Source organism: Garra rufa, chromosome 25 (assembly GCF_049309525.1).
Source record: "Garra rufa chromosome 25, GarRuf1.0, whole genome shotgun sequence".
NCBI classification, from domain to species: domain Eukaryota; kingdom Metazoa; phylum Chordata; class Actinopteri; order Cypriniformes; family Cyprinidae; genus Garra; species Garra rufa.
In genome coordinates, this window is record NC_133385.1 from 31,264,658 (window position 1) to 31,397,026 (window position 132,369).

The 132,369-nt window shown below is 37.8% G+C and overlaps 1 protein-coding gene across 1 annotated transcript; it reads right to left on the reverse strand.

The window, feature by feature from the left end:
• Positions 1 to 21,877: 21,877 nt before the first annotated feature.
• Positions 21,878 to 77,313, reverse strand: LOC141301441 (receptor-type tyrosine-protein phosphatase eta-like). Its single transcript, XM_073831667.1, has 35 exons — positions 77,230 to 77,313; positions 73,158 to 73,188; positions 66,556 to 66,804; positions 66,086 to 66,346; positions 60,648 to 60,890; positions 57,176 to 57,424; positions 56,700 to 56,960; positions 42,370 to 42,624; positions 41,295 to 41,549; positions 40,917 to 41,165; positions 40,420 to 40,677; positions 39,950 to 40,210; positions 38,743 to 39,000; positions 38,286 to 38,546; positions 37,904 to 38,152; positions 37,425 to 37,682; positions 36,959 to 37,219; positions 35,797 to 36,054; positions 35,316 to 35,576; positions 34,870 to 35,130; positions 34,473 to 34,721; positions 33,966 to 34,226; positions 33,522 to 33,770; positions 33,018 to 33,278; positions 29,640 to 29,894; positions 29,259 to 29,355; positions 29,109 to 29,153; positions 28,738 to 28,825; positions 28,544 to 28,634; positions 26,003 to 26,076; positions 25,774 to 25,908; positions 25,565 to 25,681; positions 25,296 to 25,456; positions 25,036 to 25,171; positions 21,878 to 23,002 (listed from the first exon to the last, which is right to left on the reverse strand). The coding sequence occupies exons 1-35, from the start codon at positions 77,311 to 77,313 to the stop codon at positions 22,883 to 22,885; spliced, it is 7,062 nt and encodes a 2,353-aa protein (XP_073687768.1). The 3' UTR covers positions 21,878 to 22,882.
• Positions 77,314 to 132,369: the final 55,056 nt, after the last annotated feature.

Here is a 132,369-nt window from a genome sequence, read left to right on the forward strand (position 1 = left end):
TAACATATTTACTCAATTGTCAATGAATAAAAATACTCACTTGTTCGAGCTGTTGTTTGTGACTCAGTTGAAGGAGAGCTTGTAGTGGCAGGGGTTGCTGGGACATTTAGATTTACAAAGAAACAAAATAACAAACAAACATTTTTATTCCTTTTTTTTTATAAAATCAAATTTTATATAGCAAGACTTGTTATTAAAATACATTAAATTGCTGTAAACTGTAAGAATACAATATTGTCCTACTGTTTACTATTTTCTATTTCCCAACGTAAAATTTTAGCTGGTAGATGCTAATGTTTGATATTTAGAATTGACATGAAATAATGACAAATATTATTACAATATGCCACGGTAACGATAAATATAAACGAAATACAGATATAATTTTCACATTCACATTTTCACATCCACTCAATTGTCAATGAATAAAAATACTCACTTGTTGGAGCTGTTGTTTCAGACTCAGTTGAAGGAGAGCTTGTAGTGGCAGGGGCTGCTGGGACATTTAGATGTACAAAGAAACATAAAACAAAGAAATATTTGTATTTATTATTTATATATATATATATATATATATATATATATATATATATATATATATATATATATATAAATAAATCAAATTTTATATATATCAAGACATGAAATTGCTTTAAACTCTATTAATACAAATTTGTGTTACTGTTTACTATTTTTTTTCCCAAAGTAACATTTTAACTGGTAGACGACAATGTTTGATGCTTAGAATCTGACATGAAATAATCACAATTATTATTACAATATGCCACATTAATGATAAATATGAACAAAATACAGATAAAATGTTCCTATTAACACATTTTCTCAATCATCAATGAATATAAATACTCACTTGTTGGAGCTGTTGTTTGTGACTCAGTTGAAGGAGAGCTTGTAGTGGCAGGGATTGCTGGGACATTTAGATTTACAAAGAAACAAAACAACAAACAAACATTTTTATTCCTTTTTTTATAAAATCAAATTTTATATAGCAAGACTTGTTATTAAAATACATTAAATTGCTGTAAACTGTATGAATACAATATTGTCCTACTGTTTACTATTTTCTATTTCCCAACTTAAATTTTAGCTGGTAGATGCTGATGTTTGATATTTAGAATTTGACATGAAATAATGACATTTATTATTACAATATGCCATGGTAACGATAAATATAAATGAAATACAGATATCATTTTTCCATTAACACATTTACTCAATTGTCAATGAATATAAATACTCACTTGTTGGAGCTGTTGTTTGAGACTCAGTTGAAGGAGAGCTTGTAGTGGAAGAGGATGCTGGGACATTTAGATAGTACAAAGAAACAAAAAATAAATATTTGATAAAATCTAATTTTATATATCCAGACTTATTATAAAAATACACAAAATTGCTGTAAATGATATGAGTACACTGTTGTGTTACTGTTTACTATTTTCTATTTCCCAATGTAAAATATTAACTGGTAGACGATGAAGTTTGATTAATTAAATAATCACATTATTATTACAATATGCCACATTAATGATAACAAAATACAGATAAAATGTTCCTATTAACACATTTACTCAATTGTCAATGAATATAAATACTCACTTGTTGGAGCTGTTGTTTGCGACTCAGTTGAAGGAGAGCTTGTAGTGGCAGGGGCTGCTGGGACATTTAGATTTACAAAGAAACAAAACAACAAACATTTTTATGACTTTTTTTTTATAAAATCAAATTTTAAATAGCAAGACTTATTAAAATACATTAAATTGGTTTAAACTGTATGAATACAATTTTGTGTTACTGTTTACTATTTTTTATTTCCCAAAGTAACATTTTAACTGGTAGACGACAATGTCTGATACTCAGAATTTGACATGAAATAATCACAATTATTATTACAATATGCCACATTAATGATAAATATGAACAAAATACAGATAAAATGTTCCTATTAACACATTTACTCAATTGTCAATGAATAAAAATACTCACTTGTTGGAGCTGTTGTTTGCGACTCAGTTGAAGGAGAGCTTGTAGTGGCAGGGGTTGCTGGGACATTTAGATTTACAAAGAAACAAAACAACAAACAAACATTTTTATTCCTTTTTTATATAAAATCAAATTTTATATAGCAAGACTTGTTATTAAAATACATTAAATTGCTGTAAACTGTATGAATACAATTTTGTGTTTACTATTTTCTATTTCCCAACATAAAATATTATCTGGTAGATGCTGATGTTTGATACTTAGAATCTGACATGAAATAATCACAATTATTATTACAATATGCCACGGTAACGATAAATATAAACGAAAGATATAATTTTCCCATTAACACATTCACTCAATTGTACATTAATAAAATACTCACTTGTTGGAGCTGTTGTTTCAGACTCAGTTGAAGGAGAGCTTGTAGTGGCAGGGGCTGCTGGGACATTTAGATTCACAAAGAAACAAAAAACAATTTCTTTTTTTTTTTTTTTTGATGAAATCTAATTTTATACAGCCAGACTTATTATAAAAATACACTAAATTGCTGTAAATGACATGAGTACACTTTTGTGTTACTGTTTACTATTTTCTATTTCCCAACGTGATGCTCAGAATTTGACATGAAATAATCACAATTATTATTACAATATGGCACATTAATGATAAATATGAACAAAATACAGATACAATGTTCCTATTAACACATTTGCTCAATTGTCCATGAATATAAATACTCACTTGTTGGAGCAGTTGTTTGAGACTCAGTTGAAGGAGAGCTTGTAGCGGCAGGGGCTGCTGGGACATTAAGATGTACAAAGAAAAATAAAACAAACAAATACATTTTTTGATAAAATCAAATTTTATTTAGCTAGACTTATAAAAATATATGAAATTGCTGTAAATGATATAAGTACACTTTTGAGTTACTGTTTACTATTTTCTATTTCCCAACGTAAAATTTTAGCTGGTAGATGCTGATGTTTGATACTTAGAATTTGACATGAAATAATCACAATTATTATTACAATATGCCACATTAATGATAAATGTGAACAAAATACAGATAAAATGTTCCTATTAACACATTTACTCAATTGTCAATGTAGTGTAATAGGATGCTGGGACATTTAGATGTACAAAAAAAGTAGGTTTTATAAATACAATAAAATTTTATACACTGTATGTAAACTGTATGAACACAATTCTGTCTTACTGTTTACTTTTTCCTATTTTCTATTGATTGTAAATGCCAGTACTGACCTGTATCAATCTGTGCAATCAAGCCCTGAGGAGAGAAGCGAAGTGCATTATTAAACCAATTCAAGGACATCTATATAAATGCATCATTCATTCATTCATTCATTCAATAAGACTTGAATGTCGGTCACAAAAATTACTATTAAGCCCCATGTCTAGAGAATTTATTAGAGATCCCTTACGAAAAAGAAGTCTATTCGAGTGTGCTATTAGCATACATTTTTAAACTATAACATAGGAAAGTATACTTTCAGTCTACTTTTTATGTACTTCTCAGAAATGTGTTTTATGTGCTTCTCAGAAATATACTGAAAATGACAATTAAATATACTTAAAGAAAAAGTCTACATTTTTTTACCTATACTTGTGCTCCAAGAATGCTTCCATTATTATATGGTAGGGGCACTATTACACATATTCTGCATAGAATTTCTAAAACACAAGCGAAGAAGTAACCGAAAAACAACAGATGCTTCATCTAAGTTCCCTTCCGAAAGGGAACTCAACGCTGCGTCCTGGCGACACTTTGGGAACTGCCTTCAGCTTGACCGGTTCTGAATCATGAATGGAAAAAAGACAATGAACTTGACATTGGCAGGCGGTAGTGTATGACGTAACTAAAAAGGCGACTGCCGGTATAAAACAGGCATCTGTGGAATACGTCATCCATCTTTTGTCTTCAGATTCGTCTGTTCTAAGAGTGATTTGGTAAGAACGATGTCTGTAGTTAAGCATGTTCGGAAGTGTGCGGATCCGTGTCAGTGATATCTGACACCAGATGATGCTCACGACCTATGCGTTGTATGTTGGAGCACGCGCTCTGTTCTCGAGGGAACAGAGTGCGCTCATTGTAACGTTTTTCTTTTAAAGAAACTCCGCTCTCATTTGTCTCTTTTCTCAAGGGAATTGAGACAATCATTTGCCCCCCGTGGCTCGGGTCCGGCTGCTGCTGAGGCAGTGCTGAGATTGAGATCGCAGATGGAGCTCACTGACGAGTTTGGGAGAAGTGTTAAACTCTCGCGCTCGTCGGCGATTGACGAGGGTGAGCTGCGGGAAAAGAATGTATTGTTTCTTGCATCCTCTGATCCAGCAGTAAGTGCTCCACTGGTAGAAGCCCTGTTCAGCCCGCATTCACCGATACCAGCATGCTAATTATGGATATGCAGCAGGTCAGGCTGCTACTAGGACTGAGTGTTGCTAGGTTTCTTCTCATTTGAGAGTCATTTTGCTGAAGCCTCCACTCTTCAGAGTTCCACCTTGGGCAGTTATAGTAGCTTGTAGGCTCCTCTTTGAGCCTCGCTAACTACCTTTGGCGTTGAGTGTTGTTAGGTCTTCTCTCGCTTAGAGAGCCGTTGTGCTGAGACCTCCACTCACCAGGACCGAGTGTTGTTAGGCTTCCTCTCATTTAGAGATTCATTTTTGCTGAAGCCTCCGCTCTCCGGAGCTCCACTTAGGTAGTTCTAATGTGTAGGCTGTTTTTGAGCCTCACTAACTGCCTCCAGTGTTGAGTGTAGCTAGGTCTCCTCTCGCTTAGAGAGTCATTATGCTGAGACCTACACTGCCCTCCAAAGGCAAAGCGCAGTAACTACACATTTGGTCAAAATTGAGTTAAGGCTTAAAATGGGCTTTGTGACAACCGTTTTGTCTTGTAGCAAAGTCTCCTGGTTCAATTTTGTCCCATTTCAGAGAAACAAGAGTCTCAAAATTGCAGTAACTACAAAATCCAAACTAATACCATATATGGTGTAAAAACTTTAAAGGCATTTTTCTCAGTTTCAGTGTTGGCGTAGTTACTGCACTTTGCCTTTGTAGGGCAGTACACTCTTAAGAGTTTTCCCTTTAAGGATCGAGTGTTGTTAGGCTTCCTCTCATTTTAGAGAGTCTTCCTGCTGAAGCCTCCGCTCTCCGGAGCTCCACTTAGGTAGTTCTAATGTGTAGGCTGTTTTTGAGCCTCACTAACTGCCTCTAGTGTTGAGTGTAGCTAGGCCTCCTCTCGCTTAGAGAGTCGTTCTGTTGATATCTCCACTCTTAAGAGCTTTCCCCTAGGATTGAGTGTTGTTAGCCTCCGCTCTCCAGAGCTCCGCTTCTAGTACATATTCCTCTTGTGAGCACTGCTACCGTTAAAAAAAAAAAAAAAAAAAAACTATACGGTGTGGGTTACGCAGTCTCTTCGTTCCCATCCTTGAGTTGGTCTTAAAACCCCGGTCTCCCTGCGCCCAACTCCACTCGAAGTAGCACTGTGTAATCAGGTTTCCTCTCGTTTTAGAGAGTCATCATGCTGAGACCTTCACTCGTAAGAGCTCACTTACTAGGCCCATTCTCACAGTTATAGTAGCTGGTAAGCCCCCTTTTGAGCCTCGCTAACTATTCTTGGTGTTGTGCTAGAACCCCACTTACCAAGACTGAGTGTTGTTAGGCTTTCTCTCCTTAGAGATTCATTCTACAAAGCCTCCACTCTACAGAGCTTCTAATATGTAAGCTCTTCTGTGAGTTTTGTTACTTTTCTAGCGTTGAGTGTAGTCAGGTCTCCTCTCATTTTAGAGAGTTGTCATGCTGAGACCTCCACTCTTAAGAGCTTTCCCTTAGGATTGAGTGTCGTTAGGCTTCCTCTCATTTTAAAGAGTCTTCCTGCTGAAGCCTCCACTCTCTGGAGCTCCACTCAGGTAATTCTAATGTGTAGGCTGTTTGAGCCTCTAGGATTGAGTGTCGTTAGGCTTCCTCTCGTTTTAGAGAGTCTTCCTGCTGAAGCCTCTGCTCTCCAGAACTCCACTTTAGTATGAAGGTTTATTCTTAGCCTCATTACTGTCTTTAGCATTGAGTGTAGCTAGGTCTCCTCTCGTTTAGAGAGTCATTATGCTGAGTTCCATGCTTGGTGGGTGAGCTAGCTCTGTGACAAGCTCTGAGCTGACCTGGAAAGGTTTGTAGCTCAGGCTCTGGCCACAGCAATTTCGCTGGGGGCAAGGATGATGTTCCTTTTGACTCCTCAATACAGTCATTTGAGCACTCATCCCTCAGCATGGCAGCGTTGGTATATCGTTCCCAAAGTGTCTGCCAGGACGCAGCGTTGAGTTCCCTTTCGGAAGGGAACGTCTCAGGTTACGTATGCAACCATAGTTCCCTGAGAATAGGGAACGAGATGCTGCGTTGCGTAGCCATGCTTCGAGCCTCATGCTTGTGTCCCTTTCAGACAAAAGATGGATGACTTTTTCCACAGGCGCCCGTTTTATACCGGCAGTTGTGTTATGAATTCTTTACTTTTATTTGTCTCTTATCCTTTTATATTCGGTAAGAACTTGTATTATGTAAATACGCAAGCCACAACTTTTATTATGACACGTGTTCGGCGTAAGTGTTGCGCTATTGGTTACGCATACAGAGCTAACAGAATGTGACGCAGTTTTCCACCTGTGCAGCACCGTCAAGTACAGGGCAAAAGTTATTGACGAAGTAAGTTTATTCTATGGCTTTATGGGTGTAATACTGGACGTTTATACTGCTGAATCTGTTTGCGATGTCAAGCCTTTGTGATATTGTTGGTTTTCGCGATCTTTATGATGATTAGTTCACCACGTGAATTGCACGTGAAAATGCCGCTAGCATCGCGACTTATCTTGCAAGCTGTTATTAGTATCTTGTTTACACATGTTGCTGATTTGTGTGATAGATTCTATACAATTAATGTTTTATATTGTGATGAGGACATTGTATAATGTACCTTAAGTTGTTGTATATGCTTCTGTATATTCTGTTACCAGTAATTATTCATCCGTGAACTACAAGTTGTTAATATTGCTTAATGTGGAAAAGTGCGCTGTTCATTGTAACAGTATATTTATGTGACACTTATATTTATGTTTAAAATTTAGTTATTTATTTCTGATTTATTGTTTATTGCAGAAACTACCTCCAATGCATCAGTGTGTATATGGTGAAACCCTGCACATAAATAAATGGTGGAAAGAAATTTGATGACTCCGACTCCCTGATCAGAGTACTGAAGTGGTTAACACCCTTTAAAAAAACGGCATTATTGGGGCAGTCCTCAACAAGTTGCCTTATCAGTTACGTCATACGCTACCGCCTGCCAATGTCAAGTTCATTGTCGTTTTTCCATTCATGCTTCAGAACCGGTCTCGCTGAAGGCAGTTCCCAAAGTGTCCGCCAGGACGCAGCGTCTCGTTCCCTATTCTCAGGGAAAGTATGCTTACAAGTATACAACTAGTAAACTGATATTTGTATACTTACAACATGCAGTATACAGTACTTAAAAATATACTTTAACTTTACTTAAGTATTCTTAATAAAATAAACTGGAAGTATACTTCTTTTAGTAAGTGATAACATGAAGAGTGTGTCATCCGGGTGGCCACAGGCCAAAATAACAAACAATAGCCTTAAATTCTTAAAAGAGCGACTAATAACATGCCAACACCACATATTCATGCAACCTATCAAAGGACAAACAAAAGGGAAAACAAGAGAGAGAAACACAGCAGTGAAATGCAGTAAAGGGATATACAACAGTCATAACACAACTTACAACTGGCCTTTGACTCATTAACAATCAAATTCAGATTTGACTTGGGCTGTGTCTGAAATCACCCTAATCGGCACTATTTAAGGGGGAAGCCATTTGTAGTGGTGTCTTTATAAACCGCTGTGTCCAGGATAGGTAAATCTGAAGGCCTAGTGAATGGGGTCCACGCCATTGGATTCCATTGTTGGGCCAATTGTCCTTACAGTACCTGCGGGCTTGCTTCCCATGCTTAGCATCTGGGACATCTCAATCTTAAGGTGACCCACGGCTCTGTCAAGGCCTTGGTCCTATGGAAACCCCCTCATCTGGTCGGACAGGGATAGATTTGAGGCTGGTCTTCAGGAGGAAAAGGTTGTCACAAAAGATGTCTCCAACTTGGGTGTGGAGCTCTGTGCAATGGCAGACTGTTCAACTCTTGGTTAAGCCGGAGCAGTGCTGGCATTTCAACTGCCTGAAAATAATGGTACATTTTCTGGTGCATAGAGCAATTGCTCTCAGCAGTTCCTTAGCCAATTCCACTGATCTTTAAATGGATTTGTGGAGCCTACATCTATGATCTCTTGACATGAGCCTTATGCCTTCACCAGAGATTCATGAGTACCATTTCAGAGGCCAGAGTGCCATCTACTACAATGGGGAAAATAATTACTTGATTCCCTGCTGATTTTGTATGTTTGCCCACTGACAAAAAAATGACCAGTCTATAATTGTAATGGTAGATTTTTTGAACAGTGAAAAACAAAACAAAACAGAAAAAAAAAAACATTTAAAAAAAAGTTATGAATTGATTTGCATTTTAATGAGTGAAATAAGTATTTGATCCCCTATCAATCTGCAATATTTCTGGCTCCCAGGTGTCTTTTATACAGGTAACAAGCTGAGATTAGGAGCATTTTCTTAAAGGAAGTGCTCATAATCTTGGACTGTTACCTGTATAAAAGACACCTGTCCACAGAAACAATCAATCAGAGTCCAAACTCTCCACTATGGCCAAGACCAAAGAGCTGTCCAAGGATGTCAGGGACAAGATTTTAGACCTACACAAGGGTGGAATGGGCTACATGACAATCACCAGGCAGTTTGGTGAAAAGGTGACAACAGTTGGTGCGATTATTTGCAAATGAAAGAAACAAAATAACTGTCAATCTCCATCGGTCTGGGGCTCCATGCAAAATCTCACCTCGTGGAGTTTCAATGATCATGCGAATGGTGAGGAATCAGCCCAGAACTACACGGGAGGATCTTGTCAATGATCTCACGGCAGCTGGGACCATAGTCACTAAGAAAACTATTGGTAACACACTACGCTGTGAATGACTGAAATCCTGCAGCGCCTGAAAGTTCCCCCTGCTTAAGAAACATATGTACAGATCCAGTGAACATCTGAATGATTCAGAGAAGAACTGGGTGAAAGTGTTGTGGTCAGATGAGACCAAAATCAAGCTCTTTGGTAGCAACTCAACTCACCATGTTTGGAGGAGGAGGAATGCTGCCTATGACCCCAGGAACACCATCCCCACTGTCAAACATGGAGGTGGAAACATTATGCTTTGGGAGTGTTTTCCAGCTAAGGGGACAGGACAAAAACACATGGCCAAGGCAAGAAAGGAGCTCAAGAGGGCTCAAGAAGTACATTAAGGTCCTGAAATTGCCTAGCCAGTCTCCAGACCTTAATCCTGTAGAAAATCTGAAGGGAGCTGAAGGATCGAGTTGCCAAACGTCAGCCTCAATGACTTGTATGAGGATCTGTGAAGAGGAGTGGGACAAAATCCCTCCTGAGATGTGTGCAAACAAACCTGGTGGCCAACTACATAAAACGTCTGACCTCTGTGATTGCTAAAAAGAGTTTTGCCACCAAATATTAAGTCATGTTTTGCAAAGGAGTCAAATACTTATTTCACTCATTAAAGTGGAAATCAATTTATGTTGTTTTGTTGTTGTTGTTGTTATTCTGTCTCTCACTGTTCAAATAAACTTACTATTAAAATTATAGACTGATCATTTCTTTGTGGGCAAACATACAAAATCAGCAGGGGATCAAATAATAATTTTCCCTACTGTAGGTGCCTCCATGCCATTAAGTGGTCTGTCTTTTTTGACAGGTGCCCAACCCAGAATGAAGCTCTCTTATCTTGTGATGTTGTGTTAATCTTGTTCTTCTTGGTCAAGTGAGTAGACAACCTGCACGAGCTCTCAGTGAAAGTCGCGTGTTTCAGGGATGCATTGCTTCCTCACTCATCACAGGCCACTCCATCGAGGGATCCATGGAGCCAGGTAAGTGCTATAATGCACCCCTTCCTCAGGACGCTGGGGTCCAGCGCTCCTCCACGGGTACGTCTATTGTTCCTTTGACGCCACTGGCTGGCTCATCTGAATGATCAGACTCAGCTTGAGCGACCCAGTTCCCCTCTTTTGAGCTTTCCCTGTATCTCTGTGTCTTTACCAAAGTTACAGAGGCCACTCATGCACTGCTAAGGGAAGGGACTCTCAACTATCTTGACAATTGGCTCTTTCTAGCTCACTCTCAAGATCTGGGGTGCTGGTATGATGGGCATGCAGCCTTGGGCTCCTGGACAGGACTTTGACTGCAGAGGTAGATCAAATGCATCAAATTGCTGACAATACTTCTGTGCCAGTTTTGATCATTGATTGAGGGCAAGCATAATCTTTTGTCCATATGTACAACATAGACCCTGTGCAAGATCAAGCAGAATGAGGACCATGTCTTGTTGGTTGTGCCTTCCTGGCCCACCCAGGCCTGGTTTTCTGACCTGATGAATCCCCCAGAACACAGAATTACTTCTAACGCTTTGGTAGTTCCTTCCTCTTCAGGCAAAACTCATATCATATATAGTACTGCCATGCTGGTCAGTCCTTATGGGTACTCTCTACATGTTACCTCCCTTCGGGCAGGATGTGGTCTTCACACAGATTTAGGCATGCTTCCTCAGTGTAATGCACTCTTTCTTTACTCTGGGTAAGGAATAGCACCTGCGACCCTTCTCTCTGTGAGTACATCTGCATCGCCAACCCTTGTAACACAGTTCAGTGTTTGTGGCATTTTCCATAGGACCTCGGTTAAATATGTAACCCTCATTCCCTAAAGAAGGGAACGGAGGCGCTATGGCCCTACTACCACAACCTTGACCTACACTGATGAACGGCCGAAACACAGTCTCAGCTCCTCAGCACAAACCTTAATGAGCGAATGCACACCACCGACTTATATACCTGTCTGTACAGGGGAGTGGCTGGGCATGAAAATTCCACTCACCAATGTTCATTGGCCTGTTTTTTACTCCTCGTAGGTGATTGGGACTCCCAAGTGAGACCCCTAACGCCAGAACGTCTCTGTTCTCTCTTTCAAGCAACAAGGGTTACACACTAATCGAGATGTTCAGATTGTATTTACAATACCTGATTAACTGAATGAAAACTTTGCCATTTACAATGTTTTGCTCTGTTTATAGCTATGTCCCAAAGACAGCTTTTCTCATCTGAGAACAAGAGGTGGACATTGCACTTAATGCAAAGCATGTTTGTGTAGCTTTTCCTGGTTTGTGGCATTCTAAAATGGAAACTATTTTTTTCCAGGCTAAACAACCTCTATGCAAATCATTTCCAGTCAAACAGACAAAGTTTTAATGAATTTTCCTGTTACACAGAATAATAAAATATTTTAGGTACACTGTACTTGCTTGAATGTTGGCTTATACAGTCCAGTAAAACAAGATTAGTTTCAAGGCAAGTTCGCAGGCTGTGTGAGCTTACGCAACACAGTGTAAACTCACACATGATGTAGGAGATTTAATGTAAGGAATACAATTAAACTGCAGTAATTGGTACAGTATTCAAGTGTTAATTCATTTAATAATGTTTGCAGCATACTGTAGTTAACTTTCTGAAGTCATGGTGCCGGTTACCACTCTCCATACTTTTCTAAATGTCAACAGGATTTAACATGTTACCAAGTTTAACTACTAATTTAGTTAACTGAGTTGAGATCACATCCTAAAGAATCAACTGACATAGCTAATACATACCCTAGTGTATTACATATGTGATGAAAGTCATTGGCATGTAAGTTTATTTTTGTCACATTCAGTATTAACATAATATAGGCAGACTTTTCTAAAAATATAAGTCCTTGAACTGTCTTAAATTTGGCTTCAGATTATGCTTTTTGGTTTGTACCTCTTTTACCCCTACTTGTATGAATATCATTGCATTATACAACAAATGTGTAGAAATGTTCTTAATTAAAAAAATAAATAAAAAATCACACCTAATTTTACATAAAAAAAATGTTTTATTGTTTTTTTATGAAAAACAATGACATCTAGACCAATATATAAGCCAATATAGACTGTCTTTCTATAAATTACTCACAATTGTGTAATTCATGAGTTCGCCCTTACATCTAATCTGCTTGAGCGAGTATTAAGCATATTTTGGCGTGCTGTCCGGGGGAAGGGTTCCGGGCCGGAATACAGGCCGGACCCAGAGAACTCCCCCTGCTAGTGTAGGATAGAAACAGATTAAAAGTGGGGAGTAGGGGTGGAGGAGGGATGCCAAGAAACTATCGCTGGATGGAGGTAAGACGGCTGGTAATATATAGAGGATGCGCTGATTGAATGATTGGTTAAACAGGTTGCACCTGTGCCGAATGGGTTGATTATCTGATCGTGCTCCTCCTGAACCTTGTTTAATCAAACATCATTTATTGAGGGTCTTTGATTCTTTGAATTTTTTTTTATTGTTAATACAAGTTAACAATGTATTTGACAAAAAAGAAGAAAAACTCTCTCTCTCTCTCTCTCTCTCTCTCTCTCTTTATATATATATATATATATATAATCAAAATATTGAACTGCTGCATATTTAATTAAACTTATATAGACCACAAATAACAGCAGGATCATCTATTTGGCCATAAACAAGACAAGACTTTAAAAACACAATAGTAACAAGTGTGCTCAATATGTGTCATCATACAAATTGCTAAATAAAGAAGGCATCTTACCAGAAGAACGATGAAGAGCAAAAGTGCTGTATCTTTAGGTACAGTTTCAAAAGAAAGATGTGCCATGTTATTTAATACTCAACAACCTAATTAAACTGACTGGTCCTTGTCAAACCACACTGAGCGGTGTGAGGTCTTGCTCAAGTTCATATGTTATCATTAATATGAACAGTGTTAATGCTCGTGTTAATGCTCTGCCTCTAATTCACACAGCTGAACAGACTAAGCGTGACAAACTCATCGCTTCATTATGTCACCAAAACTGAAAGCTAAAAATAAATCTACTAACCATTTCCTAGTTTTCTAACAAAGTAAGCTCCTATGGAGATATTTGCATAACTCCCACAAGTATGCAACAGCACCACTGCTTTCTGCTCTCTCACAACAATATCAAACTGTTTTCATGTCATGTTTGGAAAGATAGATGTCATGGCTGGAATAGAAAAGGATCTTCCCAAACTGTTTCTACAATTTTGAAAGCATAGTATTGTCTAAAATGTCTTGGTATGTGATGTATTAAATTTTACTTTCACTACCTTCTATCCCAACCTTAGAAAAACAGCCCCATATTACTATCCCTTCTCCACCAAACTATACAGTCAGGCCAGCCCATCAGGTAGCTATACATAAAAGTGTGATTCAACACTCCACAGAACAGTTTGCTTTAGACTCCATCTGACACTTGGCATTGTCGAAATTTCTGTGTTAGCCATAAATCATCTTGTTTGGCTCAGATGACGTCTGTCAACTAAGGTCAATATATATACACACACATAAAGAGACAAATATACCAGTGCATAGAGAGAAAGTGTATTTTATTATAATATATAAAGCATGATGGAATCACAAAGCTTGTGGTGTCAGAATGCCAGTCAAGTCTGAAGCAAGACACAAGCCATAGCAATGCATTTCAATTAGTCAGATGACAGATAAAAGTAAATGGTAAATAAACACGTCTTTCTCTGAGTCCACACTTTCGTGACATAAAGGGAGTTAAATAGTTAATAAAGGTTTGGGAGCAGGGCCACGCCTCTACCAATCACCTCACTTCCTGAATCCTTCATATATCAGGCCACCTCATACTGTGCAGTGTTGGGCAAGCTACTTGGAAAATGTAGTGAGCTAAGCTAAAAGTTACTCTTCATTAAATGAAGCTTAACTACACTAAAGCTACAGCCTTGGGTAATGTAGCAAGCTAAGCTACAGCATCATGGCAAAAGTAGTTTACTACATCTAAGCTATTTTTTAAAATTTCATTTTTCTATTGAACCAACATCATACCAAGTCAATGCTCTCAGTGATCAATTAAATTGTCAGTCATACAGGCATAAAAGTTCAGTTTAATTGTTTATTCAACCACTCTTCCAAACCAATTTGGCAACAAAAATCAGTATCATGTACAGGGCTGGATTTATCTCATATGTCTTTCTTGAATTTTTTTTTTTTTTTTTTTTTTGAAAAACAATGGCACCTGTTTCAGAATATTGAAAGAATAAAACTGGGAAAACACAAAATTTGTCAATAAAATAATTTCATACATATTGAATTGAAAAACAGTCTATATATGAATGGGTGTTCGTCAACTGATTGCATGCCGTCAGAGTTTACAGCTTCGTAAAAAATAGCCTAATGGAAGCACTGAAGTTTTGCTGTATATAGCTACTAAGTATGACAGACCACACAAAAACAGCACTTTAATTTAATGCCGTTTTTGAACAAAGATAGTAATTGATTTCATGAATACAGGAGCCTGCTTATAGTACATAACAAATAAAAAAATAAAAACAAATCACAAACGTTTGCGGTCAAGACTGTGAATAAAAAAACGATTCCCGAATGTAAGCCAGATTTGGCCCAGACCCTGTTACTATCTGGGAAGCAAAGCTAAGTTCTATTGTGTTGGTTAACTGACAGTAAGAATATTTCACCGAATTAGGTTTAAAAAAAAACACACTAACATAAAAAGTCTTTGAGAGGAAAAATTAAACCGTCAGGTCACGGCAGCTAGGCCTATAAGTCACATTTTATTAAATTCTGAAATAAACAGGCCTACAACGCATGGGCGTTGCTAGACACTTTTTACGTGCCGCAGTAAAAATATGCTGCCTGTGCCCCAGTAAAATCTCAAATTTGAGTTATAATTTATGCTGATAATCCCAAAATAAAGACATTAAACTACATGCAACAACTGAATAAATGAGTAATGGGGGCCTGTGCCCCAGTAGAGCTTTAGGTCTAGCAACTACCCTGCTACAGCGTAATGTTATAATGTTCCCACATTATTTCCTTCACTCCACAACAAATCCTTTAGCTTATAACCGTATTCAGAACAGAACAAGGATGAAATAAATAAATAAATTTGCCTAAACAATCCAAAACAAATTTAAAGTGAAACTGAAAGTAAAGTTGGGCTTATGTAGACTACCTCTCTCGCCACAAATACAAATGTTTCCATATCTGCAATGTATTTGAAGCGAAATTAGTATGCATTGGGTAAGCTTTGTACTTCATGCACGTCGACGGATAATATCATGATGAGCAAAAATGTGCCACGGGATAGGTGGTCACGCTGAACTGCACGTAATACACACTATTTAAATTGACTAGTGTAACTTTTGGGTGCCTTTTTTATTTTTCAAATGAACAGGCTGCAGTGATAGTGTGCGCATAAGACGCAGGCGCGATCAAACAGCTGAATAGCATGTTCCATCATTTTGGTCATAGTAAAGACATAATCCGATACTGCAAAGTCCAAAGCAGTTTGAAGTGTAAAGAATATTAGCAAAGATTATTATAATTCGTTTAGAATAGAACACTGTTTCATTATTATTTTGCTGTGGAACCTGATCGTTTTATGTTTTTTTTGCTAAAAAATGAACCGAAACATCTTGCCTTTCGCCACGAATTTGACAACCCACACCCACCCACTCCTCATTTCATACTTCTGAGTTTGAGATCTTCCCAGAGCACTAGCCTGCTTCAAAGACTAAAATCAAGGCGCCCACCAAATACTACAAATACGTTTTTTTTTCAATACCGCTACAACAGAGGCAGTACGTGCATTGCATTCACGCTTTTGCAGATTATACAGTTTTCTGTTGCTACGTGCGCGCTCAGTTTTTAGCCAAAATATAAAGATTCAGCGCTTCACATAAGCAATTTTGTTGTCTCATCAACAAATGCGACACTCTTCTCATCTCCTCGAATGCAAAAAAAAATTAGCCTTTATAAATACAGTGCTATATTATGAATACAGAAAACATGTACTTTTTCAATCAACAGTTCTTTATTTACCTTAAGTCTGCAAACAAGCTGAGAAGCTTCAAACTGCGCGCCGCACTTCATTCACGAGAGAGGCGGGAGGAATAATACGGTTTGACTGACAGTTTAACGAGCCAATGGCGTCACGAGGTTAAGTGGCGGTGGCGTCGCTTACTGACCCAGGATCAGTGCTTCGTAGCAGTTATATTTCTAAAATAGCTTTTAGCTTTTGTTGACGCTACTTGATCAAAATAAGAAAAAATAAGCTACAGAAAAGCTATTTGATTCAGAAAACAGTGACGCTACCACCACGCTACTGAGAAATGTAGTTAAGCTAGTAGCGTCACTACTTGTAGCGACGCTACTGCCCAACACTGATACTGTGCTGTTTGTCTCTTTCTCTTTTGAAATTCATAACGGATCCAGACTCAGAGATTTAGATAAACTCACCTGGTACAGACGACAATCCGCTTGATTTTAATCCCACTGCTTTGAGGAATATCTCTCATCATTCCGATCATATTTACTCCTCCAAAAGTTTGCTCTTTTGAAATTCTCAACGGATCCAGACTCAGAGATTCAGATAAACTCACCTGGTACAGACAACAATCTGCTCAATTTCAATCCCACTGCTTTGAGGAATATCTCTCATCTTTCTGATCACATTTACTCCTCCAAAAGTTTGCGTTCCACCGTGTACATCCTAAACCGGGAGCATTCTCACCCAGACTCATCTCAAGAAAACTCTCAGAGCGGTTCCAAGCTCTGTCCTCTCAACCAGCAAGATATACGAACTGAGATCAACATTCGCATAGTAGACGCGGAGAACAGAATATTCGCTCTCCTCGTGAGCGATAGCCCTCCTCAGCACTCTCGTATGGCATATCGAAGTGCCGAGGACAACATCACTAAACAAAATGTGGCCCGCCTCCATGACATCATGAGAATTCTCCTCCACAGCATCAGTGTAACGTGGGGTTTTGGATTTGGTTTTGGGGTTTGTTTCATGTCTTTTCACGTCTTTTATTATGTAGTATACTCATGTTGTTGTGTCTTGCTTCCCTTGCCCTCGTGTATTCCTGCCATTGGTCCCTTAGTTCCATGTGTCATGTTCTCATTGGTTGCTATGGTCTTGTTCCTTGTTTTTCATTGGTTGGTTTGTGTCATGTTTTGTCTAGTATAAATAACCCTTGTGTCTCATTGGTTCCCTGTCGCGTATTGTAAACCTGCTGTCCGGTGAGTGTCTGTTTCAAGTCAAGTCTGTTTATTTCAAGTCAAGTTTATGTCAAGTCTGTATCAAGTCAAGTCAAGTTTGTTCATGCTAAGTCAAGTCTTTGTTAAGTCAAGTCACTTCATTGTTTGAATCATTGTTTGTTTGGATTACACTTTGGATTAATAAACTGCACTTGGGTTCATCACATTTTGCCGCCTCAGTGGACTAATCATTGCAATCAGACAGCTGCACGTCAGAAAGAATCAGAAAGAGCTTTATTGTCACGTAAGGAATTCATCTTGGTGTCAGGTGCTCCAGTGCAGAAAATACTAACATAGTGCAGACAAGCACAGTAACTTCTGTAGACTTAAATTTGAAATCAGTCTGTATCGATGCCTTAAACCAGTTTAAATAAATTAGTTGACATTCATTCATGTTATATTCGTGCTTAAGAAAATATAAAAGACGACTGGTTCACATGCCGCTTAACTGAGGCTCCACATCCAACATCCTTTCATCCCAACATCCATTCTCTACCTTTCCTCCAGCCAGTCCAGATGCCTCCTCCAGTACATCACGCAAGCCAATCAGGACTCCTTAAACCTGCAATTCTATTCCAACTGGTCTATCCATCCCTCCCTCCCTCCCTCCCTTCATCCCTCTATCAATGGACCTTTTAAGTAAACAATGAGCGCCGTCATTTTGAATTCTAACCTTAGATTGGATGCTCTTCTCTTCCAGTCTCCATAGGAACTAATTCAAATAGCGCAGATCAGTTTCAATGTAGATAACATCGGCAGTCACTGCCAAATGGCGGTCTTTGCGACATTGCAAAGTGATGACGCTATGGAGCTACGTGCTTTAAAAACATTTGAATGGGTTAGACATTAGATTATCAACTCACTCTCTTGCCAAATATGCAGAGCAATTCTTTGAGCTGGCCTCTGCTGTCTATTTGGAGGATAAATTGCTAATCACGATCTTCCATGGAGGTTTGGATGAACCAAAATACTCAAAGATGCCCTGGGATACTAACAACTTCTCATTGGAGCAATATATCCTGTATGCACACTTGCTCAGTCGATCCACCTCCAGAACGCCACATCCTTGTCCTCCAGCCCCTGATCCTGTTCCAGTATTGGCTTCAGCCCCATAGCACAGCTCTGAGTTCAGTCCTAAGCCCACTCTAGCCCTGAGTCTGCATTGGATCCCACTCGTTTTCCAGAGCCAAGCTTGATCATTGCAGCGTGCCAAGATCCTGCAATCTTAGAACCAAAAATGACAACTGCTCTAAGCATGATGACCACCACTGTTCTCCTGACTTTTGCATCTTGGCCAAGAAAGCTGTCAGTGTTCCAAGTTCCCTTGATGCGGCCCCTAAAGCCACCATAATCTCCTGTGTTTCAGGTTTTCTAGGTGCAACCACTGAGGCCACCAAAATCATCTGCGTTTCAAGTTCCCTTGATGCAGCCAGTGAGGCTGCCATGATCTCTTCTGTTTCATGTTTCCTTGATGTGGCCACTGAGGCTGCCATAATCACCTACGTTTAAGTTCCCTTGACGCGGCCAGTGAGGCTGCCATGATCTCCTGTGTTCCAAGCTTCTTCGATGCTGCCACTGAGGCCTTTTATGCACCCACGGAGACCTCCATGATCTCCTGTGTTCCTTGTTCCCTCAATGCAGCCACGGAGGCTTCCATGAAGTCCTGTGTTCCAAGTTGATGCGGCTAGAGGTCTGCACGGGACTGTTTTTTAGTCCCACTCCTTTCTGCTCCAGTAAGGTTTTATTCCGCACCCACCCACTCTTTAGAATAATTTTCTTCCCAACCCGACCATTCTGGCTAAATTTAGTTCTCATTTTCAGAATCTCACATTTAAATACTACAGAGAGAGATAACAAATAAAATTGTAGGTTGTACAAAAAAACTATTTATTTTTATTGGTCTTGTCAAGATGCTTTTAACTTTTATCTGTCAGCACAGAATTTTTTTTTAGCCTATTTGTTATTTTTATACAAAATACAAATGTACTATTTTTCTGACAACACAGTAGGAAAAGTGTAGCTGAGAAAAAATACAGTTTCTTTCCACACTTTGCTCTGCCATGCTTATTCGGTATAGCCTGCTCTGAGGACCATTATACAAATGATGCTTGCACAGACCTTGCCAATTAAATGCATGACGCAGAAAGAACTAGTCCATGTGTGCAGCGTGTGCATAACAGTCCGGAGCGCAGGCTGCTCAATAAGAAAAAGTAAAGCGCAGATATGCTGTTTAGAAAAGACATTGGGAACGGGACATTGTTAGACCACCCGCTTCTATTCAGTGGTTACTGACTGCTACCTCGTTTTATTTGTAAATTTATTCCTGCATTGCAAGAAATCTGGTTGGGTCCCACGGGAATGCAGACCTCTAGATGCGGCCACTGAGGGCACCCGCATCTCCTGTGTTCTGAGTTCCCTTGATGCAGCCACTGAGGCCCTTGATGCACCCACAGAGACTGCCATGATCTCCTGTGTTCCAAGTTCCCTTGATGCGGCCACTGAGCCCACCATGATCTCCTGTGTTCCAAGTTCTCTTGATGCGCCCATGGAGGCAGCATCATTTCTTGTGTTCGAAGTTCCACTAATGCTGCCCCTGAGGCCACCATGATCTCCTGTGTTCCAAGTTCCCTTGATGCGGCCACTGAGCTCGCCATGATCTCCTGTGTTCCAAGATCTCTTGATGCGCCCATGGAGGCAGCATAATTTCTTGTGTTCGAAGTTCCACTAATGCTGCCACTGAGGCCACCATGATCTCTTGTGTTCCAAGTTCCCTTGATGCGGCCACTGAGGCCGCCATGATCTCCTGTGTTCCAAGTTCTCTTGATGCGCCCATGGAGGCAGCATAATTTCTTGTGTTCGAAGTTTCCTTGATACGGCCACTGAGGCCACCATGAACTCCTGTGTTCCAAGTTCCCTTGATGTAGCAACGGAGGCTGCCATTATAACCTGTTCTACTTACTCTGTGGTCATGCCACCACCTTTGAACCCTGAGCTACTTACACCGCTTTGGCCTCCTAAGCTACCAGCACCACTCTGGCTCCCTGAATTAGCAGCGCCAGCCTGGAGTGACCCTAGTCTGTCGGCACTAATCTACCTTCCCAGTACCAGCAACGTATCCAGGGCATCCACCTTCTCTTGCCAGTGGTAAACTTCTTGGTACGCGGAGGCACTTCTAAGAGGGGCGAGTACTGTCATGATCTCTATTGCTCAGTCACATTTGCACTACAGTTCCCATCATGCTCCTTGTTCCACACCTGCACTGTGTCAACCTTAAACCACACCTGACAACATTCACCTCATTAACTCACCCTACTTAAGCACACAGCTCATATACCCTGGTTGTATGGTCTCATTTGGAGTTAAGACTGTATTCTCCAGGGTTCTTGTCTCCTTGGTATCTCCAGTGTTACTTCTGAGTTGCTGTTTCCAGCATTTCCCTGATGTGTTTCCTCACATCTACCATCTCTCCAGCACCTGCAAAGACAGTAAACAGAAACAGTTACCTCTCCATCTGTATTCTGAACTGCTATAATATTGATTTACTTACCTGCTGTTAGATCATGAAGGAGGTGACACCAAGAATGTTGGATCTTGGAATGAAAAGAGAGGGAGTCCAGGGAGGAGATGAAGAGTCTCTTAGTAATGTCGCTTACTAGTCAAGTGTCAGATGAGAAGTGGTCCATGAGAAGAGAAGTGACCAAGAACACAGAAAATGACCACTACATATAAATCTCTCTGTCAGCCCAAGCATTGTCATACCTCCCACACATAAGAACTGCCTCAGTTCATTTATTTTCAAATCTAAACATAACTCACCTTTGGCATATAATATTCTGTGATCCCCCTTATATATACCAGTTTATTTATTTATTTTTACTATCATTATTATCTGTATTGCTTGTGATTATTTTTATGTCTTCATTGTAGACTTTTACATTGTGCAGCAATTTGGTCAACTTTGGTAGTTTTTTCTATATAAAAGAATACTGATTTGATTAATTAACTCATTGCATGTAGCTGCTTGGCCACATAAACCCATTCCATGATATTAATGCCTGTGGAAGTCTGGTACCTTTCACATATAATGCGTCTCAGTACTCGTAATACGCTCTGTGACTTTAGATGGTATAATATAGCTTCAGAGTGCCTTTAGTGCTCTCTAGTGAAAGAAGTATAAAACACATTCTGCCTCATTTACTCATCAAATGTTATATGACCTTATGTTTTGTGGTTTTAGTCAGATATCTAGAGGAGAAATTAAATGTAAGTTCTCACTACAATGATTCATTGAACAGAGTATTCTCAAAAGTTTTAAATTGAATTTATTTGTTATTCATATTGTGTTCATTGTTTCCAGCATGAAGAATCTTCCCAAAGAATGCAACATCATTTGATAAAACCAAAAATAGAGACACTTCCCATATAAATACACTTCCTATATGCAAGAAGCTTTGCAAATAGCATCCACACACACATAAAAGTTCACAGAAGCTTTAAAAGCTAGAAACAAGTAAAAAAAATTGTTGTGAAGTCACCAGTGTAAAATGTAATTGTGAAAGTGATGCTAGCGCACTATTGTTCAAGTATAAATAAAATGTTAAATAACAGAATTCCAAGTAATGATCATAGAAAAGTATAAATAGCTTAAACAGTGCTTCATAAAATATTTTTGAGCAATATCACACAAGTAAAAGTGCAGGTAATCACAGCTGTGCTAGATATACAGTAACCACAGCAAAGTTGCAGATGTGATTTTTTTTTTTTAAATAAATGTGCAGTAAATAGGACACTAATGTAGAGTTACTTACATTTCACAGATCATTTGAATAGTTTGTATAGCTATTAGCCCTCTTGCAAAGCTGCTTGTCTAACAAAATTCGAAGGCTGAACCTATCTGTATAAAAATAAAATGCAATATAGACTACAAATCCCAAGCAAATGCTCATATCCAGCACAGCAGGTCAAGCTTCATGCACACTGCAAAATCTACAACATATAGTAAAAATGTACCATAACAGTCATATTTCCTTAATTTCTAATTATCACTATAACAGCACACATATATTTCCATTTTTATCATGTGCACTGACAGGTTAGGAGTGCCTTCTATTGTGGATAAATAATGGAAAAAATTATTTTGTTTCTGCTCTAAATGTTTAAATAATGTGATACATTATATTATTTTAAATAACTTTGAATATATAAACATAGCCTAGTTATATTGCAGTTAATATATTATGTCAAATTATACAAATATCACATTTTGCAGTAAAAAAATAAAGATCTCTTGATCGAAATATCATAAATACAATTCTCTGCTTAAAATTATCACAGAAAATTGCTGCATTTTTTCCAGTGCATCATTTAAATGTATTAATTAAAATTATAATATTACTCAACATTTTTGAGAATTGTGCAAATAAATTACATCCAACTATACGTAAAGGACATATATGTACTGTATATGAGAAACTTAAAATACGCTTTATGCAGTCTTACATTTGGACATCTTAAGGCCATCTACAGTTTTCTACATTTTTTTTCTATTTTACATTCTCATAGACATTGAGCGCTGCTGCGTTCTGGTAAATTAAGTCCACGTTGGTTCCAGTCCTTGATCGAATTATGTCATACGCACACTGATGGAGGTAAACATATTGCTCCTGTTGTAGAAAACAGAAAAAAAAAATAGTATAAAAATTCTTTACTGTAAGTGGGTAATATTCTGGGTTCAGTACAAGTTAACCTCAATAACATTTGTTTCATAATGTTAATGTTTAAAAAACATATGTATGTTTTGGCATACAACATACAATGTGAAGAAAATAGCTTATTATTTCTTTTCTGTGTAATTCCATATCCAATTTCATTATCCAACTTTTTTCTATTTTCTACAGTGATTATTTTAATAGCTTCACAGTTAAAATAATACAATACATTTGACAGAATCATTTGGGTCCAGGTGGACCAAAAAAAAAAAGGTGCAAGCTATCCTGACCCACTTCAACCATCAATAAAGAATGCTTCCTCAGCTTCTCAAACTTTGACAGATGCCTATTCTGAAATTTCAGCTCCATTGTCGTTCCCCTCACCATCTGAAGCGGCTCAAGCCTTCCAGCAACTAAAGAAGCCATTCACCTTCAAACACCTTCCACCAAGAAGCAGCCTGATATTGTCAACTGGGAGCTACTTTCAAGCATTCAAGGAGTGGCACCACTGACTTGATCACATCGCAACCTGGAATCGCTCTGCAATGCCAACCACTGCTGGTTGAAACCTCACCAGGACTACTGGCCCTTGTTCTTCTCTAGATTCCATTCTACCAATTCTTCAGTCTCTGCTCCAGAATCCATTCTTATAGAATTTGTTCATCCTTTTTCACTATCAGCCCCATTCAGTAGACCCTGGGTGAACAAATAACCAAGCCACCACCATGTAAACTCTGGTAGCCAGATGGCCTGCTCGCCATGTGTTTGTTCCTGCTGCCTGTGAAACTAACTCCTGGACTCCTTGTACTCCTCTCTGGGCTCTAGGCACTGGTGGGGGCCAACTTCAGCATGATGTTCAGAACTTGTCCACTCATGCTCAGGTTGTACCATGTCCAAAGTCTCTTGCCTTACAACTGGAAAGCTCCTTATGCTCCCTAAATCTTTGTCATCTGTGGTCAAATCTAGGGGTGGACTTCATGTTTCTCTAAGACCTGCCACCTGGTTTCTTTAAAGGGGTTACCAAAATCATTCGAGACCACATAAATACTGTTATATCATGCCTTCTGGAACTACAGCCTCTTGGAAGTCCACAATTCACATGCCAAGTCTGGAAGCTTTCTTCAAGCTGCTGGGCACCACTGTTAGTTTTCTTCAGGCTATCATGCCCAGATTCCCAGTTCATTAGGAATTACTGCCATCAACATCAGCAAAACTAGACACGCTTCATGTCCTGTCCCGAGTTCGAAACCTGGCTCGAGGACCTTTCTCGATCCTAACCCCCCCACCCCACCCCCTCTCCAACTTCACTTCCTGTCAGTACTGATTTGTCCTATCATAATAAAGGCCAAAAATAAAACTTAAAAAAAAGAAGTAAGAACTGCTTGCGCTGGGGGTAGGGTTGCTGTGACCAACAAGACAAAACGAAACTTTCAACCAGGCTTTTTTTGAAATTGCAACTAAACACAAAGATGTTGGATTCGCTGTGTTTGGATGCCAATGTAGTTTCGCAAAGCCATTGTTGATATTAGGCTTGTTCGGGATGTGTCAGCGCTATGCAGACTGGTGGGTGTGTGGCGTCGAAGTACCGGTACAGCAATTCAAAATCCAAAATCTTAATGAGGCACTTGATCTCCAACTGATTGATTGATCCTGATTGTTCTCTTCGTGACTCTCTCGTGGATCCTCTGTATGTATCATAATTACCAACTGCATTACCATTGTGTCATCTACATCTATGTCAGATTTCTACCATTATTCTTGCTCCACCTGCTGTTAACCCGTGTTCTATATAGAATCCAAGCACTTGGGTTCAAAACATCATCGGCTTTGTTACAGTAAGAGCTTATATAAAATTATAAACCTCACATTTATGCTCTAAAACTGGCTCTTACTTCCAGTTTAAGTGTCTCGCTGTAACCTCCACTTTTTAAAGAAGGTATGATCTTAACTTGTACTGATCCCCAGAAAATTATTCTACAGTGCCTTACCTCAGTCTGCACCATGAGAGGCCTGTGCATGCGCATATCATTAACAATTCCGTAGACATCCACCATACTGTCTCTTTCAATCTGGAAGATCAGGTGGTCAATGGCAATGAAGGTCCCTGTTCTTCCAACACCGGCACTAAAAAAGTATGATAGGCAAATAATGAGATGAAAGTTTCATATAATGCATGGCAAATCTGATATTTGATGTTGCCATTGTAATATAAAATTTATGAACGCTTGTTAATGGGAACCTCATGTACCTGCAGTGCACTACAGTTGGAGAGTGGCGTGAGTATTGGTCCATGTGTTCTCTCACCAGGTGTCTGAAATCAATGAGGATTTCAGTGGTCTCTGGAACTCCATGATCTGGCCACGCCGTGAAGTGGAATTGACGTACGTAGCGAGTTTCTGCTGTTTTCACCTACAGAATTATCAGTCATATTATCATAAAATATTACTGATTTAAAAACAACAAAAATTTTATTAAAGGAATAAATGGAGATATCAGGTACAGGAGTTGATGCTTTACATTTTTGATTTTGAAGTCTCTTATGGTCCAACTCTCCAGTTCTATCTCTGAGGTGGTCTCCACAGAGTTGTTATGATAATGATTAGATCCAGAGGGCCAGTACTTCTCACATTTCACCTGGAGAAAATGAGAGAGTGCTGGTTAGCTTTACTCTGAATATACATCACACTTTTCAATGCGACTAAAAATGTTTCACAATGAAAACTCACTCGACCCATCTCATTGCATCTGGTCAGCATCACTATGGTGTAGACGTTCTTCTCCCAGACCATTCTCCAAAATTCATTCACTGTGACAGGAAGTGGACCCTGAGCTGCTATAAACTCTTTTTTTGAATTATAGCCCTGATCAAAAAAGTAAAGAGTGAAAAACATGCTTAGACATGACCAAAAAAAGAAAAAAAGTTTCAGGAAATTTCACTACTGTTTATATACTCACTGGGATGTAGTTGGCATTAATGTAGTCATCAAAGGGACCGCCACATATTGATAACTTCACTCTTGAAGAATCATCTGATAAAGGCAAACATGACGTAATTAGTGACTAAAAATTAGGACTCTTATATTGATATTGCTTTGTGACCTATACAATCAAGCCTGAAATTATTCATACCCCTGGCAAATTCTGATTTAAAGTTACTTTTATTCAACCAGCAAGTTTTTTTTTTTTTTTGACCGGAAATGACACAGGCTTCTCCTAAAAGATAATAAGATGATGTACAAGAGGTATCATTGTGGAAAAAATATTTCTCAGCTTTTATTTACATTTAAACAAAAAGTGGCATGTCCAAAATTATTCATACCCTTTGCAAACTGTCACAGTCTATGGGAAAATCCAAAGTTCTATACCATTCCAAATAGTCCAAGCTGTTCTAAAGCATCCTAATTACGCTGATTCATTTTTTACAGACTCTAGGACACATTTCTCAATACTTAGGTCACTTTTGCAAAACTCTTCACACAGTGAGCACAACAGAAGTCTATGTGGGCTAAACTGAGGATCAATTATCATTGTTTTGGCACAAAATGCATTCAATGACTACATCTCTCAAATTTCATGAATTCTTTTCTCACTCAGACACAACAACTGCCAAAAATCTTTGTACGTACAGGACATTTCGCACATGCTTACATACTGTTTTCAAAACTGTTAAACTTATGTTCAAAACAATGACATAATACAAAACTGAATAAGACAGCAAAATTCAACAGCAATATTTGATTGAAACATATTTCAAATCTAAAAATGTGAGTAGATTAGCATTATTATTTTATCTGTATCAGTGGATGGTGTCTATACAAATTCTTGTATTTTGGAATTACTTAGTGCAAAAAAATAAAAATAAATAAACAACATAAAATATTGACGAATTCTGCATCATGTCTGATTCATTCCAGTAACATACATTGCAGTTATAAACAATATATATTGCAGTTATAAACAGAGATGTGTCCTTGTTTTACACAAGAAAACACTGTGTAATGCTACATGTTGTTAGTGTTTTTTAGCTCATTGTTTTGCGGGTGACAAAGTGTGTTTGTCGGCTGTCAACCTTTGCTAGTGTTCTGGAAGAATTAGTTTATTTGAGACCTGAATAAAGTGTTTTGGTAGTTGTAGTGCATTTTGAATGTGAAATGAACTGCTTTGCCAAGCTGAAAGTCAGTTAGGAGAATTGTGTGAAGAGTTTTGCAGAAGTTACCTAAGTATTGAGAAATGTGTCTTAGCGTCTGTAAAAAACTGTAATCAACTCAACAGGTGAAAAACAGAAGCTCTCTGCTGTTGGTTTGTGGACAGTCATGGCTAAGACAAAGGTCCACTGAGGTCCTGCGGCTGCGCATTATGGCTCCTCTAAAGTCAGGAAAGGGCTATAAGACCATATCTAAACATATTGAAGTTCCAGTGGCTACTGTGCAAAGTATAATTAAAAAATACAAAACGTTCCGCACTGTAAAAAATCTCAAAGGACATGGTCGGAAGCCAAAAGTGACACCTGTGCTGGCCAGGAGGATAGTGAGAGAGGTAAAAAAGAATCCAAGGATCACCACCAAGGCCATCCTGATGAATCTGGGCTCTTCTGGTGGCAACATCTCAAGGCAGACAGTCCAACAGACACTGAACACCGCTGGGTTCCATGGAAGCAGACCAAGGAGGACACCACTTCTCCAGATAAGGCACACAAAAGCCCACTTGGCCTTTGCAAATGCTCATCTGGACAAAGAAGAAGACTTCTGGCAAGGAGACCCTCCAACTTGAAAGAGTTGGAGCTCATCGCTAAAGACGAATGGGCAAAAATACCAGTGGAGACATGCAAAAAGCTGGTCAGCAATTATCGGAAGCATTTGATTGCTGTAATAGCCAATAAAGGCTTTTCTATTGATTATTGAGAAGGGTATGAATCATTTTGGACATGCCACTTTTTGTTCAAATGTAAATAAAAGATGAGTAATCGTTTTTTCCACAATGATGCCTCTTGTACATCATCTTATTATCTTCTGGGAGACGTCTGTGTCATTTCTAATAAAAAAAAAACTTGCTGCTTGAATAAAAGTAACTTTAAGTCAGAATTTGCCAAGATATAAATAATTTCTGGCTTGACTGTATTTATAACTGTATACAGTTTTTCGTGGTTTCTATGATTTCTTATTGTTTTTACCTGTGTCTTGTTTAGATAAATATTATAATCATGTGTTTCTACATAGATTTTTTTGTTTGTTTATTTCTGCTTTGTTTTTGTTGATTTCCTTAAATATATGGTATGCAACTTTAGGCCCTCTTGCAGTTACCAAACAAAACAGCATGCATCTTGCAGAAGACTCTACACCCCAGGAAATGAACTGAAGATGTATCTGACTTTGTACAATATGACTTCAGTGTGAATAGTCTGGGTACAATCCATCAGCCAGCAAATCAGATTGAAATGTGTGATCGGAGAAAACTTATGCCACCTTTTAGTACAACATGCAACAACCAGTTACTCACAAGGTAACACATTGCTGTAACGGTTCTTCGCCTTGTTTTCAACAGCCAGGGCGGCACTCTTTGACTGCGCCGTTCCAACAGTTTTCAACTCCTGCAACAAAACAGCACTTCTTTAGACCTAGACTTTGAAAACACTATTATAAAGTACAAATAAATCTTTGTGACAAGTCCTGATTTGAGTATCCCATGTGTACCTCGTACTCTTCAGCAAAACCACAGTTGGAATCTGCATGTTTCCGCTTAAAGTACTCTTCATAATCTTCTATTCTCAAAGCAACATTACTGTGTACCACAAAACAAAAAACAAACACATAAAAACATACAATAAAGTGTAAATGGGGCAGTCGTGGCCCAATTGTAAGAGAGTCGGGCTTGTAACCCAGAAATTGCTGGTTCAATATCTGCACCGGCAGGGAATCATGTTTCAATCTTAAAAAATTTATAGATTAATAAGACAAAGTTACTTACATTTTATTACTGAAAATAGAAGAAAAAAAGAAATGCATTAACAATTTTAAGTGTTATCAAATAAATATTTAACTATAAACATTACAAACAAAGTTACCTAATGGTGTGTACAGGGATGTCAGGAGATTGTTTTTTGGTTCGTCTGGAACAGAGATTAATAAAGAAATGTTACTAAAATGAATTTGGAAAACTTCTGTATCTTGAGCTCTGTTCAGTATTTACTTATCTGGTAACAATGGCATCTCACCTTTTTAAGTAGAGAAAGAGAATGAGTGTGATGATGAAGAGAAAAAATATCACTCCAAAAACTATGCCAACAATCAATCCAGTGTTAGACACAGACTCTACATGGGAAAAACATATTAAATTATATTATTAAATTATTAAACATGTTCCCAAAGAAGAAACAGCAGTAATGCATTTAGATTTTAATTAGAATTGAGTTTTATTTATTAAATGAACTCTTTCAAATTAGTTAATTACACTGAGATCCAATTGGTTATCTGTTTTATTTCATTTTCTAATGGAGGTAACATTGATAGTCACACCATTATTCTAATATTTACCACGGAAGCTTTAAATTATCATCAAATTTGTACAAATAAAGAAACTTCATAGTTTCACATACCAGTATAGTGTGAGATGCAGATAGCTTGTCCTTCTGCTGATTTATCTGCTGCCACAGCAGCAATGCAGAATGTGTAATTGACTCCAGCGTTCAGACCAGTGATGCGATAGGAAGTGTCATTAGTTATTACATAAGTCCTTTTCTCAGTCCATTGAATTCTAAAAAAATCTCTTTTCCCAGCTGGTTCATTCCATTTCAGGAATACAGATGATGTTGTGATATCAGACGCTGTGAAATTCCTGATCACACCTGGCCCTGTGTGGAGGAGAGAAAAATAAATGAGTTGGTGAAAGTGGGATTTATAATTATATGACATGTGTAGTTACACCAGAATTTGTAAGCATTATATGTACACTTGTACAGTTTTCTGTCCAAACAATAATGATAATAATAATACATATAGCTGCAAGCAGAAATTACGGGGCCAAGCACACCATTTAAGGAAGCCATTTTAAGATGATTTTAGTCGAAATGACAGAAAAGTTATGTAGAACTCCTAGAAATATGATTTAATGGTTTATCACTTTTGACCAACAAGTAATGCTGTTATCAAATCGATGTGTGTTTAGTGTGAGGTGACAAAGACACACACAAAGTTTGGTGTCATTATGTCAAAGCTTTGCAGAGATAAAGCCTCAGAGTCATTTTTGGCATTGAGCCTAAAATTTGTAGTGGCTCTGTACGAAAACGGTTTTATCTATTAACATGAAATCCATAACTTTTTGTCAGCACAGTCTGAAGATAGTCTAACTCGATTTTGGTGAAAATCAGACAAACGGTCTAGGAAGAGTTTGAAAAAGTACGTTTTCAACATAAATCTATATGGCAGACAGGAAGTTCGGCCAACTATGGCATAATTGGTATTTATGCTGTCGGCATGACCCATGGAATATTTTGAAACCATTACAATAGGCTAATGCTATCAAAAGTTATTAGCATTTTTGGAAATTTCATAATTGATGGTTAATGAATGGTTTAGTAGTCTTAACCCTTAAAGACCTAGAACATTTTTGGGGCACCTGAGGCACCTGTATATTTTTTTGTTTTTTCAGACCTATTCTAGCAGTCAGCATCAATTGTCATATATCATTATAAACATAAGAACTTGAACTTTATGTCTAGCTAATTTAAAATTACAAATTTCCTTTTGTTTTCTCTAAAAATTAGTGAATTTCCAGAATTTTAGGAAAAAACGCTACCAACAATTGGGTGTTTTTTACTGTGTACTCAAACAAAAACTCCTGAAGTTTAGATTTTTTTCTTTAAAAATTTGTATTTAGGTGTTTTACACTTCCAAATAAAATTTTGTCTATATATAACATTCCCCAAGCAAGTTATAGCCAATTATTACAATATTATTTAGGTGCTTTTCAGTGAAAAACAGGCCCATTTCGTTTATTGACAATATAGATCTGTCCAAAAACGTTTCAGGAGTAAAGTCATTGCAGAAACAGTGTTAAATAATAGCAAAACACAGTAAAAAATAATTTACTATTTCATAAATATATTCTTAATCCAAAAGATGAACAATAAACACAAATAGTGTAGAAAGTAGCACAAGAAAAAATGCACAAACTGTCTTGTGCAACAAAAAAATAAATAAACAATCCAAATTATTCACAAACTACACACAAAATGAGAGAGAAATATACAGAGTGCAACCGAAAAAATAGTACAAATAATCTTTAAAAACTATATAATAATTAGTTACATAATATAACAACCAAATAGATGGATCTGCTGGCTGTAGTCTGCGTCGGAATCTATTTTACCGGGACATCGCCTAGTGACCGAAAACCCACATTCCAGTGCTTTATCCGATATCTACTGTTGTTTCATCCTTGTTTTTGGTTTGTTTTATGTCAAAGGGCTCTGTCGTGAGTATTTCTGTACATTTTCAAAGAATGCTGTCATGCAAATGTGTTATTTTGCATTTGTTTTCATGCACGCAAGACACACTTTGCTTTCACTTTGCGTCTGTTCAGATCTGCAAAGAAACATACTAATCGGTGGTTCAAAAGACCAAAACCTATGTTTATTGGTTGAATAGATGACAGTTTGAACCAATCGGGGCACAGGGGTGGGACTAAGCATCAACAATCGTTCCTGTTTGGCTCAGAGGACCAAAACGTGTTGATTTCATCTGACGAATCAGTGCTGAGGAAATGTGATGACGTAATCACGCTTACTACGGAGCCTCTGAATATCCAAATGAGACAAATGCGATATCACTGAAAAGAGCAGACTCTGTACTTTACGAGACTTTTTAAAGCATTCAAATTGGATTAGCGGTTCAAAAGTTATTAAACATTTAAGACCAATAGTTATTTTTAGCCGCCGGCGGCTGTCTCGGTCTTTGAGGGTTAACCAATAGGTTGCGCTATTACCAAATTTATGTGGTCTGGTCAGTGTGAGGTGACAATGGCAATATGTCAAAGCTTTGCAGAAATACAGCCTCAGATGCAGTTTGGCATCTTTCCAGCAAATTTGTTGATAATGAGACCAGTTTCAAGATTTTTGGCCAAACCCTTGAGAAGCAAAAATCCAAGTTTGGTCTCAATACGCCAAACTGTTGCGCAGATATAGCCTCGCGTCTTTTTTGTGTGCTTTCTGTAGAATTTGTTTGCGTGTTATTCGAGAACGGTTTGACTAATCAACTTGAATTCCATAACTTGTTGCCTGCATGGTCTGAAGATGATCTGAGCCAAATTTGGTGAAAAACAGACAAACCGTCAAGACAGTTAAAAAAAGTAGGCTTTTCAAACAATTAAAAATAGAAAAAAAAAAAAAAAAAAACTTATGATTTTTTAATTTTGGTGTTCATTCAACTCGGCATGACTCAGGGATTCAGAGAAAAAAATGAATTTTGTGCCTTATGGTTCAAAAGTTATTAGCATAAAGAAAGTTAAATTTTGGACAAGTGGTGGCGCTACAGAGTTTGAGTTAGAGACTTCAAACTTGCTATGATTGGTGTTGTATGGTTAAAATTACCCAACTTTCCTGCAAGCGGTTCTATAGGCTGTCATAGACTCAAGAGCAGAAGAAAAAGAACACTAACAGATTCAAGAGGTGCCATCGCACCTACAACTAAGCACACTTATGTTATAGGACCCACACATAAAAACAAGAATAAAAAGAAAACTAGAGGGAAAAAAATAAACTAAACCAAAATAGTTGGGGTCCTAACAAAAACACTGATTATATTACCACTACCAGAAGATATAATGAAAAAAGATGACATGCAAATTAGTAGGTTGCAATTATAGTCAAATCATTACTGAAATATTTACTATTTCAAAAAGATCCTCACAATAAAAACAAAAAATAACATATAATAATAATAATAATGATGTTTTTGATATATATAATTTTACATACTGGTATATTGTGAGATGCAGACAGTTCCTCCTTCGGTTAAACTGTCTGCTGCCACAGCTGTGATGATAAATGTGTAATTGACTCCAGCAGTCAGACCAATGATGTTATAGAAAGTGTTAGTAGTTGTTGAATTTCCACTTTTTTGATCACCAGTCCACTGAAGTTTAAAGAAAGATCTTTTTCCAATTGGTTCATCCCATGTTAGAAATACAGATGATGTTGTGGTGTTCTTCTTTATGAGATTTCTGATCACATCTGGCTCTGTGTGGGGAAAAGAAAAGCACTATAAATCACAAGTAGCGGTGGAAGATGGAATTAAAACATGTACAAACATACAATTAGGAATTAATAAAGCATCTGTAGTTACACCAGAGCTCAGAAAGTCTGAGATCTTAAGATGATGCTGTACAAAGTAATTTGTTTATTAGACAACGTCAATGTGAGGTTTCAAGGCTGAAGTTTCAGCAGATTCATTCAGATTAAATAATCAATTAGAGGTCTTACTGGTGTACAGTGAAATCTGATCGGATCTCCCCTCGGTCACATGATCAGCTGCAACTGCAAACACTTTGAATGTGTGCTGTGCTCCAGGAATCAGATCATTTATTGTGATGAAGGTGTTTTCAATAGTCACATTCTTATCTCCATATTCTACACGATAACAGGAGCTTTGACCATTTGGTTTAGTCCAGCTTAGTAAAACAGAGGATGTTGTAATACCATCAGCTGTGAGGTTCATTATGACGTCAGGCTCTGTGAGTGACAAAATGATAGAAATTTGTGGATTAAAATGTGAATCCTTGAAATTTACTATAGTGAAGATTCATATATATATATATATATATATATATATATATATATATATATATATATATTTATGAAAGTCATCAGTCAGTAATATAAACATTCAGCCAGAGAAATCAGAAAACATTTAATTGGAAAACACACTAGTATATTTTGAAGTAACCACAGTTTCTCCTTCTGTTGAATTATCTGCTGCCACAGCTGTGATGATAAATGTGTAACTGACTCCAGCAGTCAGATCAGTGATGTTATAGAAAGTGTCATTAGTTGTTGAATTTCCACTTGTTTTATCACCAGTCCACTGAAGTTTAAAGAAAGATCTATTTCCAATTGGTTCTTCCCATGTTAGATACACAGATGATGTTGTGATTTCAGACACTGTTAGATTTTTTATCATGTTTGGCTCTGTGTGGGGAGAGAAGAGAAATTCATACATGTTGATTAAAGGGGAATTTAAAATAAAAAACAAATAAATATGAGTTATGCAACTATGAATTGATTAAAAAAAATTGTAATTAGGCCAGAACTCAGTGAGTCTGGGATCTTAAGATGTTGTACAGTTTTCTACTCAAGGCAAGTAAATGTGAGATGGTTTTGAGGCTGGAGGTTCAGCAGATTCATTCAGATTAAAGATCCAATCAAAGGTCTTACTGGTATACAGTGAAATCTGATTGGATCTCCCCTCGGTCACATGATCAGCTGCAACTGCAAACACTTTGAATGTGTACTGTGCTCCAGGAGTCAGATCATTTATTCTGATGGAGGTGTTTTCAGTAGTCTTATTCTTAGCTTCATATTCTACACGATAACGGGAGCTTTGACCATTTGGTTTAGTCCAGTTTAGTACGACAGAGGATGTTGTAATATCATCAGGTTTGAGGTTCATTATGACATCAGGCTCTGTGTGGGAGTGAAAAATGACAGACATTTGGAGATTAAAATGTCAATCCTGAAAACATACCATAGTAAAGATTATTAGATATGAAAAGTATCAGTAAGTAATATGAGTATCCAGCTAGATAAATCAGGATTTAAGTGGTAAACATACTGGTATATTTAGAGATAACCACTGAATCTCCTTCTGTTGAATGATCTGCTGCCACAGCTGTGATCATAAATGTGTAATTGACTCCAGCAGTCAGACCAGTGATGAGATAGAAAGTGTTAGTAGTTGCTGAATTTCCACTTGTTTTATCACCAGTCCATTTAAGTTTAAAGAAATATCTATTTCCAATTGGTTCATCCCATCTCAGATACACAGATGATGTTGTGATTCCAGGCACTGTTAGATTTCTGATCACATTCGGCTCTGTGTGGGGAGAGAAGAACAATTGATATATGTTGATTTTTTTTTGTGAAAGTGAAAAATGAATACATATGGGGAAATGTGAACTGGTGGGACAAATTAACTACAGACAAAAAAGAAAAGGGGGAAGGCATCATTCTCATAACATACTTTGTAGCACAAAACAGATGTTTTATCATTTTACATACTGGTAAATTTTGAGATGCAGACAGTTTCTCCTTCTGTTGACCTGTCTGCTGCCACAGCAGTGATGCAGAATGTGTGATTGGCTCCAGCAGTCAGACCAGTGATGAGATAGGAAGTGTTAGTAGTTGTTGAATTTCTACTTGTTTGATTATCAGTCCACTGAATTTTATAGAAAGATCTATTTCCAATTGGTTCATCCCAGCTCAGAAACACAGATGATGTTGTGATGTTGTTCACTGTGAGATTCCTGATTACATCTGGCTCTGTGTGGGGACAGAAAAGTAATTCATAAATGTTAATTTATAAATAAAAAACACACAATTATTTACAGAGTATAAATACATATACACTAGAAGAAAATGTGAACTGGTGGGATAAATTAACAAATAATACACTGATAAGAGGAAAGGCATTGATGTTTACTCTGTAACAGGAGTGCATTCCTCTAGTAGCAAGGATCAGATATTGTATAATTTTACATACTGGTATATTGTAAAATGCAGACAGTTTCTCCTGTTGAATTGTCTTCTGCCACAGCAGTGATGCAGAATGTGTAATTGACTCCAGCAGTCAGATCAGTGATGTTATAGGAAGTGTTAGTAGTTGCTGAATTTCCACTTGCTTGATCACCAGTCCACTGAAGTTTGAAGGAAGATCTATTTCCAATTGGTTCATCCCATGTCAAAAACACAGATGATATTGTGAAATGGGCCACTGTAAGATTTCTGATGACATCTGGCTCTGTGTTTGGGAGAGAGAAGCAAACCATAATGATTTAAAAAAACATTAACAATAAGATGCATTTGCAGATTGGGGCTGTATCCAAAATCGTCCCTTATACCCTCATTTACTATTCACTACATTAGTCCATGCATACAATTTACTTGAATGAGTGAATTAAAACGAGTAAAACCATAGTTATACAATTTAATAATCAATTTACAATCAATTTGTACCTGTGTTGCACTAAGCCTTGGAAGAGCGCATTGTAAAATTAAATGGTTGATGATTCAGCTGCGGGTGGCATCTTCTGGCGAAACACGGGAATTCATTCGGCACGCGACTCTCACAGTGCATTATGGGTTATCTCTAGCCGTTGAGTGTACATTGGTTGTACACTCGTTTCTGCGGTGCACTGTGGGATTGAATGAGTGCACTCGAGAACGTCCACTATGGTTTCGAACACCCCTAAAAATGGCTGTCCCCTCAAATAGTGACCACTTTGAGGGTATAGTGGGTGGTTTCGGATACAGCCTAGGTTTCAATTGACTGTAAGTTTACAGTCAGTCAGTTGGGCAACAGAACAAATAATTTAAATAGATTTGTGAACCAATTCAGACCGTTTAGCCAATTGTTTAAATCTTTGAACGGAATCGACTCGAAACAATGATTCACTCGCGAATGGAGCATTACTCATGCCCCAGTAAATAGAGAGAGCATGTTTGGAATAAACTACAGTAAACATGTATTTGCAATAAAATACAGTAATAACAGGAATGTCACCTAGTGTAACAAAATTAAGTACAGTTTTGTCCACTTCAGTTAAAGTACTCAACTGTAAATCTACTCTTAAATGTTCATATTTAAGTACTATGTAGGAAGGAACGGATATTTTTACATACTGGTATATTATTATTTTACATACTGGTATATTGTGAGATGCAGAAAGCGTCGCCTTCTGTTGAACTGTCTTCTGCCACAGCAGTGATGCAGATTGTGTAACTGACTCCAGAAGTCAGATCAGTGATGTTATAAGAAGTGTTAGTAGTTGTTGAATTTCTACTTGTTTGATTATCAGTCCACTGAATTTTAAAGAAATCTCTATTTCCAGCTGGTTCAATCCATGTCAGAAACACAGATGATGTTGAGATGTTGTTCGCTGTGAGATTTCTGATCACATCTGGCTCTGTGTGGAGAGAAGAGCAATTGATATATGTTGATTTTTAATTAATTTATTTATTTATTTGACAACCAGGACACAAGTGAAATATAAATACATATGGGGAAATGCAAATTGATGTGACAGATTAACAAACAAACTAAAAAGGGGGAAAGCATCATTCTTATAACACTTTTTTAACACAAAACAGATATTTTATTATTTTACATACTGCTGTATTGGGAAATGAAGATTGTTTCTCCTGTTGAATTGTCTTCTGCCACAGCTGTGATCATAAATGTGTAATTGACTCCAGCAGTCAGACCAGTGATGAGATAGGAAGTGTTAGTAGTTGTTGAATTTCCACTTGCTTCATCACCAGTCCACTGAAGTTTAAAGAAATATCTATTTCCAATTGGTTCATCCCATGTCAGAAGAACAGATGATGTTGTGATTTCAAACACTGTGAGATTCCTGATCACATCTGGCTCTGTGAGCAAAGAGAAAGATAAATCATAAATGCTGCTGAGAGATGGAGTTTAAACATGTGTGACTGATACAATTAGAAATACATAAAGCATTTTTTAGAATTTGTAGGTGCTTAAGATGTTGCTGTATAGCTTTCTGCTCAAGGCAAGTACATTTAAGATGGTTTTGAGGCTAAAGGTTCAGGAGATTCATTTAGATTAAACAATCAATCAGAGGTCTTACTGGTATACAGTGAAATCTGACTGGATCTCCCCTCGGTCACAAGATCAGCTGCAACTGCAAACACTTTGAATGTGTACTGTGCTCCAGGAGTCAGATCATTTATTTTGATGAAGGTGTTTTCAATAGTCACATTCTTATCTCCATATTCTACACGATAACGGGAGCTTTGGCCATTTGGTTTAGTCCAGCTTAGTAAAACAGTGGATGTTGTAATATCTTCAGCTTTGAGGTACATTATGACATCAGGCTCTGTGAGTGAAAAAGGACAGACATTTGTGGATTAAAATGTGAATCTCAAAAACCTACTGTAGGTAGGTGAAGATCTATGCATATAAAAGTTATCATAATATCAACATCCAGCTAGGGAAATCAGAAAACATACTAGTATAGTTTGAGGTAATCACTGGTTCTCCTTCTGTTGAATTATCTGCTGCCACAGCTGTGATGATAAATGTGTAATTGACTCCAGCAGTCAGACCAGTGATGTTATAGAAAGTGTCATTAGTTGTTGAATTTCCACTTGCTTGATCACCAGTCCACTGAAGTTTAAAGACAAATCTAATTCCAATTGGTTCATCCCATCTCAGTAACACAGATGCTGTTGTGATTTCAGACACTGTGAGATTCCTGATCACATCTGGCTCTGTGTGTGGAGAGAAAAGTGATAAATGTAAAAAAAAAATATCCAAGACAATCAGGACACAAGTGAAAAATGAATACATACAGGGAAATGTGAACTGGTGGGACAGATGAACTAACAATAATCTAAAAAGGGGGAAAAGCATCATTCTTATAACATACTTTTTAGCACAAAACCAATATTTTATAATTTTACATACTGGTATATTGTAAAATGCAGACAGTTTCTCCTGTTGAATTGTCTTCTGCCACAGCAGTGATGCAGAATGTGTAATTGACTCCAGCAGTCAGATCAGTGATGTTATAGGAAGTGTTAGTAGTTGCTGAATTTCCACTTGCTTGATCACCAGTCCACTGAAGTTTGAAGGAAGATCTATTTCCAATTGGTTCATCCCATGTCAAAAACACAGATGATATTGTGAAATGGGCCACTGTAAGATTTCTGATGACATCTGGCTCTGTGTTTGGGAGAGAGAAGCAAATCATAATGATTTGAAAAAACCATCACACAGGACACACGTTTAACCAATATATATCTTCAATACTGGCTAACAGTAAGATGCATTTGCAGATTGGGGCTGTATCCAAAATCGTCCCCTATACCCTCATTTACTATTCACTACATTAGTCCATGCATACAATTTACTTGAATGAGTGAATTAAAACGAGTAAAACCATAGTTATACAATTTAATAATCAATTTACAATCAATTTGTACCTGTGTTGCACTAAGCCTTGGAAGAGCGCATTGTAAAATTAAATGGTTGATGATTCAGCTGCGGGTGGCATCTTCTGGCGAAACACGGGAATTCATTTGGCACGCGACTCTCACAGTGCATTATGGGTTATCTCTAGCCGTTGAGTGTATATTGGTTGTACACTCGTTTCTGCGGTGCACTGTGGGATTGAATGAGTGCACTCGAGAACGTCCACTATGGTTTCGAACACCCCTAAAAATGGCTGTCCCCTCAAATAGTGACCACTTTGAGGGTATAGTGGGTGATTTCGGATACAGCCTAGGTTTCAATTGACTGTAAGTTTACAGTCAGTCAGTTGGGCAACAGAACAAATAATTTAAAGTGATTTGTGAACCAATTCAGACCGTTTAGCCAATTGTTTAAATCTTTGAACGGAATCGACTCGAAACAATGATTCACTCGCGAATGGAGCATTACTCATGCCCCAGTAAATAGAGAGAGCATGTTTGGAATAAACTACAGTAAACATGTATTTGCAATAAAATACAGTAATAACAGGAATGTCGCCTAGTGTAACAAAATTAAGTACAGTTTTGTCCACTTGAGTTAAAATACTCAACTGTAAATCTACTCTTAAATGTTCATATTTAAGTACTATGTAGGAAGGAACGGACATTTTTACATACTGGTATATTATTATTTTACATACTGGTATATTGTGAGATGCAGAAAGCGTCGCCTTCTGTTGAACTGTCTGCTGCCACAGCAGTGATGCAGATTGTGTAATTGACTCCAGCGGTCAGATCAGTGATGAGATAGGAAGTGTTAGTGGTTGTTGAATTTCTACTTGTTTGATTATCAGTCCACTGAATTTTAAAGAAATCTCTATTTCCAGCTGGTTCAATCCATGTCAGAAACACAGATGATGTTGAGATGTTGTTCGCTGTGAGATTTCTGATCACATCTGGCTCTGTGTGGACAGAAGAGCAATTGATATATGTTGATTTTTAATTAATTCATTTATTTATTTATTTGACAACCAGGACACAAGTGAAATATAAATACATATGGGGAAATGCAAACTGATGTGACAGATTAACAAACAAACTAAAAAGAGGGAAAGCATCATTCTTATAACACTTTTTTAACACAAAACAGATATTTTATTATTTTACATACTGCTGTATTGGGAAATGAAGATTGTTTCTCCTGTTGAATTGTCTTCTGCCACAGCTGTGATCATAAATGTGTAATTGACTCCAGCAGTCAGATCAGTGATGAGATAGGAAGTGTTAGTAGTTGTTGAATTTCCACTTGCTTGATCACCAGTCCACTGAAGTTTAAAGAAATATCTATTTCCAATTGGTTCATCCCATGTCAGAAGAACAGATGATGTTGTGATTTCAGACACTGTGAGATTCCTGATCACATCTGGCTCTGTGTGGGGAGAGAAAAGTGATAAATGTAAAAAAAAATTTATCCAAGACAATCAGGACACAAGTGAAATATGAATACATCAAGAATACATCATGAATACATAAATCAGGAATTTATAAAGCATTTGTTGATTTGCAGGTGCCTAAGATGTTGCTGTACAGTTTTCCGCTCAGGGCAAGGTTTCAGGGCTGAACGTTCATCAGATTCATTTAGATTAAACAATCAATCAGAGGTCTTACTGGTATACAGTGAAATCTGATCGGATCTCCCCTCGGTCACATGATCAGCTGCAACTGCAAACACTTTGAATGTGTACTGTGCTCCAGGAATCAGATCATTTATTGTGATGGAGGTGTTTTCAGTAGTCACATTCTTATCTCCATATTCTACACGATAACAGGAGCTTTGACCATTTGGTTTAGTCCAGTTTAGTAAGACAGAGGATGTTGTAATACCATCAGCTGTGAGGTTCATTATGACGTCAGGCTCTGTGAAAAAGGACAGACATTTGGTGATTAAAATGTGAATCCCGAAAACCTACTGTAGTGAAGATTTATGCATATTAAAGTCTTTAGTTAATAACATCAACATCCAGCTAGGGAGATCAGAAAACATACTAGTATAGTTTGAAGTAACCACTGGTTCTCCTTCTGTTGAATTATCTGCTGCCACAGCTGTGATGATAAATGTGTAATTGACTCCAGCAGTCAGACCAGTGATGTTATAGAAAGTGTTAGTAGTTGAAATTCCAATTGCTTGATCTTCAGTCCACTGAAGTTTAAAGAAAGATCTATTTCCAACTGGTTCTTCCCATCTCAGATACACTGATGATGTTGTGATTTCAGACACTAGGTTTTTGATCACGTTTGGCTCTGTGTGGGGAGAGAAAAGTGATGAATCTAGTTTTTTTTTCCCAAGACAATCAGGACACAAGTGAAATATTAATTCATATGGGAGAGATGTGAACTGGTGGGACAGATTAATTATCTTGTGATGTTGGTCGCATGAGATTCCTGATCACATCTGGCTCTGTGTTTGAGAGGGAGAAGCAAATCATAATTGACGATCCGCTCGCTGCCTGTCCCATTGATTGTTTTTTTTGGCATATCTCGGACCCTAGGCTGACCAGAGAGACGCGTTTTTTTCACAGACAATTTATGGGGCAGGCAGCGAGCGGATCGTGAAGAAAGCTCAGCTGAATTTGACACTTTATGTTTTAGGCTAGAAATCGCTGATACAACCTTTAAATGAGATGATGCACATTTCTTCCTGCATCTGTTTTGAAAGCCTGAGTGGCTTTCGCACTGGAGAAATCTTTTCATAGTTCTAAGAACTATTTGTGAAAGTTCTGGCTTTTTGGCATGTTCGCACTGACATACAGTGAGGGAAAAAATGATTTGATCCCCTGCTGATTTTGTATTTTTGCCCACTGACAAAGAAATGATGAGTCTATAATTTTAATAGTAGGTTTATTTGAATGGTGAGAGACAGAAAAACGCATTTCAAAAAATGTAATGATTGAAATAAGTATTTGATCCCCTATCAATCAGCAAGATTTCTGGCTCCCAGGTTTTTTTTTTTTTATACTGATTACATCGGGCTCTGTGTGTGGAAAGAGGGGCAATTCACAAACGTTAATAGTTGATTAATTTAAACTATTCAGCAAGGACCAGATATAAAAATTTTACATACTGGTATATTTTGAGATGCAGAACATTTCTCCTTCTGTTGAATTGTCTGCTGCCACAGCAGTGATGCAGAATGTGTGGTTGACTCCAGCAGTCAGATCAGTGATGAGATATGTGGTGTCATTATTTGTTACATATGTCTTTTTCTCATTCCACTGAATTCTAAAAAAATCGCTTTTTCCAGCTGGTTTATCCCATTTCAGAAACACAGATGATGTTGTGACTTCATTTATTATGAGATTCTCGATCACATCTGGCTCTGTGTAGGGAGAGAGAAGCAAATTGAGTGAGTAAATGACATTTGAAACGTCTCGGGTTACTAATGTAACCTTAGTTCCCTGAGGGAACGAGACGCCGCGTCAGGAACGCTATGGGGAACGCCATTGGCGGGCCGCACTCTGAACTGTGTATAACAACCAATGAAATGACGGGAGTGACGTCACAGGCGCGGTGACGTCATCGACCGGGAAGTATAAAACGCGTGCGTTTGAAGCCGGCGGCAGCTCTTTTAGGAATGAAGCGAGCGCCGCAGGGTGCGGGAATTATGGTCCGAGACGCGGCGTCTCATTCCCTCAGGGAACTAAGGTTACATTAGTAACCCGAGACGTTCCCTTCCGGGAACTCGAGCCGCGTCAGGAACGCTATGGGGAACGAGACTACCAACGCCCCCATAATTTCCGAGCCCTGCGCAGTGTCTGCTCAACCAGGGTGGAAAGGAAAGAGCCCTTGTCTAGCATTCCGCGGACAAGAAGGCCCTGAGTCCTCGGCCCTCGGGCACACGAGGAATGGTAGTCTTCCTCTGTCTGGTCGCCAGCCAGAACGAGAGGTACTCCGCGGCCCTCAGGCACACGCAGAGTCTTAGTCCTTTGTCTGGGAGTTAGCCAGAACAAGAGGGACCGAATGACCACTGTCTAGCACTCGGCGGACAGATGGTGTGGGAAGTCCTCGGTCCGTAGACCCACGAGGACGGTGAGCTCGACCTCAAGGCTCCTCGGCCCTTGGGCACACGAGGAGAGGGTGATCCTTTGTCTGGGGGTTCAGCCAGAACAAGAGGGATCCAAGGCTCGGCCTGGCGCTCTGCCAGGACGCGAGGGAATAAGCCATTGTCTAGCATTACGCGGACAAGAGGGCACTGCAATCCCCGGCCCTCGGGCTCACGGGGAAGACAGTAGGGGCCTCAGCCTGGTAGCCAGCCAGTGCATGAGGCACTCCTCGGCCTTATTCGAAGGCAGACGAGGAGTCTTAGTCCTTGGTCTGGGAAAGGCCAGAAACCAGAGGGACCGAAATACACTCGGTCTGGTAGCATCCTGCGCCGGAACACGAGGAGAATTAAGCCATTGTCTAGCATTCCGCGGACAAGAGGGCTGTATGGTTCTCGGCCCTTAGGCACACGAGAACAAGTAGACCTCTGCCTGGTTCGCCAGCCAGTGCGAGAGGTACTCCTCTGTCTTGTTCTAAGGCAGACGAGGAGTCTTAGTCCTTGGTCTGGGAAAGGCCAGAAACCAGAGGGACCGAAATACACTCGGTCTGGTAGCATCCTGCGCCAGAACACGAGGAGAATTAAGCCATTGTCTAGCATTCCGCGGACAAGGGGGCTGTAAGATCCTCGGCCCTTAGGCGCACGAGGATAGTAGTGGGCCTCTGCCTGGTTGCCCAGCCAGTGCAGGAGGCACTCCTTGGCCCTCAGGCACACGAGGAGTCTTAGTCCTTGGTCTGGGAAAGGCCAGAAACCAGAGGGACCGAAATACACTCGGTCTGGTAGCATCCTGCGCCGGAACACGAGGAGAATTAAGCCATTGTCTAGCATTCCGCGGACAAGAGGGCTGTATGGTTCTCGGCCCTTAGGCACACGAAAACAAGTAGACCTCTGCCTGGTTCGCCAGCCAGTGCGAGAGGTACTCCTCTGTCTTGTTCTAAGGCAGACGAGGAGTCTTAGTCCTTGGTCTGGGAAAGGCCAGAAACCAGAGGGACCGAAATACACTCGGTCTGGTAGCATCCTGCGCCAGAACACGAGGAGAATTAAGCCATTGTCTAACATACCGCGGACAAGGGGGCTGTAAGATCCTCGGCCCTTAGGCGCACGAGGATAGTAGTGGGCCTCTGCCTGGTTGCCCAGCCAGTGCAGGAGGCACTCCTTGGCCCTCAGGCACACGAGGAGTCTTAGTCCTTGGTCTGGGAAAGGCCAGAAACCAGAGGGACCGAAATACACTCGGTCTGGTAGCTTCTTGCGCCAGAACACGAGGGGGAATAAGCCATTGTCTAGCATTCCGCGGACAAGAGGGCTGTATGGTTCTCGGCCCTTGGGCACACGAGAACAAAGTAGGGCAGTCTGATCCTCGGCCCTCGGGCTCACGAGGATGCAGGGACACTCCTAGGAGCGTCGTGGCGAATAACGACTTCTCTTCTTTCCGCAGAAAGAATGCGCCTTGAGAAGTCTCCTCCTGGCTAGGGAGGTGGCTGACTCTCTAGACCTAGTCTCGCTAAGCCAAGAGAACAGCGGAGCCTGGAGCGGCTCTGAGGTCGAGTTCATAGTACCTGACAATGTCAGGGGCGAGGACCAACCCGCAGCATTGCAGATGTCCTGGATGGGGACACCTGCTGTCAGAGCTCTTAGAGGCAGACAGCCTCGGGAAGAGTAAGTCTTGGCTCCCCATGGAGCTGGGAGACCAGAGGACTTGGAGGTAGTAGGAATGGCATCCGTGATCCATCTACTGATAGCTCTGATCGTGCCACATGCTTTCTTTGTGGCCGTATGTGCCCAGTGCGCATACTGGACAGATATACTTCCCATTGGTCGCACTCCAAGAATGGAGGTAATAGAGGCTTGAGACCCCTCAGGGTCTCAACCTGAGTGCACCACCGAGGAAACCATACCGACGAGCCACCACGAGGGGCGTGGTAGGCCAATAAGCCGCCACGAACACCCTCAGGATGGAGTGAGCTGGTTTTGTGGGTTTGCGAGGACTCAGTACTGTATCCAACGGGCAGTAACTTGGTCTAGATGGTGTTCGTGACACCATGCAGCAAACAGGTTCCACTTAGGTTTCCTCGTAGAGGGAGCTCTGGATAGGAGCAGGGTCTCAACAACCTCTGTTGAGAGACCCGAGTCTATGAGTTGCGCCCCCCCAGGGGCCATACTCATAACTTTCCACCTCTCCATGTGGGGGTAGCAGGCCGCGCCCCCAGCTTGAGAGGGAAGGTCCAAGACCATGGTTGGACTAGCCGTGACGATGCCGGCATGCTCTTTCCAGAACTCCAGGGTGCACAGTGATCGGGAGAATGCGTACGGACGCAGCCTCGGCCACGTCTGTACTATGGCGTCCAGTCCTGGCGGACCTGGAGGCACTAAGGAGAACCAGAGAGAACCTTGCGATATCTATCGAGTCGCCAGAGGTCCCCTAGTCTCCATGCTTCATTACTTCCTGATGAAGCCTCGATCTCCCGACCGTGGAGGAAATGTGTGACCAGGGGGCTCTTGCCCACTGAGAGGCCACCTAGAGGGGCGTGGTAGGCGCTTATAGCCGCCACGTAACCTTCAGGGTGGAGTGAGCTAGCCCTGCGAAAAGGCGAGACTGTAGGAACTCCAGAACTGTACCAACCGGGCAGTTGACTGGGTCTAGGTGGCGCTCGCGGCACCATCTCGCGAATAAGTTCCACTTAAGGCCATACAGTTTCCTCGTAGAGGGAGCTCTGGATTGGAGAAGGGTCTCAACAACCTCGGTTGAGAGACCCGCTCCTATGAGTTGTGCCCCCTCAGGGGCCACACCCATAACCTCCATTTCTCTGGGTGGGGGTGGCATATTGCGCCCCCAGCCTGAGACAGGAGGTCCCTCCTGACGGGAGTCTCCCATGGAGAGCCGTCGAGGAGAGATACCAGGTCCGAGAACCATACTCGTGTCGGCCAGCGCGGGGCTACTAGTAGCAGCCGCACTTGAAACCGACGGACCCGTTCCAGAACTCCCGGGAGCAGAGCGATCGGGGGAAAGGCGTACAGACGCAGCCTCGGCCACGTCTGTGCCATGGCGTCCAGCCCCAGTGGAGCTGGAGGAACTAGAGAGTACCAGAGGGGACAGTGCGATGTCTCCTGAGTCGCAAACAGGTCCACCTGTGCCTGGCCAAACACTCTCCAGATCTGCTTCACCACCTCTGGGTGAAGCATCCATTCCCCGGGCCTCAGCCCCTGCCTTGACAGGACGTCTGCTCCCACGTCCAGAGATACTGGACTGCTCTCAGGGAGAGAAGTCTTTCCTTAAGACCATAGGAGGATCCGGTACGCCATCTTATATAAAGGGCGTGAGCGGATACCTCCTTGATGATTTATATAATAAATCCCGCAGTGCTGAGTGCAGCACGTGACGGTTTCTGGGTCTGGAAGGAAACACTTCAGGGCGTGGAACACGGCTAGCATCTCTAGGCGATTTATGTGCCAGGAGAGATGGAGATTGCTCCACAGGCCTTGGGTTGAGCGGCCACTATGACCGCCTCCCATCCGGTGAGGGATGCGTCCGTCGCTAGCATGACGCGGCGACGAGGAGCTCCCAGAACCGGACCCTGAGAGAGAAACCAGGGTTTCTTCCACATGGCCAAGGCACGTAGGCGGCGCCGCGTGACCTTGATCTTGTGAAATGGGTTTCCCCTCAGGGAGAACCCCCTGGTTTGAGCCACCACTGAAGTAGTCTCATAAGCAGCAGTCCAAAAGGTATCACGTTGGAAGCGGCTGCCATAAGACCTAACAGTACTTGGGACTGTAGACAGTGGGTGACGGGCCTAGCTTGACCACATTTACTGCAGTAAGGATCGACTCGAACCGAGCAGGTGACATTCGTGCCTGCATCGTGGTCGAATCCCAGACTATACCTAGATAAGTGGTTTTTAGAAATCACACCCTTCTTGGTGTTGAGTCTCAACCCCAATTCTTTCATGAGAGCGAGAACAACACCTCGATGTTGAGCCGCTAATTATTCTGAGCTGGCCAGAATCGACCAGTCGAGTATGCGGATGTCCTGGAGTCACGGAGGAGCCAGAGCAACATCCACACACTTCGTGAAAGTTCGGGTGAGAGCTAGGCCGAAAGGAAGTACTCTGTATTGGTGAGCTTTGCCCCTGAAAGCGAACTTCCTGTTCCAGACCCTGCTCGGGGTTTACCCCGCTGAAAGGTGTCGGCTTGGCGCCGAACTGAATAGTGTAACCTTTCTCTACAGTACGCAGGACCCACTTTGAAACATTTGGCAGTAGTTTCCACGCTGCCAGAGAGTTTACTTAGGGTACCAGCCTCTCGAGACTGGTGTCTGGATTTACTCGAGGAACTAACTCGGAGACCTGTAACAGCAAGCTGGCAGGAAGCTCCTGAACTAGCTCCTCGGAGGTCCCCCGCGGGGGCTGCGAACTCTCCAGGGCCGCTACGTTTCGGGGCGGGACAGCTAGAGGATGTTCGCGGGAGATCGCCGCGCCCTGTAACACTGGCAGGGTTAGCTGACTCATCTCCTGAGGGCCACGAAGGGGTCTGAAACCCGCACCCGGAGGTACGGTGCAAACCCCCTCGAGAGGGGCTGCCCTCAACGGTCCTGAGCCACAACCGTCAGGGCCGTTTAGCCGAGGACTTCCTAGATTGGAGGACGACCCTCAGGTCGAACCTCTTCTTTTTCTTGGAAGCCCCCGACTTAGAGCGTTGCTTTCCGGGTCCTCTAGGGATAGCCGGAGGAACGCGGGCGGCAACGCTCTGTTTCTGCGCCTCTGATGTGGTGAGCTGGTACACGGCTGGGGTTTAAATTTTTCCCGTCAGGAACCCCGACACGTGTTCATTTGCTCATCAAGCCTGAAGTTTTATTAGGCGGCCTCAAGAGCAAAGACGGAGCCTTCAAAAATGATGCCTAGACCGGGGAACAGAAGCTGATAGCGTCTGTTCAACCCGCGGCGTCATCTTTACTTTCTAGTTTTTTCCAGATCTAAAACTTAATGTAGATCGGGAAGGACAGAAAGCTCCGTTTGGAAGTGCTGACTTACTCCGCAGGAAGCAGAACGTTTGCTTTTCTGCGGCTCATTTTGCTTATAAATGCATAGTCAGCATAACCACCAGCTCATCATACAGAGGCGATCAGGGGGGCGGTTGAATACTTTTGGCAACGTACTTCACATCAACCTCCTCGGAGGAAGATATGGAAAGCGTTGAAAACCTTTCCTGGAGGGAAGTAACCGCATTGCGTGCTTCCTAATCCAGAAGGAGGTTTACCGATCAACCAGATAGGAGAGGAGATAGGGTATTTTTAAACACCCGTCTCCCGTCCCTCTAATAGATCGAGCCGCGATCCCAATGAGTGCAGCTGCCGCTCCGCCTCGGCGGAAGCGGGGCCAGACCCGCGAGAAACGCTGGTGAAGGCTCCCTCCTCGAAGAGAGCCTTCCGTGGAGCACCCGCAGTGGAGATTTTTACGCTCACACTGTGGACAGTCAGCCTTTTCGAGGGCTGACTGTGCGTGCTCTACACTCAAGCAGACCGCACATAGACTGTGTGTATTTTAGCGGTCATACTACTCAAATAAAAGCCGTGCAAACTGGCACGAAAAAACAGCAGTATGACCGGGACAGACACAGACACAGAGCGCTCTCGCTGAATGACAAAAGCTGCCGCCGGCTTCAAACGCACGCGTTTTATACTTCCCGGTCGATGACGTCACCGCGCCTGTGACGTCACTCCCGTCATTTCATTGGTTGTTATACACAGTTCAGAGTGCGGCCCGCCAATGGCGTTCCCCATAGCGTTCCTGACGCGGCTCGAGTTCCCGGAAGGGAACTAATGTTACGCTTCAAATAAACTGTTTTTATTACACTGTTATGCCAGTAGGTGGTGGACAGTGACTTTTAAAATGTATTTCATGAGAAATCTTCATTCATTAATTTCACAAATTCATTTAAGTTAATATTTTTTTTTAATAGACTCATAGCATTTTGGACATGTTTGGTTGTTTAATGTTTTGTTTTCAGAATTGTGGGGGGCTGTGATCTCTATTATCTATATCTATCTCTTTCTTATAGATATTTCTCATGTTTTGTTTTTGGTTTACGAATCGGTTTTAAACTATAAACCGATTCGTAAACCAAGCATGAAACATGAGAAATCGAGGAAATCGAAAGGAAACAACAACTAGGATTTTAAGCAAACTCAACTCAGGTCTGAGGACATCTGCATTGTTCACATCTACAAAAAAGTTCTTGCAAGCAAACTGCTTTCATACTACACATTTAAAAATAAAGGTGCTTTAGAAGGTTCTTCACAACGATGCTATAGAAGAACCATTTTTGGTTCCACAAAGAACTAATCAGTCAAAGGTTCTTTAAAGAACCATCTCTTTCTTACCTTTTTAAATTCTGAAGAACATTCATTCACCACAAGTAACCTTTTGTGAAACATAAAGGTTCTGTAGATGTTAAAGGTTCTTTATGGAACCATTTAGACAAAAAAGGTTCTATGGCATCGTGAAGCACCTTTATTTTTTAAAGTGTACTGACAGAGAATAAAGAGTGAAAACTCTTCACAGAGAGTTATGAGAAGCACTTGTGCTCATGACTGCTACTGAACATCTCAATCAAATCAAATGTACATTGACGGATCTTCTTCCATCTGTTTTTCTAAATGTGATTAAGTTTATATTTCTGAAAGCATTTGTAACTCTCCATCCTTTTCAAGACAAACAGGTCTCCTGTCAGTGCACAATACAAATGGCAGGTTTGGCGAGTGTTCATTTTATATTCTGTATCTTATGTAATGTTTACATAAAGGTGCATGTCAGAAAACGTCTCGGGTTACTATTGTAACCTTAGTTCCCTGAGGGAACGAGACGCCGCGTCAGGAACGCTATGGGGAACGCCATTGGCGGGCCGCACTCTGAACTGTGTATAACAACCAATGAAATGACGGGAGTGACGTCACAGGCGCGGTGACGTCATCGACCGGGAAGTATAAAACGCGTGCGTTTGAAGCCGGCGGCAGCTCTTTTAGGAATGAAGCGAGCGCCGCAGGGTGCGGGAATTATGGTCCGAGACGCGGCGTCTCGTTCCCTCAGGGAACTAAGGTTACAATAGTAACCCGAGACGTTCCCTTCCGGGAACGAGACGCCGCGTCAGGAACGCTATGGGGAACGAGACTACCAAGGCCCCCATAATTTCCGAGCCCTGCGAGTGTCTGCTCGACCAGGGTGGAAAGGAAAGAGCCCTTGTCTAGCATTCCGCGGACAAGAAGGCCCTGTAGTCCTCGGCCCTCGGGCACACGAGGAATGGTAGTCTTCCTCTGTCTGGTCGCCAGCCAGAACGAGAGGTGCTCCGCGGCCCTCAGGCACACGCAGAGTCTTAGTCCTTTGTCTGGGAGTTAGCCAGAACAAGAGGGACCGAATGACCACTGTCTAGCACTCGGCGGACAGATGGTGTAGGTAGTCCTTGGTCCAGAAGGACAATGCACTCGACCTCGAGAGTGCTCCCCGGCCCGCAGGCACACGGGGAATGGGGTTCTACCTCTGTCTGGTCTCCAACCAGAGCGAGAGGTGCTCCTCGGCCCTCGGGCACACGAGGAGTCTTAGTCCTTTGTCTGGGAGTAGCCAGAACAAGAGGGACTGCAACGACCACTGTCTAGCACTCGGCGGACAGATGGTGTTAGGTAGTCCTCGGTCCGCAGACCCACGAGGACAGTGCACTCGACCCCAAGAGTGCTCCTCGGCCCGCAGGCACACGAGGAATGGAGGTCTTCCTCTGTCTGGTCGCCAGCCAGAACGAGAGGTACTCCGCGGCCCTCAGGCACACGCAGAGTCTTAGTCCTTTGTCTGGGAGTTAGCCAGAGCAAGAGGGACCGAATGACCACTGTCTAGCACTCGGCGGACAGATGGTGTGGGAAGTCCTCAAGTCCTCAAGGCTCCTCGGCCCTCGGGCACACGAGGAGAGGGTGATCCTTTGTCTGGGGGTTCAGCCAGAACAAGAGGGACCCAAGGCTCGGCCTGGAGCTCCGCCAGGACGCGAGGGAATAAGCCATTGTCTAGCATTACGCGGACAAGAGGGCACTGCAATCCCCGGCCCTCGGGCTCACGGGGAAGACAGTAGGGGCCTCAGCCTGGTAGCCAGCCAGTGCATGAGGCACTCCTCGGCCTTATTTGAAGGCAGACGAGGAGTCTTAGTCCTTGGTCTGGGGAAAGCCAGAAACCAGAGGGACCGAAATACACTCGGTCTGATAGCATCCTGCGTCAGAACACGAGGAGAATTAAGCCATTGTCTAGCATTCCGCGGACAAGAGGGCTGTGCAGTTCTCGGCCCTCAGGCACACGAGAACCGTGACCTCTGCCTGGTTCGCCAGCCAGTGCGAGAGGTACTCCTCGGCCCTCGGGCTCACGAGGAGTCTTAGTCCTTTGTCTGGGAGTAACCAGAACAAGAGGGACCGGAAGCTCGGCCTGGTAAGCATACCGGGACGCGAGAGTATGAGCCTTTGTCTAGCATTACACGGACAAGAGGCTTTTAGGTCTGCTCCTCGGCCCTCAGGCTCGCGAGGATGCAGGGACACTCCTCGGCCCTCGGGCACACGAGGAGCGTCGTGGCGAAAACGACTTCTCTTCTTTCCGCAGAAAGAATGCGCCTTGAGAAGTCTCCTCCTGGCTAGGGAGGTGGCTAACCCTCTAGGCCTAGCGCACTAGGCCGAGAGTACAGCCGAGCCTGGAGCGGCTCTGAGGTCAAGCTCATAGTACCTGACGAATGTCAGGGGCGAGGACCAATTGTCAGGGGCGAGGACCAACCCGCAGCATTGCAGATGTCCTGGAGGGGGACACCTGCTGTCAGAGCTTTTTGGAGGCAGGCAGCCTCAGAAGGAGTAAGTCTTGGCTCCCCATGGAGCTGGGAGACCAGAGGACTTGGAAGTAGTAGGAATGGCATCTGTGATCCATCTACTGATAGCTCTGAACGTGCCACATGCTTTCTTTGTGGCCGTATGTGCCCAGTGCGCATACTGGACAGATATACTTCCCATTGGTCGCACTCCAAGAATGGAGGTAATAGAGGCTTGAGACCCCTCAGGGTCTCAACCTGAGTGCACCACCGAGGAAACCATGCCAACGAGCCACCACGAGGGGCGTGGTAGGCCAATAAGCCGCCACGAACACCCTCAGGATGGAGTGAGCTGGTTTTGTGGGTTTGCGAGGACTCAGTACTGTACCAACGGGCAGTAACTTGGTCTAGATGGTGTTCGTGACACCATGAAGCAAACAGGTTCCACTTAAGGTTTCCTCGTGAAGGGAGCTCTGGATAGGAGCAGGGTCTCAACAACCTCGGTTGAGAGACCCGAGTCTATGAGTTGCGCCCCCCCCCAGGGGTCATACTCATAACTTTCCACCTCTCCATGTGGGGGTAGCAGGCCGCGCCCCCAGCTTGAGAGGGAAGGTCCAAGGCCACGGTTGGACTAGCCGTGACGATGCCGGCATGCTCTTTCCAGAACTCCAGGGTGCACAGTGATCGGGAGAATGTGTACTATGGCGTCCAGTCCGGGCGGACCTGGAGGCACTAAGGAGAACCAGAGAGAACCTTGCGATATCTATCGAGTCGCCAGAGGTCCCAACTTCTGAGTCTCCATGCTTCATTACTTCCTGATGAAGCCTCGATCTCCCGACCGTGGAGGAAACGTGTGACCAGGGGGCACTTGCCCACTGAGAGGCCACCTAGAGGGGCGTGGTAGGCGCTTATAGCCGCCACGTAACCCTCAGGGTGGAGTGAGCTAGCCCTGCAGAAAGGCAAGACTGTAGGAACTCCAGAACTGTACCGACCGGGCAGTTGACTGGGTCCAGGTGGCGCTCGCGGCACCATCTCGCGAAAAAGTTCCACTTAAGGCCATACAGTTTCCTCGTAGAGGGAGCTCTGGATTGGAGAAGGGTCTCAACAACCTCGGTTGAGAGACCCGCTCCTATGAGTTGTGCCCCCTCAGGGACCACACCCATAACCTCCACTTCTCTGGGTGGGGGTGGCATATTGCGCCCCCAGCCTGAGACAGGAGGTCCCTCCTGACGGGAATCTCCCACGGAGAGCCGTCTAGGAGAGATACCAGGTCCGAGAACCATACTCGTGCCGGCCAGTACGGGGCTACTAGTAGCAGCCGTACTTGAAACCGACGGACCCGTTCCAGAACTCCCGGGAGCAGAGCGATCGGGGGAAAAGCGTACAGACGCAGCCTCGGCCACGTCTGTGCCATGGCATCCAGCCCCAGTGGAGCTGGAGGAACTAGAGAGTACCAGAGGGGACAGTGCGATGTCTCTTGAGTCGCAAACAGGTCCACCTGTGCCTGGCCAAATGTTCTCCAGATCTGCTTCACCACCTCTGGGTGACGCATCCATTCCCTGGGCCTCAGCCCCTGCTTGGCAGGACGTCTGCTCCCACGTCCAGAGATACTGGACTGCTCTCAGGGAGAGAAGTCTTTCCTTAAGACCATAGGAGAATCCGGTACGCCAGCTTATATAAGGGGCGTGAGCGGATACCTTCTGGAAGGAAACACTTCAGGGTGTGGAACACGGCTAGAATCTCTAGGCGATTTGTGTGCCAGGAGAGATGGGATTGCTCCACAGGCCTTGGGTTGAGCGGCCACTCATGACCGCCTCCCCATCCGGTGAGGGATGCGTCCGTCGCTAGCATGACGCGGCGACGAGGAGCTCCCAGAACCGGACCCTGAGAGAGAAACCAGGGTTTCTTCCACATGGCCAAGGCACGTAGGCAGCGCCGCGTGACCTTGATCTTGCGAAATGGGTTTCCCCTCGGGGAGAACCGCCTGGTTTGAGCCACCACTGAAGTGGTCTCATGTGCAGCAGTCCAAAAGGTATCACGTTGGAAGCGGCTGCCATAAGACCTAACAGTACTTGGGACTGTAGACAGTGGGTGACGGGCCTAGCTTGACCGCTTTTACTGCAGTAAGGATCGACTCGAACCGAGCAGGTGACATTCGTGCCTGCATCGTGGTCGAATCCTAGACTACACCTAGATAAGTGGTTTTTAGAAATCACACCCTTCTTGGTGTTGAGTCTCAACCCCAATTCTTTCATGAGAGCGAGAACAACACCTCGATGTTGAGCCGCTAATTATTCTGAGCTGGCCAGAATCGACCAGTCGAGTATGCGGATGTCCTGGAATCACGGAGGAGCCAGAGCAGCATCCACACACTTCGTGAAAGTTCGGGTGAGAGCTAGGCCGAAAGGAAGTACTCTGTATTGGTGAGCTTTGCCCTCGAAAGCGAGCCTGAGAAACTTCCTGTACTGACTTCCTGTTCCAGACCCTGCTCGGGGTTTACCCCGCTGAAAGGTGTCGGCTTGGCGCCGAACTGAATAGTGTAACCTTTCTCTATAGTACGCAGGACCCACTTTGAAACATTTGGCAGTAGTTTCCACGCTGCCAGAGAGTTTACTTAGGGTACCAGCCTCTCGAGACTGGTGTCTGGATTTACTCGAGGAACTAACTCGGAGACCTGTAACAGCAAGCTGGCAGGAAGCTCCTGAACTAGCTCCTCGGAAGTCCCCCGCGGGGGCTGCGAACTCTCCAGGGCCGCTACGTTTCCGGGCGGGACAGCTAGAGGATGTTCGCGGGAGATCGCCACGCCCTGTAACACTGGCAGGGTTAGCTGACTCATCTCCTGAGGGCCACGAAGGGGTCTGAAACCCGCACCCGGAGGTACGGTGCAAACCCCCTCGCGAGGGGCTGCCCTCAACGGCCCTGAGCCACAACCGTCAGGGCCGTTTAGGCGAGGACTTCCTAGATAGGAGGACGACCCTCAGGTCGAACCTCTTCTTTTTCTTGGAAGCCCCCGACTTAGAGCGTTGCTTTCCGGGTCCTCTAGGCATAGCCGGAGGAACGCGGGTGGCAACGCTCTGTTTCTGCGCCTCTGATGTGGAGAGCTGGTACACGGCTGGGGTTTAAATCTTTCCCGTCAGGAACCCCGACACGTGTTCATTTGCTCATCAAGCCTGAAGTTTTATTAGGCGGCCTGAAGAGCAAAGACGGAGCCTTCAAAAATGATGCCTAGACCGGGGAACAGAGGCTGATAGCGTCTGTTCAACCCGCGGCGTCATCTTTACTTTCTAGTTTTTCCCAGATCTAAAACTCAATGTCGATCGGGAAGGACAGAAAGCTCCGTTGGAAGTGCTGACTTAGTCCGCAGGAAGCAAAACGTTTGCTTTTCTGCGGCTCATATTTGCTTATTTAGCTAATGCACAGTCAGCACAACCACCAGCTCATCATACTGAGGCGATCAGGGGGGGCGGTTGAATACTTATGACAACGCACTTCACATCAACCTCCTTGGAGGAAGATATGGAAAGCGTTGAAAACCTTTCCTGGAGGGAAGTAACCGCATTGCGGGCTTCCTCATCCAGAAAAAAGGTTTACCGATCCACCAGATAGGAGAGGAGATAGGGTATTTTTTAAAACACCCGTCTCCGGTCCCTCTAGTAGATCGAGCCGCGATCTCAGCGAGTGCAGCAACCGCTCCGCCTCGGCGGAAGCAGGGCCAGACCCGCGAGAAACGCTGGCGAAGGCTCCCTCCTCGAAGAGAGCCTTCCGTGGAGCACCCGCAGTGGAGATTTTTACGCTCACACTGTGGACAGTCAGCCTTTTCGAGGGCTGACTGTGCATGCTCTACACTCAAGCAGACCGCACATAGACTGTGTGTATCCCCACCAACAATGAAGCATTGGCAGGGAGGAACACACTATCTATGTGGCTGCTTGTACCGCCTAGTTTCGTAACACTTCTTTCCCCCATGGTTGCATTTTAAAGGTCATACTACTCAAATAAAAGCCGTGCAAACTGGCACGAAAAAACAGCAGTATGACCGGGACAGACACAGACACAGAGCGCTCTCGCTGAATGACAAAAGCTGCCGCCGGCTTCAAACGCGTTTTATACTTCCCGGTCGATGACGTCACCGCGCCTGTGACGTCACTCCCATCATTTCATTGGTTGTTATACACAGTTCAGAGTGCGGCCCGCCAATGGCGTTCCCCATAGCGTTCCTGACGCGGCATCTCGTTCCCGGAAGGGAACTTGTAACGCCAAACTTTGTAGTAGTGGTTTTGTGTACTTTTAGTGTAACATTCTGTTTGGTTGTAAAATTTATTTATATGAGTATGGAATTGTTCACACGTGTTTAACTAATAAAGATCTACGATACTGATCACGATAAGATGCATTTGCAAATCTGGTTTCAATTGACTGACTGTCGGTTCAAAAGTTACTAAAGTAAACATAATGGAGTATTACCTACTTCTGGTCAGAAGTCAATTCGTATTGTCAACATACTAATCAGCAAGGAACAGATATTATATTATTTTACATACTGGTAAATTGTGAGGTGCAGGAAGTTCCTCCTTCTGTTAAATTATCTGCTGCCACAGCAGTGATGCAGAATGTGTGATTGACTCCAGCAGTCAGACCAGTGATGTTATAGGAAGTGTCATTAGTTTTTGAATTTCCACTTTCTTGATCACCAGTCCAATGAATTCGAAAGAAATCTCTATTTCCACCTGGTTCATTCCATGTCAGAAACACAGATGATGTTGTAATGTTTTTCACTGTCAGATTACTAATTACATCAGGCTCTGTGTGGGGAGAGAAGAACAAATCATAAATGCTAGTGAGAGATGGGGTTCAAACATGTAAGATTGATACAATTCATTAATTAAACAGTTGTAGAATTTGTAGGTGCTTAAGATGTTGCTGTACAGTTTTCTGCTCAAGGGAAGAAATTATGAGATTGTTTTGGGGCTAGGGGTTTAGAAGATTCTTCTAGATTAAACACCCAATCAGGTCTTACTGGTGTACAGTGAAATCTGACTGGATCTCCCCTCGGTCACATGATCAGCTGCAACTGCAAACACTTTGAATGTGTACTGTGCTCCAGGAATCAGATCATTTATCCCGACAGATGTGTTTTCATTAGTCACATTCTTATATTCATATTCTACACGATAACGGGAGCTTTGACCGATTGGTTTAGTCCAGCTTAGTAAGACAGAGGATGTTGTAATATCATCAGGTTTGAGGTTCATTATGACGTCAGGCTCTGTAAGTGAAAAATGACAGACATTTGGGGATTAAAATGTGAAGCCTGAAATCTTGTGAAGGTTCAAAATGAAACTTAAAAGTATAAAAATACAATAAAGTACGAGAGGTGTGGTGTATTGTGAATAAGTCTCAAGTACCTTCCTGCTTTTATAAAATGGTTACCACACAATAAAAAATATTAAAACCAGAAATGTATGTATTGATGTTACTTTTTTCAAGCATGTTCATTAAATGCTATCCTTCCGCTAAAACATTCCTCCTGACAGCAACAATAAATAATGAGAGAATGTTCCAATGTAACATGCCTCATCCTAATTTTTTGTAGCTCAAATAAAAACACTTTTTATCTGCTGTGTCATTTATTTTTTTAAACACCATATATGACATTTTCTCACACAAATCTCCTTATCTCAACATCTGTTTTCTATCTTTTAGTTTAAAACAGACCGATTCACAGCCATTGTAGGTTTGCAAGTGTCATTACAATGTAAACTGATAGACATATGGACATAATACGTGTTGAGTGCTGAGTACTGTTGGGTGAAGCGGTCATAGCCGTGCTTTATCATGAATAAAACACAGCTGCTGACCAATCACAATTGAGGACTGGAAATAACTGTTTTATAAATACATATTTATTAGGAGAAAACTTAAACTGGCTGGACAAATTAACAATTAATACACTGATAAGAGGTAAGGTATTGATGTTTACTAATATTGCTCTAGTGCTTTTACGAATTACTAGAACATAATATTGGTGGGTCAGATAATTAGTTGAAACTACACTATATTGCCAAAAGTATTCTTCTGAAGAACAGGTTTAACTACTTTAGTAATTTCCATGAGTACAAATCTTAATATAATGATATTCTAAGGGAATTGTGTGCTTCTAGTTGTATAGCAACAGTTTGAACACAACCCTTTTCTATTCTAACACGACAATCCCTTTGTGTATAAAGCAAGGTTCAAATAGAAATGATTAATTCAGTCAGTGTCGAAGAACTTGAATGGTCTGCATAAAGTCATCCCAGCTGAACACCTCTGGTGTGATTTTAAATGCAGACCTTCAGCCAAAAACTCATCGCCAAACACCAACGACTTGTACATACAGTGGTGTGAAAAAGTGTTGGCCCCCTTAATGATTTTTTTATTTATTTTTTTGCATGTTTGTCACACTTCAATGTTTCAGATCATCAATCAAAATGATCCAAATGATCCACATCATGTTGAGATCCAAAGAAATTCAGGAACAAATGAGAGAGAAAGTAATTGAGATCTATCAGTCTGGAAAAGGTTATAAAGCATTTCTAAAGCTCTGGGACTTCAGCGAACCACAGTGAGAGCCATTATCCACAAATGGCCAAAACATGGAACAGTGGTGAACCTTCCCAGGAGTGACCGGCCGACCAAAATTACCCCAAGAGTGCAGCGATGACTCATCCAAGAGGTCACAAAAGACCCCACAACAACATCTAAAGAACTGCAGGCTCTTGCCTCAGTTAAGGTCAGTGTTATTGACTCCACCATAAGAAAGAGAGTTCCAAGACGAAAACCGCTGCTGAGCAAAAAGAACATAAAGGCTCGTCTCAGTTTTGCCAGAACACATCTTGATGATTCCCAAAACTTTTGAGAAAGTACTCTGTGGACTGACGAGACAAAAGTTGAACTTTTTGGAAGGTGTGTGTCCCATTATGTCTGGTGTAAAAATAACACAGCATTTCATAAAAAGAACATCATACCAACAGTAAAATATGGTGGTGGTAGTGTGATGGTCTGGGACTGTTTTGCTGCTTCTGGACCTGGAAGACTTGCTGTGATAAATGGAACCATGAATTCTGCTGTCTACCAAAAATCCTGAAGGACAATGTCCGGCCATCTGTTCGTGACCTCAAGCTGAAGCGAACTTGGGTTCTGCAGCAGGACAATGATCCAAAACACACCAGCAAATCCACCTCTGAATGGCTGAAGAAAAACAAAATGAAGACTTTGGAGTGGCCTACACTCTTAAAAATAAAGGTGCTTCACGATGCCATAGAAGAACCTTTTTTGTCTAAATGGTTCCATAAGGAACCTTAAACATCTGAAGAACCTTTCTGTTTCACAAAAGGTTCTTTGTGGCGAAAGAAGGTTCTTCAGATAATAAAAAGGTAAGAAAGAAATGGTTCTTCAAAGAACCTTTGACTGAATGGTTCTTTGTGGAACCAAAATTTTTGTTTTCTTCTTTGGCATCGCTTGAAGAACCTTTTAAAGCACCTTTATTTTTAAGAGTGTAGTCAAAGTCCTGACCTGAATCCTATTGAGATGCTGTGGCATGACCTTAAAAAGGCGGTTCATGCTCGAAAACCCTCCAATGTGGCTGAATTACAACAATTCTGCCAAGATGAGTGGGCCAAAATTCCTGCACAGCGCTATAACAGACTCATTGCAAGTTATCGCAAATGCTTGATTGCAGTTGTTGCTGCTAAGGGTGGCCCAACCAGTTATTAAGTTTAGGGGCAAACACTTTTTCACACAGGGACCTTGTGGGTTTGGATTTTGTTTTTCCTTCATAATAAAAAACTTCATTCAAAAACTGCATGTTGTGTTTACTTGCGTTATCTTTGATTAATATTTAAATTTGTTTGATGATCTTAAAAATTAAAGTGTGACAAACATGCAGAAAAAAAATCAGGAAGGGGGCCAACACTTTTTCATACCACTGTAAGGGCACGGTAACTTTAGACACTTCAAAAACTGGTGCAACAGAGATGGAAATACAATTTATAAATACATGAATTATGATTCCATCTTTGTTGCCACAGTTTTGGAAGTGCCTTTTTCTGTTCTAAAGAAAGGGGTGTCCCAATACTTTTGTCCATACAGTGTATGTACAAGTCATTGGTGTTTGGTGAGGATTTTTTGGCTCAAGGTTGCATTTAAGGTCCCAGAGGATGCAGAACAGTCAAGTTCTTCCACACTGAATCGATAATTTCTCTATGAACCTTGCCTTATACAAAAAGGGATTGCCATGTTAGAATAGAAAGGGTCCTGTCCAAACTGTTGCTATAAAATTAGAAGCACACAATTCCCTAGAATATCGTTACATGCTTAAACATTAAGATTTGTACTCGTGGAAATTACTAAAGTAGTCAAACCTTTTCATTAGAAGGGGTGTCCCAGTACTTTTGGCAATATAGTGTATGTACTGTAGCAAGGACAAGATATTTTATAATTTTACATACTGGTATATAGTGAGACACAGACAGTTCCTCCTGTTGAACTGTCTGCTGCCACAGCAGTAATACAGAATGTGTAGTTGACTCCAGCAGTCAGGCCAGTGATATTATAGGATGTGTTAGTAGTTGAATCATCACTAGTCCATTGAAGTTTAAAGAAAGACCTCATTCCATCAGGTTCTTTCCATGTCAGAAACACAGATGATGTTGTGATTTCTGACACTGTGAGATCCCTAATCACATCTGGCTCTGTGTTTTGGGGAGAGAAGTAAATCAGAATTGAAAATTTGAAAAAAAAAACATCACACAGAATAAAAGCTAAGTAGAAATACATACGGTAAATGTAAACTGGTGGGCCAAATTAATGAACAATAGACTGGCAAGGGAAGGCTTTACTCTGATATTTAATCAGTAACAGAAGCTTTGGATAGAAATTGCAACTAAAAAGAGTGGTGTTAACAACACTTAACATGACTGTACTCAAGTAAAAGTACAAGGACATACAGACATAATTACTCAAGGAGAACTAATAGTAATCTTAATATACTTAAATATATATATTTGCGATAGACAGACAATTTACAATCTGTAGCCCCAGTATCACTGTATAGAGCTACATTTTGATTACTAGACAATGTCAAAATAAAGTGAATGCAGAGTGAGTTCGGCGTTTAAATGCATGTAAATTCAACAGCAGTCTGAATGTAAAGTGAATGCTTGACATGGGAGTAGCTCAGTATCACATTTTGCCTATTTTATGTTCAGAGACTCTTTGAAGTTTATTTTGTTCTATTATTCCTGGTGTCCCTTTCCTGTTTAGTTCCTGCTTTGTTGGTTTTGACCACTTCTAAATGGGAAAATCCACCGCAGAACAGCACATTGGAGAGATAACAATATTGACTGCCATCTTTATGGGTCATTCCAAACCGAAGTGCTCAAAACTGGCCACTTCACAGGGCCCTGTGGAGTAGTGTTATTTTTATCAGATATTTTCCATTTTAATCTTAGTCTTAGTCCCGTGTTAAATGTCCTTGTTAATTTTTATCATATTTAGTCAACCTTATCCTATTTAGTTTTAGGCAAGTTTTAGTCGACTAAAAGTCTCAATATTTTGGTCTAGTTTAAGTCAAAGAAAATCTAAAGTATTTTAGTCTAGTTTTAGTCAAAGAAAACCTGAAGAATAGAAATATAGATTGTTTATTTAACCATTAATTAACTATTTTTGGAAGGCATTTTTTATTTAATCTTAGTCTTACTCAAATGTACATTTTAGTTATCATATTTAGTCAACCTTTTCCTGTTTTTGTTTAGTCATGTTTGTCAACGAAACACGCATTTCAGTCTGGTTTTAGTCAATGAAATCTTAGTCACTGACCGGATGAGTGACACTTTCATTTCGATTGCTAAACTTCAACTTGTTTGTCAGTGTTTTCAGATCATCGTCGGCAGTGCTCCCACAACGAGGAGCTTAAAATAAGAAAAACACCAAGCAGAAAATGTATACTTGTAACAGCGAAGCTCTGATTCAGGATTTAAACTCTTGTTATCTGGCAACCACAAAAAGCTTGCGTAGTAGAGGTGTGAGAAGCAGTCCGCAATGAATACAAAATACTACACTAAATACAATAGGTGATTGTCTTTTTTGTTATGTTTTTTGTTATGCTGGTTAAAAGTCTCTTCACATCCCGATAGCAACCACTAAGTTAAGTGGTCTAAATGTATTTGTATATTCTGTGGAAGGCATAGGACCAAGAAATGTTCGTCCAATCAAAATGTTCAGTCCGAACATTACGATAGGCTGTCGTACCTGCCTGTCAACATATGTATTTGCATACCTCTGCACACCCTGTTTGTGCAGACAGCATAGATCATCAGACTGACAACATTCTGGAATGGTGAAGAGATGACACACTCTACCGACATCTGTCTCTCTTTACTTTATTTATTTCCTTTCTGTTTGTGACCCGAGTTGGATGCATGCTTGCGTTCATTTTTCCTCGCTCAATCCCCATGTATGTGGATGAGTGTGTCAACATTTGAGGCATTTTTGTTAAACTTTGGGAAAATACACCATCTTCTCGTCTCCCGTGCATTATTAGCAACAGTTTTCCTATCTGGGCTGTTGAACATTTCAACTCTGTGTTACAATGTATTGTAGTAATGCTGTCTCTAGTCGTCTGGTTTGTGTGTGTAGATGCGTTCAGGGGGACGTGGCTTTGGACGGCAATTTGCAGGGAGGGTCGTTTTCAGTGATATCAGGCTAAAGTTAGCATTTCCCAAGATCTCCTATTGCACCTTTAAGGTACATTGTGTCACAAATCCGGTTTGTGGACCTCCGTCCTATTGCCACCAGAGGTTGTGCTTCCATTATATTGACTCACTACAGACTTTCATGTCACCCTGGACTACATTTCCCATCATCTATTTCACGGATTACACACACAGTTGCAACCAATCAAACACACTTTATAAGCCATGGACATCCTAATTGCCGAGTATTGTTTGCATTTATTCCTGTGTCCAGTGATAGAGAAATCTCGGAAGGGCTCCGTAAATGTTGCTGTGTCTAGTTAAGCCTTGTTTATAGTCTGATTTACGAGTGTCTTGATTCTAGCCTGTGTTTCTTGTTTTGTCTTTTTTCCTACCTGCCCTGGAATTATCACCTGTCTTAGAGTTACCCTTTGTCTTGCAATTTCAGACTCTGTTTGCTTCTCGTTTGGACTCTAGCCTGTCTTGTGGATTACCCGTTTGCCTTGCCACCTGGGTTACATTCGCCGTTGATTGACTCTCACCTGTTCATTTACTCTGTTACAGAATACTGAGCCGCACAACGATCCAGCAGCTTTTCAGAGGAACAATGGCAGAGTATTCTGTAAAGGAGCAAACAGGTATGGCACAGGCGAGACACGAGAGTAGTCTAATAAACAGGTGAGGGTCGATCAACAACGAACGTAATCCAGAGGGCAAGGCAATCGGGTAATCCACAAAACAGGCTAGAGTCCAAACGAGAGGCGAATAGAGTCCGAAACGGCAAGACAAAGGGTAACAAAAGGTCAAACACCAACAAACAGGTATGGTATAGGCGAGACACAAGAGTAGTCCAATAAACAGGTGAAGGTCGATCAATGGCAAATGTAATCCAGGGGACAAAGCAAACGGGTAATCCACAAGACAGGCTAGAGTCCAAACGAGAGGCGAACAGAGTACGAATGGCATGACAAAGGGTAACTCCAAGACAGACGATAATTCCAAGGCAGGCAGAGAAACAGAGAAACACAGGCTAGAATCAAGACACGGGTAATCAGACTATGAACAATACTTAACTAGACATAAAGAAAACTCGGAAGTTCTCCGTAAATGTTGCTATCACTGGACAAAGGGATAAGCGCAAACAATACTCAGCAATTTGAAATTAGAAGTCCATGGCTTATAATGTGTGTTTGCTTGGTTGCAGCTGTGTGTGTGTAATTAGTGCAGTGAATAAAGGTAAATGTAGTCTGGGGTGACATGTGAAAGTCTGTGTAGTGAGAGAATCAATATACTGAAAAAGCGACCTCTGGTGGCAATTGGACGGAAGTCCTCGAACCGGATTTGTGACTCATTGGATATATTATATGGTGCTCTTTTGTGCCTTTGCGCATATTATGATGTCCATGGTTAACACCGTTTTAAGGGGTGCAGGTGTGCACTAATCAATGTAGCACTGAGGAAGAGCTTTGTCTCGAAAACGTTTTGCACCTTTGCACATTTTTGCACTCTTTGTACTTGTTTTTATGGCCTCTGATGAAGCATTGAATAACAGATTGTTTGAAGACACATACGCTTGGCATAATACTGTGTGTGGAGCTTAATTTTTACTCGCTCTGTTCCGTTGGATCTACGCACCGGACTAACTTGGTGATTTGATATTGGACATAGTTCCATATACGGAAAGTTATGTTTAAAACATAAGTCTTTTTAAATTATGTACATTGTAATTGCAGTGTAAATTTATGCTCTCTGAAAATTAATAGTGTCATATTATTCTAATTTAGTTTGACTAAATTTAGTTATTTACCATTAAAGATCACAGACATATTTATAAAGGTTAGAAATAATATAAAAATGCAATTGAAAGATTTTTTTTTGGAACCAGGACCTCAATTTTGTAGTTTATGCAAATATTTTGTACTGTTCTGCCTGATATTCTCTGGGTTTACCACTGGAAGGCGCAATTTCAACCCCAGATCACTTCTCCTTTGTTAGATACTTGTTGCACCCCTCACTCCCAATGGCCGACCTTATTATTCTTGTTCAGTCCTGATGTCTGCTAGAGCATGTTGCTTCTAAAGCTTTCTGCACACTGCACGATTTTAGCAATCCTATAAGATCACTGCTGATCAGACTGCGACATGGATCTAATAAACTTGGGTATGACATCAGCATGCGGTAGTGGTAAAAAAAAAAGAGTTGTAGTTTTAATGTATGCTGAAATATGCAAAAAAGGAAGGAATAAGAGCTTGATTTATACACTTTTAAGTTTTAGCACCATGTCGTGTTGATTTCATGTAGCATTTTTATTGGCTGGTCAATAAACTTTGGTTGTGGCAGCAAACACAGTGCAATGATCAGGATACATTTCTGACACTGTCAGAAAATGATCATAGGCTATCTTTGTCTAATCACACTGTAAAACAGGACCACAGATTAGGAGCCACGATCACAAAAATCACTACGACTGTTCCAAGATGCCAAACTTTTGTCTGGGACAGCCGAAAACTGTGCAGTGCATTTCGGATGTAAGGATTTGTGGCTAGAGATTTTCCTGTCTTCTTTTGTGAAAATTTTTTTTTTTTGGGGGGACCGATATGTTTTGGATCTCTCTTTGCCTGACATTTAGGGACAGCTGTTCTGTTTAGATTACCTTCTTGAATTTTCTATCAAGGAGTGTTTTTTTTTTGGAGTTCTTCTGTGGCAAATTAAATGTTGTCTAAGACTGCATCTGTTTTTTTGGTTCTTTGAATTTTTTTACTGAGTAAATAAGAGTCAGACTTTGAGCTTCTCTGTTATTTCCTCTGCATTTGGGTTTGACCTGCTCCAGTGGTGCAGTGGTAAGCACCAAGGATATACACACCACAGACCTGAGTTCGATCTCCATCTGGATCATGACAATTTTACATAATGATATTCCTCCTAGTCACCTAATTAATACCCTGGGTACATTCTTGATTTTTTTTTTTTTTTTTTTTTTTTTATGTTGCATTGCGATTTGGCATCTCAAATCAGTTTACCACCTTCATCAAATTATGACACAATTCCACTGAAACTAAAATGTGACATGTATGATGTAATTTTAAGTTCAACCATTATCTAAAACTCAACGTGCTGTACTACTATCCGAGAAAAAAATCTGTACAGCTATATACAAATTAGGAATGTGACAGATAATTCAGGATTTTACATACTGGTAAATTGTGAGATGCATAGAGCTTGTCCTTCTGTTGAATTGTCTTCAGCCACAGCAGTGATGCAGAATGTGTAATTGACTCCAGCAATTAGACCAGTGATGTTACTGGAAACATTGATAGTTGTTGAATTTCCACTTGTTTGATTATCAGTCCACTGAAGTTTAAAGAAATATATATTTCCATCAGGTTTATCCCATGTCAGAAACACAGATGATGTTGAGATATTGTTCACTTTGAGATTCTTGATCACATCTGGCTCTGTGTAGAAAAAGAAAGACGAATCATAAATGCTGGTGAGAGATGGAGTTAAAATATAGACTGACAAAATGAGGAATTCATAAAGCATTTAGTGATTTGAAGGTGCATAAGATGTTGCTGTATGGTTTTCTGCTTAAGGCTAATAAAAAGTGGTGTGGAAGCTGAGGGTTGAGAAGATTCATTCAAATTAAATGCCAATCAGGTCTTACTGGTATACAGTGAAATCTGATCGGATCTCCCCTCGGTCACATGATCAGCTGCAACTGCAAACACTTTGAATGTGTACTGTGCTCCAGGAATCAGATCATTTATTCTGATGGAGGTGTTTTCAGTAGTCACATTCTTATCTTCATATTCTATACGATAACGGGAGCTTTGACCGTTGGGTTTAGTCCAGTTTAGTACGACAGAGGATGTTGTAATATCATCAGCTGTGAGGTTCATTATGACATCAGGCTCTGTGAGTGAAAAATGACAGACATTTAGGGATTAAAATGTGAAGTTTGTAAAGATTCATCAGGAAAAGTGGAGAACATGCTTGTACTGATACTAAAATGAACTATACATTTACACTAACATTTTCGTAAACTGAAAAAAAAAAAAAAACGCCGAAAACAAATTAAAAACTGAAACGAACTTTTATTGGAAAACTAACTGAAATAAAATAATTATCAAAAATAAATAATCGTTTTCATAATCATTAGGTTCCCACCCCATAGCTGAAAAATAATAAAGACTGCGTCCTGAACATCACCTGCATTAAATCTAAGCTACTGCATCAGTTTCAGGCAAAATTATTTATTTTTTATGTAAAACAATCAATTAAGCCAATATACTAAAGTTGATTAATCGTTAAAAGATTCAAACACCCACGCGATCTCATTTCTGAATGATAACGATTCCCCATGTCTATTAAAACTTTAAAAAAGTCTTATGGAACATTCAAATCTGTATTTGCACTGCCGCCGACACAGAGAGAGCAGTCGAACAACTCAAACCCGAAGATTTGAGAGATGAACTAATCAATTCTCTTTCCGGCTCAGACAGCATAGGTTAAGCTTGTGAGGCTGTCAAGTGATGAACGAACGACCAAAACCCGAAGATTGGAAAGATGAACTTATCAATTCTCTTTCTGGCTCAGACAGCATAGGTTACATTTATGGGGTGTCACATGATGAACAAACGATCTGAACCTGAAGACACGAAATAGGTGAACTAATTTCAGTACAGAACCTATAGGATGTTAATTGAGCATGCGCGACTAAACGAATCACTCCCCGAGAAGACTCGTTCTTCCTGAGTCATATTAAAGATTCGTTCAAAATGAACAAGAACAACCCATCACTACTAAGAGTTCAATGAGTCCAGGTCCAATCAGATGTAATTGCACATGCTTCCACTATCAGTGTAAATATCAGATGGATTCAAAGCTGAAATCTCAGAAATTTGCTCATTCAAGTGGCAAACTACTAAACAGACAGAACATTGTACAGTATGAATACTATGAAAAACGTTTTAAATTAATAAATTATGATATTTTAGTATACAATTTACAATATGTAAATGTTTGTGGGTCAATCGAAGTCAAGTGGTTGGAGAAAATAGGCAAAGGACAAATGTTTTGAAAGTCTACATACTGGTCCATGCTGAGATACAGACAGGTTCACTTTTTGTTGAATTATCTGCTGCAACGGCTTTGATGCAAAACGTGTAATTGACTCCAGCAGTCAGACCAGTGATGTTACATGATGCGTCTGTGACTGATACATTTCCAGATGTATCAGCAGTCCATTGAACTTCAAAAGACACCACTTCAGGTGGTTTATCCCATTTCAGAACCACAAATGATGTGGAGGTTTCAGTTACTTTGAAATTCTCGGCCACATTTGGTCCTGTTTTAGAACAGAGGAGCATCTGATTAGTGATTCTTGCACCTGAAACAGCTGTAGAAATCATACAATTTCCAGTTCATATAATGTTTGTAGGTAGTCCAGAGATCTGTAAACTTGAGACGGCATCAAAACTTAATCCCAATTAAAACAGTACAACATATCACATTAACAATAAACTGAATTTTCTTTTTCCAGTTATCATGTTTACACAGTTGTCCATGAATAAAAATACTCACTTGTAACTAGGGGTGTAACGATATTACAAACCGAACCAAAATATCGCGATACACCAACCACGATATGTATCGCGAAACTCTCGTGGCGTACCGCGGTACTCTCACGCCCCCTGCTGCCCATTGTTGGGGTTGACGTCACTTGTCTCTAACTAATTTAACCAATTTAAACACATCTTTATTTTATCACATTTTGATTAAATTGTATTAGTAATGATGAGCTTTTGTTCTAAATTTTGTTCTAAATATTATATTCTAAAGTTAGTATTTTCCAAGTGCATGTCATGTCATGTGACTTGAGTGAGCGATCACACTGGGTTACTACTCAGGGCACGACATTAACGCTTGTCCGGGACAAGTGGATTTTGTGAAAGGGCAAGTGAAAGGGGATTTTACTTGCCCGACCGGACAAGTAACCTGATTAAAACATCAATTACAAACAATAACTAGCGCAGCAACGAAACTTTGGTGAGCATAATTCTAATTTTATTACTTAAGATGACTGAAAACGGACGGTATCAAGCTCGTGCAGGCTATCTGACTCACAGAAAATCAACACTAATAGGCTCAACAGCATACACAAAGAAACAAGCATGAACAAACATAATGCGGTAGGAAAGCACCATTACGATTGCAAACGTGAGTGACATTGATTTTATACAACAGTAGTTCAATAAACTAGTAGTTAATATTAACTGACTTACATTTTAGACACATCATTAACCATTTTTGCAAACGGAAATAGTTCTAAGCAACAGCAGAACCTCCGTGAATCTCCGAGCAACACAGCGGTATTTCAGTACTGAATGATTTAGCTTTTTTTTTTTTAATGAATGGAGTCAGTGAACGAACTGGTTGAATCCATCTATGGTTGAATCCGTGACTCGCTCATTAAGACAGTGACTACTGCCATCTATTGGTGGCTCGGTTTTATATTTAAAGTATTGCATTTTTCCAATATTTTTGTATAACATTAATCTTACTACATTATTTATGTATTTGCAATTTTACTGTGTAAATGCATTTTTTTGGAACCTCTTATCTTCATTAAACAGTAAATACAGTTAAATGTCAGTTTCATTGCAGGTCCGGTTTTTCCTGTGCAATGGAAAGATGGAGTTTGTTGATACTGATTTAATTTGTGCAACCATACAGAGTCTAATTTGATGTACTGATAAAATTTAAGAATTTGATGTGAATGATGATACATACAGTTAGTAAGGTTAGGAAAATAAAGTTGAAAAGTGTCCTAGAAATCAATTTAAGGCAAATATCACAAATATTCAGATTAAAGTAAGACCTTATAGAGTAGTGATGAGACTATTGCTTCAGAATGGATTAATTTACAGCAAAAAATGCATTTTTTGCCCCAGACAAGTAAATTTTTAACTCGGACAAGTGAATGTCTAATTTTCACTAACTTACTCAGGTATCCTGACTGTACTAAAATGGGTTGGCAGAGTTAATAAAGAAAAAGTTTTGTTGTTCTTGTTATTAAGTGAATCTATTGTTCCTTAGCATTGCTGTTAAGATGACATCAACCCTAACCCCACAACAAACAGAAACCGAACCGAACCGAACCGAACCGTGGCTCCAAAACCGTGAACCGAACCGAATCGTGCTTTGGTGTATCGTTACACCCCTAGTACTTGTAACTGACTCAGTTGAAGGAGAGCTTGTATTGGCAGAAGCTGCTGAGATATTTACATGTACAAAGAAACATTTATTAAAATACATAAAATTGCTTTAAACTCTGTGAATACAATTGTGATTACTATTTGCCAACGTAAAAGTTTAACTGGTAGACACTGATGATTGACACTTAAAATTTGACAAGAAATAATCAAATTATTATTACAACAAAATGCACCCCGTAAACAAAACAGCGTTCAGTCAAAGTCCCTTTAAGGCAAGTCATGTCACTCGGCGGCCATCTTTGAAACGCCTCTCCAAAACTGTTCACCAAGCTTACGATTAAATTTCATATTTTAAATCTCCAAAGAAATCCAACAAGAACTGCCTCATAAATATGGTCCCTTGTGCTCTAATAGCATTAAAAAATGCTTATTTTTCCAGCTAAAGTGCGCATGCGCGGTACTGAGCGCACGTCTTAGAGCGCCGATTGTTTCTATAGCAGCCGGGACGTCTAACGGCAGCTGCACTGATGTGCTGATTTTACTAATCAACGATTGGCTCTTTCACTAAGAAGGCGGCGCTTCGCAGCCATAATGAGCGTTGCATTTTTCCCCATTTAAAACTATAAGAGTGACAAGTCTTGGGTATTCTATAGTCTTTGGTTCAGTTTCTGAAGTGTTTAAATGAAAGAAAAAAAACACATTTAAATTTGTGTAATCGCTATGGTGTTCATCACAGTGACAAATACTTAAATATTTAGACTTTATAGGCTATTTATTTTCAACCTTGGTTACATTTTAATCTGGACTATAACATGCCCTAGATATTGTTTAAATGTTTTGATTCTTTGTTTGGTCAAACTTTGCATTAGGGCTTCATTAGTTAAGTCATTAGTTAACATAAACTGCCATTGAAACATTCTTCTAAACATTCATTAGGTAATCCATAATTTGTTAAAATCAAAAGTTGTAACTGTGTTATTTAATGAGCTAACATGAACTAAGAGTTGTATTTTTGAACAAAGATTAATAACTTATGTAGCAAATGTAGCTATTGCTCATTGTGAATTAATGCACTAACTCAGAGATCTTACTCTAAAGTGATACCTATTGGTCTTTATAATTCTTCTGCACTTTAATCTGTGTAAATTTTGTAACTTTATACATTTTTATGTATTACTTTATTGTATTTAAATGTTCAGTTATTTTTGTTATAAGAAAATAGTTATTAAACCTGTTATACTGTATTATGACACCACTTTTTTTGCAAAACAATTTCAATATCATGATAATACCGTATACCGTGATAAAAGCATCATCAGTTAATCGCAGCATGAAAATTGATATCGGCATATCCCTATGCATATTGCATATTTCTACTTTTTTTATTTAAAGAAACCAAACCAATGTATCGTTGACATTTGTGGCAGCGAGAAAATCAATAGAAGTATTTCACGAAGAGTGTTTCGGCTTGTTTTTTAATTTTTATATAAAAAATATGGCATGCAGTTGCTTCAAACAATGGTATAAAGCTATTTAAAACATCAATCAATGTAAATTGTGATAATCGTAATTAATAATCACAATTACAATTTCAAGGGAATAATCAACAATTATGATTTTTGTCATTATCACGCAGCCTTAATTCATGCATTTAAGGGTTATGATGAAAATGACATGAAATTATTATTATTATAACCAGTAGATGGCAGCAGATTGTTTTTTTTTTTCCACGTCTAGCTTATAACCAATTTTATTACTTTCATGGTATTTAAGTATATATTATAGCAAGTGCAGGAAGTCACAAATATTATGTAATTTAAAAAAGTAAATAAATAAATATGCACAGACATAACTAGTTAAATACTTAACTAGTTATCTAAAAATATGCAAGTTAATTAATAATGGTATAACAATTAAATAATAACGCTTTAAATATTTTGGGATTTAATTTCAAAACTACATTATTTAAGTTTGATCTTTAACTGCAGAAGATGCTAAATATATTCAGTCCAGACACGGACTTGCTGCTGTAGTTTTGTTACTCTGCATCACTTAAAGGAGTAGTTCACTTTTAGAACAAAAATTTACAGATAATGTACTCACCCCCTTGTCATCAAAGATGTTCATCTCTTTCTTTCTTCAGTTGTAAGGAAATTATGTTTTCTTGAGAAAAAACATTTCAGGATTTCTCTCCATATAATGCACTTCTATGGTGCCTCCGAGTTTGAACTTCCAAAATGCAGCTTCAAAGGGCTCTAAATGATCCCAGCCGAAGAAAGAAGGGTCTTATCTAGCGAAACGATATAACCGATTGTTTTGCTAGATAAGACCCTTCTTCCTCGGCTGGGATCATTTCGAGTCCTTTGAAGCTGCATTTAAACTGCATTTTGGAAGTTCAAACTCGGGAGCACCATAGAAGTCCATTATATGGAGAGAAATCCTGAAATGTTTTCCTCAAAAAACATAATTTCTTTACGACTGAAGAAAGAAAGAACATCTTGGATGGAAAGGGGGTGAGTACATTATCTGTTAATTTTTGTTCTGAACATGAACTGCTCCTTTAATGCACACTTGCACAGGTCTATTTTCCCATCAGCTACAATTTTGTAGAAAAAACTAACAAAGGGCGCTCCCCTTGACAGTTAAATGGAAATGACTGAGCTGTCTTATCTAAAACCAGGAAGTAACTGTACATAAAGTTCACTGTGTCCATGAATAAAAATATTGATCTGTAAGGGCACTAGTTGTGGCTTAGGCTGTTGGGGCTTCTGGGACATTTAGATGTACAAAGAAATTTAAAAAATAATAATTTAAGTAATATACGTTGAAATGCTTAAAAGTAAATGTCTGTATTGTAAGATTAATTGAAGAATATATGCTGCAAACAGCATAAATTAAATGTTCCCAATGTCACAAGCTCACGAGGGCATCTGTTCTTACAATTAAGCTGTGCATGCAATATATTATTCATAAAACAATATTAAATTACAGGATATAACCATTTTAACTGGTTCATACTCAGGATGTGACTGTAAAGGTTAGTACTGACCTGTAGCATTGTTGGTCTCTGCATTCAACCCCTGAGGAGAAAAGCGAAGTGCATCATTAATAGAGATGAAAACTTAACTTGAATTCATTAACAGTCGACTTCAGACTTGAATTGAACTTAAATACAGATGTAAGTGACCAAGGACAGCTTAGTCAGGAACTCTGATTGGTTAATTTTGAAACAAAATGTTGTGATTGGTCAGACATGTCACTCATCTTATTGTGATTGGTCAATCTTTCCCAGTGCTGAGGAAAGAAAAGAGACTGCGTCTTTTTTTCTCTGATATCATTTACACAGCAATAAACTGCCGTTGATAATAACTACATAATAGTATGTATAATAACCTTTAATTTTGTTACGTGACAAAATAGCAAATACCCATTTTGTGATGAAAGCTCTAGTTTATCTATCATAACAACACAAGCTATCAATTGAGCTTTCTTGTGATGCTTTTGTGTAATATTTTGTGTAGGACTAAATCTCTTTGCCAAAGCACGCATTTAATTTATCTGGTTATGTTGATACGTACGTAAAAGTTTATGTAGTTTTTGTTATATTTACCTAACCGTAAAACTCTTGTCATTTAATGGCTAGAATGAGACCAAATACGCTGTTTTATCACTAGATGGAGACATTGTCTTATTTGTCTTTGACCAGTCATTTAAACAAGAAGATGCAAAAGGTCTGGTTGCAGATTAAATGCAGTCTTATCACAATTATATCTTTTTTTAGTTTAGTTGACAGTTGCTTTCATGCCTTTCTCTATATCAGAAATAATAAGATACAGTGAAGTACTGTTCAAAACAGTAACAATGTTCAGGGGAAGTATTATATACAATGAACCCCTCAACTGATTTCATACAAAAACATTCAATGGAAATTGAGTTCTTCCCTTTTGGTTTTAGAATACAAACACTGACACGCAGTTATCCGTATATCGCAGGTAAAACACCAAATGAATAACGACGTCACCAAACCAACTTCCTTCTCACAAACAAAGAGCCTGTTAAATTACTTACTGAGGGAAACTTTCCAAAAACTACCAGATATAGCAATTAAATATTTACTATACTGTTAAATATAAAACCATGATAATCTATTAGCATCAAGCAGCTTTACTTTAAAATCAAAATGACGAAGGAAGTCCACACAAGTCCACAAGTCCATGGAACTAAATTAATTTGAAATAAAAATAAATGAGTTACCTATTCTTAATATATAATCTATAGTCAGCAGAGCCTTTGGCATTTGTGTATCTATCTATCTATCTATCTATCTATCTATCTATCTATCTATCTATCTATCTATATACCTATTGAAGTCAAAGGTTTGCAGAATCTGCAAAATGTTAATTATTTTACTAAAACGAAAGGGATCATACAAAATGCATGTTATTTTTTATTTAGTACTGACCTGAATAAGATATTTCACATAAAAGATGTTTACATATAGAGAAAATAATAGTTGAATTTATAAAAATGACTCTGTTCAAAAGTTTACATACACTTGGTTCTTAATACTGTGTTGTTACCTGAATGATCCTTCAGATCCCACAAATTCTTTGCTTTTTCAGCATTTTTGTGTATTTAAACCCTTACCAACAATGACTGTATGATTTTGAGATCCATCTTTCCCCTTCAGTCGTTTCACTACGATGTTACATGGGAATCTGAGAGTCCAATCATCTCTGAGCCTTATTCAAAAGGCCAATGAAAATTGGCGAGTGGCATTTGCATGCCAAGCCACGCCCCGTACATACGGGTATATAAGATGGCAGCATGCAGCCAGTCATTCAGATATTTGCTTCAGAGCCATTCTGCTCGAGCCAGAGAAGAAAAAGAAAAACATAATAACAACGACGTTCCTGCTCACTCTTCCCCGCTGGCGAGCTGCCTATATAAAAGAGCTTATATATCTAAAAAGAGTGCTTTGGCAGCCATCAGCGGGATCCTGCGGGCGGTCGTTTTTACGGCCAAAACAAAGCCTCCTGCTCTCTAGCGAATGATCCCCTCCCCAGTGCACAGCGGTGCCGCGGTTCCTCCCTGGGCAGACCGGGACTAAAAGAGTGATTTCTCACGGCCGAGTAGAACGTTCTTTTCAGAATGGTTTTCCGGCCGTGCGCTTCTGGATGTGGCAGTTTCCTCACCTCCCAAGACGGACATGAACACTGCCTCACATGTCTGGGCCGAGAGCATGCTGAGGCAGCGTTCACGGATGGTTCGTGCGTTCACTGTGAACGCATGACCATGGTCACGTTGAAGAATCGCCGCTCCTTCGCGAGGCGGCTCCCCTCGTCGTCCCGCGGCCTGTCGTTAAGCCGTCAATGCTTTTCGGCCGCCGTGGCGAGACACGAGGGAGACCTACGGGTTACTGTGCAGAACGTGCCGCCGGCCCCCAAAGCCCCGCGGCCTTCTGCACCTCAGCGTGGCCCCGTTGAGCTGCCAGAGCAGTACGCTTCCCCGCCAGCCGGGCTGAGCATCTCCTTTGGCGCTCCACAGGATGAAGAAATGTCTGTCGCTGCGTCAGAGGGAGAGTCCGAGGTTGATGCTGAACTCTCAGCTATGCTTCTCCGGGCCGCCAGGGGGATCGGTTTGGAGGTGCCTCTGGCGCCTTCGGTCGATCCTTCTAGGCTGGATGAATGGTTCCTGGGGAGGGCTCCCGCGGCACCGCCGCGCTCTCCCCCGGTCTCATTCTTCCCGGAGGTGCACGAGGAGCTGATTAAAACATGGCGGGCGCCCTTTTCATCTCGCCCGCGTTCCAGCTCCTCTCCCCTCGCTACCCTCGATGGCGAGGCGGCCCGGGGATATGAGTCGATCCCCCAGATCGAGCGCGCTGTTGCGGTTCATTTATGTCCGCGCGGCGCTGCCACCTGGCGGGATCGGGCGCATCTACCCTCCAGGGCGTGTGAACGTTTGTCCGCTCTCGCGGGCCGCGTTTATCGCGCCACTGGACAGGCCGCCTCAGCCCTGCACGCCATGGCTACCCTGCAAGTGTATCAAGCCCAGGCGCTCAAACAACTGCACGAGGGTGGTCCTGACCAGGATGTTATGCAGGAACTCCACACCGCCACCGACTTCGCCCTTCGTGCGACTAAGGTCACGGCGCGGTCCCTGGGTCAGGTGATGTCCACTGCTGTGGTCCAGGAGCGACATCTGTGGCTCAATCTGGCGCAGATGCCCAGCAATTCTCGGCAGTCCAGAAGCAGACAGAGACCATCAAGCACATTCTGTCACGTCGGTCAACGTTCCCTTGATACCGCTGGCGAAGCGGTTGGAGGCTTGGCTTCAGCTTCCCAGCCCTTCGCGGTGGTTGATACGGACGGTACGTCTCGGCTATGCGATTCAATCGAGCCAGTCCCTCCAGCCGAGATGAAGTCAGGGTTTTACAGTCCCTACTTCATCGTGCCCAAAAAGAGCAGTGGGTTAAGACCCATCCTGGATCTCAGAGCTCTGAATCGGTCCCTCCTCAGGTTGCATTCAAGATGCTCACGACGAAGCGCATGCTAACCTGCATTCGTCCCCAGGATTGGTTTGCAGCCATCGACCTGAAGGACGCGTACTTTCACGTCTCGATCCTTCCTCGTCACAGACCCTTTCTTCGGTTTGCCTTCGAAGGTCGAGCGTATCAGTTCAAGGTACTCCCGTTTGGCCTGTCCCTCTCCCCGCGTCTTCACCAAAGTCACAGAGGCAGCCCTGACCCCTCTTTGGCAGTCGGGCTTTCGCATCCTAAACTATCTCGACGACTGGCTTCTCGTAGCTCACTCACGAGATCTGTTGTGCGAACAGAGGGACCTGGTGCTTCGGCACCTCAGCCATCTGGGCCTTCAGGTCAACCAAGAGAAGAGCAAACTCTCCCCAGTGCAGAGGATGTCTTTTCTCGGTGTGGAGCTGGACTTGATCAATATGACAGCCCGCCTCACAAACGAGTGCACGCAGTCAGTGCTGAGATGTCTGGACTTATTCAGACACAAGACAGCGGTCCCTCTCAAAATTTTTCAGAGGCTCTTGGGGCATATGGCAGCTGCGGCTGCGGTTACGCCGCTGGGCTTGCTTCATATGAGACCACTTCAGACCCTGTGCAAGATCAGGGAGGATGAGGAGAAGGTCTTGTTGGTTGTGCCACACTGGCCCACCCAGACCTGGTTCCCAAAACTCATTTCCCTCGCGGCAGCCCCTCCCTGGAAGATCCCCTTGAGGAAAGACCTTCTTTCTCAGGGGATGGGCACAATCTGGCACCCACGTCCCGACCTATGGAATCTGCATGTCTGGCTCCTGGACGGGACGCGTCAGACCTCGCCGGCCTTCCCCAGGCCGTGGTAAATACCATCACTCAGTCCCGAGCCCCCTCTACGAGGCAGATGGTGGTGGGGTCTGTTCGTTGACTGGTGTTCCTCTCGAGGAGAGGACCCACAGAGATGCACGATTGCAGTAGTGCTTTCCTTCCTGCAAGAGAAGTTGGAGCGCAGGCTGTCCCCTTCGACTCTCAAAGTGTACGTTGCTGCCATTGCAGTGTATCACGATGCAGTGGATGGAAAATGCCTAGGTAAGCACCAACTCATCGTGAGGTTACTCAGAGGTGCGAGAAGGATTAATCCTCCCAGACCGCACCTCATACCCTCTTGGGATCTCTCCGTCGCCCTCCGTGGCCTACGGGAAGCCCCATTCGAGCCACTCGCGTCAGTTGAGCTGAAATTCCTGTCCCCTAAGACAGCGCTCCTGACTGCTCTGGCCTCCATCAAGAGGGTAGGGGACCTACAAGCTTTCTCTGTCAACGAAACGTGCCTTGAGTTCGGGCCCGGAGATTTTCACGTCATCCTGAGACCCCGGCCCGGTTATGTGCCCAAGGTTCCCACCACGCCCTTCCACGATCAGGTGGTGAACCTGCAAGCTCTGCCCCCGGAGGAGGCAGACCCAGCTTCTGCACTGCTGTGCCCTGTTCGTGCTCTGTGTATATACGTAGACCGTACTCGGCACTTCAGACGCACCGAGCAGCTCTTTGTCTGCTTCGGAGGTCAGCAGAAAGGGAATGCTGTCTCCAAACAGAGGTTGGCCCATTGGGTGGTAGAAGCCATCTCCCTGTCTTATCTATACCAGGGAGAGCCATGCCCCTTAGGTGTTCATGCCCACTCCACCAGGAGTGTTGCCTCATCCTATGCGTTGGCTCATGGCGCCTCACTAGCAGATATCTGTAGAGCTGCGGGCTGGGCGACACCTAATACCTTCGCTAGGTTCTACAACCTCCACGTAGAGGTCATATCCTCCCGTGTCTTAACTTAAGACTTCAGGTGAGCGGGAGGATGGCTGGTGTCGGCTTGCTGCGCAATTCCCACGAGGATCCGTGCGCCAATTCCCAGAATGTTCCCTCCGGCGAACCCTGGGTCCTCCGTGCCCCGCAGTCAGGCCTAGATGCGGAGTAGTCCCTGACTGTGATCCTGCCTGGGTCTCCTTCGCCCCGCAGGTTGTGGCTATATTTTTCAATATTCCAGCAGAGAAGACCGCTGTTTCCCTCGTGTATCCCTAAGAAGCTTCATGGATATATTGAATTATTCTAAATTCCACATGTAAAGATCTCATGTGCTCCGCCCCCCCAACCCATGCTTCAGTACATCTGGCATCCTTGGGGGGCCCCCTCTACTGGCCCCCAGGGCGTTGGGAAGGTTACGGTACAGTCTCCATCTGCTGACACGTCCGCCTGTCAACACGTGGGGTTGTGCGTAACGCGGCGTCAGGGTCTTGGCCTGTTCCATAGGGTCGATCCGGCTCTTCAGCAAAAACCTGAATGACTGGCTGCATGCCGCCATCTTATATACCCGTATGTACGGGGCGTGGCTTGGGTTCAAATACACAAAAATGCTGGGAAACCAAAGAATTTGTGGGACCTGAAGGATTTTTCTGGAGAACAGCATGCAGTATAACTGTTTAGGACAAACAAGGGACTCAAAAAAAAAAACAGCTGTGGATCATTCAAGTAACAACACAGTATTAAGAATCAAGTGTATGTAAACTTTTGAACAGGGGACACTTTTATAAATTCAACTATTTATTTTCTCTTGTGGACTATATGTAAATATCTTTTATGTAAAATATCTTATTCAGCTCATCACTAAATAAACATGACATGCATTTTGTATGATCCTTATTATTTTGGTCAAATAATTAACATTTTGCAGATTCTTCAAGGTGTATGTAAACTTTTGACTTCAACTGTATATATATATATATATATATATATATATATATATATTTCTTACTCAAAAAAATAAATGTTTCCACTTCCAAAACTACTTTGTTTAAACACTCTGGCAGTTTTCTTCATAGAAAATAGTATTTTCTGTCTTTAAATATCAATGTTAATTACAGCATATTACATAAATCTAAACCTTTTATCCATTACATAATAATATTATTATTATTAAAATGCTGTGGTAGTGTATTTAGTGTTGTATAAGAAAATAAATTTAAAAATAATAATAATAATAATAATAATAATAATGTATTTATTTATTCATTCATTCATTTATTTAGTCCTCATATTTCCTGCATCAAAAAGGTAAATAAAAAAATAATAAAAAATAAATGAATAAACAAATAAAACAAAATAATTTGGTTAGCAAATTCCAGCATCGTTGGTATCGTCTTATAGGGTACATGCTAGTAAAAACAGTTGGATTAAGCACATGAAATGTTACACATAAACAAGCTTGCAAATAGTGAATTTGTTTTTCCAAAATGAAATTTACATAGCTTGCCTTATCAGAACCATGGAAAAATAGTTTGAAAGAGGAAACTATTTGATTATGCTAATACAGTAGTTCATTATTTGATTCCTTTAAGTAAGAGTCAAGATTTGAACCTATATGGACATATGGGGCAAAACCTCCTTATATTAGGCTCAGTCAAGTCACATTTACAGTATTCATGCTGCTGTACTTTAGTTCCTTATGGAATTTACCTTACTTCCCTACATACTATACTCATAGCCTTTACTTGATCTGCATCTACCACAAATAATAACAGTTGAAAAGCTGAAGAGCTATAACATAGCTTTAGAAAAGCAACACAAAATAGATTCAGTCTGGTTTATCAGAAGTTTGTACTGGAATATGCGTTATGGTATGACATTGACACACACAGACACACACAGTATCTGTTCTGTGAAAGCTAATTCATAACTAAGCTTTCCAGGATTGTAAAGTTTACATAAATTAACCATGCAAAATAGTTCACGTCTTTCTTATCAAACCAAACACAGAATCAACCAAATAACCCTGCATCATATTAAAATGATTTCACGAGAAGCAAAGGGAAGTTGGCGACTTCAGAGATGCAAATTGTTAAAGAGAAAACACCAGACAACAAGGGGAAAAAAACACTAACTAAGCCCAGACTGTCAAACCCATTTGGTTTAATTTCCAGCGCTGTACACACAAGGAGAATCAGACTGGGTGCTCTTTTTCATGCAGTTTGTTTAAATGGAGACTGAGACTAGGACTATTCTAGGTTCAGTTTAAGTTCAAGTAGTTTGTGGCATAAAGATGATTGCCACAAAAAAAATATTTTGACTTATCCCACCTTTACAAAATAAAAAAATGCAGGTTACAGTGAGGCACCTACAATGGAAGTGAATGGGACCAACTTATGGAGGACTTTTATAGAATATAGAATTTCATGAAAACACTAACATTCCTTTTCCTGTTAAAACTAGTATATTATAGTATAAAAGTTGTTCCTCAATTTATCAGAATTGCGACTTTATTTCTCAGAATTACAAGTTTAAATCTTGCAATTCTGACTTTTTCTTGCAATTGCAAGTTCATATTTCACAATTACAACTTTATTTCTTGGAATAACAAGTTTAAATCTTAAAATTGTGACTGTTTTATTTATTTTTCAGAATTGTGACTATTTCTCATAATTACAGTTTAAATCATGCAATTCTGACTTTTTTCTTGCAACTGAAAGTTTATATCTCACAATTGTGACTTTATTTTTCAGAATTGTGACTATTTCTCATAATTATAGTTTAAATCATGCATTTCTGACTTTTTTCTCACAACTGTAAGTTTATATCTCACAATTGTGACTTTATTTTTCAGAATTGTGACTATTTCTCATAATTATAGTTTAAATCATGCATTTCTGACTTTTTTCTCACAACTGTAAGTTTATATCTCACAATTGGGACTTTATTTTTCAGAATTGTGACTATTTCTCATAATTACAGTTTAAATCATGCAATTCTGACTTTTTTCTTGCAACTGAAAGTTTATATCTCACAATTGTGACTTTATTTTTCAGAATTGTGACTTTATTTCTCATAATTATAGTTTAAATCATGCATTTCTGACTTTTTTCTCACAACTGTAAGTTTATATCTCACAATTGGGACTTTATTTTTCAGAATTGCAACTTTATTTCTCATAATTACACGCTTATGTCTCATAATTATAGTTTAAATCGCGCAAAGACTTTTTTCTTGCAATTGTGAGTTTATATCAGAATTGTGACTTTATTTCTCATAATTGCAACTTTAAGTTTAGCAATTCTGACTTTCTCCCTGCAATTGCGAGTTTATATCTCACAATTCTGACTGTATTTCTCAGAAGTACTAGTTAAAGTCTTGCAATTCTGTCATTATTTACTCATAATTTGTTTGGTGAGTGAAAAAAAACATGCATTGGTCCAAACAAATAGGAGAGAAATTAAATTATTGTCACTTAAAATTAAGCTTAGCCACAGTAAGAGCCAATATGACAAAAAAAAATTATACTAAAGTGTCCTTTTAGTGAAGCTAAACATCAGGCCTACTCAAAAACTACTGATGGACATTTGATAACTATATTCCTGACCTTAGGATTACTGTTGTTGTGCTGAACTCATTGGCCAGAACAGCAGCAGTACAACTTCCTGTGGACCGAGAGAACGGTCCGCCCGAAGCAATTGAGTGGTGAGAATAACAGGAAAAGAATGAAGTTAACTTCTTAAGGCTGGGTTTCCAGCACCGTGACCCCAGACTGTCTGACCTGAGACTCAGGTTTACACTTTGATACGGACACAAGGCCAATTTCTGTTCCTTTCAAGACCTCATTGTTTAACTCGCAGTTCGTAACCCTTAAAATATGTTCAGTAACCGACTACATTATTTGTTATGATTGGCTCAGGGCCTGAATTATGTTTCAACAGACATAATAAACATTGCATGGCCTACAATTGTCATTTATCAGAAAGTGGAAAACTGTCAAGTCGGTTGATATGGTGATTCAAAAAGCTTTCTGCCTCAATAAACAGCAAGCAACAAGCACATTTGCATTTGCTCCCAGTAAATCCACCTACTTTCCATTCAGATCTGGCAAAATCGTTTCTCAACAGATCTTAGTGTAAGAAAACCTTATAAGGAACCCTTGTAAAAAGCATGCACACGTCAGCATACTTTTAAGAGTACTTATTATGGAAATAATGTACTTAAGTGTGAACTGAATGTAACGCTTACATAATTGCATGTTAACTGCAATAAAAAGGAAAATGTATTCATTTAAATTTATATTAAATGCACTTAGTTGAACTTAAGAGTTATTTCTGACCCACTTAAGTAGGACTTAAGTACTGCGAAAAGAAAAAAAAAAAGAAAACTTAACTGCAAACTTTTATCTCATAATTTTGACTTAATAACTCTCAATTGCATGTTTTAAAGTCAGAATTCCAATTTTATTTATCAAAATTGCAAGTTTATGTCTGGCAATTCTGGCTTTTTTCTTGCAATTGTGAGTTTATATCTCAGAAACTCCAAAATTTGACTTTATTTCTCAGAATTACAAGTTTAAATCTAGCAATTTTTACTTTTTTTCTTTCAACTGCGAACTTATATTTCATAATTTTGACTTAATAACTCTCAATTGCATGTTTTAAAGTCAGAATTCCAATTTTATTTATCAAAATTACAAGTTTATGTCTAGCAATTCTGGCTTTTTTCTTGCAATTGTGAGTTTAGATCTCAGAAAATCAAAATTTGACTTTATTTCTCAGAATTACAAGTTTAAATCTAGCAATTTTGACTTTTTTTCTTTCAACTGCAAATTTATATCTCATAATTCTGACTTAATAACTCTCAATTGCATGTTTTAAAGTAAGAATTGTGAGATATAAACTTGTAATTGCAAGAAAAAAGTCAGAATTGTGACTATTTCGAATCGCAACTTTATTTCTCAGAATTTGTCAAGCAATTCTGACTTTCTTCTTGCAATGGCGAGTTTCTCACAATTCTGACTTTATTTCTCAGAATTGTGACTTTAGTTTAAATCTCGCAATTATAACTTTTTTCTTGCAACTGCAAACTTATATCTCATAATTCTGACTTAATAAATCTCAGTTGCATGTTTTAAAGTCAGAATTGTGAGATATAAACTCGCAATTCTGAGAACAAGTTAGAATTGCGACTTTATTTCTTAGAATTGCAACTTAATTTCTCAGAATTATGAGTTTAAGTCTAGCAATCCTGACTTTTTCTCGCAATTGCAAGTTAGATCTCACAAATGCACCTTTTTCATAATTCCAAGTTTATATCTCACAATTCTGACATTATTTATCAGAACTGCAACTTTATTTTACAGAATTTATTTCACGAGTTTATTTCATGCAATTCTGGCATTGTACCTCAGTACATCTTATAAAGTCAGAATTGTGACATATAACTTCAAAAAAAAGTCAGAATTGTGACTTTTTTCTCAATTGCAACTTTATATCTCAGAATTACTAGTTTTTTTAACTCATAATTGCATCTTATAATTGGGAAATATACATTATATACACTATACACAAGTTTAAATCTCGCACTTCTGACTTTTTTCCCACAACTGCAAGTTTATATGTCACAATTCTGACTTTATTTCTCAGAACTGCAACTTTATTTGACAGAATTGAGTTTATATCATGCAGTTTGGGCTTTGTAACTCACAATTGCATGTTATAAAGTCAGAATTGTGAGTGATAATCTCGCAATTCTGAGAAAAAAGGAAAAAAATTGTGACTTTACTTGCAATTCTGACCTTCTTCTCGCAATTACGAGTTTGATTGTATTCATGTTGTGTGGAGTGTTGGATTAGCTGTTATTTACCTTTATGGTATTACGTCTACCATTGTTGGTAGCTGTTCGTCATTGTTATGTACCCTTGTGGTATTCCATCTACCATTGTTGGTATTCGATATTCATTGTTACTTGAGGTAATATCTGTATGAATATGTATAGTATGTATGTGTGGTTTTGCATATGTGCAACAATAATACTGTTTCTTAATGAGGTATTATTATTACTATTATTTATTTTATATATATAAATAATTTTATTTTTCCTTCTCTCTTTGAGATAGTTGAAGTAGGAAGCAGCTATTTTGTTTGTATGCTATTTTGTTTGTATTTTTTGACAGACTGGGGTGGGGTTCAATAAGTTTTACTTCTCCCCACTCCATTTCAAGCATAAGTGTATATGTTATTATTATTACTAAATTTACTTCATAAAAACGACGTGTTTAAATCTCATAATTTTGATTTTTTTACTTGCAATTGCGAGTTTTTGTCTCACAATTCTGCAATTATTTCTCAGAATTACTAGTTTAAGTCTCACAATTCTGACTTTTTTCTCATAATTTTAAGCTTATATCTCACAATTCTAACTTTATTTCTTTACATCATGCAATTCTGGCTTTGGAACTCACAACTGCATGTTATAAAGTCAGAATTGTGAGAGATAAATTTGCAATTGCGAGAAAAAAAGTCAGAATTCTAAGAATTAGGTTTAAATCTTGCAATTCTGACTTCTTTCTTGCAACTGGCAGTTTATATCTCATAATTCTGACATTATTTCGCAGAACTGTGACTTTGATTTACAGAATTGAGTTTATATCATGCAATTTTGACAACTGCGAAATCATATTATGCAACTCTTGAGTTGAAAAATCCTAAAATCCTGAAAAAGTTGCAATTACTGTTTTTATTATTTTTTCATTCATTGGCAGAAACGAGATTCCATATGAAATGACAAACATTTATGATAAACTAAAATATACTTTAATGTCATTTCTATTGAAACTTGTATATCATGTTTTTTAAATATATTTGTAATTACACATTTGTTATGATGAAGCTGCAATTCAGTAAATTTAAAATATATTAAATTTAAATGTAGTATCAAATAACAGTTAAAATAAATACGAAGTACTTTACGTGTGCTATGTTAGTCAACACATCAAAATAAGTGTATGAATGCCAAAAGATAATTAAAAACTTAATGATTTAAAATGTACTTTAAAGTAAAACTTTGAATTTGACATTAATACAAAATACACGTTGTAAAAGTGTACTTAAGTGTGAAAAGCAGTCATTAAAAGTGAACCCTCTTCTGGCACACTTGTTTCAATTCATTAACATTAATATTTAAGTACAGTTTTTTAAATTAGCCGTACTAAACTTGTATTGTCCTTGTGAGACATATGACGGAAACATGAAAGGATCATGATATCAAATGTATCAATCAATGTTTCTTTAAGGCTGGGTCTTTTTAATAAATTTGTTAAAGTCGATTTGTTTAGGACTTAAGGACTGATTCCGTTTTTCTAAACTCGACTCAGTGATGCAAATTTGATCAAACAAAGCTTATCGCATGACTTTAGAAAGCTAGGAAAATACTGCACACGTCATATTGGCAAAAGTATTGATGCTACTGTGGTGCTTTTGTGTCCTTTTTAAAGCTGCATGGGGAAAAAAAAAACAGAACAAAACAATATAAATAAATATACATTTTGTCTTACTTGTTTAAAATGAAACAAACCTACAATCAATGCAATATACAGATCCAGGTACATTGCCTATGTGTGTGTGTGTATATAGCCTATATATAATGTAGTGCTCATTTAGTCATTTAAACATTGATAAATTGATAAAGCATTTAAGCGTTTTACAGACTAAAGGCAAAAATGCTTTTTTATGCACCTATTCATTTGAGATTTTGAAAGTGTTTTTTCAGACGAGTGGAAAGAAAACACCCAAAAGACACTGTTAAGTGTTTCTTTTATAGCACTTTATTTATTTGTGTCAATAGATTTCAATTACAATCCATATTTTTAAAAGCCAACAACTATTTGAAAATCTAGAATCTGAGGGTGCAAAAAAATCAAAATACTGAGAAAATCACCTTTAAAGTTGTCCAAATTAAGTTCTTAACAATGCATATTACTAATCAAAAATTACATTTTGATAGGTTTACAGCAGGAATTTTACAAAAAATCTTAATGCAACATGATCTTTACTTAATTTCCTAATGATTTTTGACATAAAAGAAAAATCAATAATTTTGACCCATGCAATGTATTTTTGGCTATTGCTACAAATGTACCCCAGCGACTTAAGACTGGTTTTGTGGTCCAGGGTCACATATGTCAAATAAATTAAACAAGAATTTTGAAACTGACTTCATCCAGTGTTTGGATTTAAACCATAACATTTACAAAAAAACTTGCAAAAAATGTTTGCAATTATGAATGTAATCAATCAACTGGGTAATAAGGTCATAAACTATTAGTTAATTTTTTTACCCTATTCACCTGCAGTGTCTCGCCTTAATATGCATTTTATTTTGTTCTTAATTTTGTCGCATCAGCATTAATGAAAGCTTCCTGTCAGTAAGTAAAACGAGAGAAAAGAGCTCTATGCATTCATATGCACTCATTCCAGTCACATCACACGTCATAAAAACACGTCATATTACAATTCTGACTTCATAAAGTAAATACAAGCTTTTCAGGAAGACTGTCACTGACACAAAATGACGATATCTTTTTGTAAATCGGCCAATAAAGATCTGCTGTCTGAATTAGATTTTACATATTACAAATCAGCAAAATGGCTTTTCAGCACTTTTATTTCACAAAAGGTGAACCCAGAATGTACTTCAGCTATTTAAAGCACAGTTAAAATGTAAAAATATGCGATTCATCCATGCAGACATATCTCAAAACAAATGCTGCACAGGCTTTTCTCACAGCTTACTTTTTGACACTTTTTTTGTTTGTTTCATTATGGTATTTTAGCGGATGTTTGCTGTTAAGTCAGTTCTCATATTCACACAGATGTCCAAACAGAATAACCACAGGTTCATCATATCAATGACACCTCTTAGAGAAAAGGTACAAAATCTGTCATTGGGTAGGTAGTCTTTTAAAAAGTGCTAATATGATTCATTTAGCTACTAGTATGTACACTTTATCTATTAATATGTGCATATAAGGTACTAATATGGATCTTTTACTGGTAAGGAAGGTGCAAAAGTGTACCTTTCGAAAAGGCACCACCCCAATAACAGCTTTTGTACCTTTTTTTCTCAAAGTGACTCGATGCACAACAGTTGATAAGTGTCCAAATACTTGTACGTTTTGTCATTTTGAACACTATGTTTGACCCTGGACCACAAAAACTGTCTGAAGTAGCGCTGGTATATTTGTAGCAATAGCTAAAAGTACATTATATGGCTCAAAATTATCGATTTTTCTTTTATGCCAAAAATCATTAGGATATTAAATAAAGTATTAAGTAAATTTTCTAACATAAATATATCAGACCTTAAGTTTTTATTAGTAATATGCATTGCTAAGAACTTCATTTGGACAACTTTAAAGGTGCTTTTCTCAATATTTTAGTTTTTTCAAAACCTCAGATTCCAGATTTTCAAATATTTTCAATGGAAAGCTTATTTATTCAGCTTTCAGTTGATGTATAAATCTCAATTTTAAAAGTTTTACCCTTTTAACTGGTTTTGTTTGTCACTTACAACTTTTTTGCTGACATTTAAGATAGAAACGTGCTTGTAATATTATTAATTTATAAAATGCAATGATATTTATACTTTTTTTTGTCTGTTTGCAGCCACTTAACCAAACAAATGAATCATATTTCTACAATAATATCCAAAATATCAAATCTTTTTTTTTTAATGGCCTTGGAATAGCAACTCTTTGAGCAGTAAACAACTAAATAAAGGTGCTTTACGATGCCAAGAACCTTCATCTTACATCTGAAGAAGCTTTCTGTTTTACAAAATGTTCTTTGTGGCGAAAGAAGGTTCTAAAGATTATAAAAAGGTAAGAAAGAGATGGTTCTTTGACTGAAAGGTTCTTTGTGGAACCAAAAATGGTTCTTCTATGGCATCGCTGTGAAGAACCTTTTAAAGCACCTTTATTTTATTTTGATGTCCGTCTGTGATTGTCTAATAAGTTCAGGTATTGTTTTATCATATATAGGCTACATTTAACAAACAAACTTCTTTTTGTGAAATTGCTAGTTTAAAAACGGCAACTTTTTATTAAAATAAATACCACTTGTTCCTGTTCTTGTTCTTTAGAAATTGCAATGATATTATTACGTTTTTTAGTGTGTTGTTGTCTTAACCTTTACAAAATTGAACCGGTTTTATTATAGTAAAAGTGTAGTAAACGTTTTTGATTAGCCTACCATTAGTATAACCACAGATTTACTACAAATACTATGGTTAAAATGGTTAGAGTAGCGAAATTACCAAGGTTTAACTATAGTAGCCACGGTTAATCAAAACCCTGGTTAATTTTCAAAAGGGAATATTTCTGGGATCACTTTACATATTTGGAAATATAACCGGTAAGTGCCGCACAATTATAAAAATAATATTAGCGACCCACATATTTTAAATAAACACAATCACAAGAACCACAAAATATAAGTTCGCTCTTTCTTTGCAGTTAAAACTTTAATAGCATCAATAGTTAACGTCAACTAGGCTATTTTGTTTATCTGAACAATCATTCATAACACTAATATATTTATGCAAAACAAAGAGCGTGTCTTACCCGAAGAATGATAAAGATCAGTAGCGCTGTGCCTTTACATGCCGTTTTGATAGAAAGACATCCCATCTTCTCTCCCGGTTCGTGATATTCCCGAGCAGCCGGTCTTCAAATCATCTTCAGAAAAGTTTGTCAGCAGATGACCTACCATACAAACTCTTCAGACCTCCCCGAGCCCTGATGTGAGAGGTGTGAGTTCCCGCAGAAGGTGGAGCTGCCTGACTAAATGTTGCTATTAATGAGAACAGTGTTAATGTTCCGCCTTTGCTGAACGGAAACTCATCGCTTCACTACATCACCACCAGAAGAAAAACTAATGACTGTCATTCCGCCCCCAGGAAGTTATAATGTCCACTATTTCAAACAGACCACTGTGGAGAGCAAACTTATGACAGTGTGGGAAAAGAGCCAATGAGCCAATCCAAAGAGACCCTGCGAAATGCAGTTACACTATAGAAGCTGATAGATTAATGTATGATTTATGTGTCTGAAAAATGCAGGTCTTTCAAAAGGTACTATAACTGTTATCTTTAACTTTTTATTTGCCCCTGTGGTAGCTGCACTAAACTCTTCTGCTTTCCTCATAGCGAGATTTGCATAACTCCCACACAAAGCACATACTGTATAGGCCTATATGTCCAAATAGGATATGGTATATATTTAAATATACAGTGCCTTGCAAAAGTATACATACCCCTTAATTTTTTTCACATTTTGTTTTGTTGCAGTAGCCTATTATGTTAAACTGCTTTAAATTAGTTTTTCCCCACATCAATTTACACTCCATACACCATAATAATGACAAAGCGAAAACCAGATTTGCAAATTTGACAAATTTATTAAAAATAAAACACTGAAATAAGTACATTGCATAAGTATTCATACCCTTAACTCAGTAGGCCTACATAGTTGAAGCACCTTTACAGCCTCAAGTCTTTTTGGGTATGATGTGACAACTTTTGCACATCTGCATTTGGCAATTATCTGCCATTCTTTGCCTCACCTTTTCACCTCTCAAGCTCTGTCAGCTTGGATGGGGGCTGGCAGACATTTTCTAGAGTCCTAGTTGTTCCAGTCGTCTTCCATTATGGATAATGCTTCTGTCAACCTTCAATGCAGCAGATTTTTTTCTGAACTCTTCCCTAGATCATTGCCTTAACGCAAGTCTGTCACTGAGCTCTACAGGCAGTTATCTTGACCTCAGGACTTGGTTTTTGCTCTGATATGCATTTTCAGCTGTTAGACCTTTTCTGAGAGGTGTGTGCCTTTCTAAATCAGACTCATTCACATGAATTTGACACAGTTTAACTCCACTCCAAGTGTAGTAATATCTAGAAGCAATATGAATGCTCCTGAGCTAAATTACGAGTGTCCCAGAAAAGGGTATGAATACTTATGCAACGGGATCTTTTCAGTTTTTTATTTTTAATAAATTTGCACAAATGTTAAAAATCTATTTTTTGCTTTGCCATTATGGAGTAGGGGGTGTAGATTGACGTGGGGGAAAAAGGTAATTTAAAGCAGTTTAACATAAGGCAGCAACATAACAAAATGTGAAAAAAATGAAGGGGTATGAATAATTCCGCAAGGCACTGTATTTATGAAACATATGATCCATTAGAAATCAAATAATATGCTAATTTGCTAGTTTTTAGTATTAGAAACAGTTGTGCTACTGTTTTTCTAGAAACTATGACTGTCCTTAACTGTCACCATCCACTCTGTGGGACGCCCACGTTTACTTCACCATTTTACAAATAAATCCTAATCTAATCATGACAAACTATATATTGTTGGAAAGGCCTAAATAGATATTTTAAAAAATTTTGTGTTACAAATTATGTAGGAAAAATAATAGATTAATTTATGACAAGAGTGCACCTCAAAAATCTACTTCATATCAGGAGTTCTGACCTTTGCACAAACACTTCCTTCCAAAGACTTCCTTGTTGCCTATCACACTTTAGAAATCATATCAGTTGAAAACTTAAAATCTCGAAATTCATCCTTTGAAAGCCATTTTAAAATCAGACATTGCATTACCATGGAAAATGTTCATCAAAATCATTTTACAAAATGTTTTTGTTCATGAAATATAGGCAAGGAAATATTGTTGCGCTCAGACGAAGGCTATTTGTAAGTCCAAGTGCGTAAAAACCAATAAAGTATGCAAGAAGCTGTAGGTGGTTCGCACTCTGAAAAAACTAGACAAAGTCTTTAACAAAAAGAATCAATAGTTTTAATGGAGCAAGAGCAGACGTTTCAGCCATCCAGCTATTCTCAAACTATTGATTCTTTTTGTTAAAGACTTTGTCTAGTTTTTTCAGAGTGCGAACCACCTACAGCTTCGTTCATGAAATATAAAAATCTTAGTTTGAATTCTTTATTTTCACGTGTCTGTTCAAAAATGGGACAGTTAAGGGGTTAACATACTTGCTCAATGAAAGTAGCATTTTATTTCTCTAAAATAATAAATAAACAAATAAAATCACATTTTTGAACAGTAGTGTAATTGTTACAATAGATTTATATTTTAAATAAATTCTGATATGTTTTATTTTTATTTTTTATTCATCAATGAATCTTGGAGAAAAGTATGTTTTTTTAATCAATTTAACACATCCTTACTGAATAAAAATTATTAATTAAAAAAATAATAATTTCTTAAGGATCATGTGACACTGAAGACTGTATATAAAAACGTGTATATACAGTTGAAGGCAAAAGTTTACATACACCGCGCAGAATCTGCAAAATGTTACTTATTAGACCAAAATAAGACGGAACATGCATAATGCATGTTATTTTTTTATTTAGTACTGACTTGAATAAGATATTTCACATAATAGACATTTACATATAGTCCACAAGAGAAAATAATAGTTGAATTTATAAAAATGACTGTGTTCAAAAGTTTACATACACTTGATTCTTAATACTGTGTTGTTGCCTGAATGATCCACAGCTGGGTTTTTGTCTTTAGTGATAGTTGTCCATGAGTCCCTTGTTTGTCCTGAACAGTTAAACTGCCCGCTGTTCTTCAGAAAAAAGTCAAATTCTGTGGTTTTTCAGCAATTTTGTATATTTGAATCCTTTCCAACGATAACTGTATGATTTTGAGATCCATCTTTTCGCACTGAGGACAACTGAGGGACTCCAATGCAACTATTACAGAAGGTTCAAACACTCACTGATGCTTTAGAAGAAAAAACAATGCTTTAAGAGCCGGGGTGAAAACTTTTGAAAAGAATGAAGATGTGTCAAATATCTTTTTTTTTTTTTCATCTTGTTTTCTTCTGGAGCATCGGTGAGCGTTTGAACCTTCTGTAATAGTTGCATTGGAGTCCCTCAGTTGTCCTCAGTGTGAAAAGATGGGTCTCAAAATCATACAGTCATTGTTAGAAAGGGTTCAAATACACAAAAGTGCTGAAAAACCAAAGGAATTTGTGGGACCTAAAGGATTTTTCTGAAGAACAGCAGGCAGTTTAACTGTTCAGGACAAAAAAGGGACTCATGAACAACTATCAGTAAAAGAAAAAACACAACACCAGTATTAAGAATCAAGTGTATGTAAACTTTTGAACAGGGGACACTTTTATAAATTCAACTATTATTTCCTCTTGTGGACTATATGTAAACATCTCTTATGTGCAATATCTTATTCAGATTAGTACTAAATTAATGTTTTGCAGATTCTGCAAGGTGTATGTAAACTTTTGACTTCAACTGTACACTGTTTACAGTGCACTGTATTAAACTCCTGGCCTCAACACTATACACTCATTTCATTGTTATTCACCAGTGTAATCTTTCTCTTCCTGTAGGTTCCTAAACCCCCATTCTGAACTTGTTTACTTAAGTTCTGGACGAAAATAGTACTAATTATACTTGCGCAATGCCCATGAGAGGAATGACCATGTTTGCATACAAATATTTAGAAGTTCTAAAGCTTTTCTTGGAGATTCAGTTGTTAGTTGTTTACTATGATGACTGTGTGATATCACTTTCAGAGTCATCTGTAAAGGGACGTGGAGAGATGCCTACAGGCCCCGTCACTGTCCCGTGTCTCCTGGGTCTGGGTGTCTCCTCTCAAGGAGGTCATTATCAGCTTCAATTAAAACTCATTTCTGAGTTGCCTTAACGTAAACAAAGAAACCTATGGCACAAACATACAGATTATATCATAAACCCAATCTCTCTGGATTCACGTTTTCTGCCTATATGACGTCAGCAGTATTGCAAAATTGTTATTTTAAAAACAAACCAAGATGCTTTCTGTTGATCATCGCAGAAATCAACTTGAAAACTTTGCGAAATCTGCTAGACCAGATTATAAAAGCTGGGTAGATTACTTACAAATTGTAATCCGTTACTGATTCCAAATTACATGACAAAAATTGTATTTAGAAACGTAATCTATAACATTACACATTTTAAGTAATATAAGACTACTTTTAGATAACTTTCAGATTACTTTTGACCTTTAAATTAATGTAAATCGGATAATCTTTTACCATACTGATATAAAAATATAAAGAAAAAATGAAGAAAATATATGGCATTTGTTGTTATTAACAACATGAAGTGTATTAAACATTATATTACCTTAAGGTTTTCCAAACTGGGTTTGTGAAGGAACTACAAGTGGTTTATGAGTTCAGCGAAAAACTAATAATTATTTAAAACCTTTTTTTTTTTTTATTAAAACAAATAATTTTAAAATAAATCCAAACTAAATGTTACTAAACAAATGAAATATTTTATTTGTTTAACTGCATGTCATGTGACCATAACCAATGTCAGAGAACCAATAAACATGCAAATGTCTGTCACGCCGTGTAGGGAATGAGGAGCCAGAGGAAAACAAGAGGAGCCAGGAATACAAAAATAACACTTTTAACACATTTATTAAACAAAAAGAACAGAAATCCAGGGAGCAAACAAACACGACGAAACATTAAGACCGGGCAAACTAAATTGGAGCAAATGACTATTTAAACAGAAGCAAAGGAGAGTGGCAACATAACAAGACAGGTGTATACAATCAAGGTAACGAGGGGGAAGTCCAAATATGGGCATAAGGGTAAACTAAGGCAAACTGAACAAAAGGGGGAGACACAGGAATGAACCAAAACAATAGAACAACAGGGACGAAAAACACTAGGAAACAAAGAAAAACAGTCTAAGAATCCTAACAATGTCATACTTAATTCTTAAAATATTTAATTTTTAAATCTAAGGGGAACTTCAAGTAAATATATTAGGTGAAAGAGATGACAAAAAAAGTTTGTGAATGTGTGCACAAAAGCCTTCAAAAGACATAGAAATACATGGTTAAATAGGCTAGGTGGAATTGTCACATTAACTTTATGCAATATAACATGATTTTATTACATTAATTCTTTCATTTTAAAGTAGTAATTTAAAGCATTCTATAGATATATTTATCATGTCTGTGAGGCAAATATTCGCTGAGTTTCGGATCATTTCTGTGAAGCGCTCCTCCTCAAGACGGAGACGGCAGAAAGCGCATGTTTGTTTTCTTTAGATATTTTTCAAGAGCACAACGTTTTGTTGATATTGTGAGTGCACACAAACAAAAGTAGACCTTTTGCAGTTCCTAATGATGTATTACTCTTACCTTTATGAGCAAAAATGATGCCGTATTTTAGGTTTCCACTATTAATAAGAAAAAAAATGCAAGTGATCACGCTGGCGCTTCCATTTTATTTTAGGCAAGTCATGTTGATTTGAGAAAGCTAAATTGATCAGACATGCTCAACTCATTGCCGCTGACCACTTTACTTAAAAAAAAACAAGAGCTTGATTTTAAAGGGGTCATCCGATGCCCATTTTCCACAAGTTCATTTGATTCTTTAGGGTCTTAATGAAAAGTCTCTAATATACTTTGGTTAAAAATGCTCAATAGTAGTGTAAAAAAACCCACACTTTTACCTTGTCAAAATCAGCTCTGCAAAATATCAGCTCATTTTATCGCATGGGCCCTTTAAATGCAAACGAGCTCTGCTTGCCCCGCCCCTCTCTGCTGAGGGATTACGAGCTGTAATGTTTACTTTAGCCACATTTAGCCGTGTTTAGCTGTGTTTAGCTGTGTTTATCTGCAAAACTTGCCAACAAGCACATTATTAAGAAAGGCCATTTGCGAAGATGCATAAAAAACCCTTATACTCACTTCTGCTGTGTGTGGAGCTGCATCACAAATGATTCACACGAACATAGACGCATATGTAGATCGCGATCGGCGCTTTCCTTTTAAAAATGAAAGTAACGTTGTCCTCTGCCTCTTAAGCGGCTCAGATGTCAGGAGTAAATGACGACTGCTATGTTCATTATTACATCCAACAACAGAACACCTCGATCGCTCAATTCGAGTCTTCCTCTGCACCAGAGTCACACAATGGCAATTGTATCGGGACTGTTTCAGCTCGGTGAGGGCGGGTCTAAAGTAAGATGCTCATGTCAATCAACTGTGTTTTGTCACAACGACAAGAAGCTGAGAATGACCTGATTTTAAAAAGGGGATATTACTTTTAAAGATTAAAAAAATACCACTGGGTGGATTTTTATCATTGTAGGGTGGTTGTGTACACAAACTGTTAACACACATTAATGCTCAAACAACATTTAAAAGTTAGTTTTGCATCCGATGACCCCTTTAAAAGGATTTTTCACCCAAAATTATTACTAATTCTGTCATTAATTACTCACCCTGATGTCGTCCCATAGGACAGTTCATCTTCAGAACACAAATTAAGATATTTCTGATGAAATCCGAGAGCTTTCTGACCCTGCATAGACAGCATTGCAACTGACATGTTCAAAGCACGGAAAGGTAGTAAGGACATTGATAAAATAGTCCATGTGAACTCTCAATAATGGCGGAATATGTGATTTCTTGTTTTCTTTGCGGACAATGCACATAAAGTATTCTCATAGCTTTGTAACATTGTGATTAAACCCCTGATGTCACATGGACTATTGAACATGTCAGTTGCAATGCTGTCTATGCAGGGTCAGAAAGCTCTCGGATTTCATCAAAAATATCCAAATTTGCGTTCTGCAGATGAACAAACGTCTTGTGGGTTTGGAATGACATGAGGGTGAGTAAGTAATGACAGAATTTTTATTTTTGGGTGAACTATGCCTTTAAACAACTGTACAATCCATTGAATGCACTATACTTCTGTCCCTCGCAGCCTCGTTTATATTCCTGTCAAAAACTAAATATGGCACCACCCTGACTAAGGTCTACAGACAATGGGTGCTTCTCAAACGGAAGGACGCATCCTTGTAAGACTGCTTACAGTACCTTGGCTGCTACGTCATCAACCTTATCAAAGGACATCTTAGTTTGAAGGATCCTTTGTAGGCAGTCCTTCATTCGGCCTGTTTTGAAGGATGCATCAGGTGTGTACTTCACATCCTTCAATTACCCGCAATCCTTGGCACAGATTCCAATTCACGAAAAACAATTTCGCTCAACATGAATTGCCGTTGAAATTGTTTAATGAAGTTATTTTTGTTTTCTTTGTGCACAAAAAAGTATTCTCGTAGCTTCATAACATTACGGTTGTTCCACTAATGTCACATGGACTATTTTAACAATGTCCTTAGTACCTTTCTGGGCCTTGAAACTGTCAGTTGCGTTGCTGTCTATGCAGGGTCAGAAAGCTGTCGGATTTCATTAAAAATATCTTAACTTGAATTGTACAGATGAACAAAGGTCTTACAGGTTTGGGACGACATGAAGGTGAGTAATTAATGACAGAATTTTCATGTTTGGTAGAACTATCCCTTTAAACTAACAATACACGAATACAATACACAAATGCGTCAAAATGTCCGTTTTGGCAAGTTTACATTTAAACGCAGTCAGTTATGTCTTAAAGGGGTCATCGGATGCCCATTTTCCACAAATTCATATGATTCTTTAGGGTTTTAATGAAAAGTCTCTAATATACTTTGCTTCAAAATTCTCAATAGTAGTGTAAAAAAACACCCTTTTAACTTGTCAAAATCAGCTCTGCAAAATTTTAGCTCAATTTAAGACATGGCCCCTTTAAATGCCAAAAGCTCTGCTCGCCCCGTAGCCATGTTTAGCTGCATTTATTAGTGTTTATCGGCGAAACTTGCCAACAAGCACATTACTCACTTCTGCTGTGGGTGAAGCTTTATCAAGAACGATTCGCACGATGATAGATGCTTATATAGATCGGGATTGACGCTTTCCATTAAAAATGAAAGTAACGTTAAACCTCTGCTTCTTCAGCGGCTCAGATGTCGGGAGTAAATGACTACTGCTATGTTCATTATTACATCCAACAACAGAACACCTCAATCGCTCAATTAGAGTCTTCCTCTGCTCCTATTCCAACTGTTTCAGCTCGGTGAGGGCGGGTCTAAGGTAATGCACTCATGTCAATCAAATGTATTTCGTCACAACGTGAACAGTGAACATAAACAGTCTGTAAAATTAATGAATGCTTGTCAGTATATGTGACCCTGGACCACAAAACCAGTCATAAGGGTGAATAAATAAGCTTTTAATTGATGTATGGTTCGTTAGGATAGGGCAATATTTGGCCGAGATACAGCTATTTAAAAATCTGAAATCTGAGGGTACAAAAAAATCTAAATATTGAGAAAATCGCCATTAAAGTTGTCCAGATGAAGTTCTTAGCAATGCATATTACTAATCAGAAATGAAGTTTTAATATATTCACAGTAGGAAATTTACAAAATATATTCATGAAAATTGATCTTTACTTAATATCCTAATGATTTTTGGCATAAAAGAAAAATCTATAATTTTGGCCCATACAATGTTTTTTTGGCTATTGCTACAAATATGCCCATGCTACTTAAGACTGGTTAAGACTGGTCCAGGGTCACATATTAGATCTGTGCGTTCAGTCTTAAAGTGGCAGCAGCCTAATACACCTCGGCTGCTGCCTCTGTCGTTTAAAGAGATATTTCACCCAAAAATGAACGTCATCATTTAGATTTACTCACCCTCAAGTATGTATGTATGCATTTCTTTCTTCTGCTGATCACAAAAGAAGACGTTTTGAACAATCTGGGTGTGCAAACATTTGATGGTAGCCATTGGCTTCCATAGTATCATTTATTAAACGGTTACCATCAACTATTTGGTTACCCAGAGAAGATTTAGTATGCAATTATTTTAAGTAAGCTAAATTTGGTGTACTGTAGACGCAGTATACAGTTGACGTCAAAAGTGTACATCAGAATCTGCAAAATTGTAATTATTTGACCAAAATAAGAGCGATCATACAAAATGCATATTATTGTTTATTTAGTACTGACCTGAATAAGATATTTCACATAAAAGATGTTTACATATAGTCCACAAGAGAAAATAATAGTTGAATTAATGAAAATGACCCTGTTTAAAAGTTTACATCCCCTTGATTCTTAAAGGGGTCATCGGATGCAAGACTCACTTTTACATGTTGTTTGAGCATTAATGTGTGTTGGCAGTTTGTGTACACAACCACCCTACAATGATAAAAATCCACCCAGTGGTATTTGTTTATCTTTAAAAGTAATATCCCCTTTTTAAAGTCAGGTCATTCTTAGCTTCTTGTGGGTGTGACGGCACACAGACAGAGGCGCTCCCAAGATAGTTTATTGACATGAGCCCTCACCGAGCTGAAACAGTCCGACTCCGATCGCCATTGTGTGACTCAGGGGCAGATGAAGACAAGAATGACTCTAATTGAGCGATTGAGGTGTTCTGTTGTTGGATGTAATAATGAACATAGCAGTCGTCATTTACTCCCGACATCTGAGCCGCTGAAGACACAGAGGATTAACAGCACTTTCGTTTTTGAAAGGAAAGCACCGATCCCGATCTACATATGCATCTATGTTCGTGCAAATCGTTCCTGATGCAGCTTCACCCACAGCAGAAGTGAGTTTAAGGGTTTTTTATGCATCTTTGCAAACGGCCTTTCTTAATAATGTGCTTGTTGGCAAGTTTTGCCACTGAACGCGGCTAAATGCAACTAAAGTAAACATAACGGCTCATAATTCCACAGCAGAGAGGGGCGGGGCGAGCAGAGCTCATTTGCATTTAAAGAGACCATGCAATAAAATGAGTTGATTTTTTGCAGAGCTGATTTTGACAAGGTAAAAGGGTGTTTTTTTACACTACTATTGAGAATTTTTAACCAAAGTATAACATAGACTTTTCATTAAGACCCTCAAGAATCATATGAACTTGTGGAAAATGGGCATCGGATGACCTCTTTAATACTGTGTTGTTACCTGAATGATCCACAGCTGGGTTTTTGTCTTCAGTGATAGTTGTTCATGAGTCCCTTGTTTGTCTGAACAGTTAAACTGCCCACTGTTCTTCAGAAAAATCCTTTAGGTCACACAAATTCTTTGGTTTTTCAGCATTTTTGTGTATTTGAACTCTTTCCAACAATGACTGTATGATTTTGAGATCCATCTTTTCACACTGAGGACAACTGAGAGACTAATATACAACTATTACAGAAGGTTCAAACACTCACTGATGCTTCAGAAGGAAAAGCAAAGCATTAAGAGCCGGGGAGTGAAAACTTTTGAACAGTATGAAGATGTTTACATTATATCATATATTTTCATATAGTACTGCCCTTCAGAAGCTACAGAAGATACTTACATGTTTCCCAGAAGACAAAATAAGTTAAATTGGGGGTGAAAACTTTTGAATGGGGTCATTTTTATAAATTTCTCAAATAATTTCGCAGATTCCGAAAGGGGGATATAAACATTTGACCTCAACTGTAAATGTGATTATATAATGCGCATTTAATGCAAGAACACTTTCTGTGTGAGCGGCCCCAAAGTTAATAGTGATGTTTGCCTTTGCAATCACCACTAATAATAATCCATTAACCACAAGAATGGATTCTGTGCGGTAAAGCGTAACTTTCAGATACACTTTGAAGAGAAAGTGATTAGAACCTTTGTGTGTGAAGAGAACAAAATCCCTAACTTCATTCTCTTTGTTTTAAGTGAAATTTCAAAGACATTCTTGATGAATGAACACTATTCAAAAGCAAAAGTAACAGATATTTTTGATTAAATTCTATAAATATTTCAGCTTGGTGAATAGGAATGCAGGAATGATCAGTTCTTAGGCGTCCCGCCACCTGAAGGCCGCCGAATATTGGCCTTTCTTTAGATCATTAACTCTATATTTACTTTGTTTTCTCTGCCTGAATACCGCTGTCAGTGACCTTGTGAGAAAAGTCAGGTTGTACAGAGCGGTTACACATTTTTTAGGCAAATGCCAACTGAACGACTGATTCCCACACAACCATTTATGATTGTTAATACAATGCTTCTCTCTTGCAGCTGTGAAATAGTTAACCTCAACCTGCAGGGTTATTTTGCATAATATGCAACTTATTGCAATTCTAGCTCCCATTTTTATCTACAGTAGTTCTATTAATAAAGTGCAGTTGTGTACACTACTAGAAAAGGTCTTCTGCTCACCAAGGCTGCATTTGTTTGATCCAAAGTACAGCAAAAACAGTAATTTAGTGAAATAACTGTCTTCTTTCATTTTGTCTTTGAACTATTCACTAAAGAATCTGGAGGGAAAAAATAACACAACTGTTTTCATCATTGATGATAATCAGAAATGTTTCTGAAGGATCATGTGACACTGAAGACTGGAGTAATGATGTTAAAAATACAGCTTTGATCACAGGAATAAATTATATTTTAAAATATATTAAGATAGACAACACTTATTTTAAATTGTAAAATAATTGTGCAATTTTAAGGTTTTCTTTCTTTTTTTTTTTAAACTGTATTTTTTGATCAAATGAGTAAAAGTGAATTTAAATAAATAATTTTTTAATCTTTTATAACAGATTTAATTTTTTTTACTCTTGTTTCAGATCCATCTTACACTGAAAACTATTAGCAAAATATGAATGATTAAATATTAAACTATAAAAAAAATTGTTTATTGAAAGAAATTGGTTAGAAAATTGAAAAATGTATTGTGTAGAGAGAAGAAAACAAAGAAACAAAGTAAAATGATGAATATATTACTATGCACCTTTTCCAATCAAGCTGCTGGTCAAATTATGTAAGAAGTATGAAAATCTAAATTAAAAATGTGTTTTTAATTTAAAAATGTGTTTATTTGATAAAGGGTCAGAGATCAAATTCAGAGAAATTTTGTGTAAAATAAATAATAAATAAATTCCACAAAAAATGGATTCTTCTTTCTAAAGACTGACTAATGAAATTCACATTATATATATATATATATATATATATATATATATATATATATATATATATATATATATATATTTTTTTTTTTTTTTTTTTTTTTTTTTTTTTTTTTTGATGGTGGGTAGGAAACATATACAGAGCCAGTAATGGAAACTGAATATTCATGTATTTCATATAATTTTTATTTGTAAAAGTGATTGAAAATATATAGCTTAGATTTGGTCACAGCAATCCATTAGATTTTAAAATGTATTGAGATTATTTTACAAGATTAGGTTTTTTTTTATTTATTTTTACTGTATTTTGATCAAATTATAAAAAGTCAGTTTGAATAAATAAATAAATACATTTTACTAATTGTAGTCTATATTGTTTTTTGTTTTTTTGGGGGGTAATTTTCAGATGTCTTGTTCCAGACCCATTTTGAACTAAAATCTAAATTATTAAATGTTAAACTATAACTTTTTAACAAAGATTACAACTATGTTCCACTATTTAATGTGTAGACAGAAGAAAACAACTGAATCAAGTAAAATCCCTATATTATATCCACAATTTCCAATCAAGCTGTCCAATCAAATTATGTCAAAAGTGTGAAAATATAAATTAAAAGTGTGTTTAGGAAGCATATGAAATCAGCCAAAACATAATCTATGAGTCACTTCATTTTATAGAAAGTCTGTGGGAAAGGTCAGAGAAATATTGTGTAAATAAAAAAAAAAAAATTAATTTTAAATTTAAATTTAAAATTTGTAAAAAAGTTAAAATAAAAATTGAACAATCATGAAAAATCATGATAATTTAACTCTACAATCAACATTTTATATTCCTCTTTAGGTTTATACAGGATTACTTTGATGGTGGATAGAAAACATACACAGAGTCAGTAATACAAACTGGTTAATTACCAGGAAATATTTTATATAATTTCATTTTTTTAAGTGACTTTACATTTTAAAATATATATAACTCCTGAAAACACCTACACAGTATTTGTGTAAATAAATAAATAAAAAGTATTTATTTAATATTTTTATTTATTTAACTGAATTTTTTAAATATTCACCAGGCAAAAATGTATATATTTTTTGCTTTTCAAAAGTGAAATTACATTAAAAAATATATATAATTCTTTTTGAGGGTTCCAGCTATCAAAACGTTTGAAAACACTTGCTTTAAAACACCATATTTGTGAAATAATCAAATAATTAAACAAATAAATTTAACTGAATATTCTCAATATTCACCAGGCAATATTTTATATAAAAAAAAAATGTTTTCAAAAGTGACTTTACATTTGAAAATATATAACTCCTTTTGAGAGTTTCAGCAATCAAAACGTTTTAAAACACCTGCTTTAAAACATGGTATTTGTGAAATAAATAAATTAATAAATCTGTATATTCACCAGGCAATTTTTGTTTTTTTTAAAAGTGTCTTTACATTTAAAAATATATAACTCACTTTGAGGGTTCCAGCACAGTATTTGTGCAAATAAATAAATAAATGTATTTATTTATTTGGTTATTATTTTTATTTTATTTTTAACTTAATATTCTGAATATTCACCAGGCAATATTTTATATAATTTTTGTTTTTCAAAAAGTGACTTTACATTTAAAGCAATCAAAAAGTTTTAAAACACCGTATTTGTGAAATAAATAAATAAATAAATAATCACAGTATTACACAGTATTTGTGTTTTTATTTATTTTTTTATTTAACCAAACTTTTAGAATATTTACCAGGCAATATTTTATACAATTTTTGTTTTTCGAAAAGCGACTTTACATTTGAAAATATGTAACTCCTTTGGAGGGTTCCAGCACAGTATTTGTGTAAATAAATAAATACATTTATTTTATTTCTTTGTTTGTTTGTTGTTAACTGAATATTCACCAGACAAAAAAATATATAAATATTTGTAAAATATGACTTAAAATATATAACTCTATCAAAAAGTTTGAAAACACCTGCTTTAAAACATGGTATTTGAGAAATAAATAAATAAATATAACTGAATATTCAGAATATTCACCAGGAAATATTTTATACAATTTTATTTTTCAAAAGTGACTTTACATTTGAAAATATATAACTCCTTTGGAGAGTTTAAGCAATCAAAAAGTTTTAAAACATTTATTCAAAACAGTATTTGGGTTTAAGTAAATAAATAAAATAAAATAAATAAATATAAATAATAATAAATTAACTAAATATTCACCTGCTTTAAGTATTGATATTTTGTTTGATGGAAACAACACTGAGGTGAAAACAACAATAAAGACTTTAAAAATATATATATCATCAATTTAAAAAAACGCTCTGAGGATCTATAAAATTAGCTGGAGAATGTACTTCAACCTTTCACCGCTAGATGGCAGACCTTCACTTTAGTAAAAAACGACCGCTGTCATTGCTCTCCCTCCTCCAGCAGACGGCGCTCGTTTAGACACGTCCTACACTGTCATACATTGTTTATTTACAGCGAATCAAATTTGAACCACACAATACGCATTTCTATAAATTGCATGCTGATTTGATTATTGAATCTGACTAATATCAAACTAAAAATAAAAAGTTAACATGCTTATATTCATTTGTTGATTCTATATTATTAAAAAGCAACAAATCGCCTCGAGCTATGAGACTTAACGTCGCGTCCAGCGGGTGACCTACAAAGTGCGCACTAACCCTAACGCGCAGCTCGCTTTTAAAACACGGTATTTGGGTTAAAATAATTAATAAATGTATTTAACTAAATATTCACCAGGCAATATTTTATATAGGCTAATTGTTGTTTTTCAAAAGTGACCTGTTGTCCAAATGAAGTTCTTAGCAATAATACTAATAAAAAAAATGAAGTTTTAATATATTTACGGTAGGAAATGTACAAAATACGTTCATGGAACATGATCTTTACTTAATATCCTAATGATTTTTGGCAGAAAAGAAAAATCGATCATTTTGACCCATACAATGTATTTTTGTTCAGTGTTTCTACAAATACAGTAGTAGTCAACATTTGAAGTGGATCAAAAAAGTTTATTGCATTGGTTATAGGTAGGGTGACCACCCGTCCCGCGTAGCGCGTGCGCGTACAGCGTTTGAAGCCCCATTCATGCGTCCCGCAAATTGAGACCGTGTCACGCATAATCGATGCTTGCTCACAAAAAAAGTTGGTCACGCTATATCTTCGAGCCCCAGGCAGCCAAACTTGACAGTTCAGCACGCTACTGTTGCCACACCCACCCCTCACTTGAACTGCTGACTAGGTTGTTATCAATTTTTTTGTTGTTGTCATGACAGCGCTTTCACGTGCATACTAGACACACTGGGAAGGAACTTTTAGATGCGCATTTATAATTCGAAAAATGGAGAAAGAGACTGAGTCTGAGGCACCGCCATCATCAATTAAAAATAGAAGGTGTGGGTACACAAAAGACTGGGAAAATGAATATTAATTGAATGAATTCCTGCTCCTGCAATTACTAACATGCAAGTTCACATCATTCCTCCCCCTTCTCGTTCTGTGAACCTCTGGAGTTGTGAGTTAAAACTGTTCCTATGGTGTTGAGCAACTACAATTTCTGTTAAACCCATAATTTTATATTCTAATTTATTTAAAGTGAATAAATTTTAATGAAAAATAAATACAATTAAATAGCTAAAGTATTTTTTTTCTGTGACACAAAAAAAAAGTAAAATTAAGTAACCAAAGGCACTTCAGTCCATAAGGCAGGTCAAAGTTGTTCACATATATTGACCTCAATCTTCATATATTCTTAAAATAAAGTTACATGGAAGCTTAGCAAGTTACAATGACAAATATTTTGAGACATCTTCACATAGAGAGTAAATGTGGTCACTGGAGTCTTTCAGAAGTTTCAAAGAAGCAAAGTATTCCCTCAGTTTTAAACACCATTGGGGATGGATTTTTGTTTTGCCATACATAGCTAAAGTAAATCGTAAGTGGAAGTGCATCTGTCAATTCATTGAATGTTCAAAATATTATGAATCTTTATTTAGAAAAAAAAAATTCACATTGGTTGGCCTATTCATGAGCATACATCAGCAATTTCACATGTTTAGGGGAATAGGGCATTATTAATATACCATTTAAGGTGGTATGTGCTAGAAATGGGTAAACCACTATCAGTAAGTCTGCCCGTGGGTTGGGGGGGCACCGCCGCGCCAGGCAGTGTCCCACATTGTCCCTCAGAAACATACCCCTTGTCCCCCCTTGGGCTTATTAGCAGGTGGTCACCCTAGTTATAGGTCAACTTTGATGAAAGGTTTTGATCTACTTCAAATGCTGACTACTGTATGCCTGAGCTACTAGAAATTGCTTTAAAAAAAAAAAAAAACTTTTCACCGCTAGATGGCGGACCTTCACTTTAGTAAAAAACGACCGCTGTCATTGCTCTCCCTCCTCCAGCAGACGGCGCTCGTTTAGACACGTCCTACACTGTCATACATTGTTTATTTACAGCGAATCAAATTTGAACATTTCTATAAAATGCATGCTGATTTGATTATTGAATCTGACTAATATCAAACTAAAAATAAAAAAGTTAACACGCTTGTATTCATTTGCTGATTCTATATTATTAAAAAGCAACAAATCGCCTCGAGCTATGAGACTTAACGTCGCGTCCAGCGGGTGACCTACAAAGTGCGCACTAACCCTAACGCGCAGCTCGCTTTTAAAACCTCAGTGTCCCTTTAATCTGCGGATCAGCGCGCTGACGTCAGCGAACCCCTGGGCCACGCGCTGCCATTGGCTGGCGGTGACGTCAACAGGCATTTTTTTTTTCCTCCTGAACCATGACCTCATCCTTAGTTCATTTATAGTGCCTAAGTGCACCTTCTGGTTTCCCGGCTGGCTAATATCTTACTATCGCTTATCTCTCCGCTCGCCGGCCCCAGGTGCGACTCGAACGGCGGAACGACGAGCTTTTGATGCTTTTGTTGGCATGTGACAGCAGTCCGGGACTCATGACTAGTAAACACTAGCGATGTCTGCTGGCGAATGGCTTCCCATCGGAGCGCAGCGCCCTACATGGAGAGCAGCTGAAACACTCGGGAACGGGGCAAACGGAGGTGAGCGCGGGCTAAGAAAGGGGCGGATTGATATTTGAGAGCCTGCATATGGCTTGATTTGATGAGAGGCGAGGAGCGCCTGTAGTTTTTGGGGAAGGACGGACTGCTGTGTGTCTGTCGACCACTAGAGTCTCGTCTGAGCTTCAGTCACATCCTCAGACAGACAGACTGCTGATCGTGGGTTATCGGCGTTTATTGGGTGCTCATGCATAGGAATTACAGGAGTATGTGATGAATAATGTTGAATGTTTCTCTTCTGGTTTGAACGAGGCTTGCCTTTTTGTGTCTACTGTACACTGCAGCTTGTGTACAGATGGAGTCTGGGGCTTTGTTATTGTAGACCAGCATCAATATTCCTATAATATCTATCTATCTATCTATCTATCTATCTATCTATCTATCTATCTATCTATCTATCTATCTATCTATCTATCTATCTAACAACAATATTGTTGATATACAAATATTGCTATTTATCAGTTATATTGTTTATTGTTGATACACAAAAATATTATTTTTGTTATTTTTAAATAGATAGATCTATCTATCTAAAAATAATAACATTTTTGTGTGTCAGCAATAAACAGTCAAATATTATTATTGATAAATAGCAATATTTAAATATTTGTGATATTATTATTTCTATATCTATCATTTTTTTGTGTATCAACAATAAACAGTCAAATATTATTATTGATAAATAGCTATATTTAAATATTTGTGATATTATTATTTCTATATCTATATTTTTTGTGTATCAACAATAAACAGTCAAATATTTATTATTGATAAATAGCAATATTTAAATATTCGTGATATTATTTCTATCTATTTTTTGTATAAACAATAAACAGTCAAATATTTATTATTGATAAATAACAATATTTAAATATTTGTGATATTATTTCTATATCTATCATTTTTTGTGTATCAACAATAAACAGTCAAATATTATTATTGATAAATAGCAATATTTAAATATTTGTGATACATTATTTTTATATCTATCTAAAAATAACAACAATAACATTTTTGTGTATCAACAAATATTATTACTGATAAATATCTATCTATCTATCTATCTATCTATCTATCTATCTATCTATCTATCTATCTATCTATCTATCATCCGTCCGTCCATTTATCCATCTATTGTCTCTTTGTCTATCTATCTATCTATCTATCTATCTATCTATCTATCTATCAATCATCCGTCCGTCCGTCCATTTATCCATCTATTGTCTATCTATCTATCTATCTATCTATCTATCTATCTATCTATCTATCTATCTATCTATCTATCTATCTATCTATCTATCTATCTATCTATCTATCTATCATCCGTCCGTCCGTCCATTTATCCATCTATTGTCTGTCTATCTATCTATCTATCTATCTATCTATCTATCTACCTATCTATCTATCTATCTACCTACCTAAAAATAACAACAATAAAATTTTTGTGTGTCAACAATAAACAGTCAAATATTATTACTGATAAATAGCAATATTTAAATATTTGTGATAAATTATTACTATATCTATTTAAAAATAACAATAACATTTTTTGTATATAAACAATAAACAGTCAAATATTATTACTCATAAATAGCAATATTTCAATATTTGTGATAAACTGTTATTATATCTATCTATCTATTTAAAAATACCAACAATAACATTTTTGTGTATCAACAATAAACAGCCAAATATTATTACTGATAAATAGCAATATTTCAATATTTGTGGTATATTATTAATTTTAATCATTGTTATGAACAATTTCAATAATATTATGTTGCTATTATTGTTATTAGTAATAATATAACTATATATGCTGAAATAATAACAGTGAACATACTTTAAATAAAAATATATTATCTATTTTGTTTATTAATTAAACATTATTAGCAACAACAATATGTTGTTTTAATCCTTGTTTTTAGTAATAATATAACAACATAATACATAGTACAATAACAAAGTTAAAAATAAGTATTTATATTATAATGTATATACAATATGATGTTATCTATTTTGTTCATTAAATAAATATTATTAGCCATAACAATATGTTGTTGAAATTCTTTTTTAGTAATAATATAACAACATAATACATAATACAATAAATTAAAATACAATTTCTATTATAATGTAAATAATTTACATTAAAATGTATACAATATGTTATCTATTTTGTTCATTAATTAAATATTATTAGCAATAACAGTAATAATATGATAATAATAATGTCTTGTTTTTTATTAACAACATAATACAATAACAAAAAATGAAAAAATAAATATTTACGTATTGTATATTTGAAATTAATATTAACATGAAACCATAAATTAGCATAATTAATTATTATTTTATATATGTTTTCATAATCAATAGAATCTTTGAATTATGTTGATTTATTAATTGAATTATGTTTGAATTATGATATATGATTTATATTTAGATCATTATTATTAATAATAATAATATTTGTTATTAGTAGTAGTAGTAGTAGTAGTAGTTATATCAGTATAACAAATAATAATAAATATAAAATAATGCACTATTTTATATTTATTTATTTATTAAAATGAAACAATAACAACAAATATAACACTTTTTTCACATATAATAAATATTTTATATATATATATATATATATATATAATTTTTATATTTATTATATCTGACAAAAATAATATAATACATTGCATTATATATAGTACATAAATTTGCATTATTATTTCATAAATATTATCAAGATGCATAGATAGATAGATAGGCTTTTAATTAAATAATTAGGGAAAATATGAACTATATTAAATGCTGCATCAGTCTGGCATATTGCAGCACAAATCTAAGACATGTCTGGAGAAGGATGTGGCGGTTCAGGGTTGTAGTGTGCATTACTCCGGCCTTGATCAGAGCGTTAATCTCAGGCTGTCAGCATTCAGACCCCTGCAGAGCTGATCCAGTGCTGAGAATTACACCGGATAGAGAACAAGAGGCTTTACGAGAGGTTGCCAGATCTTAGTGAGATCTTGAGGGTTTGCTTATAATGGTTATGCTTCGAGTGAGTGCACATGGCTAGCTTGTCTCAAAACACTATGGGATACATTGATGCAGTGATTCAAAACTAAACGAAATGTTCTTGCGGACTTGCGCCACAATGTAACAAACCCAGTTCATCACAACAGATGATATCACTGCAACAATGATTAGCAAACACATGCAGGCTCAGACAGAACAATGCTCTGCATCAGCGTGCGTATGGCACAGAGTCCAAATGACTGATGTCATCCATACTGTTAATGAATAACCCGGATTAAGATATTTTGCTTTCCTTTTTCCTCCATTCAGAGATGTTTGTTCACTGCTGTTCAGGTGCAGTCTGTCACTATAAAGCAATCGCTGTCAATAGAGACGTGCTTGTCTTTGTTTGGCTGTCATGTGCTGAAAAACATCGCTTTAGGATTTATGGCCCATACACAATAAGAACGATAACTAGAATAGTAACTATCAGCATCCACACCAATGGGTGTTAACACTCTGTTTTATTATAAGAGCGCTGTAGTTTTACCACCTGCTTCTTTGATACTCAAACTCTTTAAAGTCCATTGGATTCTGATTGGCTGTCAGTGTTTATTATGGAGCCCAGGAAGTCCCCTCTAGGAGAAAAATAATCAATCCGTGGCGACGGCTTTGCAATTCATCCCCTCAGTTTATAAACCGTACTCACGAATTCTTAAAGGATAACTATTGCCAAAATGCAACCTGGGCTGTTTTTTATTTACTGTAAATGAGGCAAACATATTTCTAAAAGCATAATTACGACAAACGAGACGTTTTTGAGATTGACCGTGATTTCGTTTTGTGGTCAGTGGCCGGTGAATGGGAGTACTAGGGGCATAAATTTGAGCGCATCAAAATCAATATTTTTACAACACTAAGAAGGCTCGACACACCATGAAACTTTGCTCGAAGTATCGCCTGGGTCTCTACACATGAACTCCAGCATTGAGAATATTGTTTGTGTACACAGAGTTTACTAAAATGAAAGGTTTTGAACAACTCACTTTCACTGTTTGGGTTTCCGCTCGCGGCCGTCTTGCCAGTCAAGAAGTGTCGATCTCCGAATGCGAATGAATGGACTCCATAGGACGAAATATTAGGCTTATATGAGGCTCTTTTTACAACTAGAAGTTTAATATTTTTTTCACTTGCGACAAAACAACGAATTAGCCGTGCATTTATATGGAAATATGCTTTAGGAGCTATCCATCCTCGCATTCGGAGATCGACACTTCTTGACTGGCAAGACGGCTGCGAGCGGAAACTAAATTTTTTTCTGAATTTTATCGCACATTCTGTCAGATGCAATTCTGGCGCCTCCGCTTCAGTATATAATGTACAACGAGACATACATTCACATCAGACTTTTCGAAATCCTGTTTGTGGTCCCTCACTTTCAAATTCTTTTGTTAAATTAATGTGTTAATGCACGCTCAGCACCGCAGAGAGTTTTGTGCGATCGTCAAAACGAAACCGAAATCAACACACGCACGTGCATTCAAAGGCAATTTTGATACATCAGTATGTGGGTTATAATAGGTTGTGTATTTGTCTATAGCTCTGTATCATGCTTAAAAAATTCAGTCTCTATTTGCACTCTATTTGCCTACTTTGATTATGGCTGCATTTATTGTTTGCACTTAATAGGACTAAGAGAGAATTGTGTAGTTTATTTTTTGTTATTTCTACCATACTGCCCTCCAAAGGCAAAGCGCAGTAACTACGCATTTGGTCAAAACTGAGTTAAGGCTTAAAATGGACTTTGTGACAACTGTTTTGTCTCGTGGCAAAGTCTCCTGGTTCAATTTTGCCCCAGAGAAACGAGAGTGTTTCAGAGAAACAAGAGTGTCAACATGTTTGACTAGCTGGCGTAAAAACTTTAAAGGCATTTTTCTCAATTTCAGTGTTGGCGTAGTTACTGCACTTTGCCTTTGGAGGGCATAGATTGAGCATAGATTGTTTAAAAATGCAGTGGCTGCCTCTAATTTAAATGGCTTTACCTATAATATAGAAAATAAACATCTTGTTCATGTACTCATATTTTAATTTATTCTTGTCACTTGTTAAAGGTTTAAAATAAATATTTAAAAAAAGCCTTTCAGAATCCGGAGTCAGCCCAGTTGCTTGTAAAGCATCAGCAATCAGAATCAGCCATGAAGAATTAAGTTTGGTGCATTACTAAAAAGAAATGCCGGGATAAGTGCTGGCTGATCTGCTCAATTGGCAGTTGTGGTGCTCCTTAAAGGAACACTCCACTTTTTTTGGAAATAGGCTCATTCTCCAACTCCCCCCGAGTTAATAAGTTGAGTTTTACCGTTTTGAAATCCATTCAGCCGTTCTCCTGTTCTGGCGATATCACTTTTAGCATAGCTTAGCATAGATCATTGAATCCTATTAGACCAATAGCATCACGTTCAAAAGTGACCAACGAGTTTCGATATTTGTCCTATTTAAAACTTGACTCTTCTGTAGTTATATCGTGTACTAAGACCGGTGCAAATGCAAAGCTTCAATTTTCTAGGCCGATAAGATTAGGAACTTCACTCCCATTCCGGCGTAATAGTCAAGGAAGTTTGCTGCCGTAATAAGGCTGAAGCAGGAGCAGTAATACCACGCAGCACATGTGCAAATGCTAAACTAGCTGGGAACTCATTTCTGATAATACTCCGCCTGCTTCGGCCATATTACGGCAGCAAACTTCCTTGACTATTACGCCGGAATGGGAGTGTAGTTCCTAATCTTATCAGCCTAGAAACTCGCAGCTTTGCATTTCCACCGGTCTTAGTACACGATATAACTACAGAAGAGTCAAGTTTTAAATACAACAAATATGGAAACTCGTTGGTCATTTTTGAACGCGATGCTATTGGTCTAATAGGATTCAATGATCTATGCTAAGCTATGCTAAAAGTGAAATCGCCAGAACAGGAGAACGGCTGAATGGATTTCAAAACGGTAAAAAATCAACTTATTAACTCGGGGGGAGTTGGAGAATGAGTCTATTACCAAAAAAAGTGGAGTGTTCCTTTAATATTCATTGGATGCTCCTAACTTTTTGAAATTGGGAGCACCAGTGCTACCAAGTAAAAAAGTTAATTTCGAGCCCTGGTACATCAAGCTAACCAAAATTAAAACGAGAAGTTTTGCTTTGTCAACTAGCTGAAATATATATTTCCTAAATATATTTTTTATCTCAGTTAACATTTGTTTTATATCACATAACGAAAATAGCATTTAACGGTTTTAGTCTCAGCTTTAGTTAACCCTGTTTACAACTTCTCAGTGTCAGGTAAAAAAAAACCCTTTTCAACTAGATTTCCGTGGTCTCGTTTCGCGAAAAACATGCGTCTCGGAAGTAGTATCAAATCCCTGTTAAATCAATAGAACAGATGTTTGGAGTGTTTCTCGCTTTGGGATGTGAGGCGACAGCAACCTCTCCTCTCCTCTTCTCTCCTCGTGCCCAGTCAACTTTTTCCTCCTTTTCCGTTTTTACATTCAGTTGCCATGGCAACAGTGTAATCTCACTCCATCCGTCTCCACATCAGCACTTTGCACCACTGTTTATGCCGGTGTTTTCGAGGAAGCACAGTATCCAAGATGCACGAAAGATGCACAACACACACCTCGGCGTCTCAGAAAACGCACGACAGGTGCAAATACGAAATAGTAGTGCATAATAATGCAGGTCTGGAGAGAATGCACACCTTCTCTTGATGTCAAACTGCAGTGCACAACTGCCCCCCTCCCTCCCTCCCTCCCCTCCACCCCAGAGTTGTCAAGCAGAAGGAACGCCATTAGACACATGCAGCGTCAGCCTTGTTATGCTCTGACGTGCCTCCACTTCACCCGCGGACTTCTCCATCTCATCCTGCGGCCCGCGGGGGGCTGTGGTCGTGTTATCGATCGGCCGACTGCAGGAGAGGTTACCGAGGGGTTTCTGTTCTCCAAGGTGTGGCTGAACATCATTCCTGTGGAGCGATTAGAGAGCACGAAGGATGGTAAGGAGGCTGGGGTCTCCGGTGGCTCGCCGGAATCCTGCTCTCGTTCTGGTGAGATGCGGGTGATGGTTACTGGGAATGCGATCAAAACAAAGGCGTCCATGTTGGGATGCTGCTGGTCGCGTGAGGCTCGTCCTCTGGGTTTGTTATGTGGACGTGATGTGAAACCGACGGATGGTTATTTGACTTGCAGTTGTTTGGAAAGAAACGGTGAAATGGAGCTCGCGTGTGTGCGTTTGTTTATGTTCTCAGACGTGCTGCTGGAATGCTTGATTTTCTTGTTTTGTGTTCTGTATCGCTGAAGTGCTTCATGTAGAATGTTTGAGTGTTTATATGTGTGTTTGAGAGTCTGTGTTTGTGTCTCAGTCTCTCCCTGCTGATTTCTGCATGGCGCTGCAGATATCTTCGCGTCGCAGCATCACCCTCCCTCAATGCAGCAGCAGAGGGAATGAGAGAGATGCAAAGAAAAAGGTTGAAAGTTTGGAGAAGACAACAGACAACGTTCTTATTGTTGATGAAAGCTATTGCAAAGATGAAAAGGAGCAGTAAAGGAAACATTTGCGTTAAGTCAAATAAAAACAAACACCTTTGAAAGCGTTTTGTATTTTTTTAAAAATATCAGAAATATGAAAAAAAACTAGCAAAATTTGCTCGCTTGCAAATGTCTTTGTTTTTATTTTACTAAAAAATAAAACAACAACCACTATGAAAGAAATACATAAAGAAAATAGAAGCAAAAACTATAAATGTGTGCTAAAATACAAATGAAAACTGTTGTTTTTTTGTCTTCTTTAGTTTTTTGCTGTTTATATCATTGTTAAAAAAAATAAAAACAAACATTTGCAAGCAAGGGGTTTTTTTTGCAGTTGTTTCCCCCATTTTTCTTTTATAGTGTTTTTGTTGTTTTTCTATAATAAAAACAAAAACATTTGCAAGAAAGCAAAATTTTCAGGGTTATTTTTTCGTATTTTTGGTCGGTTTTTTTTTACTTTTGTTAAACAAAATAGAAGCAAAAACAATCATTTGCAAGAAGGGAATTTCTTTATGTATTTCTTTCATAGTGGTTGTTGTTTTATTTTTAAGTAAAATAAAAACAAAGACATTTGCAAGCGAGCAAATTTTTTGCTAGTTTTTTTCATATTTCTGATTTTTATTTTTATTTTTGTTAAACAAAGTAGAAGCAAAAACAATCATTTGCATAAAAAAGATTTTTCTTAGTTTTTCTTTTTGTATTTCTGTCATAGTGTTTTTGTTGTTTTATTCTGAAGTAAAATAAAAAACACCTTTGCAAGCAAGCAAATTTCTGATCTTTTATTTTCTTCTTTAGTTATTTGCTGTTTTATTATTGTTGAGTAACATTTGCAAGAAATGTTATTTCTTTCGTATTTCTTTGATAGTGTTTTTGTTATATTTTTAAGTAAAATAAAACAACAACAAAAATCATTTGTGAGCAAGCGCATGTTTTAGGGTTATTTTTTCATATTTCTGATCATTTTTTATTTTTGTTCAGCAAAATAGAAGCAAAAACTATGTGGGCTAAAGTACAAATGAAAATTTTTATTCTTTAGTTTTTTTGCTGTTTTATTACTGTTGAGTTAAATAAAAACAAACATTTGCAACAAAGATTGTTTTTTTTTTTCCCGTTTTTTTTTTCTTTCGGATTTTCTATTTCTGATTATATTTTATTCTTGTTAAGCAAAATAGAAGCAAATTTCATATATTCAAAATGCCTAATTCACCTAAAAAGATGAACATTTCGTCATCATTTAGCCACACTGGTGTTCTTTCAAACCTGTATGACTCTCTTTTGTAAAACATGAAAGATATTCTGAATAATGTTTTTTTCGTCAATGGACACCAAAACTGTTTGATTCTGAACATTCAAAATATCTTCTTTTTTATGTTCCACAGTAAAAAAGGAAGGTTTAAATGACAGTAAATGATGACAGAAATGTCATTTTTGGGTGAACTATCACTTTTTAAGTTAATTAGTCAGGAGGTCGACCGATTATCGGTACCGATATGAAGCATTTTTAATGGTTATTTAATGCTTGTTGATAAAATAATTAAAAAACATTTATATAAAGTTTTTGTCAGAGCCCTTGTTATTCTCAATTTTGGCATTACTTGTCATTTTTACACCAGACACATATATCAGTTCAAAATATCGGTTATCGGCCCACTTGATTTGTAATAATATCAGTCGACCTCTTACAATTGGCGGTGTTAAAGGAGTAGCTCACTTCCAGAACAAAAATGTACAGATAATTTCTCAACCCCTTATCATCCAAGATGTTCATGTTTTTCTTTCTTCAGTCGATAAGAACATTTTGTTTCTTGAGGAAAACATTTTTAGGAATTATCTCCATATAGTGGACTTCTATGGTGCCCCCGAGTTTAAACTTCCAAAATGCAGTATAAATGCAGCTTTTAAAGAGCTCCAAACGTTCCCAGCCAAGGTAGAAGGGTCTTATCTTGCAAAACTATCGGTAATTTTCAAAACAAATTGACAATTTGTCTAGCTCTGCGTGAACTCTGTTTTTTTCCGGTTCAAGGCAGTTAGGGTATGTCAAAAAATCTAATTTTCTTCCCCAACTTCAAAATCATTCTACATCGCTGCAGAAGTAAGTAGGTGTTTACAAAGTGAACATACAAAGAATATCAAACTCTCTTTACAAAAAAAGCGATGTAGGATGATTTTGAAGTTGGAGAAGAAAATGAGATGGGAGTTTTTCGACATACCCTAACTTTCTTGAACCAGAATACACACTACGCGTGAGCATCGCAGAGATGAGACAAGATGAGCATTTGAGGGTAAAAAGTTTATAAATTGTCGATTCTAGGCCGATAAGATTAGGAACTACACTCCAATTCCGGCGTAATAGTCAAGGAAGTTTGCTGCCGTAATATGGCCGAAGCAGGCGGAGTATTGTCACACAGCACCTGAAATTAGTTCCCAGCTAGATTAGCATTTGCACAAGTGCTGTGTGATATTACTCCGCCTGCTTCGGTCATGTTACGGCAGCAAACTTCCTCGACTATTACGCCGGAATGGGAGTGTAGTTCCTAATCTTATCGGCCTAGAAAATCGCAGCTTTGCATTTTCCATCGGTATTACTACATGATATCACTACAGAATGGTTATTGGTTATTTTTGAATGCGATGCTATTGGTCTAATAGGATTCAATGATCTATGCTAAGCTATGCTAAAAGTGATATCGCCAGAACAGGAGAACGGCTGAATGGATTTCAAAACGGTAAAACTCAACTTATTAACTCATTTCCAAAAAAAAAGTGGAGTGTTCCTTTAAAAGTTCAAACTCTGGGCACCATAGAAGTCCACCATATGGAGAGAAATCCTGAAATGTTTTCCTCAAAAACCATAATTTCTTTACGACTGAAGAAAGAAAGACATGAACGTCTTGGACGACAAGGGGGTGAGTACATTATCTGCAAATATCTGTTCTGGAAGTGAACTAAACCTTTAAAAATAAATAAAACATAAAACTAATACTTAAACAAAAAAAACTATTTTTGAACCATTAAAACTACTTTAAACTATCATCATAATTTAAAAATAAAAACATGAAGTAAAATTCAAGCCAGTTAAATTTCCAAATCTTTGCTTACAGCCTAACACTTTAAGTTGGCATTTAGAAAAGAGCTTATCTTGATCACCTGCTCAACCTTAGTCTTGGTTGTCTTCATTCGACAAGCTGTCTCTGCTTGTTCGCTTACTAACGCACTCTGAGGTGTTTTTTGAGGAAACTCATTACATCAAAGTCTTCTAGCGAAGGTATTGTTTCTAAACCAGCACACTTTGTCATAGTGTGACACGTTTGTCCGGTTGGAGGAGAAAGGTTACCTCTTTCTTCTTTCACTTTTGGTGTGGTTAACCTTCCATTAGTAAGAGAGAGGAGGAGGGAGCCAGCCAACGCCATGTTTTATTTACGACTAGTGCGGCGGAGAGTAGCAAACGACACGCATGAGCAATTTCATTTGAGAATATGTTGGACTACTATAGGGTCATTCTGTGTCGGCTCAAATTTTTGATTTTGCTAATATATATTTTGAAGAAAGATAGACACATATAGTGATGAAAGCCAAAATATTAATGAATAATTAATCCACTATTTTGTAGAGGGAGGTTAAAACCTTAGACTCAGAGTCAAGTTAGAGGGGGTTAAAATGACTATAGAAAGATGGCAGCATCATAATTTTATTTTTATACAGAGATTGGTAGCTCTATTAGTAAAATATGTTGGGTTTAGCAATCTTTGTTGCATAATGTGCCAATGCTGACCATTCAAAAATGAAGAAACAGCACTTTAAGTTATTCTTCTTTAAGTTTGAATGCCTGTAACTTAAGACGTATTAAAGATATTTCAATGCCGTTTTAGATATTGGGTCTTAACAAACTTTCCTTTTTTTATCTTTATTTTTAATGCCCTATGAGATTCGGTTCCAGAGATATTGGAATTTAAATATGGCTCCAGAAGTAAATCATTAAAATTGTTCACATTTTCAGTGGTCAAAAACCAAATGTGGGTCAGTTAAAAAAAAAAAAAATACGATACTTGTTTTATTTTAAAGAGGAATGTCTGAAGAACAAATAATGTTAAAACTGGAGATGTATCTTGTTTCTTTCTGTCAAGGCAACTGCATTGAACATGCCATAAATATTCTTTTTCCAAAGTTTGAATGCTTATAACTCAAGAAGTATTAAAGATATTGCAATATGATTTTAGATTGTAGTTGTTAATAAACTTTTCTTTTGGAATATTAATTTTCAAGGCCCTGTATCATTCAGTCCCAGAGATATGAGGATCTCAATGAGGCTTAATGTCCAGATTGTTGGATGTTACCCATTTTCAGTGGCCGAAATCCAAATGGTGGTCACTTTGTATACAGCGGATACTTATTTTTATTTAAAGAACAATTTCCAAAGAAGAAATAATGTTGAAATTAGAATTGTATCTTGTTTCCCTCTATCAGAATAATTGCATAGAACATACCTGTTTTTACACCCCTGTAACATGACTCCGAATCTAAGGTGAAAATTGCCATTTTGACCTCCCTCAACGAAATAGTGGATTACTCAGTAAATATTCCTCCATGACATTTAATATTTTCGCTTTTATCACTATACATGTCTGTCTTTCCTCAGAATAAACATTTGCAAAATCTAAAATTTGAGCCCGGGAAGTTTTTGAAATTTGACACGTAATGACCATATGATATTTGTATTTTTTTTTTTTCACATTTTTACAATGCTAACCGTAGTTTTGTCTGAATAAAATCATAATGCCAAACCTGTTTGCGTGTGGAATGCAAAAATAAAATTTGGACCCCATTGAGTTTCATTGAACAGCTTGAACATTCTTCAAAATATCTTCTTTTGTGTTTTACATATTTTAATTTCTCTGTGAACTGAACATTAGATTTTATTGAATTTTATTGAATATTTGAACCCACTGCAGTGCAAACGCATACTTCCGTCGTTCTCGATTGGCTTTTGGTTTGGTCTTTTGCTCTGCACTGTGGAGATTGAAGCGTTCAGAAGGTCACTGCATACTCAAGCAGTTCCTGCTCTTTCAGGCCCGATCAAAACATCGCCCCACTCATCCAGCCATAAACAATCGCTCGCCCTCCTTCACACATGCCTTCCTCCAACACAGATGCACGTACGCTGAATATATAAAAGTGTTTTCTGTCTGCCAAGTGGAATATTTAGGCTAAGTGTGCTTCTGCAGTAACGAGATTATTGAAAAGACTATATATGATCCCTTGCAGCCAAGGCTATAAATGGCACATTTTTTCCAGTCTTGTTACATAATCTGTATTGGTTGAGTTTCCTAACGTCACATCCTCTCTAGATGTAATACAAACACAGGGTCAGGATGAAATGCATCGCATATTTCCGATTTGCTGAGCTAGAATCAATATTGGCATTCATAAACGACATAAGCATTAAATAAATATGAGCCTAGACTGAAAAGAGTTTGTGTAGAACCTGTTTTCACTCAGAAATTTCACAAACGATTCCAAAGAAAGAGCAAGTTACACTAAATTAAACATAAAATGTTGAAACTAAAACTAAAATTGTATTTTCTTGTCAATTGTAGTCCAATAATCTATTATTTATGACAAAAAATACATTAATAACAATATAAATCATATTTATGCAAAATACAATTACATTAAATGCATGATATAGACAAAAAACTATTTATTTTAGTAAATCATTACTTTAGTAATTATTACTTAATTATTTTGCTAAAAATGTAATTAAAATGGTTTATATAATAAATATTAATGTAGTAAAGCTTTATAATACAGTAAATTAAATATTAATCAATAATATATATTTTTATTATTTTACACAAAATACAATACAATACTAGTTTTACATATTTACGCAAAACACTATATCAAACGCATAATATACACAAAAAACTATTGGTAACTTACTACTTTATTAATTATTACTTAATTATTTTGCTAAAATTTTGATTTAAAATGATTTATATAATGAATATTAATGTAGTAAAGCTGTTTTGTATAATACAGTAAATTAAATATTAATGAATAATATCTCATTTTTAATTTATTTATTTTACATTTAGCAGATGCTTTTATCCAAAGTGACTTTTGTCAATTGTAGTACAATAATCTATTATTTATAGCTAAAAAAATACATTAATAACAATATAAATCATATTTATGCAAAATACAATATTAAATGCATGATATAGACAAAAAACTATTTATTTTAGTAAATCATTACTTTAGTAATTATTACTTAATTATTTTGCTAAAAATGTAATTAAAATGGTTCATATAATAAATATTAATGTAGTAAAGCTTTATAATACAGTAAATTAAATATTAATGAATAATATATATTTTTATTATTTTACACAAAATACAATACAATACTAGTTTTACATATTTAGGCAAAATACTATATCAAACGCATAATATACACAAAAAACTATTGGTAACGTTACTTTATTAATTATTATTTAATTATTTTGCTAAAATTGTAATTAAAATGGTTTATATAATAAATATTAATGTAGTAAAGCTTTATAATACAGTAAATTAAATATTAATGAATAATATATATTTTTATTATTTTACACAAAATACAATACAATACTAGTTTTACATATTTATGCAAAATACTATATCAAACGCATAATATACACAAAAAACTATTGGTAACGTTACTTTATTAATTATTATTTAATTATTTTGCAAAATTTTGATTTAAAATCATTTATATAATGAATGTTAATGTAGTAAAGCTGTATAATACAGTAAATTAAATATTAATGAATATCTAATTTTTAATTTTTAATTTTTTTTTTTTACATTTAGCAGATGCTTTTATCTAAAGCGACTTTTGTCAATTGTAGTCCAATAATCTATTATTTATAACAAAAAATACATTAATAACAATATAAATCATATTTATGCAAAATACAATATTAAATGCATGATACAGACAAAAAACTATTTATTTTAGTAAATCATTACTTTAGTAATTATTACTTAATTATTTTGCTAAAAATGTAATTAAAATGGTTTAAATATTAATGTAGTAAAGCTTTATAATACAGTAAATTAAATATTAATGAATAATATATATTTTTATTATTTTACACAAAATACAATACAATACTAGTTTTACATATTTACGCAAAATACTATATCAAACGCATAATATACACAAAAAACTATTGGTAACGTTACTTTATTTATTATTTTGCTAAAATTGTAATTAAAATGGTTTATGTAAAAAATATTAATGTAGTAAAGCTGCATAATACAGTAAATTATATCAATTTTGTAATGTATTCTTATTTTTTTTTTTTACATTTACATTTACATTTAGCAGACGCTTTTATCCAAAGCGACTTACAAAAGAGGACAATGGGAGCAATCAAAAACAACAAAAGAGCAATAACACGCAAGTGCTATGGCAAGTCTCATTTAGCCTGACGCAGTACACATATCAAGGTTTTTTTATTATATAATAAATAAAAAGAAAATAGATAGAATAAAAAAGAATAAGCAAGCTATTGTTAAAGGCCTAAAAATAGATAGATGGAATACAAAAAGAAAACTGAGAATCTAGTGTTAGTTTTTTTTTATAAATAAGTTAATTAATAGAGAATAAGTCTAAAAGGGCAAGTTTTTTTTTTTTTTTAAAGAATAGAATTAGAATAGAGGTTTCTATAGTTAGAGGGTCAAATAAAGATGGAAGAGATGTGTTTCGAGTCGATTCTTGAAGATGGCTAATGACTCAGCTGTTGGGATTGAGTTGGGCAGGTCGTTCCACCAGAAGGGTACATTTAATGTGAAAGTCCGTGAAAGTGATTTTGTGCCTCTTTGGGATGGCACAATAATGAGCCGTTCGCTTGCAGAACACAAGCTTCTAGAGGGCACTTAAATCTGAATTTAGGTAAAGGGATGCAGAGCCAGTGGTGGTTTTGTAGGCAAACGTAAATTCCTTGAATTTTATGTGAGCAGCTATTGGTAGCCAGTTGCAAATTGATGAAGAGAGGTGTGAGGTATGTTCTTTTCAGCTCATTGAAAATGAATCTTGCAGCTGCATTCTGGATTAAGTGTAAAGGTTTGATAGAACTGGCTGGAAGACCTGCCAAAAGAGCATTGCAATAGTCCAGCCTGGACAGAACAAGAGCTTGAACAAGGAGTTGTGAAGCATATTCAGAAAGAAAAGGCCTGATCTCCTTGATGTTGAATTAAGCAAATCTGCAGGACCAGGCAGGTTTAGCAATGTGGTCTGAGAAAGTCAGCTGATCATCAATCACAAAACTATTTCTAGTTGTTTTTGAAGGAGTTATGGTAGATGTGCCTAACTCAGGGTTTCTGCAGATATGAACAAGTGAAATTTAAGACTTTTTAAGACCTTTTTAATACCACCTTATATGAAATTTAAGACCTAAACCTGTAATGGAAATAGATATTATATTACATGCATATGTGCAGTGATGGGCAAGCTACTTGGAAAATGTAGTGAGCTAAGCTAACAGTTACTCTTCATTAAATGAAGCTTAACTACACTAAAGCTACAGCCTTGGGTAATGTAGCAAGCTAAGCTACAGCATCGTGGCAAAAGTAGTTCACTACATCTAAGCTATTTTTTAAAATTTCATTTTTCTATTGAACCAACATCATACCAAGTCAATGCTCTCTCAGTGATCAATTAAATTGTCAGTCATATAGGCATACAAGTTCAGTTTAATGGTTTATTTAACCACTCTTCCAAACCAATTTGGCAAAAAAAAAAAATCTGTATCATGTACAGGCCTGGATTTATCTCATATTTTGGGGGGTTGAATTCTTTCTTGAAAAAAATAAAAACAAAAAAAGCAATGGCACCAGTTTCACAATATTAAACGAATAAAACGGGGAAAACACACAATTTGTAAATAAAATAATTGTATACATATTATTAACATAGTCTATATATGAATGGGTGTTCGTCAACTGACTGCATGTCGTCAGAGTTTACAGTGTTGACAGCTTCGTAAAAAACAGCCTAATGGAAGCGCTGTAGATTTGTTGTATATAGCTACTAAAATATGACAGACCGCACAAAAACAGCACTTTAATTTACTGCCGTGTTTGAACAAAGATAGTGATTGATTTCATGAATACAGGAGCCTGTTTTTTTTAATTGTCAGAATCTATAGTGCATAACAAATACAAAAATAAAAACAAATCACAAACTTTTGCAGTCAAGACTGTGAATAAAAGACAAGTGTGGAATGTAAGTCAGATTTGGCCCAGACCCTGTTCCTATCTGGGAAGCAAAGCTAAATTCTATTGTAAATTTGTTAACTGACAGTAAGAATATATAACCGAGTCAAGCGGCTATTTTCGTTTGCAGAAGGTAAAACACATTAACGTAAATTGTAAGTCTTTGAGAGGAAAAATTAAACCGATAGGTCACAGCGGCAAGGCCTATAAGTCACATTTTATTATATTCTGAAATAAACAGGCCTACAGCATAATGTTATGACATTATTTCCCTCACTCCACAACAAATCCTTTAACTTTAATTTTATTCAGAACAGAACAATGATGAAATAAATACATAAATAAATTTGCCTAAACAATCCAAAACAAATTAAATGTGAAACTGAAAGTAGTTGGGCTTATGTAGACTACCTCTCTTGCCACAAATACAAATGTTTCCATATCTGCAATGTATTTGAAGCAAAATTATTATGCATTGGGTAAGCTTTGTACTTCATGCACGTCGATGGAAAATATCATGATGAGCAAAAATGAGCGGTGGTCATGCTGAACTGCACGTAATACACACTATTTAAATTGACTAATGTAACTTTTGGGTGACTGTTTTATTTTTCAAATGTGTGCGCGTAGACACCAGCGCGATCAAACAGCTGAATATCATATTCTGTCATGTTGGTCATAGTAAAGGCATAATTCACTACTGCAAAGTCCAAAGCAGTTTGAAGTATTAAGAATATTAGCAAAGATTATTATAATTCGTTTAGACGAATGGAACCTGGTCGTTTTATGTTTGTTTGTTTGTTTGTTTTTACTAACGAACCGAAACATTTTGCCTTTCGCCATGAATTTAGCAAAAAAATATCGACAACAAAAGTCTCGACAAGTGTTAGACTAAGACACACTTTTCTCATCTCCTCGAATGCAAAAAAAACCATTAGCCTTTATAAATACAGTGCTGTGTTATAAATACAGAAAACATGTACTTTCAATCAACACTTCTTTATTTACCTCAAGTCTGCAAACACGCTGAGATGCTTCAAACTGCGCGCTGCACGCACTTCATTCACGAGAGAGGCGGGACTCGGGAGGAATACGGTTTGACTGACAGTTTAATGAGCCAATGGCGTCACGAGGTTTAGTGGCAGTGACGTCGCTTACTGACCCAGGATCAGTGATCCGTAGCAGTTATATTTCCGATTTGAGCTTAAAGTATAGAACAATATATAGCTTGTAGCTTTTGTTGACGCTACCGCGTTACTTGATCAAAATAATAGCTTAGCTACTGAAAAGCTATTTGATTCAGAAAACAGCGACGCTACCACCACGCTACTGAGAAATGTAGTTAAGCTAGTAGCGTCACTACTTGTAGCGACGCTACTGCCCAACACTGCATATGTGATATTTAATGTGTTTAATGTAAAAAGTAAACAAAATTTCATAAATTAAATTTATTACTACGATATACAGTGAACTTTCCATATCAGCAGATACTATTCCACACAAAATATCCCCATAAAAGTACCACTAGAAATATCTGATTTAAAAAAAAAAATTCTGAAGCGATTTTTTTTTTTTTACTTTTGAAATGTATGCGTACCTTTGAAATTTATTTTATGAATTTATCAATAAATTCTAAATGGCTGTTAGCAGTGAGATTACATCATTTACACTGCAAAATTAAAAGTGAGATTAATGTTTTAAATACATTTATTGATTTATAAATATATATATTATAAATGTTATATAAATACTGCGATTCTGTCTGAAGACGCAGAAACTTCCACAGAGGGAGAAAAAAATCTACAGTTGTTAGCAACTGGCTTTAGCCAAGCCCTATATTCAGTATTTCCAAGCCCAGTTTCGCTAAACTTGCACTTCCTCATAGCTAAAAAGTTAAATCCATTTGACTTCTGCGGTACAATCCGAGAGAGACTCGCGCCAATAACAGAAAGCTGATTGGCTATTGCATGCTGGTCTCATTTGTAGTTTAAATTCAGCAAATTATATTTGGAATAGTGAAATAAAGAACTACAACACCACGGAAACAACAGAAAGAGAATTTAAATGAGCATTAGAGGTAGCGTTACATGGACATCGGAAAAATAAGACCTGTGTAAAATTATTTAAGACCTAGAACAGCGAATTTAAGACTTTTTAAGGCCTAAAATTTTGATTTTTAAATTTAAGACTTTTTAAGACCCCGCGGAAACCCTGCTAACTGGGTGGTGAAATTGTGATAAAACGATGAGTTTGATGGAATTGTTCTGTCTTGGCAAGGTTGAGTTGAAGATGATGGTCCTTCCTCCAGCAAGAAATGTCTGTTAGACAAGCTGAGATGCGAGCAGCTATCGTCAGAACCTCAGGAAGAAATGAAAAGCCATGTTTCTGAATGACAGAACCTGATGCCATGTAGACAGAGAAAAGAAGTGGTCCAAGAACTGAGTCCTGAGGTACTCCAGTTTTTAAACTTTATAGTCAGAAACTAAAACATTAAATTATTCATTGCAAATAAGTGATATGTAATTGTATCTAAAATGGCATAAACAGTATTTTCAGTTTAATATATTTTTACAGTACACTGCAAAAAATGCTTTACTTACTTAGATTTTTTGTCTTGTTTCCAGCCAAAATATCTAAAAATTATTCAATCAGGAAGGATTTTCTAGACAAGTAAAAAATATTATTATAAGTCAAAATTAAGTGCGTTTTTGCTTGAAACAAGCAGAATAATTTGCCAATGGGGTAAAAAAAAGTAATCTTGTTTTTTGTTTGAAATAACATTTTTTTTGCTTACACTATTGGCAGATAATTTAGCTTGTTCTAAGCAAAAACTCACTTAATTTTGACTTGTTTTTTCTTCATTTTTTTTTTACTCACCTAGAAAATCCTTCCCGATTTAAGAATTTTTAGATATTTTGGCTGGAAACAAGACAAAAAAATCTAAGTAAGAAAAGCAATTTTTGCGATGTAGTGTAAAATTATAATATATTAAACTGAACGTAGTGTTTTAAAAATACTGTTTATGCCATTTTAGATACAATTACATATCACAATTTTTTTCTAAAATTTTTACTTGTCTAGAAAATCCTTCTTGATTTAACCCTCTGGTGCTCTTCGTTTAGCAGTCACACGTGTGCTCTTCGCGGTCAGAAGTGACCGGACACCTGTAACGCATCCTGTAATTTTTTCAGTAAAACCATTCCAATTCATTTTTGTTTAATAATATTTTTTCTTTTTTCTTTTGAATTTTGAGAGGGTTTGGTGGTAATAATGAATATTTATGCTGTAATTAATATCCATTTTTTGCCATTGAGAATAATAAAAAATTTTAATTTAATTTTTTTTTTAATTTTTTTTTAATGAATGCAGTATTTCAGGTTGAAATAGAGACTCAGCCATTCAACACTAATTTTTGAAGGCAGATTAGCGCCATCTGTTGGTAAAAAACGAGAAAAACATCTGTAATGGCAGGTGTAACTTGATGCCTGTATAGTAAGCTACAAAGCAGCTTGTGAATTGCCTAGTTGTTTTTAGACAATTGATTCAGCATTTTTATTAGGTGGAATAGTTGAACATACATTTAAACAATCTCAAAGACTATTTATTATCCAGTTTGGGATAGTTTTTTGTTATAAATATGATTTGAAGTGTTAATTTTTTGTATATGCAAGAGAGTGTGTGTCTTTTGCACTCTGGATATGTAATTTTTTTATACATATATTTTTATTTTATTTTACATCTTCTCAATTTGCTGTGTTTCAGTTCATTTGTGCATGTGTGTGTGGATGTGTCAGAAAGAGACAGAAAAATTCTGTACATTTTTGTATTTTTGTCGATTTCCCATTCATTTCCTGATGTCGGTCATTTTTGACCAAAGAGCACAAGTTTTCTTTTTTTTTTGGAATCGTGCCCTCATTTTTTATGTGTGTCCATAAAAGTCACTGAATTTGGTAGTGTTCTCATGAAGCTGTGATTTTTAAAAAAAAATCAAAACCGTTTTGGTCAAAAGTGACCGAATAGAGGTGAGTATATTAGTGTGTGTGTGTGTGTGTGTGTGTGTGTGTGTGTGTGTGTGTGTCTGTCTGTGAATGGGTGTGTTTTAGAGTGTCACCCCTTCATTGCTGTGTACTTTTTTCAGCATTGTGGAGGATTTGTAGATTGTACACACAAAAATTCTCTGAATATTTGTATTTTTGTCAATTTCCCATTCATTTCCAATGGTCGGTCATTTTAGACCGAAGAGCACAAGTTTTTATTTTATTATTAGTTTTTTTTAATCGTGCCCTAATTTTTTATGTGTGTTCACATTCCAAATGCCATAAAAGTCAATGAATTTGGTACTGTTCTGTTGAAGCTGTGATTTTTTGAAAAATTCTAAACCGAAAATGTTTTGGTCAAAAGTGACCGAATAGAGGTGTGTATATTAATGTGTGTGTGTGTGTGTGTGCGTGTGTGTGTGAATGGGTGTGTTTATGAATGGGTGTGTTTTAGAGTGTCACCCCTTCACTGCTGTGTACTTTTTTTCAGCATTGTGGAGGATTTGTAGATTGTACACACAAAAATTCTCTGAATATTTGTGTTTTTGTCGATTTCCCATTCATTTCCTATGGTCGGTCATTTTAGACCGAAGAGCACAAGTGTGACTATTTTTTTTACGACCACTTAGCCTGCTTGAATCATGCCCTCAATTTTTTTTTGTGTTGACATTCCAAATGGCATAAAAGTCACCGAGTTTCATGTCATTCCGATTAAGCAGTGATTTTTAAAAATTCAAAACAGAAAATTTTTCGGTCAGAAGTGACCGAAGAGCACCAGAGGGTTAAGAATTTTTAGATATTTTGCGTGGTAACAAGACAAAAAAAAATTAAGTAAGAAAAACATTTTTTGCATTTTAATGACGGCTTTCTCTTTAATATTAGACTGAAGGATTTTATATAGGCTTTTTATATTTATGTTTTTTTTTATTGTTTTATTATTATTTATTTATATATTTTTGGCCATGAATACAGTCTTTGATGCTAAAACGGTAAAAAAAAAAACAGTAGTAGTGCCATATTTTAGTAAATTATGCTATATTTAAATCCTCTTAGAAAATTATATTTTGATAAAATCAACCTTGAATCAATTTTTTTGTTTTTAACTAAAGCAATTTACAACTTAATCCTAGTGATGCTATGTAGACAGAGAAAAGAAGTGGTCCAACAACTGAGCCCTGAGGTACTCCAGTTTTTAAACTTTATAGTCAGAAACTAAAACATTAAATTATTCATTGCAAATAAGTGATATGTAATTTTATCTAAAATGGCATAAACAGTATTTTAAAAACACTACGTTCAGTTTAATATATTATATTTTTACAGTACGCTGCAAAATTATTATTTTTTTGCTTAGATTATTTGTCTTGTTTCCAGCCAAAATATCTAAAAATTCTTAAATCAGGAAGGATTTTCTAAACGAGTAAAAATTATTGTTTTGTTTTCAGAAAAAAACAAGTCAAAATTAAATGCGTTTTTGATTGAAACAAGCTAAATAATCTGCTAATAGGGTAAGAAAAATAAAAAAAATATTGTTTTCTGTTTAAAATAAGATTTTCATCTTGTTCTAAGCAAAAACTCACTTATTTTTTACTTGTTTTTTTCTTAATTTTTACTTGTCTACTCGTCTTCCTGATTTAAGAATTTGTAGATATTTTGGCTGGAAACAAGACAAAAAAATCTAAGTAAGAAAAGCATTTTTTGCAATGTAGTGTAAAATTATATTAATTTGAACGTAGTGTTTTTAAAATACCGTTTATGCCATTTTAGATAAAATTACATATCACTTATTTTTTTCTGAAATTTTTACTGGTCTAGAAAATCTTTCTCGATTTAAGAATTTTTAGATATTTTGGCTGGAAACAATACATCAAATCTAAGTAAGAAAGGCATTTTTTGCATTTTAATGACGGCTTTCTCTTTATTATTAGACTGAAGGATTTTATATAGGCTTATTTTGTTTTTCTTACAAATTTAACTGTATATTATATTGTTTTATTATTATTTATTTATTCATTTTTTACCATGAATATAGTCTTTGATGCCAGCATAGCATTAAAATGGTTAAAAACAGTAGTCGTGCCATATTTGACTAAATTATGCTGTATTTAAATCCTCTTAGAAAATTATATTTTGACAAAATCATCCTTGAATCAATTTTTAGTTTTTAACTAAAGCAATTTACAACTTTATAGATTTTTAAATGGCCTTTTTATAGTATTTCCACTTGTTACTCGTCATAAAAATAGCCAAGAAAGCTGGGATGCCGTTCGAACACCAACCAAGGTAGGCCTAGACAACTTTATCAAATTATTACTGTATTTATTATCATAGCAGATGTGTTTATAGTATTTTAAGTAACTCTATACTTTATACTTAAGCAATTAGGGTCTATATTTGCTTTGGTCCATTTGTTTGTTTGTCTGGACGGGTAAGAATAGCTGTCATGATCGCTGGCGATATATGAGAGGAGGCACTTGATGAATTTATTGAATATTTTCGTGTGACGGCAGATGCGGCTCGGGCTGCAGCTGGCTCTCATACTCTCTAACGCAGGTGGTTCCTGTTTCATTAGAGTCTTTAAGGCCACAAACATACGCAGATGCAGACGTGAATGCTTGGCCAGTGAATTGCAAGTGCGCTGTAACGTGTATTTTTGCAATACTGTAGTGGTAACAAAGCTCAGTACTCAAAGAAGCGGTAATGTTAGCTTTAAATGTTTAGATGTGTTATTATTCAGATTGCTAGCTATAAACAGGTCATTTAATTGAATTAACTTGCTAAGCCAGCTTCTCCTCCCGCCGTTGCTCAGCAATGACAATAGTTGGTCTGAAGGAGAAAAATGACTGTAAAAGGTGTTTACATTAGTTTACAATAATGCAACTGAGAATGCATTGCTTACTTTGTGATGAATCAAGATGAATTGGATCCAAAATAAAAGTTTGTGTTTATATAATATGTGTGTGTGCTGTATATAAATATTTAAGAAAAAATGTTACAGTTGAGGTCAAAAGTTACACCTTGCAGAATCTGCAAAATGTTAATTATTTTACCGAAATAAGAAGGATCATACAAAATACAAAATGCATGTTATTTTTGATTTAGTACTGACCTGAATAAGATATTTCACATAAAAAACGTTTTTATAGTCCACAAGAGAAAATAATAGTTGAATTTATAAAAATTGACCCCTGTTCAAAAGTTTACATACGCCTGATTCTTATTACTGTGGTTTTTGTCTTTAGTGATAGTTGTTCATGAGTCCCTTGTTTGTCCTGAACAGTTTGTCCTGCTGTTCTTCAGAAAAATCCTTTAGGTTCCACAAATTCTTTGGTTTTCCAGCATTTTTTGTGTATTTGAACACGTTCCAACAATGACTGTATGATTTTGAGATCCATCTTTTCACACTGAGGACAACTGAGGGACTCATATGCAACTATTATGGTGCGTTCACACCGGACGCGACTTGCGCGAATGAATCGCGCTATTCGCGCGTAGTTGGACGCTTGAACATTATAGTTTACTTTCTTCATTCGCGCGTAAAAACTCGCGTCATTCGCGCGTGAAATTTACTTCACAACAGACGCGAATTCGCGTCATGGGAGGGGCGTCTGCCACTCGTCAACGGGAAAGTAGTTGTAAAATAGGTGAATGAGCTCAATTTGCCAGCTTTAGCTTGCTTGTAGTCTCAATATGTATATATGTGTAGGTCAAATTGAGTAAAGAGCATTTTTTTTAAACTTACCAGATTGTCCGACCTCTTCACTCACTTTCTTCCAAACAAGATCCTTTTTTTTTCCGTTTCTATAAAAGTACAAAGATGTTTGGAACAGCTCAGAGTAACCACAGACAGCAACGGTGATTTTGTCCTTCATTGTTGTTTCAGATTTCTGCCTCCGTCACTACTAGAGCAAGCTCCTGATTGGTTAACGCGGTGCGAATTTTCGCCAAAGTTCAGATTTTTGAACTTGCGCGTTACGCGCGATTCGCGCGAATGGTGCGGCAAACACTTGAAACGCTCAACTCGCGCCGCGTCATTCGCGCTGCCTCATTCGCGCATTTCGTGCCGCAGGATGGCTATTCGCGTCTTTGCATTGACTTAACATGTAAATCACTCGCGCTTGCCGCTTCATTCGCGTCCGGTGTGAACGCACCATTACAGAAGGTTCAAATGCTCACTGATGCTCCAACAGGAAAAACAATGCATTAAGAGCTGGGGGTGAAAACTTTTGAACAGAATGAAGATGTGTAAATTTTTTAAATCAACCACCTCTGCCTCTTTTCGTTTTCATTTAAACATATTAATAGCTGCAAAAACGTAGTTCAGGGAATGTACAACATTACAGTGAAACGAAATATTTTATATCTAACAGCATTGCCTCTTTTGCGTTTCATTTAACGTTAAACATATTAGCGACAAAAATGTGGTTCATGCAACGCATTACAAAACAATAATTACAATAAAAGGAAGTGATATCAAACACCACTGCCTCTTTGTTTTCTTCAAAATATAAACCACAACTCTCTTTTCGCACTCATTTTAAAAATAATGAAACATATTAATATGTGCTATATGTGCACTGTGTATAATACATCTTTATGTATAATAAAATGAAACATGACAAGCACAACTCTGCCTTTTTTGTTAAATGTCCGTTTTAATGAACAATAATAGCATTATAAAAGCATAAGTATAAAGTATAAGAGTTGAATTACGATTGATAAATAATTTATGAAGCATAACTTTGTCCTCAGTCAAAACTCTTCGTCTTCTTCCTTGTCGAAGTTCTTTCGCTCTACGTACATCGTCCGGTATAATTGAAACGATTGGCTATGAGCTACGCACAGGCGCATTTGATAGACATTCGTAGCGCCCAATAAACAGCTCTGGGCATTCGAATATATAAAAACTTAATTTTTAATTAGTAATATGCATAAGAACTTCATTTGGACAACTTTAAAGGTGATTTTTTTCTCAATATTTTGATGTTTTTGCACCCTCAGTTTCTAGATTTTCAAATAGTTGTATCTCGGCCAAATATTGTCCTATCAGCTTCCAGAT

Bases quoted from the DNA above. Each gene is read 5' to 3' on its own strand.
- LOC141301441 (XM_073831667.1), bottom strand. From the start codon at position 77,313: ATGAGTTTTGGGAACCAGGTCTGGGTGGGCCAGTGTGGCACAACCAAC. The intron at 28,635-28,737 runs GTACACATGGGA...GTTTTGTTGCAG, and splicing joins GTTTTGCTGAAGAGTACGAG to GAGTTGAAAACTGTTGGAAC. The intron at 25,457-25,564 runs GTAAAGCATCAA...ATAATTCTGTAG, and splicing joins GAGACTTCAAAATCAAAAAT to GTGAAAACAGCAGAAACTCG.